General features: G+C 43.0%; 2 protein-coding genes across 4 annotated transcripts; both read left to right on the forward strand.

Annotated features, from left to right (window-relative positions):
* Positions 1-36,130: 36,130 nt before the first annotated feature.
* On the forward strand, positions 36,131-94,595 carry FAM20C (FAM20C golgi associated secretory pathway kinase). 2 transcript variants are annotated; one of them, XM_032703836.1, is made up of 11 exons: positions 36,131-36,792; positions 37,078-37,825; positions 39,624-39,799; positions 48,552-48,630; positions 80,236-80,328; positions 82,099-82,214; positions 90,175-90,355; positions 90,934-91,043; positions 92,376-92,457; positions 92,555-92,614; positions 93,427-93,748. In XM_032703836.1, exons 2-11 carry the CDS (start codon positions 37,299-37,301, stop codon positions 93,677-93,679), a joined length of 1,677 nt encoding a protein of 558 aa, XP_032559727.1. In that variant the 5' UTR covers positions 36,131-36,792; positions 37,078-37,298; the 3' UTR covers positions 93,680-93,748. The 2 variants fall into 2 exon arrangements, with proteins under 2 accessions (XP_032559727.1, XP_032559726.1); XM_032703835.1 differs by having other exon boundaries at positions 36,131-37,825; positions 93,427-94,595.
* A 28,630-nt stretch (positions 94,596-123,225) lies between these two features.
* On the forward strand, positions 123,226-125,953 carry FOXL3 (forkhead box L3). Of its 2 annotated transcripts, none has more exons than XM_032703837.1 (3): positions 123,226-123,414; positions 124,186-124,354; positions 124,706-125,953. In XM_032703837.1, the coding sequence occupies exons 1-3, from the start codon at positions 123,308-123,310 to the stop codon at positions 125,186-125,188; spliced, it is 759 nt and encodes a 252-aa protein (XP_032559728.1). In that variant the 5' UTR covers positions 123,226-123,307; the 3' UTR covers positions 125,189-125,953. The 2 variants fall into 2 exon arrangements, with proteins under 2 accessions (XP_032559728.1, XP_032559729.1); XM_032703838.1 differs by having other exon boundaries at positions 124,288-124,354.
* The last annotated feature ends 18,226 nt before the right edge of the window (positions 125,954-144,179 follow it).

The following is a 144,179-nucleotide window of genomic DNA, read 5'->3' on the forward strand; positions in this document are numbered from 1 at the left end:
AATAAATAAATAAATCAAGATTTAGTATATTAATAGACCAGACCCAAACCAATACTGGAAGAATTTCACTCAAAGCTGTAAAATGTCTTGTATTTTTAATGCCTCCAAGCTATGAATGTTTGTATTACCTGCAATCTATAATACAAAATAACTTTAATTTCTTTGAAGCATGCATTTTTATGAAGGTAAAGGAATAAAAATTCTGACCTTGAAACAGTCATATTTATAGTAACAAACTACAAAATACATATGATCCAGTTTATCATTGTGCCTCAGTTAGATGAGATTAGGTAATCAGGCAGTTTATTTTCCACACACCTATATGCTGCTATTGTTTGTTTGTTTGTAGTTCTGGCACACGAGCCTTACAAGGATGCACAACATGATTAAGGATTTGTTTACATTTTCTTTAAATATCAGCAGCGTTATAGTATGAACAACACTTTTAATCACCTACCCAATTCTGTGTCTATAATGCCCATAAATTCTGAGCACTGATTGATTTTTTTGACAAAGCTTTGCTGATGTTATGTACAGACCTATGGAGACTGACCTAACCCCCATTAGAGTCAAAAGCCTCGAGCCCGATTTTAACCTGACTTTAGCAAATCAAGAGGAACCACACTAACACATAAAGGGCCGTAAGTGGGGGGAGACTTAAGGTTTCATGATCCCTGGGTACCCCAAATTGCTCCTGCCCTTGTAGGCTGCACCCAGGCTGTCCACTCAGCACCTTTGATGCTGCTTCTGAGAGAGGAGGGGGAAAAAAAAAAAAAAAGGTCAAGAACAAAGAAGGTCATTCGGCTGCTGTTTCAATCCCATATTTTAACCCAAAAAATAAGAGCTGGAAAGACTGATTAGGTCATCCTACTCAACTGCCTGCCAAAGCAGGAATACACTCTGTGGTATTTTCTTGAAGGCTTTTATCCAGCTTATATTTAAATGATTCAAGTAATGGGGATTCCACAATCGACCAGACTTTGCTGTTTGGAAAAACAGACTGATAGCCAGCTTAGATTTCCTTCTGTTCATTTTCCTGCCATTCCTACTCACTGTGCCTCCTTCAACCAACCAACGCGATTTTTCCTGTGCTTTTGGAGCAGTTTCCCTGTCCCTGCCATACTGCACTGAAGGGAAAGGTTGACTTGTGAAATGTAGCTTTAAGCACAAATTTATCCTCAAGATCTCGGGAATATTTGCTCCTTGGTTGAAGGCATAAAACATAGCAGTCTTGGAAACATCCTGAGGGATTTAAAGCACAAACTGATGATCTTAGCAAACTAGATACCCTGCCCTGCTGGGTGTCTCCAAGTCACTATTGACAGATGAATTATACCCCTCCCTTGAGCTTTCATTTAAGCCATTCAGGCTTCTTTTGAGCATCCCTCCGTTTAAAGCCCTCCCGCCCTAACTGACATCCTTCCAATCTGTCCAAGGGAGCCTTTGTTCTCCCAGACCCACTCCAGAGAAACGAGGCCCTTTGCAAATTGCAGACCATCCATTCAATTACATTTCAATAGTAATGCTGGCACATTAGTTCCACTTATCCTTGGTTAATAGTTCAGCTTATATTCAAACAGCCATTAACATAAAATCAACACAGCAATTTTGTATGAATTCTCATATCATTAATCCATTTAAAGTGGATACACAGTTCACACTCCAAATTCACTTAATTATTGACTTAATAACATTTGAGGAGGCCATGGTCTTTGACTCCATTGGAATACAATATTGTTTTTTCCTGCTTTCCTTACTTTTATAGGTTTTCTGCAGAAGTTAGTTCTGCAAGGTTTGGAGGTGTGCCACCTCACCTCACCTTCTTGTGAGAACTCTCTCCCAGTCACAGACAGGTTCAACCTCATGAGGAAGAGCCTGTTGGCTGGTTTGCTGGCTCAGCTCAGGGAAAGAGGAAAAATGTCTAGGGTGGGCTGTACAAAATGGGTTCTATTTGCCCAAACCCCTCTGCAGGAGGCAGCCACGAGCATCCCAGCCAGGAGCATCCTGGGGGAACTCCTTTCAGCCTTCTCCATTGCTGTGGGCCTCAGGAAGCCCTCCTGCTGCCCTGCTCCACTGGCAGCCACAAGCCTTGCTGAGGAAGAGGAGATAATTACATCTTTCTTTGATATAATTAGCTCTTTAGCTCTGGCATGGACAGCAGATATATCATAATAATTTCTAAGCACTGCACAGAAAATTAATAGTTCCATCAAAATTGTCTATGAAGAAGCTTATTTTCCTCCATAGTTTGATTCAATACTTCTTTCTTTCCCTCACTTCTCCCCCATTCCTCTCTTTTCTCTCCTTGTCATCACCCATGGCAAATGATGTTGTTTGCGCTTCAGCTGCTGTTACAGGGCAAAAGCAATCAGCAAGCGGCGGGTCTTGCATTTCACTTTGAAAAATGTCAGGTTCGGACTTGTCTGAATCCTTGCATAATTTGTGTCACTGTTGGAGGCCTTTCCCTGAGACTCGTTTTTCTCCAGTGGCTCCGGTGGGATTTGGAAGCATGAAAAAGGATCTGGGGAGGATCAGAAAGTCATCTGAGGGCTGTGGGGAAAACACGTTCATAGCTGACATGGACCATTGTCCCTTCCAGCCTCCCCATGTGGTCTGAGCACTTCCCTGAGTGCCTCTGGTGACAGAGGAGGGTGCCCAGCACCAGGCAGTGCCCAGCTGGATTCCACCTCACTGTCACACAGAGCAGGGCTATCAGGCTCGAGCCATAGGTAAGCCCATGCTGGACTTGCTGTTTGCCAAAACACCTCGAAAACTACTTTGAGCCATCCCTGTGATTACAGCAGCACATTTTGTTACGTCAAAGCTGCTTCTGTCTGCCCTGGCCCTGTGGCAAACTGCATCCCACAGCACAGACACATCCTGAACACCCTCTCTCCTCTCCAAGAGAGCGGGGCAAGCCAGGCATCCCCGCTGCCACAGCACATTCACAGCACAACATTGGCAGGAAAACTCCACTATAATAGACTCGAGCGGAAACTAATTGCATCAGGGTTTCTGCTGTAAAGGGTCATTGGAGCCCACGAGGCTACTCTGCTTTTCCCTGCCTTTCACAGAGAAGTGAATGCTTGGAGGATCACACCAGTGGAGAGGAGCCAAGTTTTACTAATGCATTCTTGCCACAGACATCAGCAAAAGGAGAATCAGATGCACAGTGCTGCAGGTCATAAGCAAGCGTTTTAATCTGGATTTTGTAGTTAAAAAAGAGCAGAACACCCCAGCACAGACAATAACCATAGTGTGTGGTTTCTCCTTCTTAACTGGCCCTGAGGGCGTTTCCCACATCTTCACTATACTTAACACTGAACCTTCTTAATTCAGGCACATGGGAATTTCCAGGTAGCATTTGCTAGGGATTGTCTTTAAAAGAATGAGTTGGTACTTGCTAGAACTAGGTGCAACTTTGCACCCATATTGGTTGCTTGGTTATAGCTCTGAGAAATAATATTGTCTCCTATTTGAGATTCAAGGCTTATCTGCACTAATAAAAGCAGTCCTCTTTTTGTTCAGCATCTACTGATGCATCTGTTTGTTTTATAAACTAACACTGTAATCCTGCTTTTACTATAAAGTACAATAAAAACATTGAAAGGAGACATAAAACTGCCCCTGAAACTCTGTGACATTTCACAAATACTGGCAAACATCTCCACGTCCCTCCTCAATTTGCCACAGATTTTCTAAACATTGTGTTTAGCAAACACAGTCCTCACAAAGCTTCTCCAAACAAGATCCAGAGCCTGGTTCCAGGCGTTGTGCAGATCAATGCTCTCGCTGCAGGCACCAACATGTTCCTTGGGATCACAGCCCCCCTTGCAATTGCTGGGGAGACGAAGCAACTGAGCACCTGCCTGTCCCTACCTGCACAGCCAGCAGTGATCTCAACTCTTGGCAAGTTGAATGATATGACAGGACAGGAGGAATCTACTGACACAGACCACACCTAAACAGCTGGGTTCGTGTTGGGATATTCATTATGTCGCCCTAGCAGTGCACAGAGTGCAGCATCTGGGGCAGGGTGACCACAGCAAGGGCTGGACCCAGCAGTGTCCCCCACAAGCGAGCGGCACACGGGAGACCTGAGAGCACCATCACAATGGCTCTATTCCTGCCCAGCAATTTTAAGAGTAAAAAACCAAACTCGTGGTGTCTGGGTACAGCACACAAACAGACCAGGGTGCAGAGGCCACCCAGAGCCTGCCCCAGACAAATCCCCCGTGGTGACTCAGCTGCTGTCCTGAGCAGAGGGTTGGTGTGTGCACTGCTGGCACAGGGGAGCTCCCAGAGCAGGCAGCACTGCCAGCACCAGTGCTCTCACTGCACTGCTGCTCATGCTCAAACACCCAGCCTGGGACATGTCTGGACTAACAGGGCTGCTGAGCTCCAGCCTTGAGCCAGAACAGACTCAGCAGCAGGAGTGGAAAAATACCTCTTTCCCACACGTATCCATTCACCCCCACTGGCTGCCACCCCTACCCCCTGTTCCAGCCCATGTTATACACAAGTTAATATGAACTAACTTGGAGGGCTGCCCTGCTTTGGAGATTCACGTCATGCTTCCTGTTGGGCGCCTCACCATCCTCATAAATATGTACTAAAATGATGGTCACTGTTCCCGGAATAGATCACATCATAATCAAATCTGGGGCAATGCAGTGAAATATTTTCTCTGTCTTACTGGATCCAGCTATTTGCTGTGGAAAGCCACCACTGGAGGGGTCAATTGAAGTGATCACGAATTTAACATGTACACACATCCCCCCTTTTATGAAGAAACTAGAGAAAGAAAGCCAAAACTGTGTCACTGCTGGGCTCCTCTGGGACCTCTGCCCACAATCCTCAGCTGGAGGGATGTACCTGTGGATGCCTCAGCTACAGCCAACTCCTGGACACAGCTTCCCTCTTCCAAGGTGCGGCCTGAGAGGGACACTGAGATGCTCAAAACTACCAATCTCAGAAATAAAGCAAATTTCCAGCAAGCCAGCTGTCTATGTTCCCATTGGTTTTGGGAGGATGAAGACTCAGATCCCAGTTATAGGGTTGGAGATGACAAGAAACTCCAATGATACACAGCTCTAAATCACAGAATAAACACCAGGAATTATCTTTATCTGTGGAAGTTATGCAGACACATTCATACCCCCAACAAGGATGTTTGCACATAGCAGGCATTATATGGACGATGTTACAGCAGCATCTGCTTTATCTTCCTTGCAGGAACAGGACAAAGAAGAGAAATACTTTGTTTAATTTCCATATTTGTAGGAAAACAACATAATCCTGACTAGTGTATATGCTTCTTGAAGGGTAGGATCTACACTTACATCTTTTTCAGTACAGATCATGGGTTTTTTTCAGTACAGATTAAAGAAAAATGAGAAAACATGTTCCTCAACAAGGCAGATCAGGGTTTTATTCAGGATATGTTTTAGACAAATGGGCCTTTCTTAATGCCTTAGATTTTCCTTCTCCCCACTTTTTGCAGTTAAGATAAAGATGTCCAGCCCACTATCAAGTCTTTTTCTATCTGTGCTGGACCATGCCCATTCCACAGGAGAAAAAAAAAAAGCCACACCTAAAATCCTATGTCCAGCCTTGCTTCACAGAGCACAGAATTCACCTACTTTTTGCAGAATTATGTTTCTTTGGTAATTCAGCTCTTCCTGAAATCTTTAGATCCTCTCATGATTTTCTTCTAGAGCTTTGTGATCTGCAGAGTCTCAATCATTTCTGCATAGATAAGAGATGCAGAAAGACTGAACTATTTCAAGATAACATAGGAAAGTCTGTGATAATGCAGGGACTTAAGGCCCTATCCACCAAATCCTTGATGGTGCTCAGACCACTGGAATTTTACCGGTAAGAGCACTTTACTGCAGTCCTGGGGCACCATTGTCCGTCTCATTTGACAGAGGATATATTCAGATCTATTTCTCTTCCATTTTAGAACAGGAGACCAACATTTAAAAATTCCTGGCAATAGAAATTTTTGAGAAAATAGTTGCTTTGCACTCATCAAAACATTTGGTTTCTGCATGAATTACTTATTTTTATTTTTGACAGTTTCTATGACAGTAGGAAAAATATGATTTGAAATGCCCCAAGGGGAAACTGAAGTTTCTTGTTTTGCTAATGCAGACATGGACCATACCCATGCTGCTGTGATTTCCTTGTCTTTCTCTTTTTTTTTTTCTCCTTTTCTTTTCTTGCTTCCTTTACAACAAACAGCAACAAAGTGACTAAACAACATGATTTCACAAACAGTTTTGATTTTGGTTGAATTCAGTCCTCAGCAGAAAGGTACTCAATGAACAGCCCTTGTCAGAGGTACCAATCAACATCTACAGCAGAACAGGCAGGTTTTGCTCTGCCTTTTTTGCTCACAGATGTGCCTGTACAGCTCAAGCACTGCCTCTCTCCCACTTTTTTTTTTTCCTTCTTCCTTTCCTCCATCAACACAACCTTTCTGCAGTAGAGTGAGATGTAAGGCTTGAGTCGGCCAAGCTGCAGCTCATCTCAGGATTCCAGAAGTGCTGGGGTTCTCTGACTGTGAACAAGGATTTCAAACAAGACAGATTTGCTGTAACATGAATCAGAGAAATTTTAAATTGACTTTTTGGAGATGAGCAGGAACCTCAGCAGCTCTCCTGGAAAAAACACCCATCTAAATTGTTACATTAGTTGTGCAATGAGGTTTCACTGTACTCATGAACTACCCTGGGGATTTGGGGTGATTTTTTTTTGCTCTGCATAAAGTACATATTTCTGCCCATGTGGGGTTTTGCTGTAGGCTGCTACATATTTTGCTATTGTCTCTTTTTTTCCCCCCAAAGACATTGAAAATTCCTCTGTCTCATGTTTTATTTAGAAATTTTTGTGGCTTTGTGTTTTATCAGTTTGAGTGGGTGGGAGAAACTCGGTTTTATGGATTTGTAATGGAAAAGTGGAGAATAGCTCATCTCAAAATCTTACACTAATGGTTTGCAATGTGTCAGGAACTATCCTACTTCATGGAAGACAGAATAGATATTCCTCTGGGTTGGGTCACGAACTGAAACAAGGCTGGGATACCAAGAGCTCAAGTCTGAACACCACACAAAACAAAAAGGCCAGGCAGTGCTGCAGTCCTGGACATGCAGTAATCTGGGGCTGACAGACTGTTTTGCACTGATGGTATTGCTGTACTTAGTGGACCAGGGTAAAGCTCCTCCTGTATTACTCAGGAGTCAAAGATGGGAGGTAGATTTCTACCCTCAGAGTATCAGGATCCAAGGAAACAGCAAATGGAAAGAGAGAACACCTCTGTAAAAAAATAAAAAAATTGTACATGAAGAGCTTAGAAAATACAGTGGTGTTCAGAACTGTTCCCTTCTTGAGTAATGATTATATGATGATTTATATGATGATTATCTTCTTTTTTGGTGCAATCCCTTCTAGCAGAGGCCATTGCTCCACCTCAGCACGTGGCACACCATGTGGAAGGTTGTACAGACCCACATCTGAGTGATTCTTTCAAGATCCATGCGTGGAACAGCCCTCCTAGTCAACACATGAGTCAAACCAGCTGCTTGACCCCTCAAAGACTGAGAATGAGCAATGCTCAGGACAGAAACATTCACCTCTTGGAGCTAACAAGAAGAGGTCTACATGAAATATTCTGCTTGTAGGTTAAATAAAAGCCTTGCTCTAGTTGAGAAGCCACCCATATCTTTTCAGCTGCATTCAGGACAATTTTACATTTACATATAAATCAGCACCCTTGGAACGGGGTGGAGTCCAGGTTTGAAAGCCAAGAGTAATTTGAAAACATCTTTCTCTGCAAGCCAAACATTTCTTGTTTGATATAGCCCAAAAAAAATGGGAAATGCTCTAAAGGGGCCTTCAAGAAGTGCTCATTGCAAGGCACCCTGTGATCCTGTGTTCACACAACAGCTACACACTGCTCAACACCCACTGCCTGCTGTGGGTGTCCTTCACCAGCAGCAGAGGGCCTGTGTCCATGCAGCTCATTCCTCCAAGCCTTGGACTGGCTCGCATTAGGAAGGATGTGCTGGTAACAACTCGACTACACACTCCCCTGAGGGAAAGACAGCTCACACCCATAAAAGAATTCATTTGTCAGGATAGCTTGGGCTGGCTCTCCGAGCAAGCAGTTATTACAGCTAAAGGATGTTGTTGCTGCGTAAGCACGTCTCCATTTTTTTCTCCAAAATTAAAACAAAAAAAATACGTATAAAAATCGTACATCTATGAAGTGGTAAAGTGAAACTCAGCAATTGAGAAAAGATTGGGTTTTTTTAAAGCAAAAGGTATATAACCCTGATCATATTTCCCTTCATTGAAAGCAAGCATGGGTGGATACTGTTATGAAACAGTTTTAAAGAGAGGTCACAAAAAGGTGATGGAAATTGGCTCGTTAGAATTAGCAAGAAAAACCCATGTTTTAAGTACAGTATCTAAGATGGGTGATAAATATTAGATAAGTGAAAATACTATTTTATTTATAATTCTTACTGCAAACAAGAAACACTGATTTGAAATAGGAAGTTGAGCCAATTTTATAATTACTAGTGATAAAATGCTTTAACCTCTGCATTAGCTGCCACCAACACAGTGCCTTTGATTCCACTAATCGATCTTAATTGATTAAGTGAATGCACTTCATCTTTGGATTTTATTGCCAGCACATTCTGCCACTTTCCATTACGACCCATTTTGGAAGATACCTGATGATCACATCTGAACACCCTTCCGGTTCCGTTCTAACTTTCACCCTCCCATTAATTACCTGATTTCAGCAAACCCGGTGTGCACGTGTCCCATTTCTCGTGAGGAGATGGCCCCCCTGGCTGCCAGCCAGCTGCTGACAGCACAGATTTCCTGCAGCAAGGGTTTCCAGCACACAGACACCCCTAAAACACAGCACATCCGACCCAACCAAGAGCAAACAATCTTTCCCACTCAAGTCTCTGCCTCAGACAAGCGTGGCCCTGCATAGAAAACTCCTTTGGTTCATGAGTTCTTTTCTCTTAAAGGTTCTTTGGGCATTTTTAAAATGAGGTCTCAATATAGAGCTGCTTAGTAGTGAGTTTTGTATGTGTTCCAATGTTCTGTTTAAATCAAGATAATATTGAGATGCTTTTCCTCTGAAATTGAATCTGGTTTTCCAGGTGCAATTCTCCCCTAGAGAATCTGCAGTGACTATATGAAGGTGAGGCTGGTGGAGAAAACCCCCAGAATTTGGATAATGTGAAAATTGCAACTGCATTATTCAAACTAGAGACAAAGGAATTTATTCACCTAGAAGGGAAATATTCCCTGAGATATCAGAGAGTGGAACACCTAAATTATATTTTGCATAACATTAATCACGAAGGGATAGGTATTCAAGCACTCACATAGTGAGCAGTGCATTACAACCAAATTATTAGAGGAATACAGGCCTGTATTTGGGTTATTTGTCCTCAGGGACTTCAGTCAGAGCTCATCATGAGAACTCAGAATACAATCTGACCCATATATGCTGTAAGAGTACTGCACATAACACTGGGAAAGCATACAGCAAGGGAAATGTGTTAGGACAGTGCCTGGATTCTTTATTCATGAGAGCAAGGCAGATAATGTGCTGTTGTGGTTTAACCCCAGATGGAAACTCATCCCCACGCAGCCACCTGCTCACTCTCCCCTGGTGGGGTGGGGAGAGAATCAGAAGGGCAAAAGTGAAAAGTCTCACTGAGATAAAGGCAGTTTAACGAGTAAAGCAAAAGCTGTGCATGCAAACAAGGCAAAACAAGAATTCAGTCACCACTTCCCATGGGCAGGCTGGTGTTCAGCCATCCCAGGAAAGCAGGGCTTCAGCACATATAATGGTGATTTGGGAAGGCAAACACCACCATTCCAAACATACATGTCCCCCCTCTTCTCTCTTCTCCCAGCTTTATTGATGGAGCATGTTCCATATGGTCTGGAATAGCCCTTGGGTCAGTTGGGGTCAGCTGTCCTGGTTGTGTCCCCTCCCAACACCTTGTGCACCCCCCAGCCTCCTCACTGGTGGTAGTGGGTAAAGAGCAGAAAAACCCCTGACTCTGAGTAAGATCTATTCATAACTAAAACATCCCTGAATTATCAACACTTTTCAGCACAAATCCAAAACACAGCCCCATACCAGCTACTGTGATGAAAATTAACTCTACCCCAGCCAAAACTAGCACATATGCAGAAACCAATGCTGCAGACAATTAAGAAAAAACAGAAAATGGGTTCTTCAAGGAAGAAAAATGGACAATCCCTCTTGCTCTGTCACTGTTTTCAAAAGGGAATGTTCCCAGAAAAGAAAAGCAACTTTCTTGGTTTTGAGTTCTCCTAATGACTGGGAATGCTGTCACTACAGTGACTAGGTAAGGTTGAAAAATGATAAACCTGTAAAAGGTCTTTTTGTCCTCAGCACAAGACAGAAATTCAAGAAATACTCATCCACATAAGACACAAACCTCACAGCCTGCTCAGGTCAGCAGTTTTTGAAAATGATTGCCATTCATGTTAACATGGCATGAAGGCTGTCTCAGAGCAGACAACTGAACTTCCCCAGCTCCAAAAGCTCCAGAGGGGAGAATTACAACCCGCAGACGATGCCTTGGTTACAATCCAGTATCCAACAGAAAGTACACTGAGCCAACAGCTGGGCTTTGCTTTTACTACCAGAGTCATAATTTCTCTACAACATAGTATAGATCGATGTCTGTTTTATTTTTAAAAAACTGATGCCTGCTAAGTTTTGTCTCTTAGAAAATGGCTCTTCCAAGTTCCTACTGCACTTAAGTTTTATCTTATACATAGATCTTATCTACTGCATGAGTCAAGTAGGGAGGAGGTTTTCTTATCTGTCTTAGCCAACAGAGAAGAGCTTAATGAAAAAATCCTATTGTTCTTCAGTAACAATCTGCTTGCAGCTCCCAGCCAGGCTCTGATACCCAATGGAGATACACTGATATCCATCACACTGCTACAAACATTCCTCTAGATCCAAACCACAAGATTCAACAAGAGCTCAGACAGCATTTTGCTATATTTTTTCTCCATCTTCTGGACTTCTGAGCATGCAGGTGTTATAAGATTCCTTAGTTGGAAAGTTTCCTCACAAATGTTAAAGATTTTTTAAATATGACAAAGTTAACCAGGTTTACACATGAAAGGTGACTCAGATTTAAAACAATAGTCTTTGTACTGCCATGGCTGATTCTCAATAACTCCTTGTGCAGACAGCTGTAATTCCAAAACATCACCTCCAGAGCAGACCTTTGTTTGGGGCACTCATTGAATTCAGAAGTTAATCTCTGCTGTTGCAGGAGAACTTGAAGACCACTTGGTCTTTCTAAAGTTACACATTTTTGAGTGTAACACCTAAAGGAGAACCACCAAAAGGCTCTCCTGCTGAAGGATAAGGAAGTATTCTAACTTTGCTAATTTATTCCTGCAAGGGAAGGCAAATAAGATATCCCAGCATATGTTAGCTTTTATGTTTTTAGAAGTTTCACACAGGGATTAATGCAGATATAAGTTTCCCTTAATCTTTCTGAGTTAGGAACACACAGAGAGCCCTTACGAAGGGCTACACTGGTTTTGCTTTTCTTTATCAAAATGCAATTAAAATATCAGTTCCATCTCCTTGCAGAAAATTTGTGAAAAGGAGCCATTTTCTTGCAATAAATTCCTAAAGATTTTATTACTTGAGCAGCAGAGCATAGTAGAAGTGCATAATAAATCAGTCCAAATTCTAGCTGTGTCTAAAAGGTTTATAGAAAGCTCTCTATCCGTTTTTCACACTCCAAAATCTGAATTGTAATTAATTTCAGGAATCAACCGACCTACCCTTACTTTAAAGATGTCAAGCTGAGGAGTGCATTATGTGAGATTACAATTAATCAGGAGTGGAGGCGCGCACACACACATCTTCCCACTTAAATTCTTTGGCCAAAAAATATTACAGCAGCCTTGACAGATACTAAGTGATCTTTTCAAATAATACTCACTGGTGATGAATGTTGCAGTTTGGCAGCCTTGTGCTAATACAGAGCTTTTCGGTGCAAACAGGCATCATTTGACAACTCCTGCATTAACTCTAATGACATACTGATGGCCCTGACGCTCTTCTCTCTCTTGGATGCACCATCCCATCTGGAAAGAACTCCAGGGATGGAAGACCCCAGCATGCTAAATTATATAAAAATAATTATCAACATTCACGAAACATTAATGAAGCATTAAACATAACTGTTTGGTAGGACAGTGTTGTTATTTACTCATTTTGTTGTGCATATTAAATGAGTTATTTATAAGTGTTGCTGTCTTTGGCCCCAGTAGTGCCTTCTAGTCTTATATTGCCCTGCTGAAAGGCCATGTGGTTTTCTCTGCCTGTGTCTAATACTCTTTAAAATATTGGGTCATCTGGGTTGCAGTCACAGTGTCCTCAAAAAAACCCCAACTCCACATTTAGAGCAGAGCACTGATATCTTTTTACGTACGTGACTGGAGCAAACACAAGGGAAGGGGCTGTGTGGGCACCCAGCAGGAGCTGCCCCTTTCTGGGCAGGGTCCTTCCCATACCCTGTCTCTGCCCTGCAGTGATTAACCACCCCTACACACTGGCAGAGAGGACATCCGGGTCACAAACACCACCCACAGTTAAAGCAAACCAAAATATGAGTGTTCATGAGCTTTCCCTCCCCTCCTCTGCAGCAACACCTGACCTTCCTTCTCCTCCTGCCCAACATGCCATATCTTCCCACCAAGGGAAGGCATCTCCTTCCCCTGCCTCAGCTCCTGAGGTGCTGATGAAAAGGCTGGACAGAATCTGTACGAGGCAGTAGTCCCAGAAATATCATTTTGCTTCACTGTCACCTGTAAGGGGTGAGGAACAAAAATAACTGCTCCCTAATTTAATACAGACTTCAAATAAAAGCACCTCCCCTTCCATTTATCTGCCCATATTTTTGTCCAGTTCACAAGGAGAATTGTTACATTCTGTTATGTCTAAAATATTTTGCTTCTTTAATCACTGCACAGGACTTCTACCTGCAGTAAATGGACTGAGCTGACAAAGAAATTTATTAGAGCCACCAGCCAGAGATCAAATTCATCTCTCATCAATTATTTGGGCTGCTATTGTTTCTAGCAGTTTCTCCTCTTAATAAAACTGCTCACAGCTGAATATTTGGCTGCTTCCGTAGGAAATGCCAAGACTTGTTATTTCATTATACATGTATTCTTCTTACTTGTATATTCTCTGGAAGAGTTTTATATATAAGTGATGAGCATTGTCTGGTTGACAAAGTGTGACTAAAGTACAAGCCAAAGAGCTGGAAGATAAATTCATCCTCACAGTGCTGCTGCTGATTTTCTATTCAACAATTAATAAAAAGCACTTTTCCTTTACCCCTCTATCAGAGGCAGAGCTGGCAGTTTGATGTCTTGGGGAGAGGAAAAAGAAAAATTAAGAGAATATCTGGGCAAAGCCCATTCCCCTAGTCCAGTGTTGAAAGAAGGACACAACTTCTGTACAACTCTCCAGGGAAGGACTGATAAGAGCACAGGATGGTCTTGTCCCTAAGAAAGCTCTTCCATACACTGGGAACCAAATGCAGGCATCATGTGATATAGACTGAGAGCCTACATTACTTTTTCCTCTCTTGTAGTGCACAAAAAAAAAACAAAAAAAAAAAGAAAATCACTTTGCAGTTCCCAGCACACCTCTACAGCAGCTCCAGTGGCAAAGCAGAGTCAAACACTGCAGAGTCCAGGGATAAAGAGGGGAGCCCAAGAGTTATACTGGTCTGGCAGGGAACATGCACAGCACTAACCTGGAAAGGACTGGAAACACGGCAGGAGCTTCTCTCAGCTGAGGAAGGGCAGAAAAACCCACCAGGAATCACAGTTCTGCAGTGCCATGACCCACATGAGCTGGGGAGGAGGAAGCTGGAGGCAAATGCATCCCCAACTCATGCAGGGGCTCTGGCACAGGACATAATGTTGAGAGGGACTTTCCTATCCCAGCCAGTTTGTTTCCAGGACTTTCCTATCCCAGCCAGCTTGTTTCCAGGACCTACCAGCTGCTGGCAGGCGAAGCTGGATCATGGGATTTATCACTGGAAACACAGATAATTTGCTTGGAGGACCCATCCTGACAGCTTTACAGAAACAGGAGATCACAGCAGCAAGCAGGGAGATGAGTAAGATCTCTCTGCCACAGTGAACTTGGCACTGGTGGAAAGACAGCAGCAAGGGAGCTGCTGGGAACAGGCCTATTTCCATATGTCTTTTTGAGCATGGCATTGCCTCAGGAGGGATTATGTGAGAAGTCAGGGCTCCTCCCCAGGCTAACAGGGGCTGGGCATCGCATAAAAGAGACACTGACAGCTTTGGGGACCCTCAGCGTGCAGCTCCAAAGCAATGTGCTGCAGGAAAAGCATTTGCTTGTCCTTGAATAAAGGGCTTTAGAATATTGCTAAGCACACAGGCAGGATGCTGCTGTTGGAGGACTAAAATTATGCTTTCACTTCCCCAAAATGAGAAACCAATGAGAAGAAACTGAGAGCCCATGGAAGCACTGCAATTCAGAGCATGTTCCTGAGGATTTTAAGCCTTCACTTTAGTGGAGGTGCCATTAGAAATCTTTGCCAGAGATGAACATGGCATCAGCTAAATCAGGACAGAGAGGCCTGATTGTACCTCAAGGACTTTCCTCATTCAGCCTTTAAGTACATTTTACATCAGTTTTTCTAATGGTATTAAGGTAAATATCTCACAACTACACCAGTCCAAACTTACTTCATGTATCTGCCCTGAAGTCTATAACTGCCCAGCAGCCATAACCAAACACCACTTCATTAGTCTCTAAAGAACAAGTTTCCATAATCCATACTTTTCCAGCTCTTTCCACTGTGTCTACAACATTTACTCAAAGGCAATTGAAAAATAACAGCAAAAAAGCAGGTGTTATAAAAACTTCTTGTGCCCTGTGCTTACCAGCATTATCACCCAAGAGGAACAAATTCTGCTGTGAGAGATGAAGCAGAAAAGGGGTTGAGGAGCAATTACTCTGAAAACTGAAATTTTATTCTCATAAAACAACTTTTCCATTCATGTTTCTGAAGACACTTCCTGTCTGGAAGTGAATGTCCCTTCATATCAGTGTAATGCAACTATGATAGTAAATGCCATGAAGTGACTTAGCGTGCTAGCAAAGTCATCCACATCCCTAGTGGCATAGCACAAAATATTCTTCATCTTTGTTTCATGGATTGTAGGGCTCCACATGATGATAAAAATCTTATTTCAGACTTGGTGCTCGTAGAACTGGATTTCACAGCTGCCTTGTGACATGAAGTGGAGAGAGAGGGCGGTCATATGCGTGTCTGACTCCTTACAAACCAATTTTGGATCTGTTTTTGAAAATACAACATTCCACAGGCCCAATCCAGGAGTTCACTGAAGTCAGTGAAAAGCTTGACTTGAAAATGTCATTTGCTTGATTACCTGCATTTTCCTCCCATATTTCTCAATCATAAAACTCTTGCCTCATTTCCTGGTATTGTTCATTAAATTAGCTGTTTCAGAGGTCAAAACACCTCAAAGCTCCAGGTTTCTTCTGATACTTCTCTTTCTAATCAACTAGGAAAGTAAGGAAGAAGTAACTGTAAGACTCAGATCTCATTCACCCAGAACACTAAAGGCAGGTGTCCCCTCTGAGCACGCTCATCTTGCCTGTCTGAACATCTGCATGAACATAAGATGTGTGAAGAGCCCTCAAATTAAGCTAGAGGAAAAATCTTTGCACACATCCTCCAACAGCTCTGAAGATGAATCCATGAAGTCTCAGTCACCCTGACTCAGAAGACCAGCTCCAAAACCACTGAAATGAATGGAGTCTTGCCATTCACCATGAGGACTTTTGGATTGCCTCTTATCTTGCACAAGGGATTTCACTTTCTTTTTCATTCACTTTACCACTTTGGAAAGTAAGAATAAAAATATCCCACTACTTGGTTGAATTACTTTTGAGATCTCCCAGTTTCCCTTTGAGCCTTCCCAGCAGAAATTGCCAGACTGTGTTGTTACAGTTAGTCTGAGACCAGCACTGGCAAAGCACATCAAAGATCCCAACCCCAGAGGTCTAATTAGAGCTCCAGGTTCTAGAGGGAACAGAATGCCTGCTCTAGAATATGAAGAAATTGTCTTGAATTTACTATATAAATTGATTTAAGAGGTAGATGAAAAATTAAGTGGTATAATTACAAAGGTTAACAAACTCGAGGGAGTCATTAGACAAACTGTGAGAACATCTGTTTTTTAAAAAAAGAGCAGAATCAAAGATAATGGAATTCAACCATTTCAACTCAGTTTTCCTCATTTTCCTCAGTTGAGAAAACATTGTAAGCCCATGTCAAACAGAAGTGTTAAATGGTAATTTCTACAGCATTTATCTTTGAGCATTAGGTTTAAATGAGGCTTTATAAGGTAAAGGCTGGTGACTATTTAACCTGCTATAGTGGAAAAGTATTTAAGGTATTAAACATGATGTAAAACTATTGCTATAACCCATCATTTCCTAATCCTTTAACTCTGAGGGAGGATTTAAAATTAATTATATAAGCTTTAGTAAACAAATAAATACACCATACAGGAAACTAAAGAATATTAACTGAGAAGGAGACATACCTACTGCAGGTGTAGTTTAAGGGAGAGTTTTCCAAAGTATCTTGATGAATTAAGAACCTAATTCTCATTTATGGGAACACTTATGAGCTATGATAAAGATTTTCTCCAGGAGAATTTTTAACTAAAAGTACATGACAGAAGTACTTACTTTATGATTTTTATGACAACAAAAATACACAGTGCCAAAAGGCTCCTGAAGCTCCTGATTGCCTTCAGTTCGTTTCTCACCACAAAAGCGAAACAAGAGAATGAAGGGAAGATTATATTGCCAGCTTTCTCATTATTAATGGCAAAGGAAATAGCTGCCTTAATGCATTTGATTACATCTTAATAATCACAGTCACCCAGTTCCTTTTTAAACATGCCAAATTCTGTAACAGAAAAATATCTTTACACCGACCACAAACTGCTCGGTGCCGACCACTGACAAGTTGTGACAACTGCACTGAGCCTTCTGGGAGAGTGTAAATATAACTGGCTTTGCACCCACGTGAGTATCATCTGTCTCCAAGGGGGCTTTATCAGGGCTCAGGGAAGGCAGGGCTGGGCACTGCACAAGTTTCCTGAGGTGCTTTGAGAATAACTAAAAAGAGCAGCGCACACGCACATGGAAGCAAAGGCTCCTCAGTAACCATGTGCAATGCAAGAGCTGTCCTCTGAATTCCTGATGTTTCCAGGCTGTCCTCGGGGATATTCCTGGCAAAAATACATTCTTTCTAATACTGGTAGAGCTCGCTGAGCTCTGCACCTCAACTGTGCCCAACCCATGAGACAGGGCTATCAAATGTGGTGAGGTGTTAAGAAAACCTGATCTTTAGTAGAAAAATAAAAATCAATCACTGGAATGTAACTGAAACTTCCCAAGCCTGAAATAGGCTTTCTTGGACTTGAGCTAAAGAACTGCAGAGGGCTTTCAAGAGTTGAAAGCCTTGACTTTTTTTTTTGTTGTTGTTTCATACCTTGCCTCAAGGTCTTGGTCTCTCCCAAAGGGAGAGCCATGCTACAGAAACTGCAGCCTGGCTCATGAACTGCATCAGCCTTGGCTTTTTGTCTGCTGCCCAACAGAACCAAAAGTCAGCATCAGAACTGGGCTTCCTTTGTGAGGAGCAAGTCAGCAGTCACACAGAGAGAGCAAGAATGCAAATCCACCACCCGGATTCCTGGGGAAAACCTGGACCTGTCAGCAACGGCTGCGTCTGACCACAGCTTTGTGTCCTCTGTCACTTACTGTGACGTGAAAGAAATTAGAAGTTTGATGATTAGATGTTTCTCTAATAAAAACCCCATCTCAATAAAGTCACACACACCAGCTTGTACACTGGAACTCCGCACTCTGGTACTCTCTGATGAGATACAGAGTGAGGTAGAATTTTTTCCACCCACCAGGGTTTCCTGTTGCCTAAAACCTTAGGAGCATAATCTCAGCTCCTTTCATAGTCCCTCACAGGCAGCTGTCCAGAGCTAGATCCCAGAGAGACAGAAATGAGGGGAGTACAAAATTGGGAAAAAATAAGCAATAAGGAAGAATCATGAGGAGAAAGAGTAGCTCTGCACTGCCCTGAGACTGCTGTAAAAGGATGTTGCATATGGGAAGGGAATAATCTATTCTTCATGTGCATGGTAGGTTAGACAAGAAATAATGAGATAAAATTACAGCTAGGGAAATTCAATTCAGACATTAGGAAATACTTTCTAATGGTAAAGACTGTTATGTCCTGAAACAGATAGCTTAGGGACACTGCAGAATATATGGTGTTGGTGGATTAAAGAGACAGATGAACTAAATGAACTCCTCAGATCTCTTCCAAGCCCATTTTTTAATTTAGGGTAAATCATCTCAAATTTCTCCATGCACTCTTGTACCTGTAGAACCTCCAGCTTCCCAGACTTAGTGGCTGGGCTTAATTCTGAATTAACAGTGCCTTGGGGTTTTTTTAAGAACAGTATATAAACCAAGTGATAATAATTATAGTATCTTATGATATACTTTTATCACAATTATACACAGACTATAGATCCATTTAACCTAAGAGTGCCATTAGGCATCTGGCAATGTGGCCTTCACTCTGTCAAGAATATCAGCCGTTTTCTTCAACTGCTCCCCAAAAAATATTCACTGGCTACAAAACATCAGGTCTCTGTATTTAACTACCTCAAACACTTTAATGTTGTTAACTGGAAAGGCTCAGTTTAGCGTTTCTCTGGCTGAACAGTTTCTGATAGAGTGCATTGTAAAAATTCTGTGAGAGCAGCACTTTTTTGGGGGTGATTTATTTAGTGTTGCCACTTATTTCTATCAAAATCACAACCTGAAGAGCAGGTCTAAAGAGGCAATAAACAAAATCTTACAGGTCTCCTGCATGCAAAAACCAAAGCAAGACTCTGGTGGTCACTACAAATCTGATCTTGCCACCCATTGCACACACTGGCATCAACCCAGCAAAGCACTTAAGTGCATGCTTAATTTTAAGCATACAGGTAGGGCCATTTAAACTAATGGAACCATTTAAGTGCTTTGCTGGATCAGGGCCAGTCTCCTCAGCATCTTGCAGTGTCAAGTATGCAGAGCAAGGGCTTCATCTAATTGCATCAGGCTTTAATTGACAAAAATCAACGTAATGCAGCGTTCAGACTGAGCCCATCTCTCTTGGGCAGCTGTTCTAATCACAGTGAGTAGCACAGGGTTTGTCCAGGCTGTCCCAGTGCCTGAAGTGTCCTGTTGGAGTTGAGCCACCATGCCTCATCTCTGGCACAAGGCCCTTTCCCAGCAACTCTTGTCTAAGTTTTCCAGCCAACATGCCCTCATCAAAACAACTGTTTTGTTCACCTGCCCCAAATGATTACACTACATAGTTACGTGGTTTTTCATACCAAACGTGTTCTATCACTTGCTATTATCTCCTCTTATGTACATTCAAGCTTAGGCTGTGGACTCATTTAGAAAGTGTTTTTACTCACATTTTGCAATTTTTTATGCATCTGTGGATCTATTAAAAAAAAACAAACTGGGAAAAATGTTATTGATGCTGCAGCAGCTAAAGAGAGCAGGTCACATAATGGAGAAGCCTAACACCTCCATAACCTGAAATCACTCCCTCTTTAGAGATATAACTTATTATTCAACTGACAACGAGCAGAATATTGTGTCCACCTATTAGCTTAACTAGTCTGATCCCTATATAAGCAACAGTGCAGTTCTGAAGTAGACCATTTGAGGGGAAAAAAAAAAACAAAACACAAATTCAGTGTGGATGTAGAATTAACTTCTCACCACAGCGTGTTCTTATAAACATGGTTATGAAAGGGAAAGAAATGACACGCCCGGGAATTTGTCAGACTATTGCTCTCAGTTAATGCAATTATTGAAAAAGGGTGATTGAGAGCTGTGTTAGGAGTGTGGGCAGAGTAAAGTGACAGCAAAGTGAGAGTGTTCTGCATCTGTACAGCTCCACTCACATAAGCAAGGTCTTTGCTTTAATTGCATTTATGCAAGCATGAAACAAGTGTGAGGCTGAGCCATAAGCCACAATCAAGGTATGGCAAACAAACTAGTAAGTGGAAAAGAGGGGAAGAAATTTCCAGAAATCCAAGGAGAGTTAGTAACATTTTTTGTCACCGTGTTTTAACATGGTCACTGTTGGAAAATAATCATCTTTCATCTATAGTTGCTGAGCAGACTTAGGCCTGAAAGGTACATTTCCCTAGAAAATAGGGAAATATTAAGAAGGAGGGAAGGTCATGTAGTCAGAACTTGCAATGGCAATATTTCTGTAGCAGCCCTCTGAAATGTAACTGTGCCTTCAGAAATGCAACCACATTTTCCTGTAGGAAGCAGAATTCTGCAGTTGAGAGCTGAGGAAACAGCTTTTTGCAACACCTAGAAACAATTTGTCCCTGAACGTTGACCATCCTCACAGCAGCTGAAGGAAGTGAAATCCCTCAGAGCTGTTGCACCTCACCTCTCTGTGCTCTGGTAAAACAATGCCATAACACAGACAAGGAGGCAGGAATAATTCAAACACAGATATTTAACATATTAACACATTTTACCTTGCATGTTTGCAAACAGGATTCATCATTTTGCAGAGTAGAAACATAAGTATTAAAGAAGTTGAATTTCTAAGCTCTTACTTTCAACAGGAGTCTGGAGTAGGTAAGTCATGTGCAGCAACTTGGATGATGTAAAATTTCAAATACAACCTGAAATGGGTCTTTCTGAAGAAAGACTTCATTTGTCAGCAACTCTGCAAAGAATCTTCGTCTTTTGTGATGCTCTTGTAGAATTTGAGCCCTTGTACATATTTAAAAAATAGGTAAAAATTAGTGAGCCTCAATAAAGACACTTGAGTGCACATGAATTTGGACACAGAAGCAATTCTGAAACTCTGGATTGCAGGTAAATTTTCATATCTCACTGATAATACAGAAAGTCATCAGGACCCTTTTAAATTGAGTTATTCATGGGAGTGAACCCTGAATGAACACATGAGGTTTCCAATTCTCCTTTGAAACTACCTCATGAGTGAGGATACTTTCTAAAATGCATGGGCAAGACAAATATGAGGATATAAAAATCAATTTAAGGAAATCTAATCTTAAAATGTCAACAACACTATCTCTCAGCATTTACTCAGATCTCATATCAAGCCCTACAATTCCATAGTGGCTGTTTCTATCAGGATGTTTTCCTTAAAAAACCTCACATTTTAGCTACAAAAATAACACGAAAACATTTCTTTTTTTTTTTTGTGACTGTCCCACAGAAAAGAACTTTTAGTTATTAACTCCAAATTTAGCTTTTAATCATATCTGCTCAGAACAGGGTTGAGGCTGTGATGCAATGCACAGCTTTCCTGCACAGCATATGGTATTTGAAAAGCGAGTAGAAGGGGAAAACGACAGACAGGAAAAGGTTCAGACTTCTGTAGCCTTGGTTTTGCACTGCATGGTAATTATACTGAAGAATTCATGACTCACTTTGGTGCACTACTGTGCGCTGCTAAATTAGAAGTTTGGCAAGGACACCAGAAAAATGATGAAATATATAATATTGGTTTCTCTAGCATAGCTCATCACCATAGTCTTGTGGTGTTTCAAAGGGCTTTTTTTAGCACTCTGGGAAAACAGGAACAATATACTGAATCAAAAACATACTGTACAGAAGTTGGCAAAAATCGGTAAAATTCCTCCAAAAAAAAAAAAAAAGAAAAATCAACCCTTCAGGTAGTTTGGGTTCCCTAAAACTTATTTCTGAATCTACACAGAGCATCTGACATGGAGACTATTAAGAGCTCTTGTGTATTAAAGCATAAGTGTGATGTGGAGATGAAGCTCTTCCACTATATAACATTCATAGGGGAAGAAAATGTTTTCTTTACACCAGCTTACAAATGTGTATTGTCAAAATGATTTACATAAAGGCTCCCCAGTCATTTGGCAGCAATGAGGCCAAGCACACTGGAAGATGTACACACTGGGATAACACTTAAGTTAACTCATAAAGACGAATCCTTTTCTCCCAAGGATTGCAGTCAGTCTGAAGTTATGCAGCACATTGGAATTAATCCAGTTTTGCCAGATGCAGCCAATCCTCCATGTAATGCTGAACTAGTTATTCTGATTTGTAATGAGAAAGAAGTGGTACCAGTCATAAGAAAGAGGCACCAGTGTTAAAAACATTTTGCTGTGTGACCTAGAATTAATTTCTCAATTTATCCAGATACAAACCAAATAAAAATACCCAGCTCCCTGGTAGGGCAGGGATGGGAACTAACTTCTATTAGCCATTTGCACATTTTTACACAGAAGTTACTGTATCACGCAAGTGGTCATAAAGATTTTCACAGCTCATAGCAGTTGAAGGGTTTGACCATGGAGAGAGTGTTAAGATGTCAGAAATCCTGTCCATGAAACTTGCCATTAACTTCGAGACCTCCCTGCATAAACCTGGCAAACTCTCAGAAATATTGGATGTTAAAGCCTCCATATGCTAAACCACCACTGCTCTATATCATGTATTTTGCTTAAAGGCAAGCACAGAGATTGCAAACAGCTATTTTTAACTCTTTTCAGTATACAGTACATCTGTTGTGTTTCTGACTTCCATTAAAAATCAGAGTCATTTACTGATCTGGCCATCATCCAGATTTCTACATGAAACACATGGACTAAGCATAAAATACTGTTGTTTTATGTGCATGGGTGCATGTATTGTATTTATTATCTACTATGATAATCAGAAATGCAGTTAAAACTGCTGCGGGGACTTTGAAGGAACAGACTATCACACTTCTCACTTCCTCAAAGTCCCGAGACTCAAAAACATTAAGAAGGAGGCTCTTAAACCTTTCTTTCTTTATGTTTACATGCTGCTGCTGGGACACACAATCCCACTGACTTCACTTAGTTGAGAAGGGGATTCTGAAAGTGGGGACACAGCTCAGGGTGCACCAGATACCTTGAGCAGAGCTGTAAAGAACACACCGAGAAAAGCCTCCAACAATAACGAGCTACTGAAGTATCTGCCAACATGGACCTCAGCCAGCAAGCCAAGCAAATTAAAAGCTGCAATCACTTCTCTGACAATTCTCCAGCAAAACTTGTCCCGAGTTTTGCTTCCCTGGTGAAAAAGAGAAGACGATCAGCATGCACCAAAGGTCAATAGGTTCAGACTATCTGAGACCAACAAAGGGAGGAAATTAAAATACTGTGAGGGCACCACAGAGTGCCTTGCCAGGAGCCTTTTATGAGCTCACTCCAAAGCCTGCTGAAGTCAACTGGACTCTTTTTGTAGATGCCACCAGCTTTATCTCTTTGCAGGGCTCCAGTGCCATTCCCTCTGCTGATTTCAAAGGCAGCAATGCAGCATTAGAGAAAAGAGGGGCTCTTTCAAATAAGCACTGAGTTAGGTCTAGAGAGGTCACACCACAGCACTGCTCTTAAGGAAACTTTGAGCCAAGTGGAGAAAATATAAAGATATTCACTTGAATTCAAAAATTATTTCCAAGGTCACTGTCTGGGCAACCTTTCAGCATTTGTTTCCCATGTTTGCATGCAAAGAGACCCATCTCTAGTCAGGTTCCTTATGGAATCAGCAGGCCTAAAACGTGAACAGCCAGATGTTCAGAAAAAGGTGAAATCCAAATTGTATATTTGATTTCTGATGTGATTGCATAACCTATCCTGGAGGAGAGGAGCCGATACCCTGCAGCTTACACAAGCAGCCCAGATGGAGCCTCGCTCGTAGGGCAATTCCTGTTATTATTAGCAAAGGCACATCTGGCTGGCCAGGCCATCCCAGGCACAGCCAGTCCCCAGCCCCCAAGCCCATCCCCAGTGTGGAAATGGCTGAGCTACAGGCTTGGTCTACCTTCTGTGGCACATCACGACAGAGATGCCACTGGGCTCCCTCACCTCAAGCAGGGCCCATGTGCCCACTCAGCCATGAGCCAAATGAGAAAGCACAGTTATTTCAGATGTGCACAAAGTTCTCATCTTTAAGGACAATGTGATCTTCTCTCACTATGATTTATTCCCCTGGCCTTTATATGCTGGCTGCATATGGGACTAATTTCACAGCCATTTTCAGATGATGCAATGAGATTAAATGACATGGTCACAGTCACACAGGGATGGCAACGTTAATGACAACTCTGAGAAAAGCTCCTTGTTTTTGCTCTAGAGATGGGTGTACCATTTCTTTCATATTGTGTTACTCCTCCATGGCTGTCAGACTTGCCAGACTGACAATAGCATCTAATGTTACAAAACCTACAGTTCAATTTAACTTCAGTGTCCTGCAGAGGTTAAACTTCTATGGGAAACTGCTCTTGGAGAAATACGGCTTGCATATGTTTGTGCCAAAACAGCCACTTTGCTGCTTTTCTTCACTACTGATTTCTGCATATTTTACTTTTTGTGAATCATGACTCAGACTAAATAAAAGTTCAGCTTGGGTTTCAAGAATGCAAATCTGAATATTCAGCACCCAGGGTAAGTTTTCCCACTACTGGCATTAGCCAGCCCAAGTTGAAAGAATGGCACTTCTGGAGGACCTGGCTGGCAGCAATTGGAGTCACTGCCTGCCCTTTGAATGCTGGGGTCTGGAGAGCAAAGAAAAGGGGAAAATAATTTTCCACAGACCTTTCTCTTAAAAGACTTCAAAAGCTATTGCCACTGCTGTGTCTCTCAGCTCTCTAAGGCTCAGCCCTTTTTTCTCCTCGCTCTCCTTTTCTGTAGTTTGCTCCTCAGCCCTTCTGCCAGTAAGTGAAGAACAAAATTACTTCAGATGGCACTTACTGTAGGGTACAACCAGGAGCACATTTGCAGTCTTCACCCATTTCTTGCTGCCACAGCAGTGAAGGAGCAGATGAGCTGCTGCATCGGAACACAGGCTCGATAAATGTAACGGCAGGAAAGAGGCTACAGGTCATATGAACTGCCAATATTTCCCTCTGGGGTTTGGCTGTGTATTCAGTTTGCATGGCAAGTCTTGGTAGGGGGGGCTACAGGGGTGGCTTCTCTGAGAAGCTGCCAGAAGCTTCCCCTGTGTCCAATGGAGCCAATGTCAGCTGGCTCCAAGACAGACCCGCCACTGAGCCCATCAGCAATGATGTCTCTGGGATGCATATTCAAGAAGGGAGAAAAAACCCACAAAACTTAATGATTGCAGTCAGGAGAGAGGAGTGGGGCTATGTGAGAGCAACAACCCTGCAGACACCCAGGTTGGTGAAGGAGGGGTAAGAGGTGCTCCAAATGTCAGAGCAGAGGTTTCCCTGCAGTCCATGGGGCTGTCCCACTACAACCCAAGGAGGTCCATGGTGGAGCAGAGATCCACCTGCATTCTGTGGAGAACCCCATGCTGAAGGCTGTGACCCTCATTCCCTGCCCTCCTGTGCCACTTTGGAGGCAGGAGGTAGAGAAAACAAGACTGAGGTTGAGCCTGGGAAGAAAGAAAGCAGGGGGAAGGTGTTTTTAGGATTTGGATTTACTTCTCACCATCCTTCTGATTTGACTGGTAAAAAATTAAACTTATTTGCCTGAGACTCCTTTGCCTGTGACAGGAATTGTTGAGTGATCTTTCTCTGCCCTTATCCTAACCCTCAATCCTTCCCTCCCCTCTCCAGCTGAGAAAGGGAACTATAGAGCAGCTTTTGTGGGCACCTGGTATCCATTCAGGGGCAAGTCACCACAGACTGTTTGTATTTCAGTGCCTTCTAGCATCCTTACCCCCTCCTGAACTGTTTTGCAGCAATGTCAATGTCTCCATTCTAAGAACAAACCAAAATGCCAGACTAAGTGTGGAGGGGAAGGTTCAGCTGGTTTCTTTTGAGTCCCTTACAAGGAAAATGGTTTGGGTCTGCTGGACTCACGAGATCCTTTGGCCATTTCACTCCCATTTTGCCACAGGTTTGCAATACAAAACAGGTGGAAAATAGAGTGATTAAGCTCTATGACTTTTGTGCTGCCTCTGTAATGGGTTCACCCTGGAGTGTGCTTGGGCATCTGCTGCACAACACACACCCTCAGCAATCTCGGCCCTCGCCCCAGTGCTGTGCCCTGGGCATCAGGGCAGGGGGAGCACATTGGGAGCAGCTGCACAGCAGGACATTTTGACCCTAATTTATATGCTGATTTCCACACCAAGTTTTCAACCAACAGCTACATGCCAAGAGTCTGGAAAATAGCATCTTAGTGCATGAAGTAACCCTTATGGACTTCCTTGGCAGTGGTACTTCAGATGTTCCTGTGCACCACTCCCAGGCAGCAGATGGGACAAGTCACACATTGTCAGACCTCCATCAAAGACTCCTTCCCATCCTCCTCCCCATCCTTCACCCTACTGTCATGAACACCCCCAAGTCCTACCCGAACTCCAGCACTTTCCAGTGCTCTGCCCTTTGCCATCTGCAGCCCCCACACACTTCTGCCAGTGGTACACAGCAAAACATCCAAGAAGGTCTTGACTACCCACAGTGCTATTTCTGTGATATCCCTACAGGCTAAAGGCAGAAGGCACAGCCTACCTGTAATTATTATTAGAAGGAACATAGAATTATCTTACATGGGTTGAGAAACAAAATAAAATAGGACCTATATAAAAGAAGTGTTCATATTGGACTATGAGCACCTATGCAAATGATACTCAAAGCTGCATCTTACTATTGGTTATTCCCTTGTTTTATTATTTTTCTGAGTCCTTCATCTTCAGTCTTCCTGTATAAGACACTTTGCTCTCTTGCTTTATAATTTTGTTGTCTAATTTACTTGTCCCTATTTCCTTTTGTTCTTCCTTTGATCTTTATCCTTTTAGTGTTTGCGTTTGGGTTTCTGTTTGTTTGTTTGTTTTGGGTTTCTTTTACAAAAACTTTTTTTTTTTTTGTAAACTCTGCCAGTTTCAATGGGCTGTCTTTGATGCATTTTTGGATTTGCTGCTACTTTGCTCTTCATGTAACTTTTATTTTTCTTGCTGGCTTATATGTTATCTGTGGCATAGAAGCAATCAGACGCCATGAAGCTTTCTGCATCACTACACATCTTAAATATAACTAGTAAATTTAATTTTCATTTTATTAACCTCTAGCACTTGACTTGCCCAAACCTCATCTCCATCTGTAGACTGAAATTCTAAAGTGTACCTTATGGATAACAAGCAAAAAAATCTGTGGGTTTACATTATGTGAAAGTCTACATTGTTTTGAATTCCAGTTTGGCAAAACTTAGTCCTAAGGGGTGACTATTCGTGAATTGAGACTACTACTCACATTTTTGGTGTTATGCATAAGGTCTCCACTGTGAGCTAAGCAGGGGCTTCTCCAGCCTTTCACTTCAACCTGTCCAGTCCTTGAATGTCAAACTTCTGCTGACTTCAGTAAGCAAATAAGGAGGCCAGCCAGGTTTTGCTGCCACCTGAAGCTGAGGGGAACAGGCCCAACTGCAAAAACCTCCTTCCATCACATCAAGGCAAAGGGCTCTGGGGCATGGCACCACCCCTTCAGGGATTTCAAGCATTAATCCTTTTTCAGAGTTTTCTGGCTGAACAGTGTAGCACCCCTGCAAAAAGCACAGAAGAGTCCCACCCCTTGCCCTGACCAACCTGACAGAAGGGCATGATCTATACTTGAAGACAACTGGAGAGGATGGAGGGAGCTGCACACCTTCACACCGCAAAATGTGAGCACAGCAGAGCTTTGCAGCCACCGTTACTACAAAGCCCACGTGCTCTTGAAATGATTAGCTCCAGTACAAATAGCAGATATGCCATCTGAAGGAGGATTCATAAGTATGAATCAACACATTGTCATCTGTATGCACGGCAGTCATGTCTAAAGGGTTCCAGCTGAGATCTGGGCCATACTAGTCCTGCTCTAGGTAACTTTACTTGGGTTTCTGAAATATTTTACAAGACAACAGTTATTGCATTGGCTTGTACCTATTATGCATGTTTTCCTATGAGAAAGGACAGAAATCAGAGCTGACAGCCATGTACAGAGCACTAATCCAAAAGATAATAGGAAGAGCTTTGCAAGGAGAGAATTCAATTCACTTTATAACAAGAAAACGTTCATTTCTCACAGTCACACCAGGAATGGGCAATGTTGGGTTCCTGCCAGCTCAGCTCTTTGTATAAAGGTTGTGATATTTTGTCAGCAAATAAAACAAAGGTGCTGAGATGGGCTGGTCAATAATTGACTGAGCCTTGTTACTCACTGCAATTGCTATCTTGTCACCGTGTCTCTGTCTCAAAGTTTCAGTTAAAACTAGTGAATCACCTCACTGAAAAAAGACTTCTTACCTCGGAAAAAAAAAAAAAAGAAATTACCGTCACTGACAACAACAACAAAGACTTCCTCTCTGGCTTTGTCAAAGGTCACTCAGCAGTTAAGTCCATTTACACTGTGACTTCTATCAGCTGTGAAGAACACAGAACAAAGCACACACCAATATTCACTCCCCGGTTTCAAAAATTTCCATGGAAACCTTTTTTTAACCCTTCTTTTTAAGTTACCTCCGTCTTCAAAGGACCAGAGAAGGCAAAAGCCTGTGCTTGAAACCACTTCCACTTTGCATGTCTGACATTCATGTTTCCAGCCCACCTGAGAGTTACAACCTTGACACATTTCTTGGCAACTGCCAGAGGTTTTACCTTCCAGCAGTGAAGGTAAGTGAGCAACTACTTTCACCACTGGATTACAGGCACTGCGTATGTATATTATCCCCATCCTTCTTCTAACCTGTATTCCACCTGAGGATACAGTTCTGTTGCTGTAGGCACTGTACAAACACAGAATACGGGAGACACTCTGCCTCAAAGCATCCCATTCTGAAGAGACAGAGCAGATAAATCAAGTCTTATTACTCCAACCTATATATGAAGAACTGTGTTGGTCTCTCAACTGGATGAGAAACCCAAAGGCAGTTAGGTCTGACTTACAAGGGAGTCTATGGCAATTATATCTCCAGCTCAGGCACCTAAATGGTCTCAAGTGTTTGAACCCATGCCTTGGAGGAGCCCAAGGCCTGACAAGAAATAACAGATACAGAAAACAAACTTGCCCACAGCACCGTGACACATTCCCAAACTCATAGATCATCCCTCCCTCATAAGAGCACAGCTGCTTTACCAAAAGGGCTACACACACATCCCTCCAACCTTCAACAGCAAATGCAAAACAGCCATGTCTAATCACTAAAATTCACTATTGCAACATATCAATAGAAAGACCCAGAAAGTGAAACAATATGAGAAAAAAACCCTTAGGGAAACAAGCAAATTTAGGGCTACTAGAGTGGAAATCACTGACAACAAAACAGTTCCAGGAAACACCATCATGCTGATGGGGAGACACCAGAGAGCCTCAGCACCTCCCTTGGCAACCCAACAACAGTCTCCCCACATCTTCATCAAGGCCAAGCCAGCTCTGGGCCCACCTTAATCCCATCTAGGATGGTTTAAGTCTGATCTCAAGGCTGTAAGAAGGAACTGCACAGGCTGGGACTAGAGCAGCTGCCTTAGCAGGGTTCCAGCACTGGAATGAGAACCCCAGGGCAAGTGCAATTCATTAGAAAGGAAGATCACACCAAGCCAATAAATAAGGACACTATTACATTTAAGGGGTTTCATAACTCAAGGACTCACCCCAAGTCTAAGTGTTTCAGACCTTCCTATAAAAATATTCTCAAGATTCTGTGTTTCTTGTGGGGCTAAAATCAGGAGTATGAATTATTCTCCAAAGAAGCAAGACCTAAAATACCACCACTTCTCTCCTGTAGTGGATTTTATTAATAGATCTCAAAATGCTCCAGGGTATTCTTCCCATCAGACAAGGAAACGGAGCTGAAGCAACTTTTCCCAATCATACTGGCAAGAGCCATCCAGGTTGGGGAGAGTCCTGGTGTCTCCTGGGGGCAGAGGAATTCACAGCTGTGTAGGTTACACTGCCTAGTTTCCAGACTCTCCCATGAGGGTTTCTATTAGTATTTTCATTTCTATTTCAGGCTGTGGCATGCTTAAAATGTCTTGTGGTTTACTCTCTTACTTCCTCAGTTGTTTGTTGGTTTTTTTTTTTAAATTACATGATTGAAAATGTAGCCAGTCAAGAGGAAAAAAAGCTCAAGTTAAGATGTCAAAACATCCAAGCAAATCAAAATTAGACTGCAACAAAAAAAAATTAAAAAAAAGAATTCCCAGAGAAGATTCTTCAGTATACAATTAAGCTGTTCATGTGTGCATGCATTCATGTTTTTGTATACACTCAAATGGATCCATGTGTGACTGCACACTGCAATAGGCAGAAGCTTCCTATGTGGATGTGTAACTACATCTTGTTTTAGCATCAGGACACATTTTCTCCAGGCATAAATCATGTAGCTCCCTCAATTTCAACAAAAAAGCAAAATTATTTCATGTGTAATTTAGCAAGCCATGTTTTATACACTTAAAAAAGATTCATGTACTAACTCAGAAAGTCCACAAGGAATACAGGTTATTTGATCACGATTATTTTGAAGGAATCAGTTGCTATAGGAAGATGAAATTATGATAACTCAAGCAGTGCATGCTTTTATGTCATGCACACCAACATAATCTGTTTTGACTTGGTTTCAATGATAATTTTTAGATAAGAACACAACCTCCTAAGAGCTAATTTTCTTTATGACATCCTACCACTTAGGAAGGTAATTTTTCAGCCCCTCTGTAATGTAGCTATATGTAAGATCACTACTCTACTTGAATGACTGTAGCAAATGTGATCCCTCCACAGGCCAACCCCCTTGCTCTGGCAATGACAAGAACAGTTTTTGTTCTTGCATGGCCAGGCAGTTCTTTGTTCCAGAGAGTGGAAGAATTAAGCATTGTGGAGCAGATCCTCAGATGATATAATTAGATGGCATTTCATTGAAATGGGGGCCAGCTGATCCCAGCTGAGGAGCCAACCCTTGATCTGCAGCAGCAACAGCTGAGGAGTAACAAACAGGCAGGGAAAAGCCTCCCATTCCCTTGCCTTAATATAATAATGAGTTCAGTGCTTTCAACAGGTTTATCAAGAAATCCCTCAGGGTTTAGATAATCCAGAATATTGTATCCCAAATTAAAGAATGGGAACACTCCAAAGCAAAAGGCTGGAGCTAGAAGCTTTCTGAAATCAGTTGAGGCTGGTGATGCATGTCCAGGACAAGCCCCCCCTCTGCCCAGCTCTGATGATATGGCAGTACCAGCCAGCCCTGCTGGTAATGGGCAGCCCATCATGTCCCTACTTTCAGCACTATTTATCTCAGGCTTGCAGCTCAGTGCCCCTCCAGTCAACCTTAGAAAAACCACCATGGGAAAGAGCAGGTCGCCACGCTGCCTCTTTGAATTGGGGGGTGGAGATTTGGTCAACATTTGTTCAAAAAATATCAAATACCTAAAAAAAATCCTGGGCCAGAAAGCAACCAAAAAATATTAGTATGCATTATTAAAAAAAATAAAATATGAGCACACCACTTCAGACATGTATCACTGATTCCTTATACACAAAAAAAGTTAACAGTGACATCAAGCTTACAGAATTACTTCCTGTTCAGTAGCAAGTATATTCCTTAGCAATAGAAGTGATTTTGGCAGTGTGGGAGGTTAATATGCAGTACTCACTAGATTGCCAGTGTGATTTGTGTTTATAAGGCAAAGCACCAATAAATTAGGTCAGCACATGAATCTTCAGAGGGAGGAAAGGCACCCTAGGCAGCATCGCCACAGGGGCCAGGCGAGGCATGTGATGCCCTCAGGACCTCCAGCACCATAGATGGAGGCTTTCAGAAAGGAAAATCCATTTTTCCATTAGAAGTAACAATAAAAATATTACACTGATTGAAAATGTGCAATCAGGCCTGACTTACAGCTTGCCCTGCTGCATTCAGGCTTTACATCAGAACCGTTATAACAGCATATAATAGCTGGGTGTGTTTACTCACCCCAACCCATGCTTCATTTATTTACCTGAATACACTATCACGTACACTGACCATTGTGGCTGCTCAGTGAGGCAAGCAGACAAAACCAGGGAAAATAAACATCTACACAGATTTCAGCAGCAGATAAGCTACTAATTATCACACAAAACAATGAGGAAATGCCAGGATATACGACAATAACACCCCCCAAATTCTTGATTGTATTGTTAAATAAAAGCAAAGGTAGAGCATGTAAAGAAGGGCTTAGTGTTAATTTGTAATACCACATGAAAAAGCCTGTTAGATCCAAAGCAATCTTGGCTTGTGATTGTAGCAATTCATTGTGAAATTCCCAATGACATTCAAATACTTCAATAAAACAGGGGAAAGATTTTAATTCAATGACCAAAAAGAAAATAAAGAGTCTATGTAAGGGACTTGATTTCATTTAAATTATTGAGATGAGCTGTACGCAGTGATTTATTAATGTAATAATATTCCATTAAGAACTTATTATGTCCTTGTTTACATAATGCCAGCAATTATGGGGGTAATGCTGGTCCAACACACAGCACAGCAGAAATGAAAAGCTCTTTGCCACATACTGGAATTCCATATGAAAGCACAGAGTTTAGTTAAGGAGAAATATTTATATTTTTCTTACTGAGGCCAAGACCTCAGGAAGTAAAATAATAAACAACTAAATTCTTAAATTACCCACATCAGGCATTATTACAAAGACCCTGTGGCTCTACACGCACAAGTTTGCTGCTTAAAAGCTTACTTGAAGAAAACCTTGAACAACAGTCATCAGTTAACAGAAGTTTTTGTTTTCTCATCCATTCAAGTCTTGAAGGCAAATGTTTGAAGCCAGGGGAGGCAACCTGCATGCAAATATTGCACTTGCACTGAAAGCTAAGGGGCCAGGGCATCATGGTACATAGACAGGGAGACAGGGCCGAAATCCAGCTGGTTGGAAACAAATTCCCATTTCTTCCTTTACAGCAGGAAAAGGGAACCTTTTCCTACCAAGCGTCGGTCACATAGACCCCACATCCCAGCACAGACACAAAAGCTCTCTTGCACCAAGCTCACGCTTGCAGAGGGTCAGCAATGAGGTTGTCCTGGGAAGCTGCACTAGCCTTGGAATACCTTAGACCTGGTCCCTGAGTCTGCCTGCCCCTTCTCTTGTACCCCTTGCCCAATTTCCAGGCTATCCTGACCTGCAGCCCACTCTTGACATATCCCAGAGGCTTCATACGTCAACAATCTGTGGCTTCCTCACCACAAGCCACCCCTTGCTGGTGACATTTGCTGTTTCAACATTTTCAGCATATTTGCTTTTGCTAGTCTATGGATGCTATTTACAAAGTAGCAACTATAATCTCAAAGAAGTGAGACTCAGTTCTTCTGCATCCCACCAAAAAAAAAAAAAAGAAAAAAAAAAAAGAAGAAAGAAGGTGAGATGAGAAATGCACAGATAAGACAGTTCGCCTTTATTCACATCTCTAGGGCATTTTTGTTGCAGCAAAACTTGTCCACAAAGGTCAGGTACAGAAGGGAACAGGGTACATCCACCAGTCTCCCATCTTTAGATAAAACTCAAATGTCTAAAAGGCTTAAGGAACAAACAGCTCATAGAGGAGAGTCAGGGAGATTGAGTTCTCAGGCAGACACAGTTTAGAGGAAACCATACTTAACTGAATAGCCAATAAGCACCAAAGGTCACATTGATGAGAACAAAAAAATGTAGTTTCACGGAATCAGTTACTTGTTCACAGTACTGTTATTTCACCTTTTGAAAGTCATGTAATTAATTACATTTAGTTGCTTGTATTTCAAAGGTAGTCTCACTTTCATTATATAACTCTTGAACATGGAGTTACAACACATTTGACACAATGTTCTGTTACTGCAAAGTAATAGATGTATTCAAACAACTTTATCTTAAAGAACTCATTTAAGTAATTTGCAACTTTATCTTCATCATAAGCCTCACCCCCATCTAATACTACAGTCCTCAGTTTTAGTAGGGCAAACACTAAGAAAAAAACCCAACCTGCAGCCTACAAACCCCACTGTGCCATACTAAAGCAGATAATGTGTCATATTATCTATCCTCATACACATCTCACTCAGATCTCTTTTAAAAAGTCACAGCAAAGAGTGTAAGACAAACAATACAGCCCATTTACTCACGTTTTCCAGAGCACTGCCTTTGGCTGCCCTCCTCCATCGCTCCACTCCCCAAGGCACAGGATCTAGCATCCACCTGCCCCCTTTTGTACCCTTGGGCTTGATTGATAACCCAGTTCAGCTGATTTCCCTAGGAGACAGCAGGAGGAGAAAGGCTACAGCCACAGGCAGGCAAAAAAAGAACCCCAAAATGAAACAGATAGTTTTCCATATGTCATTCATACTGCACCCCTCACATCTCATATCCCCTCCCAGCAGCTGTGGGTTCCCCAGCCGAACCAAAAATTCAAGGCTCTTCCTGATGGGCCTAAAATGCCAACTTCCTAAACTAGATTAAAGTAAGATGAATGTTAGCTCACTGTATGGGGAGGTAAACTTATGAACCAAACTCGATTTCCCAAGCAGGACCATACAGACTTGCTATTTAGCAGCAGTGGGAGGCAGTGACAACAAGGAACCATTGTCACTGTCTGCATAGTCAGCTGTCCACAAAGCCTTTTTCTAAGCTGATTTTGGTGAAAAAGTGCAAAAAGATGGAAAGCCTTGCTTCTGGCTCTGTAGTAAAATATTTTGCTGCAATTAAGTACATTTGTACTTGAAGCATCCAGGGTGACATAATGGCTTCCATGGGAATCAAAGTGTTGCATCCACAGGGAGCTGTACCTCTGGGACTACAAGGTCCCCCTAGGGCAGCAAGTGTTTCTACTCAAGGTACAGAGCAGTCCATAGGATCATGGCCCCATCAGGTCTTTTTTTTTTCATCAATTTTCCTGTTGGAAAAGCAGTGATTTCCCTTGTGCAAAACATTGTAACATTGCATGGATGTGCTTCAGAGGAGAGCAGAGCACAGGGCTTTGCAGAAACACCTAGTAAGGGAACAGTGCTGGATGAAACCTGTCAGGTGGAGGAATCTCTTTTGAGAAAAATAAATACTTTAATGCCGCTTAATGCAGGGAAAAAATGGACCAGCACATTCAGCACTGAGATGTTTCTGTGGAAAGATGGTGGTGGGTTGGAGGATGAACATTACCGTTTTCATTCCTCCTGCAGCCCCACTTGACAATCATTTGAGCCCTGCTATGGACCATAAAATCCAGGCAGACCCCTGCCCAAAAACAAAAATCATCAGCTCTGAGCATCCCTGCCTGATCACCTCAAGATCAGGAGTAGCTTGTTCCTTCCTCCAGAGTGCCCTCAACCTTAGACAACCGTCAACAGCACTCCCTGGGCTGTCCTGGCCCCAAGACCACCACTTCCATCAGCCTTTAGGCCACCCAGACATGGAGCCAACTGCGCAGCGAACGCAGCAGGAGAGAGGGCAGCACGCTCCCGGATTATCACAGCCCGCAGGATCGCGGATTAGAAGGAAAGGCTGTTCCTCGGGAGGGAGCGGAGCACATGGTTTGACGGGCTGACCTTGCCGGGGTTGGGGGCGAGGGGAGGGGGCGATGCGCCACTTCCAGCCCGGGCAATGACGGAGCAGAATCGCTGATCCCAGCAGGGCACGGACCGCGCTCCAGCTTCGCAATGCTGTTAGTGCGGATTCCTCTCTCCCCTACGACTTTTTTTTTTCCCTTTATATTTTTTTTCCCAAACCTTTGTGGAACAGACGCCCTCTCCTTGCCCCAGTTGGAGCTGCAGTAGAATGAAAAGGGGGGTGGGAAGAAGGGAGGAGAGGAGGGGAAAAAAAACCCCGCTTTTGGTTGAGGTTTTCCTGTTACTATCACTGTAGCGTTTATTTAGCCAATCTCCTAACTATGACGCGAGGAAGGCAGGAATCATGGCTTGCTCATAATATTTAACACACCCACTGAAAGCTGGAGCTGCAGAGCTACTAGTCCAACCAGTCTCCAGAATTCAGTGTAGCTGAAAGAGGTTTTCACTCTGCACCTGCCAAAGATATCTCCCCCCTCTTTCCTTCTCTCCCCCCTTCTCTCTTCCTTTCTCTCTCTCTCTAAAAGGCAGATCTGTAAGACCCAGCAGAGATCAAAGACCTCTTCGCTAAAAAGAACCTCTACTGATTTATATTAGTTTCTTTCCTCTAATTCTTCCTTCTCTCCCTTCTTTTTTTTCTGTGCCATATTTAACCTTTATGTTGCAGTTGTGCCATCAGACAGTTTTGCAGCCAAAAAAAACCAACCCAAGCCAAAGCAAAAGCCCAGCTCGGATACAGCAGCCACCCAGACTCGATCTCAGTTGAACATACTAATCTCTCCCGAGCACTGGACGCGATGGACGAAGAAACTGGAACTGCTCTAAGAAAATGATATTCCAGCCAATGTTCTTAAAGAGTCTGAGAGAAGAGAGGGAGCGAGAGCGAGCGGAGAGCGCTTCTGCTGCATCACTGCTCAAATCCAAGGGAAGGGAGTCAGCGTTTCCAGCACAGCCAAATATTATGGATGATTTTTTTTCTTCTGTCGCCTTTCCGCACAGGTTTTCTTAATATTTTTCTTTCCCCCCTCCTCCTCCCCGTATTTTTTTTTTAATTTTATTTAATCAGCGCCAGTGTCTGATGCCGGTTTCTCTCCAAGAGTCAGTTCTCGGTATTTGTTGTGATCCCCGTAATAAAAAGAAGGAGAAATCGTGAACAGATGGCTTTCTATATTGCCATGCCGCTGGCATTGTTTTCCTGTTGATTTTAAAGGCTCGGTCCGGAGCTCCTTTTTTTTATTATTTTTTTTTCTTTTATTCTTTTTTTTCCCCCCTCCCCCTCCCAAGTTCTTGATGATACTGAGAAATGAGGACCTATCGGGTTTAGCCTGTTTATTTCTCGGCGCCTATGGAGGTAACTTTATTGACTTGATCGCTCGCTTCCCGACCCGAGAGGAGCAACCCGGAGCCCCGGGGGGGGCCCGGCAGCCCCGCGCCCGCCCGGGCTCTCTCCGCCGCCGCCTCCCCTCCCTCCCCCTTCCCCCGGTAATTCATCAGCCGCCCCGGCCATGAAAATGCTCCTGGTCCGCAAGTTCCGGGTGCTGATCCTGATGGTGTTCCTCGTCGCCTGCACCATGCACATCATGATCGACCTGCTGCCGCGGCTGGAGCGCCGCGGGCCCGAGGGCCGCCCGGGCTGTTCCTGCCCGCCGCCCGCCGCCGCCGCGCCGCCCCGCGCCGCCCCGCGCTGGCCCAGCAAGCACACGCTGCGGATCCTGCAGGACTTCAGCGCCGAGCCGGCCTCCAACCTCTCCTCGCAGTCGCGGGAGGCGGCGGCGGAGCGGGCGGCGGGCGGTGGAGGCGCTGGAGGCGGCGCGGGGGCGGCGGCGGCGGCGGGGAGGACGCGGCGGCTGATCGGCCCCGGAGCGCCGCGCCCGCCGCCCCCCGCCGCCGCCGCCGCCGCCGCCCCGCTGGCCGCCCTCTTCGAGCACCCGCTGTACCGCGCCGCCCTGCCCCCGCTGGCCGACGGCGACCTGCTCTTCAATGTCAACAGCGACATCAGGTTCAACCCGCGGGCGGCCGAGCAGCCCGAGTGGTGAGTGCCCCGGGGGGGGGACGCACGGGGCTCCGGCTGCGCCCCGGTGGGAACGCGGCGTGTCCCCGTGTCGCTGCCCTGCGTTGGGTAGCGCGGGGTTTAGCCGGGCACTGGCGAGGAGCGGTGTCGTGGCTGGTTTGGAGTGGGTAGAGGGTTAAACTGAGCGACTCGGGGTCACTGGGAGAAAAGGGAAACCATTCGCAGGCTCGGCCGGTCGTGTTCCTTCAAAAATTAAATGCCATGATATACAGAATAAACACAGGAGCACGAGAAGGCTGGAGCGCTGGGGCCGAAGGGTCCGTCTGCCCCATCTCCAGCTGTAGCCGAGGCAGATGTTGCAAGAACAACGGTGTGAGGGTGAGCTCATAGTGAGCTTTATTCTCCAGCACCTTCCCACCTTCCCAGTCTCCCATCCAGAGGTGAAGGGGCTGAGCAGTGAGGCCAGGCAGTAATACATTAACTTTTCTCAAAAGCAAGGTCTAGTACCACAAAGGCATTCATCCTGGCAGGTATTTCCACTCTCGGGATCAGATCTGTGCTACATTTTTCATCCCCAATTAATTCCCAGTGCCCTACACCTCCGCTGCTCTCCAGCGTTCAAAGCAGCCAGTTGCCTCTGTGAATCGTATGCCCTGTTGGCTCCTAAGAAATGCTGAGAAATTTCAATGACTGAAAAATCAAAAGGGTTGTCTAATACAACAGCACCCTCTTCCAAACACACTGACATTGTAATGTTTAAACAGCTGCATTGTACCGTGCAAAAGCTCTGTCAAGCTGCAGAGCAGCCAGCATGATCTAAACCTTTAGAAAGAGAGGATAAATAATTCTGATTTCCGCCCCATGAGCATGTGAATTGTCCAGGCCTCTTCCATCTAGTAATCCTAACTGACTGTGAAGGGAAATAACCTGAAAAAGTTCTGGTTGCTCTGAGAGTAAAAGAGAAAGAAAAAAGTCACAAATGCCTGAACATCTGGAGATGACTGTAAACACAGAGAACTCTGGATAGAAAATATGGGATAGTCTGTTCAGTAGGTGAACAGTGAAATCATCATTGATGTTCACAATGCAGCTGCCTGTTGTACTTATTTTCCATAGTGCCTGCAGCCAAAGTTCACAGAACTAGCATGAAATTTAGAAGGTAATAGTCATTAAACAATTCCTTGCTGTAGAAATATCCCACTGCTTGGGAAGGGGCAAAACCAGCCAGTTCTTCAGCAATCAGTTCAGAGCAATCCAGTTTCTTCTCATTCTCTCTATTTAAGAAAGGAGAGAGAGAGTGAGAGCATTGGGTACCACAGGTCAGGTTGCTGCTGCACTCTGGGTTCCCAGCTCCATGTCCCTGTTAAATAAAGATTCAGGATGATGCTCTCCTTTTAAATAAAGATTCAGGATGATGCTCTCCTTTGAGTCAGACCTGTAAAGGCTCTGTGTAACATGATACAAGCTAAACACAAGGTAAAACTTGAGCTCTGTGTTTCTGCTATATAAGGGGCTCTGCCAACACTCAGTGATGTCACACTGAGTTTTGCTCCTGACTTTGGTGGCCTTTCAGTCAGGCAGGATGAGTGGAGGTGAGAATCCATCTCCCCATTGACCCCAGGTGGGAGCCTGCTCCTGGCATGGAGCTGGTGCAGGGAGAAACCTGGGACCTCTTTCCCCTCTGTAGTGCTTTGCCTTTCCAACGTTCTAAAGCCCTGTTTCTTGATGTATGTTACAAACTGTAACATTATTTCTTTCTCCTCAATTTTTGGGTCTTGTTGTGTTTTTTTTTTCTTTTTTTTTTTTTTTTTGGTGGTAGGCAAAATGAAGATCATCATGAAGAATTTTTGCCAACAGGAGAAACCTCCATAGACTCCTATCCAAACTGGTTAAAATTCCACATTGGCATTAATCGGTACGAGTTGTATTCCAGACATAATCCTGCAATTGAGGCTTTACTCCAAGACCTTGTCTCCCAAAAGATAACCAGTGTTGGTATGTTTGGATATATGTTATTTGTTTATTATTATTTGCTCTTTGTTTAGAATCTCATCGTTTGAATATAAATATTTTGCATGGCTTCTCTCCGGTGTCCCTACAACATTGCTTCCTTACTTCTCTGCTCATTTTCCCTGTTAAACATAAGGAGATATTGCCAGCTCTGTATGACCTGAATAATTGCCAAGTCTGCCAGCAAAGGCAAATCCCATTCACTTCAGAGATCTTTCAGTCACAGTCAGGCTGAAAGTGCCCTATTCGGTTATTTAAAATAAATACGATAATAATAATAAAAAAAAAAAAAAAGGATGGCAAAAAGCAGATAGCGTCTTGCACGAGCTGGATTTGTATTATTGGCTGGTTATTATCGAAAAGGCTGTGTCTGGCACAGCCTCGTGTTCCCGAGGAAGGAGAGGCGGCTGACCTGCAGCCCTGCAGCGATGGCCGCGGGAGCATCCGGCACCGCGGGGCTCTGCGGCTGCCGGAGCTGCAGCTTCCCTGGGCATCGCGCAGGGAGCTCCAGGCGAGCCAGCCTCCTGCTGAGCAGGGTTCAGCTCTGTTTATTCTGCTTGTAAATCCACAACGGGGATGTGCCCGTGTCAACCTTTGGCTCTGGTTAAACAAGGTGACACAGTTCGGGGCTTTTCTCCAGGGTTGTTTAATGGCAACGTGTGTCTCCTTGAATTTAGCCGCGTAGCTGCACGGGGGGAAAAAAATGACACAGCCCCAAATGACAGCCCTGGGATACTAAACAAATGCACACCCCGTGGTTTCCAGAGGTAGGGAGCTGCAGCGCAGGCAGTGGTTTCCATCCACCACGCAGAAAATGAAGTTACTTGTGCTGACCACAAAGTTGCAAAGTCCCTTTCAGAGGGATGAAATAGCAGGAGCTCTGTAAAAGTGCTGATGGTGTGTTGGCACTGTGGGATGAGGTCAGCAGGTCTTTAACCCCGCAAGGCAAAAATTCCCCCAGCTTCAGCAGGAAATGGTCTGGGCAAGAATAGCTCAAGCAGCCCTAAGGTTTACATTTTCCATTGTGTGAATCACAGTGGCTGCTGAGCAGGAATAAAGGAGATCCTTGGTCATCAAGAGTGGGCTGATTTAGCTGGTTGGGATGGAGTAGATGGAAAATGCAGGATGCTACAGGAGAGCTTTGCCTCCATGAATCTTGCTGCCTGGTGGCTGTGCTCAGCACGCTGCTCTGCTGGGGCAGCATTTTGAATAAAACACTTTGTGATATCCAGGTGCCATCCCACATGTTGGATTCAAGGGTCCAGTGGACAGGTAACTCATGAAAGATGACAAACATGGACTCATTTATTAACCTGTGCTGGCTTTTCTGTCCCCAAAAGTCTGGATTGGAGTGATTCATGAAGGAGGTTGGGTTTGACAATTAAACCATGTGTTTTCCCTTCCCTAGCTCAGAGGTGACACTGCAGGTAGCAGCAGTCTCTGTATGGACATGGTCTGGATGATTTTCTCCTTGATATAGCCCTCACCTTTCCTGACCTTGCCCCTCAATACCAAGTGATTTTTGGAATATTAGTGACATGTGCAAATGGAGATTGAGCCAGCACTTTGTGACACATGTTGACGTTGCTCTTTGGGCACGTCCGTTGAGGAGGGAAAGATGCAGTCTGTGCCCTTTCCTGTCCCCACAGTGAGCAGCAGAGCCCAGGCAGTGTCCTCAGCACTGTGAGGTGATGCTCAGCCAAGTCATCTCCTGGCCCATCTCTTGAGGCTTGCACCAAGTGCACTGGCTCTAGCAGTGTTTTGTACTGCATGGCTGCTGAGTGTATCGATCTCTACTTACCTCCTCAGCCCTTCAGAGCTCAGCTCAGCTCAGCTGTGTTGTCTGTGCAGGAGGAGAGCAGTGTTTGCAGCAAACTTGGCAGTGTTTGAGCCATGAAGTCTGTCACTTCTTCAGAGCAGTGGGATGGCTAAGGTTGATGTAGGGACATAGAAGCTGGTGGGAGAAAAATGGAGGTAGGAGCAAGAAATAATAGTTTAGTCCTCACTCTTCACTTGATTATCTGGGCTTGGTCTTGTGCTTCTGGGCATGTGGCTTCACCAGTCTGTGCTTCAATTATCCTAGCAGCAAAACATTATCCTCATAAAACATAGGAGTGAAATCCTGACCCTGGTGACGTAAGTGGAAGTTTTGCCATTTGCTTCCCTGGGGCCGTGGTTTCACCTAATGTGTCATACAGATGTGCCATGGGGTTTCCAATAATTCTGATTTTGATAGAGCTTTCAGATCAACGAGGGGAAAGGGCCATGGGACCACAGAGGAAGATTTATGGTTGCTATTAGCTATTCCCTTTGGGATTGTCTCTGTTAATGTTTGAGCAAGGCTCTTAAGAGCATGGTAGGGCCTCTTAGGCCTCTAACAAAAACACAGAGCCATGGTTTCTAGCAATGAATCAGTATAATTTCCATATATTAAACCGTGAGGTATATTTGGTGTTGGTATTGGCCACTGTGGTAACTGACAGAGAATGATTCCTACACATAAATACCAGTTTAAAATCAAGTGTATGGAAATGGAAAGGGGACTTTTGCCGATGTAGAGGTGCCAGGATCTGAATTTTGGTGGGAGCATTCATTGTCTGTCCCTGTGGGGGTTCAGGAGCTTTGTCAGGTTGCAACAAAAGAAAGAACATATTGTTAATGTTTTTTAAGATGAGACTGGAGGTTAATATACTTTCTTTTTTTATTATTTATTACACAATGCAGCATCTCTTATTTTATGTTCCAAATTCTTTGAGTGTTTAAAAATACATGTTTTAATGTAATCCCTGCCAGTTTTCAGCTTTACTGCAGAGCAGCACAGGGATTCAAAAGCATTTAAGCTGATTAATAAAGAGTAATATATTTGACCAAAGGACATTTATAGGTCTGTTACATTCTTTGCAAACTCCTGCATATCTTCTAATTAGTCTTGTTTTTTTCCTTATGGTCCATTTTTGCTGAGTTTCTTGTTTTTTCTTCCTCTAAGGCAGCTGGGAAGATATCAGCTTAGGAGTATAAAATAAATTGAAACGTATACAGTGCCCAGTCTTCAGGCTTCTTTTAGCAAGCAGGACAATTAAATATACAGGGTTACATGCATTAGATGAAATGGGATATTGCTTTATCCAGTTTCTTCCCAGTATTCAGATTTAGTTTGGCTCTAATAGAATTAGATGCTTTGCTTGATACCCACAGTAATTAGATCCAAACTGCAGCAAAACAGCCTTCTTGGCCACACTGTGATTTCTCTGCTCAGCTTGCATTATTTATGGGGGAGAGTGGTGACCAGATTGATCTCCCATGTCTATTAGAACCACTCACATGACTCTGAAACGTGCAGTGGTATTTTAAAATGAAAACGGTGACAGAAGCAATTCCCAAGAGCAGGGAGCACCAAGGTGACATTTTCTTGATGTTAAAGTTTAAATGGAACAATTCCATGGATGGGAAGGAGCATCACATCCAGCTCCCACAGTGACACCTAGAGCTGGCCTGGAAAAGGACAGGGTTACCCAGGCTCTCGAGCTGAGGATGAATTCCGTGCCCTGCATCAGTATATATATTTCCTATTCATTTTGTTCAGCATAAAGGGATAGCTCTTAATTTGATTTAATTCACTGAAAATTTCCTCTTGCCATAAATAGGAGCCTAGAGAGAATTGCTTTTCCACTGAGCACTGAAGCCTGATTTTCAGAAGTACATGCACAGGCAATTGCACATTTCCTTTGCCTTTCATAACTGTTTATTGCATGCATAAATAACCATAGTTAGCTGTTTTCTTGCATATTTACAAGATGTCTGTGCATAATTGTTGCAGCACTGTCAGCAGCTTAACACCAGCTCTGGCATGGTGCTTTGTAGGGGCAGCGTGGGCTTGGTCTTGCTTGTGTTGCTGTCCAGAGGATCTTGCTGTGGGACTGCCTGTAAGCAGAATAGGCCTTTGTGATTCCTCTGTTTAGCAGGGGTTTATTTTTTGATTCTTTAAATCCTCTGGTTGTAAAGGTTTGGAAACATAACCCGACTGAGGTAATTTCTGAACCTCTGGTGCCTTCAGTTTGTTCAGGCAGTAATTAGAAAGCAAGCGTGCGAGATTACTCACGCAGGGGATAAATGCTGCAATTACCTGAGGTGGACTCTGCTTCAAGGCAGGCAAAAAAAAAAAAAAAGGGGGGAAGAAGAAAAAGACAAGACGCTAAATATTGAACATAAATTCTGGTTCTAAAGAAAAGTATAAAAATCTCATCCAAAAGAAAGGAAAAAGTGCTTTTGAGAACTTGCGAAAAACATAATGAAATGTAGCACCATTGATTTACTGTATAAGAAAACAATGAATCTGCCAAGAGTCAGCAGATTGATTTAATGTACAATTCCAGATGAAAGGAGGGGACTTAAAACGTACAACAAAGCCTAAGAATAATTTCACAGATCTCTTCCCCTGCAGAAGTCTTTTACTTTCTTGACTAAACCAAGAAAGTCCTTTAAAAACAAGTTAGCAGAACTGACTGAACAAGGACAAATTAAGAGATAATGAGGGCTTGAATTTGTTTTGAAATATGTTCTTTACAGCTTGTACAGGGCCATGTCTCTAGCCTGGGGCAGAGCATTACTTGTTAAAGCCAATCAACATGTTTATGTTAGATTTAAGCTTGATCTATAAATAGGAATCCAAAATGGATCTGAACATCCTCTGTTTCAGATGTTAATTGCATCCCAGGCTGGGACTGGATCTCACTTCTCAGGTATTAGCGCTGCATAATTAAATGTATTTTAAAACGTTTGTTGGATTCTGACCAAAAGAATCAGAAAAGGTTCAAAGATCGTGTTGGGACTCTCACTCTCCATCAGAAAACCCTATGGTCTAGATAGGCTGGTAGGACCAGGGCTATCATGGAGTAAACCAGAGGAGCTGGAAAGCCAGACCAATTGAAATTCCAAATTCTTCTGGGTCAGATCCCTTTGGGCAGGATTGTATCTCTACTGGGAGTTAGTACTGGATGGTAGCCAGAAACCCTGTGGCATACAGTTTTAAAAAGATGACTGAGAGATGATAGGTAGAGTACCTTGTATTGGATGGTGTATTTGGCTCAGGGAGGGAATTCAGAACTTGTGTTGCTGAGGGGACAAGGTGGGGAAGTAGCAGACATGGAATGTGGCCGTGACAGCAGGCTCTTAGATGTAAATGGAGTGGGGATTTTTGCAGGCTTGATCCAAAATCTAACAGAGGAAACAGAGAGAATCCCACCAATTTCACTAATCTTTGGACAAGACTCTAATCCCAGTCATTCAAGCAAAAAGATTTCTCAGGGAATTTTTTGCAAAGCCTCCTAAAGTTGGAAGATTTCTGATCACACTTGAGAGCCCTTACACGGGGTTAACAGGAAAGGTTAATGCTGCTTTCCATTTCCTTCTACTTTGGGGGAAAAGAGAGGCTTTGAATTGCCTGAAGATGAAAAGTAATGATGGTATTGGGATTTGTTTGTAGCAGTGTACCAGTACATCCAGGAGCTGTATGAGACTTGATTTGAAGTGCCTGTTGTGAGCTAGCAGGTTTATAAAGCCTTTTACAGAGCTGTTTGTGACCTGTGATGTTACAGTATATTAAAAAACCTTAAAAAAAAAAAAAGAAAGGTGAATTTAGAGAGTGACTAGTGGTTCCCTTGGAGTCAGTACAGCCTTGTTGCAAGGCCTTAGTAAAAATCCCTAAGCCTGCTGATCAGACGTGACAGGCTGCAATGGTGTAGCATCATCCACTTCCTTGGAGAATTGGATCCATTGCTTCTGGGTATTATACATTCCTCAGAAATGTTCCTGTGGGCAGTAGATGAAGGTACAAGGATATCTCCAGATGAGCAAGCAATGTTGATTTGGGATAAACCCCTGGAAGGTGACAGGGCTCCCGTTATTTGGCCAAAATGGCCAGAGAGGTGTGTTTAACTGAGGTCTGAGCAGAAAAGGGAGTTCCTGGAGGAATACAGCTCAGGAAATGAGGGGGAAGCCAGTATGCAGATGTGATGCTAAGTCAGGACAAGGGAAGTGATCTGACCTAGAGGTCAGAGTCAATCATCTCCAATGAGATCTTCTCTTTTCTGGCATTGCCACCCCAAAATTTGGGCACCCTGGACTTCGCCCAAGCCTGCTTAATTTACAGGTACAGCAAGGGTCTTGTTGAGTTTAAAAGAACAGTCTCAGTTTAGGTGTTTCCATCTCTGCAGGGGTTACAATGTTGGGCTCTAACTAGTCTGCATTTGGAGGGTGGCCTTGAATCACCCCCAGCCTGACCAGCACAGCTGTGGCACTGGCAGAGCAGACAAAGTGGGAATATCCGCACACAAGTCTGGATGATGGGGTGGGAAACCAAGGTGCAGTTCTGGCATGGGCTGTTTTCCATGATGCACGTGGGTTCCAGCATGCCCTGCCAGAAAGCACGATGGGACACCATTCCCACCAGTGTCACCCTCTGGCTTGGAGGGGCCCAAAGTTTGCTCCTCGCAGCAGTGGAGGAACAACGTGCCAGCAAAATTTGTGTTTGGTCGAGGCTGCGGGTGCAACCAATTAAGGCAACACAATACCAGGGATCCAAAAAGACGAGGGAGACGCTTTTGTCTTACTTCAGCTCAATTCCTTCTGACAGGAAACCAGGCTTGTGTCTCTCATGGAAGAATTACTCTAAATTGTTAATCTTCTTCATACATTTCCCTGCCTGGTGATGACATACTCGCTGTGGAGTTTGGCTGCTAACAAAATCATTATCTGTCAAGTGGCTTCAACTTTCTGGGAAACCAGTTGCCTTAATGTGTCCAAAACTTTGTGCTCGGAAAAGGGCGTGATGAAACATCCCTTTTTCTTCTTCTTTGCATTGCTGTGATTGCAGGGGGGTTAGAGTAGTTGATATTTAAGGTCCCTTCCAACCCAAGCCGTTGTGTGATTCCATGTTTTATTTGAAATCCCGCACCTTTGGCAGTGGTTGGGCAGGGAAGGTGGTCAGGACTGCCCTGTCTCTGTGGGCATGAGGCCAGGGCAGCTCTAGCTGCCTGCTTGCTGTCCAGACTCACCAGGGGTGTTTCCAGAATGCACAGTTGGGTGTGATGGTCCCGAGGCACCACATGTAGGTTTTGGACTGGAGGATTTCTGCTTCTCATTGCCCTCAGGCTGTGGGTTGGGTATGAAAAAGCCTAGTGCTCCTTCTCCCCTCAGGTGCAGAACAACTGACCTGTTCTGCACAAGAGAAGGAGTTTAATCCATGAAAGCCACGTGCTTCTGCTTTACCTGGTCAATTCAAATTGCTTAATGCCCTTTAATTTCTAATTATTTATTTGTTCCTTTGGGATAAACTGGAAATGCAAGAGAAGGCTGAGATCAGCAAAACAGCAAGGCAAGAGGGATTTTATTCTAGAAGTATAATTACACTAACCAGATTTGCATAGCATTTTGTTGCAAAAGTATAGATTACAAGTGCTGAAAGAGAGCTGATGACCTATCAGTGATAAGACACAGAGACAAGTAATTAAAAAGATGTGCAGCCAATGGCATTGGTTAGAGAAAAAAAACTATATAGGTGGAACAAGGGCAACTCTAAGCCAAAATTTACAGAGCAAGATAACCTGACATTTATGTAGTTCTCCAGTTGACATGGGTTTTGTCAGAACTCTAAGGAAAGGGATTGATTATCTGATGATTCGTAGAAAGCCTCTCTAAAGGCCTGACTCATCCACACAGCCCTGACAGCCATGCCCTGCCTCTCCCAACACAGAGGTACATTAAGGAGTTGGGCTATAGGTCATTTCATTTATTCAGAGCACTTCTGAATGAGGCAGTAGAAAAGCAGCTGTTTGCCAAAGTACATGTTTATCTTTTTTAAGTAGCCTTATCATCAAATAAAATGCATTTTTATGAATTCTTATACATATAGAAAAATCACTCCAACTTTAGAAACACTATAATCTGGCTGTTGGTGTGGTTTTGTCTAAATTTTTCAGACTGGTATAATAAATATCAGTCTTAAATTCCCGTTATCTCCCAGCTGGGAGGTGAGCATAGCCTTCAGTGTGCAGTGTGGGCCACTGTCCTTGCTGCCTCCATGTGTCCTCTCCTGCCCTCCCAGCCAAACCAGGGACCTGCTCTGCACAGCTCCATTCTCATGTATGAACCACCTTGGGATCCCTTGAAGTTAATAGCTGGGCTGGATACAACTCCATTGTGCATAGAGGAGGTGAATTTACATATCTCTACTGCTCAGCAGCCATTAATAAAATCACAGCAGAGATCAGAGATTGCTGCAGTATCTGCTCGTGCTTTTAATTAAGGAGATGTCTGCTGTGCATTGGACTGTACATCCCAGCTGCAGATGTCTTTGAAAGCACCCCGTCTCCTTTCCCAATGCGTGTCCCTTGTCAAAAGGAACTCTGAGAGCAATTGAAGATGGAAGAAACAAGACTCCAATGGTCTGTTCCTATCTATGCTGTTCAGTCAGGGTGCTTATAGAGCCCACAGTGGCCAGTTGGAGAAGACAAAGATGTGTCAGGAAGTACAATCCATGTTTAGTCCTGGTCAGCAGCCCAAAGTTCTTCCCTGTACTCTAATAATCTGTTGTCCAGTCAGGATTACCCTGCTTTGTGCTCCAGTACCACAGTGCTGCATCTAATACAGAGCAAAATAGATATGATTTGGTTTCAAGGAAGCTGAATTAAGTAGATCCACATGTCGCATTTTAAAACAGTTTTGGTTTTTTTTTCCCCAGCGATGAAATCAGGAGGCACCCAGCTGAAGCTGATCATGACATTCCAGAACTATGGACAAGCATTGTTCAAACCAATGAAGTAAGTCAAAAAAGTGTGTGTTGTTAAGTGAAATTGGGGTGGAATAGCCATTTTCTAAGCTGTTAAAAGTTTGATGTAGTGTCTCTCAAGGTTAACGTGTCTCATTCCTGAGGCTTGTTGCTGAGTCTGGAGCTTCGGGGTCTGTTGATACCTTGTTCTGCTAGACTGGTCTTTGGAAGAGATACTGAGGAAGCTTCAGAGACATTACAGTCTTGTCAGGAATGTTATTCACTCTGATCTCTGTGAAATCTCCCATCATAAATACAGGATGTTTTCAGCATTTCTTTCCTATGTAAACTTACTGCACAGGTCTGAGCTTTATCTAGTGTCAGTGCTCCTCTGGAACATGGCCAGACAAGAGAGGTGGTTCAGAACAGCTTTGGGAAGAGCTAAATAGTATTTGTCTGATAAATTATAATTTAATCAGTTGATTTATTGTTGTTTGTGTTAAAGGGTTGTATTAGTCATTTGGCTGTGGCTATGCTGAGTCTGTGAAAATGAGGTTATCCAAGAGTGGAACTGCAAGGTAATGACTCTGGAGAGAAAGGGAAGGACTAGGATTATGTGGCCTTGATTTGTGCCTGCCCAGATCCCACTGAGATAAGTTATTCAAATACAAAGTGGATGCAAATGACTCCTGAATTCTGACCTGTATGTTTGTGTTGTAATAAGGAAAATGACTCTGCTTATTATAGAGGGTTCATCAAAGATGCTCGGGGCTGCAAAATGTTTAATGAAGCTACTCAGTATCTGTGTCAAGGGTACCACTGGAATAATAAATTCATTTCCTTCTTTTGTTCCCACTGTAGGGAAGTTCAGTTAATTTTCTCTACGATGGTCCATAAAAGACTAAAGTAACTGAGAATGAGTGGTTTGGAATATGTGTTGGCATTGTGTTAGAGCTGTAGTGGGGAGCACAGCTCAGAGGGAAGCTGCTGGCTGGAGGCTGAGAAATTCCCCATTTCACTATAGATTTTGCTATAGATTGGTTTCAGAAAAGTACAGATTTGACTTGATTTTGTTTGACTTGCAGAAGGGCCAAAGAATTGGTCCCCCTGCCCCTCAACCCAAGTTTGTGCAGGAACCCTCCCTATGTGCATCTGTCCTGGGAATCACAAGGAAGTCCTATGAACTTTCAGGCAGCACAAGGCATTTGTGCAAATTTGTTATTTCCCAATTGCACACAAATTTTTCCTTGTTTTCAGTGGATCTCTGGTTGCCTGGGAGAGGTTGGAGGAAGCACAGACAATACTGACAAGTCAGAGGGAAGGTGGTAGCAGAAAGCATCTGCTCCAGCATCTGTCCTTCCTCTCCCTGTCCTCTCCCCAAATTTTCAGGTCACCAGTGCATGAACCCATCCCCTTTATCTGCAAGTTTGATGTATATAGGCACAATTCCTAATTGTGTCTTGTCCCACATACAAAATCAAGAACCAAGCGAGTTTCAAGCTGCCTTTAAGTATTTGGCAGAGTCGTAGTTGCACTGTTGGCTTTTTACATAGTGTGTGATTTGCTCCTTCTCTGTTTTCTCAGATGCAGATAATCTCAGTCTTTATCATTGGTATGACATTGTAATTCTGGGAATGCTAATGAGGTCAAATCAAAAGTTTGCCACTGCTACTGTGCTATACACAGCCTCAGCAGGATGATGGATGACAATAGAGGTGTAGCCACATTCCTGTGTAGAAGCAATTACTACCATCCACTAGAACAAAACAGAAAATGATGATGGCTTAATCATTCCCTTTGCTTGATTTGAGGGGCAGCAGTGCCCTGTTTTCTCACTGTTCTTTGCATCACATATACCCCTGGAAGAAGCACTCAGCATCTGCTTTTCCAGTCAGCAGACCTTACAGGAGCAATGCTGCTGCAGTTGTGCTGAGCGTCACTGAACACATTAGTGATATTAAATAAGGGTGTTTGCAAGCATTTGTCTTCATTCTGATAATGGTGAACAGGGAGCCAGATGCTCACCCAGCGTAAATCTTCCTGGTTCCTTTGGCATCTGGTCCCATTGGCCTCTTTCACCACCTTATGGACTGAGGTTGATGTTCTTGGAGAGGCTTGCAGCATCATTTCTTTATACAGAAATAAGCAGCCTAGAATGAAATAAAAATAATTTAAAAAATCCCCAGGCTTTAAATCTAGGAGACTTCTTGTAGGATCTTCTTCACTCACTAGATACTTTCCAGGCTGTTTCTGGTGCTCTCTCTTTTCTACAGGGTACCCTTTTGATTGAGGCTTCACAAAGCTGGGTGTTCTTTCCCAGGACAAGAGGCAGCAGGGAGCTCCAGACCTTTGGCAGTGACTTCTGCAGGGGAGTCACAGAAAAATGTGGTCCCTGGAGAACTGATGGAGACCCTGCAGAACTCATCTCACTGGCTCTGCCCTTTCCCAGCCTCCCAATTCCACATGGAATTTATCCAGGGAGAAAGCCAGCTCTGGAAAGGCCCAGGCAGGATTTGGAAGTGGGGAAACCAGAATCAGCCTTTGGCATCTTTTATGCTCTGTGTTTGACATTAACTGACAGCTCTTCATCTGGTTGTTGATTCAGGATAGTGGAGCAAATGAGAGGAGGGAAGCTTAGAAGTCAGGGAAATGTGATAGCAGTAAATAAAGCCTGATCAGCTGCAATTATTTTATTTATTTGTGGCTCTGCATCTTCATTTCTGAAATAATGGCCCATAAAGTATTGCAGAGGAAGCCAAATCTATTTATAAATCCTATGGCCCAGTGTAGATTCCTTTACTAATTCTAAATGCATGATAGAAAAAGCACGTATTTGCTAAAACTCCAGGGAAGATTTAATGTGTTTGCAATGTATCTTACACTTAATGTGTAGTTTTATTTAGCTCATAACAGTTCAATCATGCAAAATTATTACCATATGGGACAGAAGAAAAATAGCAACCTCCCCTTCTCCCATGATTAGTGTGTCTAACTGTACTAGTATTGTACATACAGCATAATAAAACCTATTTTCATGATTGCTGATATCTGCAGTTGCAGCTTTCTCTATGACTTACCAGATAGGGATGGGTAGAGCCATAAATTTCAAAGGGTTTTGGCTCATTTCTCCAAAAGGAACATACGCTCTCTAGTTTTATTTGGTTCCCCTTTGTTTCTGTGAGCTTGTGGAGTTAAATAGCTGGCTGGGCCACAAAACCAACATGCTATTTTTTTCCCTCCCAAGGCTTTATTCTTGAAGAGGGAAATTCTGCTCCAACAGAGCCAGTGTTAGGATTCCTATTGCATACACTGGTGCCAGGATTTTGAGAGAGGTTTTTACAGTTCCTTATGGAAAAGCCAAATAGGATCCAATAGAAAATGATACCTAGTTACTGGAGTTGTGAGAAAAGTGTCCTGTGGTCTGTGTTTAAGAATGACATCTCTCATTCCCAGTTTTATAGACTGCTTTGTACAAATGTGCAGAAGGGGTATTCATTATAAAATCTTTGAGGTTTATTTGTTCCATTCAAAGAAATACTACTGTATCTAGTGAACTTGCTTTTGGCTGAAGCAGATAAAAGCCAGTTCTGTTCCAACTTTAGATTTTACTGGATATTTTTAACATCTTTTTTCTTTTCTTCTGGTATTATAAGTCACAATACAGTATTGGTAAGAGCCACATGGCTGTTTCTTTCAGCAGATGAAGTTCACAGTTAAAGTCTTTAGTGAAGGAGAACCAATCAGCATGAGGGTGATACCAGGCCAGAGGAGACTTTGGGGTCAAAAAATGAAGTGTCCTTGAATCACAGTTGGTCGTCTCCTTCATTAACTTATCGAACACTGCTGACCACATTTTTTGTAACTTTTGCCCTTGCTGTGCCTCCTGAAACTTGCTGCTGTTGAAATAATGTTGCCCACTGGGAGCATCTCCGTGTTCCTGAACCTTCAGAGCCCTGACCCATCCCAGTGCCAGCCACAAAACCAGCGGGCAGTCACAGCCTAGGGCAAAGCTGGTGCTCTATGGAAATGAAACAAGCACACTCACCTTTCTGTTTCTGTAAAGTTCCTGTAGCTACCTTTTGGCTCAAAGACATGGTGCTGTCCCCTGGGCTGAAATGTGGCAGCCAAGGCCATGGGGAAGCTGAGTGGCACTTGGGGATGTGGAGGTGACACTTGGGGATGTGGTGTAGTGCTGAACACAGTGTGCTGGCGTAACAGCTGGGCTTGGCAATGCTGTGTTAGTGGTTGGACTCAATGATTTTAGGGGTCTTTTCCAGCCTAAATGATTCTATGATTTTTGTTTCAGTTGGCAAAGCCCAGATTTTTACTGGCTTTTAGATGTCATACTTACAGTGACAAAGGATTAGCAAGGTTCTTCAAGTTTCTCTTTGATTTCCTTTTAGGATTGTTCAACAAATAATGCATCTTTTGATAGGGATATTAAATAGGCCAAACAATCCCCATAATACAAACAACTGTTAATCGCTTTCATTTCCTGCAGTTATATTCCCTTTTCGAAGTTGCAGTGTGGCTGTTGTACCTGGGAAGTGCAGCCTCCAGGCCTGATTATCATATCAATTAGGCTGGTGTAATCCTTCTGAATTGGTAGCATTGCTTCCAAGTCAGAGGAGTTCAAACGAACTCCAGAACCGAGGCAGCTGAAAGATTGCTTTCCTTATTACATTGCATCTCATGCTGTTTTGAGGAAATACATTTTGCCAACCTGTTGCATGTGAGCTGGCAGGCATCCAGTATAAACATACTGTTATAAGTCAACATAGCAATTAAATCAAATTGCAATGTTTTCTCTGAGCAGCGAGAGAAGTGAGATATGCATCCAGTAGCTGCTATGCTAGAAGCCTTCGAGGATTAACACTTTGGCACGCTGGAATGTGCTGTGTGAAACCCAACTGAGCAGCCACTGGTCAAAGTGCAGCCCAGCAGCTGAGATTTGTCCCTTGGTTTAAGCTGTGTTACTGTACCAGTCACTGGAGAACACTGGTTCTGTGCAAGGTGGGTTACTGGAGACCTAAAATTGAATAAACTGGTTGGAAGGGTTGAATCTGATAATCCCAGCATTCAGTTTATGTAGGTGTATTTTAAAATTGCAAGGAGTGCTGTCTTGTTACATCATGAAGAAGAAATGCTTTCTTTGCTGCTGGAAGTAATAATCAGTAATCAGATATTCTGTGGGCCTCATCCATGAGATTTAGGGCTTTTTAAGGGCATTCAAATCCTTTCCTACCAGATCCCTGCTGAAATGTTTACCTGAGTGAGACTGATAGGCAGATTTGATTGTAGTTGTATCAGGAATAAATCTGGAGTTAACTGGATGAATTATATCTCTTGATATTTAAAGTGCATGAATCTGAATGTGGTCCTAAAGGAGGGCAGTGGAGGTTGCTGTGTAGCATTTTAGTTCTTTAACTTTTGCTATATTATGCATGAACTGTATTTCTCTTTTATAACTAATCCAGTTCATCAGATCAGACTTCTTCAGTATTTCAATGCAAATTGTGTCCTAGGACTCAGCAGTGCTTCTGGTCCAAATCTCATTTATGCAGATTGGAAAATTTGTGGTTACTTCAAGGGTAGCTGGATCAGGATGGAGTCTGACTAATGGCCCTGGACAGCAGTAGAATCCAGTGTCTGTCTGTCACCATGCACTGCATTTTCCCTTGCCACAGCTCAGCAACTGCTGACTGAAATATTGATCAATCCCATCCAGCTCAGGAGCAGTTTATTCTCAAATTCTGCAAACATGTTTGTGAAATGACCCCAGTCTGCCAAGTCCAGGTAGCTCAAAGGTCTGCTTAGATAAGAATCTTTGGGGTCTGTGACAGCAGGTTTCACTGTGCCAGCAGCCAGGAAGGGGAAAACAAATCTCCTTCCCTCTCTTTGGGCACCAGGTCTTTTGTGCTGTCCCAAACTGACCTAGCCTGGATTATCCCCTCCTGGAGCCAGACAGGAGCTGCCCTAAGCCAGATGGGACAATGAGCATCCCAAAGGTGGGAGGGAGCAGACCTTCCTGCAGCAAACCAGGGTTGTTTTGCTGGATATCACCATGTCCATGGGCTTCAGCCCCATCCCACTTCCCACTACTAGGAAGCTGCCATCCACCACTGTTGGTGAGTTCTCCCATATCCTTCTCCCCTGACCTCCCCATGACATCTTCAGCTCTGGACAGAAGAAGACTTCACTCTGCAGCTTCCAGAAATGCCAGCCCCACTGTCACTGTGGCTTTTTGCACAAATAATTCCAGCCTTGCATTTTTCTACAACACGATGCTCAATATATTTGTTCTTGTCTTACACAGACACAAACGGCCACAGGTCCTGCCTGTACCTGCCCCTTATCCCCATTTTAAGGGAGGCCTGAGTCACATTTTACAGTATAGAATTGTCTCTGCTTGATTAGATGCCTTCTAGGTGCTTACAGAATCTTACTAATTAGTCTTTGGGAACAAAGACATGCTGGTGTTAATTATATTTTTTTAAAGCCAGTTTTCACAATAGCTAACTTTTTTTTTTTATTACATTACCACAGTGTATTAGGAAAGAACCATCTTCAGTGTCTGATTTTAATCAAACCACTTCTTCACTTTAATTTTCTGCATACCAAAAAGTGCAGTCCTGTGGCTTTGTCTTTTAATCAGAGAGCCACTTTAGTTCCCCTGTTCCTTATTTCACACATTTTGCCATGTATCAACGGTGCAGAAAAGCAGCAAATGTTATCGAGGGAAGAGCTGGCATGAAATGCATAGTCTGTAATTTACTGCTGAGTAACAGGGCTTGGCACACAGGGGACTCATTGGTGGAGCATTGAGGTAAGATGTCCTAGTAAATCTAAGCAAAAAAAATGTGCCCAAAATGTTTGTGGTGGCGTATGCAGATACCACTACCCTGAAACATTCCATGGGAATTTGTCTCAGTTTCTCTACAATTTGTAATCCTTAAACTGGGCTCAAGAGACTGACATTCAGGGAGGGAAAATGATTTGTGCAAGACTTGTGGCATAAACCACAGGCTGAAGTTGTTTTCTCTCTGGAGCAGCACTCACAGCTTTATCCTAGAGATGAGTTGCACTGTGCTCATCTTGCCCCTTGGGAGGAGTTATTTTTGGATGTTTTATGGAGCTAAATTGCTCCTTCTCTGCCCCTGGTCTTTCTCTTACACAGGGATAGCTGTGGGGATCCCCACCGCTTTGGAGGACGCGGATTGAGATTTGTTTGAAGTTTGGTCATTTAAACCCTCAACATTTCTACAGGTTTCTTGGGTTAGGGCTGCTGGCCATTGGAAGGGGCAGGAGATAAGCAGCAGTGAAATGGATCTGATGAAACAGCATGTTTAGGGCTGAGGACCCACGTTCAACTTTGCCAGAGGTCACCAGTTCAGGTGACACAGTCCCGTGGTCAGTGATGATGCAAAAACTGTGCCATTTGGGACAGACTCACAACTGAAGCAACAGTGTCTTGCAGGTTGAGACAGGAAGCTTTTGGCAAAGCTTAGGAGAGAGGGCACAGCACACATCCAAATGACGCCCTTGTCGTGGGGCTATTGGTGACTCACTGTTGTAAACAAACAAAAAAAGTGTGTTTAAAATAGCCAAAATCGCTGTTAATAACACAGCTTCAGGGCACAGCAAACGCTTCCGACTTTTCATTTTTTCATTTTCAGTGTCTGGTTCAATAGTCCTAGTAGTTTTCTTAACTTACAATTTTCCACCGTGCTGTGATGTTCTGCATGTGGGTAAATAAAAGTGAGAAAGCCTGAAAGACTCATTTGCATGTGAAGAAGTAGCAGAAACCCAGAGTAAGTAGCATCTGCAAATGTGTGGGAGCTGGAGAGTAGGGGGGGACAGCCAAACTGTTGTAAATAGAAGCAGTTTAAAGTGCTGGATTATGTGCTGTAGATAACAAAACACCCCAAGCCAGCACGTAAGCCAGATACCATTCTCAGCAGCAGCAGCCAACTGATCCTGTTAGCACTTCAAGGCCCTTTTGTAAACCTTGATAATTGGTAGTCCAAGTTCTTCATGCCAGGGTGTTCACCTGGCCAGAGGACACATAATGCCAAGGAGACCTGTAATAGAAATATTTTACACAGACCTCAGCTACACACAGTCTGTACATGGATTTTAAACTGCTTTGATCAGCTGGCAGAAAGCAGCAAAAGAAATGAAGGTGTTAAATAAATCTGTAGGTTTAATGGGAAATCTAGCAATGATTGGTATGATTTTCTTTAGTTTCCAGTATGACTGCCTTGTATTTTGTTTGTCTATGTCATGATACCCAAGAAGAGAATTTTGACCCAGCATATTTGTGTTTCCTGGTATTTTGCACCTGTTTGAATCACTGTGCTGTGATAATTCAACCAAAATTTTCAAGCAAACCTCTTTTGCATCTGATTCTTTAGGGGCTTTATTAAGCAGAAAGTCTGATTCCCAGGACATAAAACCCAGAGATTTTTCAGCCTTTCATGTTGCAAACCCAGGTTTTGTGTCAGGGCCCTGAGTGAGCCCCAGCCAAGAGGAGGGAGAGCAGTGCTGTAGTTCCAGTGCCGGCTCTGCCTTCTGGAGCTGACAGTGGCAGACAACTTACAGCAAAATCCCAGTTTTCTCCATAACATTGAGATGTGGGGCTGAGGGCTGTTGGTGGCAGAAGGCTGGGGTGCAGCAAGGAGGGCTTGTGCAAGGGGCAGCTGTCCCCTTCAGCGTGACCCAGTGTCACAAGAAGCCTCCATGCCTCCCCCCCTTTCACAGCAGCAGCAGCCAACCTGACATCTCAGGGCTCTGACACCAGCAAAACAGGCTGCCCAAGGATGGCAAAGCCTGCATTTCTCATTGTCTGCCTAATTTTCCTATTCCCAGAGCCAGCTTCAAGTTGAAACCATCCTTTTTTTGCAGTCTCTCAGGAGGCCAGGGTAACTGGGATTTTAGCCCAAAACATGCCCTTTTTTGCTCTGCCTGACCTACTTGTCACTGCCTGTGGGGAGCCACGGGGGTTTCTGCTCCACTCGTGCCTTTGCTTCCCAGAGTCAGGCTGTTGTGTTGCTGATGGTATCGCGGTGCCTTGAAGTCATCTTGGCGTACACTGGATATTTTGGTACAGAAGCTGCTTTTGCTGTGCTTCAGCAGCACTCAGGGCACTAATGCTTCTCCTGAAGCATGGCACAGCCTCTGCTTTCATGCTGAGGCATGGGAGGGGCAGTGCCAGCCCAACAGGAGCCCACGGCTCCAGGCAGTGTGAGCACAGCCAGGCCCTGCTCCGTTAGCAGTCAGCGAGGCCATGCAGAAGAGATGGATTTTGCAGCGTATCCAGGCCACCTATTCAAATCCAGGTTCTTTTGGCACCCGTGAAATTGTCTGACAACTTGCGAGCGGGCACCGTGCCACGCGAGCAGATGGGCTGAGTGTCCTGGCAGCCAAGAGCCTGGGATGCTCAGCTGGCAGAGGGAGTGAGAGCAGAGCTCCTCGGTGCTCGTGTCCAAATGCCCGTTCCTCCTGAAGTTACCATGGGAAGAGCAGGCACAGTGGTGGGGTGTCTGGCTTGGGCACGGGGTGTTTCACAGCAGAGATGATTCCCCTCACATTCTGCCCGTGACTGCTACTCCATCACCCATGACCAGGTGGTTTTTGAGGTGCTTTCAAGCCCGAGCTGTCCGCTGGGGACAGCTGGCACCTGACACTGTCCTGTGTCCTCCAGAGACTCACCTTGAAGACAACAGCACAGCAATTATTTTTTTAACCACCTCTGCTAGGTGGTTTCTTGTGAGAGGCTGGCTCTCACCAGAAGTGAATCCTGAGATAAAAGGATTAAAACATCCTCTTCGAGGCTTCACAGGAATTGTCACAGGGGCTTTCTCCAGGGAAGGCCTTAATGCTTATCATGCTGAGGGGCAGCTTTCCTCACACAGGCATGCATTGCATGATGATTGACACATCATTAATTAACTGTTATTAATTAACCCCATAATCTGAAGGGATGGGGGAGGAACTCCTTACAGGCCTGGATCCTGTCATTTCTTTGAACACGAGTCCCCTGTTCTGCTGCACTCCCAAACCCATATGGCTTTGGGAAAGAAGAAGCTCATAATGAAGGCAGGGCTAATGAACAGCCTTTTACAGCCTCCCCTCAACTGCCTTCATTTCCTGTGAGCCTCAGTTCAAACATAATTTGCAGGAGAGCAACTATTTGTATCTATTACTCTGAGTTTAGGGGAAGAGAAAAATGAAGAAGAAAAAAAAATTGGTTGTTGCCTTTCAGCCTGCCTTGTTCCCTGCTGTGCAGGGTGTGATGCTGTGAAGACACAGGATCTGTTTGTGATATAATGCTCATTCTGTGTGTGGATGGTCTCATCCCTCCCTTTAGACTGGTTGTGCTACAGAAGCCCAACATTAGGACATTAAACCAGTCTTGCCTCTCCTGGTTAGCTCCGTTGTGATTCCCTCCTTTCCAGCAGCACTCCACACCCCAAACTTTGCTAAGGGCTGAGCTGCACCTGCAACAGCAGCATAAGGGACAATTCTTGTCATGCTGACTTCAGCTGGGCTTTGCTGGTGTCCACGGATCTCATCATTTTTGAGCCAGTCCACACCTTCTGCCAGTTCTGCCTAGTGACCACTAACAATCTCCTGTGTCAGGCAGCAGCGTGATTATAGCTTTATTTAGCTATTTTTGTCTGCATTTCCCTTTCAAAGAGCAACAATGCAGCAATTGTGTAGCCTAAATGTGGCCTAAGGACAGAAATTGCCCTGTTTACCCACAAACACCAGACTCTTGGCGTGATGCCAGTCTCAGTATCTCTGGTGCTGATAAGCCAACAGCCATAATCACTGATCAGTGTTTTTCTGATGTTTTGGCAAGGTTATGTATCCAGTATTGCTGACCCTATACTTTTCCCATTATGTGATGCATCCTTTGGCAGGAAAAAGACCTTTTCAAGGATCAGAATGGTACCTGTATTGCAGGAGGTGCCCAAAACCCCATTATGTTTGGCATGGCTTGCTCCTTTTATTCAGGGTTGTGTATCAGCGCTCATCCCTCCGATGCAATTCCAGAAGTATTAATCCTGCCATTTTGTGTCTCTGCAATTGGGAACAGCCTCCTGCTGCTGACATCTGAATTACATTTTTAACAACAATTTCCTTTGTTTTATAAAACGAAGCCAAAACAAACACTTGTATTGGAGGCTCACTTACTTGTTTAAATAACACAGACCTTTAAATGGATGAGGGCTATGAATCATTTTTATGTAGATGCTGGGTTTGGGTTGTTTACTTGCTTGTTTGTGAAGGATTTTGTTCCCTTTTTTTTAATTTTCCCTGTCACCCTTTCAGTACAACAATTTGGAAGAGCTTCCAGGTCCTTCTTTACTGTTATTAGATTATTGGATTCTCTCATCTCTCTCTTCCCCTAAAAAGTGTATTGAATCACCAGATATTGCACCAATTCTTTATTGCAGTATCTTCTAGATTTTAAAAGCTACATGTCTACAAAACTATTTTGGTGTTACCAAAGCCATTTAATATATGTGAACTTACGGAAGGTATTTTCTGGCACTCAGCAGTGACTCCAGAGCCCCACAGAATTACACTCAACAGCCCTGAATTTCAAAGCCTGACATCACTGCAAGCGAGGAATACAAATCCATCAACAGAAGCAGGATTTTAATTGCTTTTGAATGATTCCATAGAAATCTAAAATTGCTTTGTGGGATGAAAAAAAAAAAAATCCCCACTTTTGTCTGCAAAAAGGTTTTAATTCTGGTGAATAAAATAAGTGGTTGCTGTAATAATACAAGATTTTCCCCTCTGACTGTGTGGATGTTCCTACAGCCCCTGCATGCTGGGTTTTTATCCTTGAGCAGTGAGACATCAGAGTTCATCAGATATTACATGTGGCAATTGTCAGACCAGGAGAGTCTCTTTGGTGGCTGGAAGATTTGTGCTTCTATGGCGTTTCTGTTAAAAAATGAGACCACCTGCTTCTTTTGCAATGTGACCTTCTCTAGTTGGTCATATGCTGTGTTTTCTCTGTGATCTGATCTGATTTTGAGGGTAATCAAAAGACCAACAGTGCTTTAAAACCCAGTAATACTTTAACTCTTACTTTACAGTTTTGTTGGTTTGGGTTTGTTTTTTTTTTTTTATGAAAGGAATGAAAACCTCTGCAGAAGTTTCTACATCTGGCTTAGCTTTTAGTAAAATGCATCCTCAGGGAGTGCTGGAAAATATTACCTCTCCTGTTTGGAAAAGAAGTAAATGAGTCATAATTTCCAAAATAGTTTTCAAGGAAAGGGAATATCAGAAGATGTTTGTATTTTCCCATTTCATAGATCTAATGCATACTTTAAAAAATGGTCTGCACCACAGGAGGAACAGCACAGGGGCGTGAGTAGTTCCACTGTCTTGGCAAATGGCAAATGCCTGTACAGCTGGCAGGTGTCAAAGCAGAATCCATGGCTGAGCCACTCAGGGATGGTGCAGGCTGTGAGGGTCCCTTCCCTTCCCCACCCCTTTATCATGTGTGGGGTCAAATACTGCAGCCCTCCTGGCCTGCAGAGGAAATAAAATCTGCTCTCTCATCTTATCTCAGCATTTTATCTCAGCTGGAGGAATCTCCTAACCCTACCTAAAATATTTAGGAGGTCCAAGGGAGGAATCACAGAAAAGATATTCAGGGCCCCCAGACTGGAAGCCACAGGGGGGACTGGAAGCCTGTCCCATCTCCTGCCTCTCCACGTGGCTTCTTGACAGAGAAGCTCGTGTTGAAACCCTGAACAAGCCTCAGCCCAGGCCAGGGCACGAAAAAGGTGCCCTATCCCCCATCTCCAACCGAACCAACATCACCAATGCAGCAAAACCTTCTCAAAGGCACTCAAGGACATGAACAGACATCTTTCAAGTGGAGCCATAACAGCATCTAGTGCTGGTCAGCAATGACATTTCCTTAACCAAGTATTAAAAGTATTACTGAGCTTTTTTTTTTAGGGGAAAAGAAAAAAACAAGCAAGACAATCTATTATTCTAAATTTTAGTTAGCGTTAAACTTACGAAAAGATGTTTGGTTGCAGCATCTGAAATTCCTGTCATTTGAAGCATGTTGATACTAACCTGTACTAAAGTACAGAAAATGTTCCTATTGAGGGCTTTTAAATATTTTTAATTGTTTTCAGAAGTAAAACTAGAAGTTACTGTATTTTTGAAGGACAGTGATTTTGTCCTCTCTTACCTAACTACGTATTTTAAAAAACGTTTTTAAATAATCATTATTTTTTTCTTCAAATTGATCATAGCAAACCAGACAAATCTCTTCAGGATTAATTTTCCACCTAGCTGAAGAAATTAGCTCTTGCTTTCTCCCTCCCACCTTGAAGCCATGCTAGGATGGTTACCTGGATACCCTGCCTGTAAAGGATGTATGTGCCGAAGCAATTTAAATAGCCTGATTTGTCATCTAACTGCAGACATCATTAGCAAAGCATTATTTGGCTGGAACATTGTAGGCTGAACATGGATAACTCCTCTGTGTCGAGGAGAGATTTAATTTAACCACCTTGTGACCAAATATTGTCTGTCTTTAATGGGGAGCTGCAGCAAGCGTGGTGTGAAGAATAAAAGCAGTATCTGGGTGGGAAATTATTTTCCTGTGGTGTATAGATACTGGAAATGTATTCTGCACAGGGAGGGAAACAGGTGCTTTCAAAATATGTTGGTTCAGAATCTACTGGTTGGTTTATTTTGGGGCAAGGAAACAATTTTTGTATCAAGGAGAAGAGAGAATGGAAGAAAATATAAGTTTGGCTTTTGCTTTTTTCCATGTAACTTTTCTCCTTGTCTCAGTCCCCGGTTCAGTGTATCGTCTCTGTAAAATGGCAATTCCATCAGGATGGAAGGATCCTTATAAGCAGGTTTTTAAAGACAAGGTGATGAAGTTACAATGATGTTCTGAAATATATGACATGTAAAGCAGAAAACAGTGGCCTCCTCTGATAAATCCTGCATGTCAAAAGGCAGAAGAAATAGGCATTTCCTTGGAATCTGCCTATGAAGTGTGGTCAGGGAGCTAGGCTGTGCATAACAAAGGAACATGTGAAAACAAATTTTAAAAAGAGGAGTTTGTTAGTTCTCAGATCACTTTTTAGTTCTGGATTTAACATAACCATTTTAAGGCTTAACCAAAATCAGATACTTTATTATTGATTCCAATATGATCTGTAGAACTCCTCTGGAGTCTGGTTTGTCAGGTGGGTTCCATAGATCTGCGCCCTCCCATCGAAGCTAATTCTGCAGCTAAAACTGAATTGCAGAAGCACCAAAATTGCATAGCTGCCAATTATATATTCCTGAACATTCTTCTTGGCAAATCAACTCCCAAATCATGTTCAGGAATCGTGGTCTTAAATGAAGCACGGCTGCAAAATATTCTGCTGATCTATGGTGCAAGTCCTTTTCCTTTAGTCATAATTGATGTTACAAAATATTTTATAGCTTCTGTCATTAGTATTCCCAGTTGGCTCAATCTACAATTTATTTCATGCTGTAAAAATGCTAAGAATTTTCTCCTGATTAGCAGCAACAGTAGGTCATGTTTCTACATTTATCGACATGAGATATTTTTGGGTGGGTAAGGAGTCCTTTGTCTTTGGATTAAAATATGTCTAGACATTCTATTTTTGTTACAAATCTAGCAAAATGAAAATGCTTTTGAGGTAGTAATTAAATTCTTTTATTGACATACCATCTACTGTGCACAAGGTTTCAGGATAATGAATATATTTATTTCCAGGAAATCTACAGTGTTTTCCCTGCCATTTGTAGGACTCAGCATATAAATAATGCAAACCATGCTGTGCTGATTTGCAGTTCATCCCAGGAAATTATGCCATTAAAAATGCCACGATTCTTTCAGGCACACACAGACACAGCAGGTAAAGAAAATATTCATGTGATGAACAGTGACAGAAGCAGCATTAGCAAATACATAACCTTGCAAAGCACCCCTTAGACTGTGAAATTGTTTGCAGTAATTATAGCGTGGAATGAGACTGTTGTTTAACTTAACATCATGGCAGCCACACTGTGATCCATCAAAGTGGCTCTGAATTTGCAACCCAGGGTTAGGACTTGGAAGTGCAAAATAAGGTGAAGAGAAATTAAGAGCTCTGGAGCCTCCCCTGCCGCTCCAAACACCCCCAGTTGATAAGCATGATGAAAATGAGACTTCTTTTAAGCAGTTTTGGAAATACAAGGTCCCCACAAATTCCCCACGGACTCGCTTTTGCCTGTGAGCACATGTTGCTCTTTGAAACCTGCAATTCAGGTGTTAAAAACTCCCCTCTACAAAAATAGCAGTGGCTCTTGCAGTGTTCAGACAGCAGAGATCACACGGTGTGGAAAAGCACCATCGTGTCCCTTTGCTCAGTAAGGTGAGAGTGGTTTGTATGTTTAAGGCAAATCTACCATCTACCATTCGTAGGCATTACTTATGCATAAGCAGAGCTTTAGTGCGTGTTGGAAATGGAAATCAAGTACATGATGTGCCTGGAAGGAGTTTATCCAACTATTTATGGGCTGATCACATTTGGAGCTAGAACTGACTTGGTTATTTTTAGTTAAATAACGTTAGAGTAGTAGTTGCATTTATGAAGAAGCAAGAAAATTCTCCTGCAATTCACAGACCTTTTCTTGCTGGATCTCAAACCTCAGTGTCCCCACGCTCAGTGTCCCCACGTGTCCCTGGAGGAGAAGCTGAATGCCAAATGCCACAGGGCTGCCTGTCTAATTGTGGGTCAATGAGTCTCAGCTCAGAGACAGACTTTAAGCTCCCAGAAAGCAGCTTTGTAGGTCTTTGTGCCTTTCCTCCTTCCCTCCCATCTGTTTGCAGTGCACTCAGACGGGCTTTGCCAATTTGGAGCCACAAACTCTGATCTGGAAGTGGACCATGTCTACTCTCTGGCAACCCAGGTTAGGTTTTCCCATCCCTCAAAGGTGGTACCCAGATGGAATGCATGTGTTTGGCCAGTGGTGTTGGAAGAAATTAGTTTTCAGGGTTGGAGTTAGGTGTAACTGGTACAAAGGGGCTTTGTGCAGGAGGGCATTCAGCTGGGCACAAGGCTCATGTGTGAAAAGTTTTGGCTGGATCTCAGAATAGTTAAAAAATAAAATAAAATCCTGCTGTCTTTGGGAAAAAAAAAAGGCCTCAATCTTCTTTCTCATCTTTATTGTCATAAAAATCAAAAATTTCAGGCCATTGGTCTTGGATATGCCTTTAGAAAGAAGTTCCAATAACTTTAAAGATGCAGGTGTAGAACACAGGTATAAAACATCATTGGCATGAGTGATTATTCTTTCTTGCCTGTAAACAAAGGAATGGAAAACCATTAAAACTCATGAAATAATAAGGCAAAGGCATATAATTTAACATGGTCATCTATCTGCAAATGCATATTATGCATAAATAATCAGACATATCAGCAGGCAATCTACAGCCATCTAACAAGTAAGTTGCTTTGCAATTGCCATCTGACCTGTAGATAAGTGGAAACAATGTCTTCATTAAACTTGCAGAACTGAATATTAATCATTGGTGAAAACAGCACTGCAAGATACAGGGGAAGTCTTGCTTTGTCCACAGGAGCTGTGTGCACGTACCTAATGGGAGGATTTAACTATTAAGGTCATATCAAAAATAGATCTATTTGACCAGAGTACTTACTGGTCTGATGCAAAGGCAATCGGATTTAGGATGTAGTTTAAAGACTGACTGTATGTTGTGGAAAGAAAAGGTGTATCTGGAAAAAATGGCCTAAAAGACTCGATTTCACTTCATTTGTCCTCTTATTTTCTCCTCTGGGTGAAAAAGTTTCAGAACAGCTGAGTGTTTAATTTCTATAGGACTTTATGGAAGGGTGGGGTTTTTTTGTTGTTTTCAGTGTCCCCACTGCTCTGTCCTCTGCTCCCTGCCAGAGACAGGTGGTGGGAGCTGGAGGTGGTGATGTCCTGACATTCCTGGGGCACTCCATCTCATGCTCTCAGACTGCACAGGAGCTGTGTAGGTGAAATCCCTGATTTGGAGAATGGGGTCCATGTGTCAGTGCAACACCAGTGTATGTGAAGCTGGAAACCAAAGAGGTGACTAAAAAGATCTGTATATGTGTAGAAAATGGAATGTCAAATTTAATCCTGCTTCGCACCTTTGGGTCATTTTAGACATTTTCCTGAAGGCAAACAGTGAACCCACATTATTTTGTTTCCTTTGGTTTCCTCTTCTACCAATAAGCCAGTTCAGTCACAAAGTGCTCTGGCTGTCTGTAACTAATCCTGTAATACTTTCTTGACATTCATATTGCTGTCAAGAAGTTCTGTCAATACAATCATTGCCTGTGAGCTGCATGGAAAACAGTTCTCAGGAAAAAAAAAAAAAGCAGGTTTAATTCTTACCAGTATTTGGGATAAAATTAAGATCTTCGCTCAGCTTTACTGGAATTTACTCAGGTATTTGGTAATAGCAGCCGACCAGAGATTGCTTAAGGAGGGAACTCGATGGACCTGTAATGAAACACAGGAAGATGGTTTGTATATTCTTTGTTATTCAGGATCTCAGTCCTGAAAGTGTCAGACACACAGTGTGCTGTGAACAGAGTTCAAATTCCAATATTAATTTAAGATTCTTCTACTCCTGCTCTTGCTTAATCCTACCTTGCTGATCTTTATATTAGCAAGAGCTGTGGAAGATACCATGGACATATTTAAACTAAACACTAAAAGCAGAGGTTATGTCTTCTGTCCCCCTCATCCACACCTGGACAAGGGCAGGGTGTTTGCTGTCACAGATGGCTCATTTAGTTGTTTGATTTAGTCTGCATCTGTTCCACAATCCTCTGGAGTCAGTGGGAGGCTTTTCCCATGACTTCACTGACCTTTAAATTTGAGTATGGGCAGGTGAAGTCCCAGATTATGAACTGGTTCTGTCTTTCCTGAGCCAGTTCACCTTGAACTCATGGGAGACCTTTCACTGTGTAGAAAGAAAGTTGGATCACACCCAGAGGAAAGCAGTAAGTTGAAGGAATGGGATGATGAAGTCAAATGATTAAATTATGTGATCACTTTTGTCCACCATATACTCATCCTCGCAGCTCATATAAAAAGGTAGGAAAATTGAAATACAAATGTCCTTGGCTTTAGGAAAAACATAGTTCTGTCTTTGAAACCGAACTCCTGTGGGCTGTGCACACACATAGCTATCACACTGTACATACAGTAGATAAGCTTCACATTTTGTAGACATTTAAATGCAGTTAAAAATTCGAGGAGAGGTAACCAGGCATGCACTGTTAGAGAAAAGCAGCTGCATGTCATAAATCAGCTCCATAAAAAAAAAAAAGAAAAAGAATCTGGCAACAATGTCATTTCACTAAAGCTTTTACTGCACATCTTTTGCAGAATTTTCCTCCCTTCTCTTGCCCTCTACTCTTGCCTCTTTTTTCATGTGTTGTTTTTTCCGAGCTCTGCTTTTACTGAACACACTTTTATCACACACTTTATTCAAATCTCCCCTTATCTTACCAAGCAACCTCAGCATAGGTAGACTTTAAAATTTAAATTAGCTGAAAGTAATGTCTGAGTGTAAGGAAGGGGAGAACACCTGTTTTGCATGGAGCACTAACTCAGCACAGCCTCGCCAGAGTAAAGTGTTCCCCTCAGTGTTCCTGTACACAGGCACACACTGAGACACACACACACAGATTCCCTTCTTTATCTTCACTCCAGCTCTGAGTGGATGTGTTTCTGTGATCCACCAAGCGTGAATATTCCTCTGCACCTCGAGTGTGGGAGTTCATGGAACGCACTGCGCTCGATGGGAGATGTTTATATAAAACAGCGATTGCCCTGAGCAGCCGAGCCAGCCAGAGCCTTCCTTCCCTTGTAGTGCACCAGAGCACTTCCCCTAACATCCTTCTGCTCTTGATTTTTTCATATGGGATATTTTTCAGAGATTTCAATATGTCTTCTTTTTTTTTTTTTTAAGTGGAGCAGGTTATGCCAATACTGAGCCCTTTTGAAACCCTGCATCCACTGTCGTTTTAAGTGATGGTCCTCAAAACCTGCACCTCCATTTTTTTCCTTGAAATGCTTTGTCTATAACTAGAATTAAAGGAGGAGAGAGATGATGCTCTGTGGTGAGCAGGGACTGTATTTGCAGCTCCCAGCAGCAGGGCCCGTGTGGAGGCTGGGAGGTTAAAATCCTCCTTCTCAGGGGAGACAGAGAAGAGATGCTAAAATGGCTTGATTTTCCCCTGGGAGTAACCCAGTGGACTGCAGAGCATTAACCCAGCCTTTATCCAGACAGTTGCAAGCTTAAAGGACCCTGATGTGTAATTTCCAAGGTAATTTGTTACTCATGTGATGTCCTTAATATAAAGCACAGATTAGTGGTGGGGGTTTCCAGCCTGGAAGAGGAGAAGTTTAGAGAGAAAGTAAATTTCTTATAGTTTTGTAAAACAGCACAATTATTTTATGAAATGGCTACAAAAAAAGAGCACCCAACCCAGTACACTCTTCCTCATGGAATAAATGATCAACCAAGGCTGAGAAAGATACAGTTAACTGAGTCAAATTTAGCCAGGGAGTGAAGATTTGGGTTAGTACTGAGATGTTCCATGAGTTTGTTCTTCTTGAGAAGTTAAGGCAGCCTTTGACCTAGGCTGAGGAATGCAGTTCCCAAGTACTTGAGAAATTCAGGAGCACTCAGGAGTATTTGGATCTAAGTCACCTTGGCAGCCTCCTCCAGTAAGTAACTACCTGAGAAATGCTTAAAGTGGCAAAGTGGTGATGTCAGCACATTCCCAAACATGTAACCCTCTGCAGATGGAAATAACCCAGGTGGGAGACTCCTCAGTCAGGGGAAATCAGGCTCAGAGGTGCATGATCAGCTGCAGGGTTTTGAAGTGGGATAGGGCCAGTGCCAGAGCACAGCCCGGGAATGGCGAGCGATGAAGTGCTGCTCCGTATTCCTTCTTTAGGCAAAATTCTGGCTGGGAAGAAAACACATGAAAAAAATGGATGGTCACCCATGAACTGCAGAACCAGCTTAGGGCAAAGAAGAAGTTAGGCACTCTTCATGGAGATCATGTTTGCTGACAGGAGTAATAACGAACCAGGAGTTAAAATAAGGAAAGAGAGAGGTTGCATAGTTTGCTTTATTAGGGCAATGAAATACCACACCATATCAAAGCAATTCCCACTTCTTTTGTGACCACGGAGTAGTCTGAAGCAGGCAATTACACCTCCTTTCCAGCTCAGAGAGGCACATCGCCCTTTGCCACAAGTTAAGGAATGTTAATGGCAGCAGGGAGGAGAGTTCAGGGATGCGTGTGCTTTACTGGGAAATCACACCTCCGAGGGATTAGAAACACTCAGCCCTGGGAAGCCATTATCTCGAAGTAACCACATGCCTGCTGTCCTCAGTGGCATGATTATGGAAGATTCTCAGGATCTGGGAATGAAACAAGCTTGAAAAGCAAAACTTGCAGTTCTCTGGGCGAATGTCCCCTCTGACCAGCAGAAGGACTGGGCACCAGCACATCCTCTGCCTCCTCTGTGCGGGGCACTCTGCTGGAAAGGATGTGTAGGGGCTGGAGCTGAGCTCTTTGCTGGCACTGAGAAGATCTGGGGTTTGTAGGAGGAGGTTGCACAACATGCTTGGCTGTTCTGATGCCCTGCTTCTCATTTTGTATTGAGACTTTGAGATCCACAGCTGGTAAAGCAGCTCGCTGTACAAATGAGAATTTCATGTTCCTTTTTATATGTGTTGGTCCACACACCATGTAGGTTCTGTCCTTTTAATGATTTTGATGGTAGTTATTTATCTGCATAATCTTGGGCACTTAACTCAGTGCAGTTCAGTAGCTCTTGAATGGTGAACTGTAAATTAAAAGCCAAAAGTGTTTGAACTTCTGCACAGGCAGGTGGAAAGGGAGAAGGGAGCATACCCAAAGTCAGCATGGTTACTCCTTTGGGGTCCTTGGTAAAGTGGAGCTCCTCTATACACATGTAGATATATAGGACACCCTTGACACAAAACTGTGAAATCTCAAAGGATTTTCCTTAGCTGAAGCCTGAGCATCCTTTTATTTATTCTTTCAAGCCATAGGTTTTATTCCTATTATACAATCTTAAGAACTGCAAACACTTCATGAGGAAGAGAGAGAGAGAAAGAGAGAGAGAGAGAGATGGGGCAGAAATTCAGCCTCTGAACTACAAATTGAAAGAGGGAGCCTGGACCAAATGTGCTTAATACAGAGTGCAAACACTGTGGTGATTCTGCTTGTGTCATCATTAAGTCAAAACAACTTCTTCCTCTTGGTCTGGAGATGAGAATGTTGGGTCTGTACATACTGCTCATACAAGTTGCTCATACATTCTGCCTGTGGCCCCTCAGCCTGTTCCTCTGCCTGGCACAGCTCAAATGGCATTTCTGCAACACAAGAGCTCATAAAAGTTGTCTGAGCTTCTCTAGATGTATTTGTATTTGCCCGTGTGGGGCAGCAGACACACTGAAAGCCAGGATTTGAGTCTTATTTCACGTGTAAGGAGTCTTGAGCACACCTAGGCACCACAGTGTCAACCTGAAAGGTGACATCTGGGATCTACCAAAGCCCACAGCCAAACTGACTTGTACTTTTAGCAGAATAGCACATTATTTTCCCAAAGAAGTTGTTGTTGTAGTTGGAAGGAAGAAGAAGAAAAAACAGCTCTGAGTGTGGAAGTGGATGGGGGAGTGGCCAGAGCTGCTGCAGGGATCTGGTGCTGATCACTGGCTTGTTCTTGCAAAGTGCTGAGCACAAAACAGCTCCGAGGAAGTATTAAAGTCTATGCTTGACTGTCAAGGACACACATAGTTCACTGGGTATATGTGTGCCCAAAGTTAAGCATGTGCTTAATGAGGCTCGAGTGCTTCGCTTAGGGCAGAGCTGAATCCTTAATAGCTCCATGTTTTGCAGCTTTTGCTGAAAAACGGGGCTAATATTTTCCTGCTTCCTGGGAAATTTTGAGGACAGGCTTACTAGCATTCGTGGTTCCCATCATGATAACAAGGAAACTCATGAATAAAAAGGAATAAATTACATATCAATACATCAGACTCTCAGTAATTATTTTTTCCAACCTATTTTGAGCTGAAACCTATTGTGAACCCTGGAATTTCAGTGGCACATACATCATGTGCAGTGAAAAGAAAAAAACTCCAAAAAGCTGAGAGAAATTTGAGCTCTGCTATGCTTCTAATATGTTTAATGTTATTGTTCCGTTAAATCCCTACCCTTAATGACCCCAGACATATTAAATAACATTCTCGAGGCTGAAGAAATGCTTCAGACTTCTAATTTTACACATATTTTTCCTGCTGCGCTCTCAGACCTCTAGAAACTTTATATATTGGAAAACCTCTGTAGAAAATACTCTGCAGTCTTTTTCCAGAAGGAGGCTGCAGGTAACTGGGCTCACACAGAGCTCTGCCTGCTCTGACAGTTTTTCAAAAATAGTTTTTGCAGCTGTATCATTTTTCATGTTTGCAATTTGTGGCGAGCAGACAATGTACAGTGGAGCCTCAGAGGGATATATCAAGGGGAAAGATGACAGATATCATGGGCTTGGCATGGCAAAAATGCTCACACCACTTGCTTAAGAGCACAAAAGAATCTAGGCCATACAGGGGCAGAAAATACTCATAGTGATATAATTTCTTAATGAAGATATCTCAAAGAAAGGCTCAAAATATCATTGCAGCACCTCATTAATGATGTCTCCTGCTTATTTAATTTCTGTGAGGCTTTTTTCTCCCTGCTGTGACAACAGCATTGACCATGTTAACATTGGCACTGGGAACCCCTTTGTTGTGCTGTCAAGTACCTTTTAATCTTTCCATTCCTGTATGTCAAGTCAGGTTTCTATCTCATAGATGAACCAAACCTTATTTCTGGGTCAAGAATTTTTTTATCTGCAAAGTAAATTGGTGACAGGAGCTTCCCAGACCTTGCCTTTCTTTTCATACCGTGACTCATTTGTTTTTCTGTACAAGCCCTGCTTGTTCTGGATGGTAGAAAAAACATTTCTAGCCAACAAGCACTGCCACTTAGCCACTGTGGCATCAGTGTTCATCTGTTCTCCGTCCCACATTCCCTCTTCCCACCAGCATCCCAAAGGAGGGAGACAAAGATGAATTTGCAGCCCGACTCCCACCTTTGCACCCCTATGATTTCCGCGTGCTGTGTGCTGCCTCTCGTGCAATCAGCGTTCCAGTAGGGACTGTATACATCCACTGAGCTCCCTGTGCAGGCTTCTTTAAATCAGGGTATGAAGACCTGAGCTTCTAATTCTGGAAATACACACTTCAATCCCCACTGCTGGCCAAAAAATCAGCCGTGCGTGTCATTGCTTACAACAGAAGCAGCTCCGTACACAGCTCTCCAAAGCAGTCGTGGAAAGCATCTTTATTTCACTCACCCCAGCATTCAGTGGTGCTGCTTTTCCGTAATAACTGAGATCAGCCTCTACCCCATGATGTTGGAAAAACTCATTTTACCTCAAGTGTTTTAGTCTTGCATGCTTTCTAACACTACGCCTGCCTCTTAAATTTGAAGATTCCTTAAAGAAAGGCATAAGATAGCATTGTAGTGGCTCATCGATGTTTGCAGGGTGCAGGGGAAATACAGGCAAATGTTTTAAAGAAGGATCCTGCTTGTCTGGTCACATCATGTCCATACCACAGCAGGTGGTGATAGATATTGCTGTATGTGCTGGATTATATGTTAAGTGCATCTATGTACATCCATCTGGAGTTGGGCGGCACTGGAGCCCATTTCTCTGGTTTCGTAGGGCTCATCTGCTTTGTAACAGCATTTCATTCTGCTTTATCTTCAGCCACCTTCTAAATAATAGTAATAATAATAATAATAATAATAATACACAAACAACCTGTGAATCTGAGATCTGACCAGGCTGAGAGCTCAGCACTCAGCACAGAGACCCCACCTCCTTTCCCACATTCCTGAGGGCAGGAAGGGACCCGCTGGCTGTCGCGCAGAAAGGGAAGACATCCTGACAAATGTGCTTACACTAATTTTTGTTTTCCATTTTCTTTTCCCATGGTGACAGGCAGCTACTTACTGGGCAGAGCTGGAAGTAATATTCTGAATTGCTGAAGGAAATTTTCCCTGGTTGATCAAACTCTTACGTTTTTTGTGCTGATCAAAGATTCTCTTCATGTCTTATACATCTGAAAGCACAAAAGAGTGAATGAAAAAAGAGCTATTCTTCTGTGCTGGTAGACAATGAAATGATGATTGGTGAGATTATGCCTTGACTTTACTGTCAGCACAATGTCAGTGAAGGCAACAGTATAGAGAGGGTGCATTTTGAGATATTAATACCAAATCCAGACCACTGAAAGGAACAGAAGAGCACCCAGAAAAGAGGAGAATTTCTGGGTTTATTATTATTTTTATAGTTTAGTGGAGAATAAAATTATTTTTTCATATTCTTGGATCATATTATTTGCCCTTATTTTTCATCCCTTCATATTATATCTGCTTGTGTAGGCAGGAGTGGTAACTCAGGTGTTTTGCTCAGGTGAAAATCTGCTTTTATATATATATACGTATACATCTAGTGCAGGGGATGGCAGGAGCCTTCCACTGGTGCTGCTTCAAGCAAGGGGCTGTTTTTGCACAATGTTTTCACAAATGCCCTGATCTATGTAGAGGAATTAGAGGTTGCTTCTTTGTCTTATAGTAACAATGTTGGTTTTTAAGGGCAAAGCCTAAAATACACTTTCAGGGCTCTGGGCTGGTTGGGTTTTTAATGAATTAAAAATAAACTAATTGTGCTTAGTCAAGAAGGGGCTTCTAAGCTGAGGAATCTGCAGTCTAAAGGCGTTAAGGCTTCATTGCCAGGTCTTGGCTTGGGGATGCTCGTTTCAGGAATGGGAGCCAGTTTTTCTGGTGCCTATGCCGCATGTATTCCCTCAGAAAGACACACGGATCAGCTGCAGCAGGTCTTACTGTGATGGTTTTGCCAGGAGGAAAAGCAAGACTGGAAATCAGCAGAAGAGTAAAGCCAGCACATGGGGACTAGGATGAGGGGGCTGTAGCCATGGGATCATGAAAGGACATTTTGAAGATCACGTTAGAACAACGTCTGTCAAGAATGGTTTGGTTCTAGCTGATCTCGCCCTGGGGCCGGGGAATAGGGCTAGGTGACCTCCTGAGCCTCTTTTTTCTTTTACTCCACACTGGAAACAGAAAGCCCACCCTAATATGCTGTTTCCCTGTGGATTTTCTGTCCCTCTCAGCCCCACTGTCTTTCTGTGCCAGGTAATAAGATATTTATATATACAAATGCTCTTTCGAAAGCTTATTGTCATTCTCTGCATAAGAAGTTTATGATTTATATTAAGCTAACTGGTCCTTGAGCATGTGCTGTTGTCAAGCTCTCTCCGTCTGCTCAGGAGAAAAGCACTCAGGGGCTGGCATGCAATAGCATGATCTCGGTATTTATCCTTTTGGCAGTTTGCTAATTATTCCTATTGCTATCACATCCCTCTGCGAATTTCTGTCTTTCTGCCACAGTAAATATTCTCTCCTTTTTTTTTTTTTTTCCCTAGCAGCAGAAATGCTACTTAAACTGGAGAAGGCTGAATATCCTGCAGAGGCCCATATTGTCATTTTGTTGATGGCGACGAAACGGGCCAAACATCCTCTCTGTACCACTCAAATTGCATGTCTTTGCATTCCTGCCTTGGCCACTGGTTTTCTGGCCCATATTCTGCTCTTGTAAACATCTCCTATCGTCCCTGGGAGTGCTCTTTGTAGCACAATGCTTTGATAAAGCCAGAACCATCAGCTGCCAAGACTCCATAAGGAGTCAGAAACAGGCACCAGATATCTCTGCTACTGTAGATGTAGCTGCATTAACAGTATCATTTCTCTTCCTAAGGACTTACTAAGCCACTAAAATCTATTATAAAATTAAGTGGCACTTTTTCCACCTGTTTTAACCGGTGCCAAATGTGTTGGAAGCCCTCCCAGATGATACAACTCTGCATGCAAAATCTCAGTACCCTCCTAAGGACTGCAGCTGCCTCAGAGACACCATTTTTTTTCCACGGGCTGCCTCCTTCACTTAGAATAATAAGCTTTAGATGATCTCAGGGCACTGTAGATCCCCCTGCTGCACAATCCAATTTGACATAAGTGTTGCGTGGAGGGGAAGGAGGGAGAAAATCTTGCAAGCAGACACCGGACTTCCAGTCTGAGTTTTCCATTAGTACAAAGAAGAGGTTCATTGGTGAGGCCTGGGGAGATTTCATGCCTGTCTGTGTTGGAAGAAAGGCTCTCTGGACTTGATGGAGCATCTGTGCCTCAGTGGCATGTTAGAAGAAGGGGCTGCCTACAAAGCCCCACTGTGGAGCTTCCAAATGCAAAAAATCCCCAATTCCATTCCAGGCCATAAAATAATCGAAACAGCAGCAAGCTGCTGAGTGGCCACCTTTTAGTCTTGCATTAACTAGCCTTTTAGTCTTGTATTAACTATATTTTATCATTTAAGTGACACTGTATGTGAACTCTTGAGCCTGCAACTCGGCTTCAGGACAGGTATTTTAAACACCTTAAATACTCCACAGGAAGAGAGGAAAGCTGCTTTCCAAAGGAGAAGAATAGCAACCTATAGCTGTGGGTAGACCCAGTTAATCTCCTGTTATCTGTTACAATAGCCAAGTTATGCTCTTATCAGTGTCAGTCGTGTCCCTGCCAATGCAATTACAAAGCCTCATTGGCTTATATCTCATAGTGATTGTGCTGCTGCCGAATTCCCCTGGCTGGAGAGGGGCAGGGGCTCTGTCTGCAAAATGGCCTGACCCAAGCAAACCTACTCCCTGCTGCAGCAAAGCTCGTTGTTGTGATCCCTAATCATCCCTAATCCCAGCAGTTGATTCCCCTGATTATGTGTCAGAACAGGAGTGTAACCTATTTAAAAGGAGCTGTTTTCAAATCAGCAGCACATCCTCTCATTAGTTAAGGTACGAGGATCTGACACAAAAGGTGTCTCTGAAATGTCTCTGGACTGCAGCACAGGAATACAGCATGTGTCTGTCAGGATAACACTTAGCTCAGATTGGGCTGTTTGCCCTATTTTCTAGCTTTTTGGCTACTGTACAGATAATAGAACCCCCCCAGAGCAGAGGAAGTCTGGCACTGAGCAGGATTCTTTCGAGTAATACATGGCCCCAGTGGGTATTAATCCTAGTTTAGGCAGGTGTATGCCAGTGGTCATGGAAACTAAATATAGATTTCCATGTTAAAGGTTTAGCTCCTATAATGTCATTTTATGAAATGCCAGAGAGTCTGCAGTCTGCAGTTGTCCTGTGGTGATGGGGTTCATGAACAGCAAAAAGAAAAGCCACAAGAAATTATTAATGTTGGGTCTGGGGGATCAAGTAATTGGCAAAAAGAGTGTCTACAGAAACATTTAAGAGAAGATTGAGACTTTGCAAGTATTTCTGCATGCAGATCACTATGTTGATTTATCCAAATACTACTGAACACCAAACCAGGTCCCAACCATAACTAGAATGGAGCTGACTCACCAGATTTATCTATGACTGTTCATTTATCAGAGCAGCTTTATTTCTTCTGTTTGTTGCATGATTCGCTTTTCTAGCCACCAGATCAGATCACAGTTGCATCTTGTCTTGAGTGTCAACACAAATGTGTCCCTGTCCTGTTTAAAATCATTCTTTGCTTCCCGTGTCTTCTGTGAGTTGTGTCATGGTGGGGAAATCTCCATGGGCTTTGATTTCCCCTTAGTTCTTACTTCTCCTCTACACATGTTACCGTGCTGATTTGTCTTTTCCTCATGCTGTAATTGGGCTGGTGCCACTGTGTAATTTTTAACTGTGTGCACTATCAACAGACCTCCATCTGTCTCTCCTCCACAGCTTCCCAGCCTGCCGTTAGAAATATCTGCCAAATCCTTCTCCAAAGAGAGGATCACCAGATTCCAACTGTTTGCAAAATAAGAGCCACTGCCAGAAATCCTCTCCCACCGTCTGCAACCTGTGCAGAACCTGTCCCTGCTCGGTGTGAGGTGGCACTGCTGGCTCTGTAACTTATTGTCCCTCGGAAGCGTGCACTGCTGCAGAGGGCTCAGCATATTGGTCTGTTTGCTCAAATGTCTCACTGTGTGTGTCATTTTATTAGACAATAACCTTCAATAGCCATCAGGTGATAAAAAACAAACTAACTCGAGGGATGTTGGGTTTTTTTCCCCCTTTTAAAACACAATTCTGATTTAAAACATGCTGTGGGGTGGCTTGGTTCCAGTGTTGTTTTATAAGATGCTTTACTTGATCAGGGGCTCAGTGCTTGCCCCTTTTCCAGCTGTCACTTGGGGAGTGGGGACCAGCTACTGTGATCTAAATTCAGAGTAACTGATAGGACTTGTTGACTGTTCATTTGTGTTGCTGAGAGCAGTTTGATCTTCCAATTCTCTATGCTTATCTATCAGAATAGATTGTTAGAAGAATTAGCACCAAACAAGGCAATTTATTGATTAGATTGTGCATTCAAAAAAAACCCCCAAAAAACAAAACAACAAAAAACAAAACAGAAAGGAAATTTTTAATGTGGATAAAATAAAATTATGTATAAAAGCAGCTGGATAAAGTAAAAAATATAGATTATGATGTAAGTGCAGTTTAACCCTGTCAAAGCCATTCTCATGGCACTCCATGGATGGCATTGATTCAGAGCTGTGTTAGGCTCATGTGGCTTCAGTTGTCTACCTTGGGCTACAATCCTCTCACGTGTTAGTGTTTGCTGGTGGTATGGCAGCTTACTCTGGCTGGGCAGTTACCAAGGAACCTCTTCAGATGCTGCTGCAGACATCAAATTAATAATAAATGTCTGTTTGAATAAAAGTCTGTCTAGCTAAAGTCAGATCCAAGGTACAAGATTCCTGTTCTGTCCATGGAGTATTGTCAGAAGTCAGCAGAAGGGGTTTTCCAAGGTTATTTCAGAGTGTTTGGATCTGCTGCATCTTAGTTCTGCAGAGCTCTGCAAAGGAACAAAAGGATTGTAAAGCAGCTTGGGGGTTGATAAATCCTCCTTCTAGTCTATGTTCTGAGTAACACAGTATTTTCAAGAGACAGAGAAGTGGGTACCATATGTGTTTGACATGGGCAGGGACCATGTGGACAGTGGCTGGAGAATGGGTTTTTGTAGCTAAGTAGGGGGAAGCACCAAAGAAACTTGGGAATTTGTTTCATGGTGTATTGTCAGGTTCACATACCAGCATTTCCATTGTCTAGATTTCACTGTGGATTTGGTGTCCAGTTTTGACGGTTTTAGGACAATAAATTCCGTGATTTCTTAGGAGGGTCTGCTACCACTTAATAACACATTATGACAGCAGAAAAATATGTACAAACAAGCCTAAGCCTGCAGGACAGCTGTACTTACTCCCAAATGAATAATATCCCCAGCCATTGCCGGGGGTGGCAGGGAGTAAAGAGAAAAGTGGAATTGGAGCGGCCGGACGATCCTGGCAGTGATGTGCTGACTGCAGGGGAGCTGGGCTGTGCTTGCAAGATTGAGATCTAGCCCTTATTCAAGTCTGATTTTCTGGAGCAGGATTTTCTTGTAAAGGAACAGACGTGATATGTTTTAAGTATTTGGGAGATAAAGAGCAGATGGCATTGATTAGCTAATTAGTAATATTTTCTGCAACTTATCAGCTGCACTGATATGTGTAAAGTTTGCAAAATCTTGGGTTCAATCTTTCTCTCTTTGACTTGTTGAAGAAATCAACTATTTTAAAATCTGGAGGGGAGGGAAAGTTATGTAGAAATGTGTAATCTTATGCCTAGAAGAAATCTGTTAATCTTTTTCTTTGAATTTATATTCAGGGCTCATTCCTTCAATTTTTTAGGGGAATATGCACAGTGAGGTTGCACCTCTCCTAACTCTTGCCTTAATTGTGTGGTGCATGGTGTGGGATGCCAGAGGTTCTGCTCTTCCGTATTCCTCTTTGTGGGTGTGCTCATTCCTTCCACTTTTGCATTTTTTATGGAGACAGAGCAAAACACTGCTTTTTATTTTATACCAGGCTCACTTTTAGCTTGTGTCTTCATGAACCCTTTGGCCACAGCAGGGCCCTAGCAGGACTTCTGCCAAGTGTTGGCTGCCTCTGTGGCCACTACTGTCACAGTGGTCAGTGCTGTTTTGGCCAGAGCGACACTGGGGTGTTCAAGGCCACTCTGACCTTGACTTACATTGGACAATACCTTGATGTTTTCTCTATGATAGCAATTGTTCATCATTTAGGGCAAGATCAAGTGCCTTGCCAAGATGTTAATATAAGAAGGAATGTCTGAGAAAGAATATCAGGCTTTCAAACCCTGTTGGGTGCATAGCAAAGTCTTTATACAGCCAAAAACCACAAGACTAACCTGGTTTCTCCAGCACTGTGGAGAGCCCCAGGAGGGTTTGTGGGCAGATACCATCTCTGGTAGTCACAGTCGTGGGTGGACACAGCTTTGGTTTCCCAGCAAACCCCATAATTAAGGCTTATTGCAAATTCTCTGGAGGTTTGAGCTGTGCACCAGCACCACCCCAAAGCCTTTGATGCGCCAAGGTCCCCATGCAGAAGCTGTATTTTAATTGCCAGCAGGTAGCAGGAGTGACGCATGAGCTGTCAGCTGGGCCACCTGTGGCAGCGGGGAATAAAAAAGAGCTTTGTTTTCCTCTTCTGGGGAACTGTCCTCCCTTGCAGATGCTCTGCAGACAGCTTTGCTGTGCTTTTCTCCCACTGAAGACTTCAAAACAGGGCATAATGCAGGTTGAGGCGGGACCCAGACATTGTGTTGGTCAACTGCCCGAGTTGTGTTCCATCAGGACTGAAATTGCCACAAGTGAGACTTCTGTCTTAACATGGAGCTTTGTATTTTCCATGGAGTGCAGTGTGGAAGCTTTACCCTTTCTATTTCCATCAGAATGACACTTTTTATTGTTTCTTAAACTGAAGAAACAACAAATTCTGCACCCTCTCTCAAGCACGGTCTTGTTAATGTTCTTTGAAACACGACGTGTGTCGTGGCCGTCAAACTGCAATGATCCCATTGCTTCTGAAATGAGAAAAACATGTCACTTTTGGCTCCAAGTAACACAAAAAGAGAGGCATATTCTAGATAGGAGGTGCATGGCTGCCAAAGATGAAAGAAAAATATTATTACTTTTGGAAATTTCATAATTACGATTAATGATAATTTAATGAAATGACATTGTCTTCACCGCTATCACTAATGAAATGTTGGAGAGTGATAAAACAGATCTTGTTAAATAGAGCGAGAATCTTGAGTGGAACAGCTTTGTGACAGCAGACTGTGTGCACAAGTCTTGAATTCCCATTTTTTTGTCACAGTAGTTTAAGAAAGAAGATAAAATGAAGGCTGCATGGCAAATAATGCACACATGAGGAATTTAAAGGTCTTCCATTAAGCAAACAATTCTGAGCTCCTGAATAGCATGCTGATGGCTGAGCACTGCTCCTTAGAAATGCTAACCCTTCATTAAAACACTTCCCTTGTTTTCCTTTGCAGGCAAACCAGAGAACAAGAAACCCCGCCTGACTTTTTTTATTTCTCAGACTATGAGAGACATAATGCAGAAATAGCAGCATTTCATCTGGACAGGCAAGTAGAACGGATTTGCATTAGAAGAAAAGGGGAAATATTGTGATAAGTTGCTGCACTTGGCCAGCCCTGTAACTGAATTACTTTTAAAAAGTGGAAAGTCGAACAAAGGTGGGCAAACTCCATGAATAAATGAAATGGCAGATGATGAAAGGGTAGATTAATAATTAGGAAATGCGACTTGCTCTGGGAATGAGAAGCCTGGCAATAAGTAATTCTCAAAAAGAAGAAGTTATATTGAAGAGAAGCTGAGAAATTAATTTCCCCTGTGATCTCGAAGTACATATGGAGAAGACCTATCTCTGGGGGAATGTGTCACGTAAGTGTGAAGGGAGTCTGGCCTCACCGCGATTAGCTCCAGGGCACAGAGATCCGAGTGAGATGTGGGGAGTGGTGTGAGCATTCAGAGGGGAGTAATCGAGGTGGGAAGGGAGTTCTGGTTTCACAGCAAAAAGCTGGGACTGTCCCAGATCAGGAGCACATTTAGGCCACAAGTTAGTGTGAAGGAGAGGACATTGGTGGTCATCTCATGGTCCTGTCAGCTGAAAATGTCCCCCCAGGCAGAGATAGTGCAGGGGATGGTGGATACCCCGAGACTGGCAAGGGACTGCAGCCCTCTCAGCCTGCCCAGATTAGGGGTGGGAATTAAAAATTAGTGATTAACAATAGGGCCAGGAACAATGGCATTTCACAGGCTGAGTCAGAACTGAAGTGTCTCTCACACTGTGAAGTGCTGAGAAACATCCTTGCAAAAGCTTGAAGCTTTGGGGCAACAAATTATTTGGGGGGTTGTGTGATATTGCTGCCTTCTGGGATGATGGTTGGGGTATGGGAACCTGTCAGCGAGTGGCACAGGGTAGATTTGCTGTTAGGAGCCATCCTGATGAGATCCTTCAGGGATCTTCTCTATTTTATTGTTGTTGACCTTGGTGTTGATCCCTTCTGCTTCGTGTGTTATATTGCCATTTTAAGCAGATGGTGCTGTAGAAAAAAAGCATTAGCAGAGTTCCTACGGGGGGTATGTTAAATATCCACACACTAAGCAGGAAAAGCAGTTGCTACCCAGTGTAGAAAATCTGAACAGCAGACAGTGGGTATAAAAATCTCGCCTATGGGGAGACTTTGTATGGGGCTTTTGCTCTTTTACTGTATCCAATATCAATGCTTAGTAGGGAGTTTTTTATGATCTATTAAGGCAGGGGAGTTTGGGGTAGAAAGAGCCTCTTCTCCCAGCCTTTGCCCGTGGGAAAATTTTTAGTCTCAGGGAGATTGTTTAGGTTGGTGTAAGGGTATTAAAACAGAGAGGAGCAGAAGGAAATAAATCAAACACATACTAAGGCTGTCAGAAAAAGAATTACATGGTGTTTATGGAAGAAAGAGGCTGAAATCCCATTCCCCAAGTCACTTAAAAAACTGGTGAGCAAAATGTATGTCATAACAATCATGAAGTAGCACAAAGTGAAAAAATAAATTTCCACTGTCTCTTATTTCTGGAATGGTATGTATCTTCATTTTTATCACGGAACAATGCCCCCCATACCCTTCTGTATTTTGCTCCATGCTATGGAGGCAAGTCAGAGCTCATCACATTCAGGACATATTTTGTAATATATTATATGACGGATTATCCAGTTTAAAGTTGATGGGCTTTTTGCTACTTAAAGGCCACAGATAAATGTGCCTTCAGAGTGTAATGAAGCTTCCTAAGACCTAACACTATCATTACATTTTAATCCTTTACATAAACTACCTCTTTTCTTTCTCTTCCAGGATCCTGGATTTCCGTCGTGTGCCACCGGTTGCAGGTAGACTGGTTAACATGACAAGGGAAATACGAGATGTTACTCGTGACAAGAAGCTGTGGAGAACATTTTTCATCTCACCAGGTAGTCTTGGAAATAACACTATATTCTTTCTATCCCGCCGAACAGATACTTAAGGGAACGATGTGTAGATTGCTTAATTGCTCAGATATTTCTAATAAAACTGTCTCCTAGACCTTTGAATAAAAATAAATGTGGAGACATAGCTTACAAAGAAGACTGTATTGTTTTGAACCGACTGCCTTTTCCCCTTGACAAATTATCCTCAGAGACAGGCTTTTATGTTCGCCAAAGCAATGTATTCAACAAATGTTTTATGTAGAACATTTTCTAAAGCAATTTTCTGTTGCTCTCAGTTTACCCTAAACTTTATTACCTGGCCCATTAGTTATCTTGACTTTTTTTCCTACTGCAGTGTGATCTGTCACTTCTGTTGGTCAGATGCATTTATTTCTGGTTTTGACTGGAGGACCAAAACCTAATTTTCTCAGAGTCATTTAGGTTTTATTACAACAGGAGTTTAAAAAAAAAAAACAAGAAAGATACATGACATATCCTGCCTCCAGCTTGAAATCTCTGCTGAGCAGAGGGCAGACTAGAAATGATCTGAGTTGTCCCCAGTACTCACTCTTGCTTAGAGGGCTGACCCAGAAACCAATACCACTCTCTATTACTCGTCACTCTTTCACAACATCTTGTGGACCCAGTCAAGGATGGAGCTCCACAGGGTGGGAATTATACAAACACAGGATAAAACTCTGCCCTGCTCACCAAAAGGTACAACTGGAATTGGGAAAAATGGGCAAAGGGTGGGAAAAAATATCAACATCTCTGTAGCATCTGAGATGTTGAGATGGAGAAACAAGAGCTTTGAGTTAAGGCACGAAAATAATGCTTAAGTTTGTTCTTACATGTAGAATATATAGGTTAACATTCAACTTAAAGCATGGTGCTGCATTCCAGTAGCTTAACTCACATTGTTTCAGCTGTGTGCAAATGTGTGTTGCTGAACTCAGGCTGTGACTTGTGTAAGAGGCAATCTAGAGCAGAAACCTCCAGAGATCTCTTCCCTTGCTCTGTGTGTGATTGGCCAGAAGCTGTTTATCCCAGATCCCTAAAGTCAAGATCCAAAGACTTAATTACAGTTTCTCCCAATGTAACTGCAATTTATTGCCGTCAGCGAGAAACCAGAGCCCTGTCATTGCAGTGCTTTCGCTCTTAAAATGTTTATCACACTTTTCAGATCCCCAATAAAGTCATTATTACGGCTGTTATTTTTAGCTTCATAGTTGTGTTCAGCTCTGCAGGACACAGTTGAGCAGACAGTTATTTATTACAGTAACTTCACTTGTAAAATACATTACATAATTACAGAAGGTTTTGTCTTGCCCCGTATTATGAGCGCTCCAGTTTTACAGGCACAGTTATGGTGACAGCAGTGACACTACATGGTGACAGTACACGGTGACAGGACATGGTGACAGGGCATGTTCACCAAACCTGATGGGCAGACATTTTTGTATTTGCATCAGTTGCTTTCCCTCCCTCTCTGTCTCTCTCTTTCTACTTTTTTTTTTTTTTGACTTGGCTTTTTGTAGGCAAATAATCACACAAAAATTGTGGCAAAAAATCTTGTGACTGTCTATGTGCACAAGGTGCTTTGGCTCATTTAAAACATAAGTCATTTTATTCCCATTTTGGTAAGTAAGACACAGATTAGTAGGTTTGCTGGATTTTTAATCTTCTCACGTTATATTTCAAGGCTTAGGGGAGAACTTCAATGATTTCTGAGAATTACAAAACTGTTCTCACGTCCTGAGAAGCTTACAGCAGCCAGAGCAGGGCAACACAGAGTTAAGGCTGCCAGTTCAGATGAAGATCTTTATCTTGTCATTATGAAATTCCAGACATCCAAGGGATGATCCAAGCATAATCCTTTATTCAAATTTATTTAGAGGCCTCAGATAAATTCAATTAAAATACTTGATTAACTATGAATCAGGCTTTTCTGGAGAATAAAGTGCTTAAGCAATTAATGTTTTCTTTCCCTTTTACGTTTCCTAAATCAATATACTTTGCTTAAATCATGCTGGTTACTTGTCAGAGTTCTTCCCTACAAGTCCCCAGTTTAATTAGTCAGATTCTCATTAACGTATGCCCAACCTCTGTCTTGTATTTCATACTGACCTTAAAAGGCAGACATTAATTAATGCTTAATGAAAAAATAATAAAGATCCTAAATTAAGCATTTAGAAACAACTTCACAAGCCTAGCAGGCAGCTCAAGCAGCAGATTGAGGGCAGAGAAGAAAGAGGCAGGTGCAGGGGTGAGACTCATGGTCTGGAAAGGTGAGGATGGAGAGGGAAAAGGGAGCCTGGGGAAGATTGGAAGAGGCTGATTTGTCCCCTCTGGCAGATGAAGGGCAGTTGGTTTTGATGAAGAACTGCTCACAAAGCTGAGAAGTTAAGTGTGACATATCATACTTGCACGAACCAGTCTGTGCACCTATTGAGGACTCTCTGGAACTTTGTCACTGCATCTCTATCCCCAGAGGTGCTCAGTGACAATTAATGGTCATGCTGGCAATACATCCCTCTCCATGCACATATATACCTCTCTTAAAGTTAAATTAAACGAGCACTAAATGAAATTGATTTCATAGAACACTCTCCCCCTCGGGCTGGGAGCCCATGGTTTGCAGTGGGAACCCTCAGAGGGTGGGCATTGATGATGCTCATCACTGCACTGTGTTATTCCCTGGACCAGCATGGGGATGTGTTGGTAGAAACCTCACTGCATTCCCACTCCTGGGACACCTCCCTTGTCCCATCAGACATGGAAATCAGGGCCAGGGAGCTGCAGGCTTCAGAGCACAGCACCGAGCAGGATCCCTTCTTCCACTGGAAAGTGGTGATGGCTCTGAGCAGGGAGGTCAGTTGATGCATTAGGCTGCACTCAGAGAGGAAGCAGATTGCAGAAAAGTGCACTTCCAGGCAGTTTGGACTTAAACATGAAAAATGGAATTAGGTCAGTAATTATTTAAATTAATTTTACATCCTTTGCAGAAGGGCAGACTGCAGTAGCCCTGCTACTCTCACAAATGAATGGTAATTTGCTAGGAAAAAAGAGACATATTAATGATGTCAGCCTTCGTTTTGGAAGTAATTGAGGCAGCAGCTTAAAGAAATCAATGTTACACAGCTTGTAAGCACTATATTTTTGTTCATATTAACCAATTCCAAGGGATTATGGATTCTTTTTCCCCTCTCAGCATACAATAGCAATTCTGAATTACCTATTATTTTGAGGAGGTAAAGGAAAGATCTTTTCATGCATTGCTTTAGTAAATATTCAGGATTCTTTCCAGTATTCCAATTGGACAGGCTTGCTAAATGTCCTCTATTAACAGTCATGCAAAGCTCAATGAAAGAATTGCTCTGCCAAGCAATTTGCTTTAAGGTATCCTCCCTTGTTCCTTTTCTTCCTGAGAACTATTGTTTAGCTATCAGGATGATGCCCAGAAAATGTGCAGATGAGTACACAGACACTCTGGTTCTTAATTGTTGTAATTAGTTGGAGTTTCGATCACCAGACCATGATTTTTGCATGCATTTCATTATGAATCGTAGCCATTCCTCCTCAGATAATGAAAATCAGACATTGCAACATGGGATTCTCTTGCCTTTCTAGTACTTTGGGGAAACGATTTTGGTTTATAACGAAGAAGGAGTTTGCATGTTGCAAACTCGCAGCATTTGAACATTTCAGCAAGTATAAACATCCCTCCCTGCCTGCTTTGCCAGCACTGCTGCTGTTGCCATTTCTACCCACTCTGCAGGAGCACAAACTTCTGGCTGTTTCTCCTTTTGTGGGTGTACTTATACAGAAACATCTTTATCTGGTGAGAGGAACATAAGGTTTGGGCAATTTTAATGGGAGGAGAAGGACCATGCTCCAGTAGGGAGCTCATCTCCCCTTTCCCTCTTATTTTGCCTTGGGAAAGCCAAATTCTACTCTCAGCATGGGATGGCCATGAAGTGCTGGGCTTGTGTCTCTAGCTGGAATTTCACCCTCAGCCTGCTGTGCAGAATGTGGGTCACCTACTTAGGTTTCAAAGAGCCTTGCTGCTGCACCTTGAAGTCTTAAATGAGAACTGTGGGTTTCTATATTTGGTACCTCTTTTTTTTTTTCTACATTTTTAAGAAACCTTAAAAATGAATGTTTCTACAGATAATTCAGGCTGCTTCATCTTACTGCCAGTATATAAGAACTAAGGTAGACATAATAAGATGTCTGTTTTGTATCAATCAAGGCAGTTAATTTCATTAGCAGTAGTTTGAGATACAGCATCCTTTCACCTCTACTATCTCCATAAAATGGACAGGAGCTGTGGAGAGTAGGTCTGAGCCCACAGGAAGAATAACTGCTGGCAGAAAAAGCTCTGTCATTGAAAATAACTTTTCAGTTCTTAGTGAGAAATACACTTTTGGTTTTACTGCAAGTTCACTGCCTTAATGATAGGATGCATCTTGCCATTGCTGGGGGGACTGGATGCCTTGGTGCAGGCAAGTGGGGCTCTGTGGGAAGATCAATAGCTGGTGGATCCCAGCAGGGATGAGCAGGATGAGTGGCTGGAATGGTGCAGGCAGCACACGTGCTCCCTGCATCACTCTGCAGCAGCAAACACCATCACTGCCACAGCCCCCGAGCCTTCCTCGAGATTTATCTGGATACCAGTGTGTGATTACTGTCAAATGATTAGTCCCAGCTGCTTTCGTTGACAATACAGAGCAGGGTTTCATTGTTCCCAAAGTTAAATTCAGAAGCAAACTATTAAACACAGTATTTATCTTCCCACTGAGCAAAATGCTGTGTTTAATACAATTCCTTTTTTGAAAGGTCAGATTTACATAGCGAGCAGCAGAGGCTGTGATGGCACAGGGTGGGGGGCATTACTGGGCCTTTTGCTCTTTGCAAAACTGTTGTGGTATCAGATAACTGAGCACTGGCTTCCTGCTGCCAGGTGGGAGTCAGGTCACAGAAAGCCCAGAACATAAATTGTCTCAGGTGGTCACGATAAATCCACGTGGTTCCCTCCCTCCACAGATGAGGGGGTGATGCTGAAACAGGTGAATTGAAGCCCAAGCCCCACTGCTTAAAATCCATGGAAACACAAACCCTGGCTGCAGCACAGGGAAAACCTGACCTTCCCACTGAGGCAGCTGGTGCCCAGGAAAGAAGGGATCTCTGTATTCCCTAACTCTTCTGCTTTAGCCTGCAGCAAGCAGCATCTGCCTGTGATTTCTTGTAAATCATCCCTTGTGGCAGCTTGGAACCCCTTGAAATATTTTATCTGCAATAATTTCTTTTAAGGATGTAAATCACAGATGTTTTCCCCCAGTTTTTGTCAGCTGAGAATATCCCAACCTTCCTGATGGCCCATCTGCAGCTGGCAGTACTGCCCACAGCTGCTTGGACAACTCTTTACCTTCATCCTGAATGATGGAACAGGTTCACAGGGAGACACAAAGCCTTCCTGGGCTTGCCAGGATGGTTAAAGGTGAAGGTGAGGTACCTGTGTTAGCCCTGCAAAAGCTGTGCCAAGTCCAGCTGCCATTTTTGAAAAGGAAACCCATGAGAGGTTCTAGACTGTAGGGCACCGTGCCCAGGACTTGCCTTAGATTGGGTTTGTCTGGGTTTTGACTTTATACTAGATTTTAGACTAATGAGATGAGTGAGTCTGAAAGAGGCTACTGAGACAGTCCTGGAGCTGGTGGACCTGGTGCACAAGGAGAAGCTGAGAGTTGCAGATTTTTTTAACCTAGGGAAGCTGGCCTGGAGCTGTAGCTTGGACCAGAAGCCTCCAGAGTCCCTTCCAACCCAAGTTTCCCTAACTGCAGTTCATCCATTCCCATGCAATTTGTAAAAAGGGCCTCAAAACTTCTCTTTTGCAGTTAGGATATTACTGAGCTGCATAAAATGAAAAATTAGTGGGATTTCTGTTTAGAAGTGAACAGGCATATCATGGAATGAGCAGCACCAGGACTTGTGCTGGGGTTAGTAGGAAACAGCCAAGCTGAGCAGCTTATTGGCCAAGGACATGATCACTTCTCAGCTCATGGGAAGTCTCAAGATACTGTTCCTTTAATTAAGATGCTAAGGGACTAAGTATGCCTTATATGTGAGGAAGAGCTTTCAAAGTAATTTTTAGGAGAGAACATTCTGCTTGGTAAAACACTTAAATTACAAAATCAGAAGTACAGACTTGCTGAGTGCTCCCTTCCTTCCTTTTGTAGTTTCTGTTCTTCATTTTCTCTTGCCTGAAGTACTTTTCTTTTAGTAATTGCCAACAAAGCTTTTGGCCACAGAGTAAATATTTCTGGACTTAGCCAGGATGTATTTAACTGGTATGATCCAACCCTGTGAATGTAAATATACAGTTTGGGTTAGTTGTTCTGAGCAGGGGTAGATGGGTGGCCCTTATGAGTCAGTCACAGCAGAGGGATGTGAAAGGGCTTTCTCTAGAGCAAAGTTACCACAGCTTCATGGACAAATCTGATGGACATCAATAGAGGCTTGGAAATGAAAAGCTGAGACAAACTGTCAAGTAGTAACACATCAGCCTTACAGTCCACTTATTTGGTGTAATTCCATGGTTAGCAGCCAGTCCCAGATAATGCAGCTATTTAATACAATCAAACACATCATGAGACCTTATGTTCCCCTACTTCTCCTTCTCCAAACACAGCTCCTTGCTGTGTTCCTCGCTCCCTCCTGTTAACTCCAGTATTGTTCCCTATCCCCTTGACTCACTGTCTCCCACCAGCACTGCACCATCTCCATGGGGCACTTGGCTGGTTGTAGGTTGGGTTTGGTCTGAGGGGATGTCACAGTGATATGTGCAGGGCCATGTTCTGCAGGGCATCACTGTGATGAAAACCTACCAGCTTACCTTTCCGAGCCACCAGGTCTTCTGTGGCAGGCAGCAAATCACCTCCCTCTTTTCCCATCCCTTCCTGCCTCATTTATACTGAGCCTGCCCAAAGGGAGAGTAGCTCAGAAAGAATATTTGAATTTAGAAGCCTAGTGGGGAATTAGGATGCAATGTGACTTCTCAGCTTCGTGCATTACCATGAGGAAAGGGCACACTCTTCCTCTAATGACATTTTGTATGCATAAAGCAATGTCAGAAGAGTTGTAGCACACTGACAAGAGCAGCAGTGTGCTCCTATTCCTGTTTGTAGCCCAGCGTTGGTGGGCTTTGGGGATGAGCTGCTCTCTCTCACCTTCAGTGAATTCCCGTGGGCAGGGTGTTCCTGTAAAGAGGTGGGTGTTCCTCTTGCTACAGAAATAGGTGGTGGCGGTTTTGGGGAGGTTTTAAGGTAACACAAGTTCCAAAACCTGCTGCAGATTCTTTTTCTGTGGTTGTTGGAGTAGTGTGAGGTGTGGAGGAAGAAATTTATGTTTGGGATGTGTGCTGACAGAGTTACATCTGTGCTATTTCCACCTTCTGAACACACCCCCACGGGAGCCTTCATGGTAAATAATTCTCTGTACTTAAACTGCCAGTTTTTCTCACACCAACAAGGCAACAAGTAAATGAATGAAATGTTCTCTGTTCTTAAAGAAACGAGCCAAGGTTTTGAAAAATTACTTAATTTTGGGCATGTGCCACTTGTTCAGCTGTGGGATTTGGGGTTCCAGCCTGGGGTAACAGATAGAACCCAAAGAATGTATCAGTCTGGGGGAAAAAAAAGGAGAAAGAGAAGGATTTAAAAAAAAAAAAAAACAAACGTGGTTTTGGAATATATAAATAGACTGGAAATAGTCACAGAAAGCTCAGCACAGGGCGTGATCACAGCCACTGAAATGAATGTCTTTCTAGTGGTTTCAGTGGAAGAAAACTTATGTGTGGTAACAGGGTTTTGGATTTATTTCTGCTCCTACATACATCAGTGCTTTTATGAATTCTCAAATACTAATTTAAGGGTAGGTTTTATAACTCTTTTCCTTTATTTGCCAGCCAACAACATCTGCTTCTATGGGGAATGTTCCTACTACTGCTCAACAGAGCACGCCCTATGTGGAAAACCAGATCAGATTGAAGGGTCCCTGGCTGCTTTCCTACCAGATTTGTCTTTAGCAAAAAGGAAAACCTGGAGAAACCCTTGGAGACGTTCCTACCACAAGCGCAAGAAAGCAGAGTGAGTAGTGGTGAGCAAAGGGAGGGCAATGGGAAAATAAACCAGTGCTGCAGTCACTGCCCTGGCTGTCCTGGCCTTAGGACAGTGTCTGTATTTCTCCATCTCCTGGGAAGGGACAGGGCACTTAATATGCCAGGAGCTCCAGCTTGTGGTCCTGAACCCAAAAGGACCTTCAATGGCATAATTCCCTCATGGGACAAATACCTCCAGTGGCATTGACAGGATGCAACGGGACCTGTCTTAAGTCGTATCAGAGGGAGAAAGATTCACTGCTATCAGCAGCCCTAAGCAAGTCTGAGATGTTTTCATCATATGACTGATGGTGCAGCTAGTCTCCTAAATCCTGAAGCTATTAGCCAGATAGTTTTCAGTCTTGTGGTTTTCTTCCCTTTTCATCAGTCACAATCTTTCTCGGTTGCCTGCATTGCTGGAAGCAGCCTGAGGAATTTGCTGCCTCTACCTGACCCTGCCCTCAGTCCAACATGACACAACTAGATCTTTGAAAAATAACTTTTCTTTTTGTAATTTTCCGTAAGCTTTGTATGTCACATAAAATATCAAAACATTGCCTTTTCCAGATGGGAAGTTGATCCAGATTATTGTGAAGAGGTTAAACAAACACCCCCGTATGACAGTGGGACCAGAATTCTGGATATAATGGATATGACAGTTTTTGATTTCCTAATGGGTATGTTTCATCTCTTTCAAAAATTAAATGCAACATTTAATTAGACTAAGAACCATTTCTTTCTACACTGCTTGCATAGCTCAGCAGTTTGCTAAAGCGTGGCTGAAGCTGCATTTACTGTATGTGCCATCCTAGATGATTATGAGAAAATGCAGATTTACATGGTTATGTATTCCCATCAGTGCAGATTAAAGGAACAAAGATGTTCAGAAATGCAGAGTGATGATGAATGCAGGTCAGGCCAGTCTCCTTCACAGCAGTGAAGGGCTTCACAGTTTGCTTTAGTGAGTGCTTTACCCCTGTAATGTATGGCTCCTGGAGGCACATGCAAGGACTGCTCATTACTGCATCTTTGTTTTCATCCTGCAGTGGTGTTCTCTGCTCCTTGCTCTGTAAAATGTCGGGGAGAAGGGGGGAAGAGGCATTGCTTTGTCACAAAGGAAGCTGTGGTATCTATCAGGAAGGTTTTATCTGCTTATGCAACAGAATCAGAATAAAATAATTATTAACAACTGGGTAATAGTGACACATTCCAAGCCCAGTCATTGGTTAACACTGAGACATTCTCATATGAAATCTGTTCTGCTGTAGCTAATACACCTGTAAGTTGATCCTTGGGCACATGCCAGCGTGGACGTATCCTCTGCCACTGCCCCCACTGAGATTTCTGCAATAGGCTGCAGCAGGAGAGGCCAAGTCACAGCTCAGGAGCCATATGTGGCATCTATAAGTAGCTCCAGACCCCTGCCATGAAGACAAAACTCACAGCTTGGCACCAGTACTCTGCACATGGACCTTAAAGAGCAGGTCCCACGGCTGCCTGCCTTGGTGCCCAAAGGGGCTGTGCAGCTGTACCACTGCAGAACCATCCTGATCCATGTGTTAGAGCCATGATACTGTTTTGGCCTTCCAGGCAGTCAGAAATTTGGACAAAGTTCTTAATAGAGGAAAACCAGGATGTTTGGTCGGGGTTCAAAAAGTTTAATGCAATATTAACAAAGTCACATGGATTAACAGCCCTGCTTGAGGCATTTGCCCCTCCCTAAGCCAAGGCTCACACTTCACATGTGCTGTGGCTGCTTCACACACCGTGCTGACCCCAGGCTGGAGCAGCAGGACTCGTTTCCACCATCTTCCAGCATCACACACTTCGGGGTATCCATGGGAGAAGCAAATGAGCTCAATAAATCCATTCCTTTCCCTGCCCTTCACAGCCATCATGTGTGAGGAGCACTGGGCTTCTCATTGAACTGGGGCCCTTGCATTGCCCTGACCTGCAGGCTCAGCAGCAAACCAGGGTGAGAATGACCTTTTTTCCTCTTTATTCCACAGGTAACATGGATCGACATCACTATGAAACCTTTGAGAAGTTTGGAAATGAAACGTTTATTATCCACTTAGATAATGGAAGAGGGTAAATATCTTTAATAATCTTTCTGGGAAAAAAAAAAAAGAAAAAAGGGAGACTTTAAAACAGCCTTTGTCACGTTCTTGCTCTTATCTTTAAATAGGTTTGGAAAATATTCCCATGATGAACTTTCCATATTGGTGCCTTTAAACCAGTGCTGCAGGTATGTTTCACCTCTGGAGTTGTTTCCTGGTTTATACAGTTGTTTCCACTAACAGGGACTGAAAATGTTCAAGTGATTCTGTTAATTGTACATCATGGAGATGAGAACATGGTGTGATCCTACCCATGGAGCCTGACTTTAGCTGTCCCTGAGCATTGGCATTGACACATTAAATGCTCTGTTGAGATCAGGACCTTGCAGGAGTGTGGCTATGAGCTGTCAGAAGAGAGGCTTGAAGACAAAATATCCACAGAAGTCAAGTGGCAAAACTTATCCCAGCTGGTTCAGGTGCTTCACCACAGCTTTCCTTGGTGCCCATAGCCAGGGTTTTCAGAGAGGACAGGTGATATTTTGAGTTTCAGCTTTGCACAGCTGAGATGCAGGGTGAGCTCTGTGTCTGGGGAGTCTCTTGGGCATCCCTGCAGGGTGAGCCTGAGGAGCCTCCACTTCTGTCACTCATCCCCCTGCTCGGTGCCATGTGTGTCATTGCCAAGATGGACATGACCCTGTGAATGCTGCACCAGCTCCTGTTGGTGCCTTTCCCAGCTGAGGAACACGAGGGCTGCCTGCACTTCAACATCAAGCTGTGCTCCAAAACCTCTCCACCTCTAAGGGCCCCTGGGGATCACTGGCTGGGTGACAATGCCAGCTGCTCATTAGGACTGAGACAGTGCCTGGTTCTCATCATTTCAGATCACATAATACACTCTTTACACCATTAATGCAATGCTGACTGTAAGCCTTTTAGCCCTGTCAAGACCAACGGTGATGAAAACACTGATTTGCATTTTTTCCTCTCCTTTTTCTCCTAGAATAAGGAAGTCTACCTATCTGCGATTACAGCTGTTAGCCAAGGAGGAATACAAACTCAGTCTCTTGATGAAAGAATCTTTGCTAAAAGATAAAATAGCTCCGATTCTCTACCAGCCTCACTTGGAGGCGATGGACAGGCGGCTACGGATTGTCCTCAAGGCTGTTAGTGACTGCATAGAAAAGGATGGTTATGACAATGTGGTTGAAAATGACTTTAACACTGATGTTAACACTGTTGCGACCGAGAGGTAGTGAAATCGCAAGACTACGTTTTTACCAGCCGAGGAAAGAAGATTCAAAGAGGAAAAAGAAAACAAAAATTAAGTCTTGCAAAAGACTGTGTATGCCACTTTGTGAATTCAGTGAATTCAGAAATGAGATATAATTGTTCCCAAAGTAGGTAAAGTGTAGACTCTGCAAAGGATTAGTTCATTAAGAAAAAATAAGTCTAATGTGATGCTTTTCATTAGTTCCTGAAGAGAGATTATGAAAAGATTCAGAAAATACTCAGATCATTGACAGACAACAGTCTGATAGCAAAACACCTCCTGTCCTTTTTTGTATAGAAAGGAGGCCTTTACTTAATATTTTGTATTTATATATGGTATATCTATGAAACCCCAGACCTACCTACCAAATTTAACTAAGAGGGATGGCATAGTTTTGTGACTCACACTTTATTTGTGGTGACAGTCCACTTAGTATTTTGTGTTAACCCTTTAAGTGCTCTAATCCACTGTATCTTATTTAAATTGAATGCTTTTTTCCCCCCAGCTACTCAGCATTTAAAGGGTTAAGGCATTAAGAACCTTTAAAGGCAAAAAATAATAATAATTATAATAATAATTATAATAATAATAAATACAGTGGTTACCAGAAGGGAATTTCACTAATTGTGCATTGACAGGAATACTTGAATGTTGGTTTTACAAAGTGATGTAAAATGACAAGTTGTACTATTTGTCCATAAGGAGGTGGCAGCTCTTATCTTTCTAGACTATCATAGCTGAGCTGCTACTTTTCAATTTTGCTTTTGATAGTTTTGTGTAAATATATACATATATGGGTAAAAAGCTGCTTTCAGCAGCTCTAGGCTTACTTTTGCAGCATTTTTGTGGAATTGTTTGCAACGTGGTAAAAGTGCAATAAAGATATGGCAAAATGTGTAGCCATTGTGTCTAAATGGATTCATTCATCTTGTTCAGAGCAAAGCTGTGTGCATCAGCCAAGTGTCCCAGAAGTGGTTGTTTAAATTGTCATCCCCTTTTGTAGCAACAGCAAATGGAGCAGAAGTGGGGAATTGGTGATTAATATATACTGCACCTCTGATAAGGACCATGGTGTTGAAATGGCTAATCTTTCATGTGAAAGCATTGTTTTGACTGTTATTTCAGCATCCCTTCCTCCTGCAATTATAGCTGTAGAAACAAGCTGTAGAGCAACGCCTCTAAAAGATTATGGCTTGACATGCTGCCCAGAGGATTTAGACACATCAATGCCTCTGACTTGGGCAGCAAAAGCACATGCACAACCTAGAAAATCTCAGCCTAAATTAGCTAGAAACATGGTATTCTTATATTCTTAACCAAATAGCTTTGAATCATGTTCAGCTGCATTCACAGAAGATGTGTGGAGACTTTCAGCCCCAAAGCAAGCTATAAATTGAACACGTGGCTTTATTTGACTTGTGAAAACATGGTGTGGTACAGCAGGAATCCCTTATTGCTCCTTTGGGTGAGGAGAGAATTTATTATGACAATATTCATCACCACTATAATTCAAAGTTGCCATTTGTTTCTTTTGATGTCTTTCTTCTCAGGGATTCATAAACATATACTTTAAAAGCCTGTAGCCAGATAGACTAAAATGTGGGCCTTTCAGCATATTAAAATTATGAATGAGACAAAGAGCTGCTATACAGGCTCACTCACTTCTTAGGTTGATATATTATCACTAAAAAAAACCATGTCTTTTATATTTTATGGCCCATTTCAAATTCCCACGTCTCTCACACACATAGCATACAAAGACAACAGAGTATCTCAAATTGTACAACTGTCCACGAACTTGGAAAATTTCTGCATTATCCCATGGCTTCTTTTTCACTTTAGAGGACTGACCAATGATGACATGGATGTCATCTGCAACACAGCACTGGCACTGCAGCACTCTCTCCCCATTAGCCAAAAAAACCCCCCAAAACACAGGATTAAAAAGGTAAAATGGGTGGTACTATCCTTGCTTTAGCCTCAATGCCTGGCTGTGGTTTTCCTGCAGGTGCAGCTTTTACTCACAGTGAGATTGTGCCAGGACAGCAGACAGGGGCTATAAGATCACCTTCCTGGGGCTGCTCTGCTTTTTGCTTCTGTGGTCAGCTCAGCAAACCTGGTTTCTTTTGGAAAGTAGCACTTGGCAGACTCCTAGCTCAGAGAGGAGCAAATACAGTGGAGGCCTTTGCTCTTTAGAAGCCAGGTGTAGGTCAGGAGCTCCTGGCAGTGTGGTTCAAGCTGAAGAAGGCTGCCTGGTGCTGTCAGGGACATGAACTTACTGTTATGAATCTAATTCTGAATTTCTATAAGCAAAACTAGTAGTGCTTTTATAGAATAAGTATAGTTTCTTATGGAATAAGTAGTGTTTGTGTCGTTAATCCTTGCCAATGAATTCCGAGGGTCTCCAGTTTCCTTCCTGTCCTGAACTTTGATGTAGACCTATAAAAGTTCATTTCCAGTGTTAAATTAGGCATACAGAAAAGCTGAAGGGGAGGCTTTTCTTTGGCATGAGACATACAAGTATCTTGGAAGAAGGGAGACACCAGCTAACATGTTGGGAGGGTTTCCCTTCCTCAGTGCCTCTGATGAGAAATTGGGGTCAATTAATACCACCTGGGCAGTGCAGCCTAAAAACACTGTGGGGTGCTCATGCAATTAATGGTAAGAGGTGAGTTCAGACCTCATCCATGGTCAGGGTAGCTAAGGACATGGGCTGAACTGGAGGATATTGCAAGGAGTGGAAGGGATGATTAATTAAACAGGCTGTGGAGTTGCTTCTTGGTATCCACCAGGAAGCTCTGGTGTGTTTGCATTCCTGCTGCCAGGCAGCTGGAGCTTTGACTCATGTTCATTTTCTAGGTATTTGGGAAGGGAGAAGAGTTATTGCCTTGTTCTGCTATTTCATTTTTATTAGAGCAGGGGTGAGTGGGCACGAGAGACAGGAAACTGGAGATAGGGAGTGAGCTTGGGGCTCTACCTGTCAGCTCTTGGGGTAACACAGCCTTGAGGATGACTCTGTGCAGCCCAGGCAGAGGCAAACCCCTACTTCTGAGGTGCATCTGCATTGCCCCGAGAAACAGCTGGCTTGAAGTTCTTCTGAAAACCTCATGGGTTTGCCTTTAGGCAGAGGGTGTTGCTCTCCCACAGTGAAATACATCCTTCTACAAGAAATGAGAGTTTTCCAGCTCTCCCAGCAGCGGGTAAGGTTTAAGGGTGTCTTTGCACAGACACAGCTCATTCTTGGGGTCCTGGTGGGGAGGGCAAGGTGGGTTTGGTGTGCAGAGGTTGTGCACCTCGGCAGGTTGCAGCTGTGGGAGATGGTGGCTCTGAAAGGGCTGTCACTGTGCATTGGGTCAGTAATCCACAAACTAAGGAGGATTAGTATGACAAGGTGTAACATCTCTTTAGGAGCCCTACATATTTACCAGACAAAAAGATTTGCTTTAAGAAGATAAATAAATGTCAGAATTCAGTTGGTTTGTCTCAGAGTCTCGAAAATGGGTGTAGCAGGAGCACCCAGACAATTAACGACCTGAGAAATCTGCGGTAGTCTGTCAGGGACATAATGAGTTCAGCACAATAAATAGAGTATGCACAATAAATAACAGATAAAAATAGATAATATACTTCTAAAAGCACCTAATTACAACTGTATCCGACAGCTCAGAATAGCTTACTGTGCTCTCCGGAGTAATTCAGATGAGAGCCTCATTTGCTTTTGCGGTTTTTCAGTTATTTAAGAATCAAAGGAAATTCACACAAGTTAAAGGGGAAAAGCTCTAGTTTGAATTAGATATCACTGTTGTGATCAGCAGAGCCAGGCAGAGCCCATGATGTATGTACAAGCTGGAAGCCTGAAGCAGATTGCAGTGTAAGCAACATCAAGATGTGTTGTGTAGGAGGAGGGAAACTCGGATTTTAGCCTGGCTGTTGCCTTTGGGCACTGAACTGAAAACGAACTTGTCTTACGTGGGTGTTACAGGGAAGAGTGTCCAAAGGGTATATCTGGTTCCAGCTAGTGAGCCTGTACCTGATACAGAGCCTGTATCTGCCCGAGGGGGACACCCTGCTACCGTCTATTGCAGCAATGGCATCGTCCCCTTAACACATCCAGACTCCACGTAAGGACTGTCCCTGCATCCAGGCTTTTGTGGCCCCAGCCTAAGAGTTCTAAGTTTCCAGCTGGGAGCTGGACATAGAGTGTTGATAACTTTTCTTCTAGTATTGAATGTAAAGTTCATTTTCCAGAAATTTTTCCAGCTATCAGTTTTTCCTATGGAGTTTCTTACGGGTGATTGTTTACTAAAATATTTGGAGCTCAAAAAGCAGAAATAAGTGTGCACAAGGAATATTCTTTTGAAACTGTAAATTGAGTGTTTGAAGGAAATGTTGAGTGTTCTGGAACAAGTTTTCACATGAATTTCAAGTTATTACCAGTTAGAAGCTGCTGAGTTTCTTGAGAATTATATTTTCATGCTAAAAGTCATTCACAGGTAGCCTCCAGCTGTAATTCCATCTGTGACCAGATCAAACTGAATTATCTGCTACCTTCTACATTTCCATCAGTAAAGTACCAATTCAATGCTTTTGGGGGCTGTCTAGAAAAAAAATTAGAAGCCATTTAATGTGTTGGGTCAAAAGACCTGAGAACTGAGGTCAGACCAGCTCTGGCCATGGTTAGAAATGAAGCATAAGCAAAGAGGAGGCTGTTGATTTGGCAGTACCAGTTCCTCTTCCTCTAATGCAAGGTCAAAGCAAAAGTTTGTGTTTGGAGAAGAGCTGCTGGAATACCTGCTGTTCCATATTTTTAGACTTATTAAGCACTTTCCAAGGTTTTCCATCTATACAACACTGATATAATTAACGTGAAGAACTAAGGAGGTTCTGAGCAGAGTGGGACGAATGCCAGCATCTGTATCCGATCCACTACATGAGGACTTAGGTGCTGGGAGATCAATTCCTGTCTTTCAAATGACCTTACTATGCAATCAGCCCCTGTCCCCTGTCACAAGTAACGTGTTACGCCTTGACTCTTGCTCAGGTACAGGCCCAAACCCAACAGCTTGCAGACGGAATTGGCAGCTTGAACTGAAACAGAATTATCTTGAAATTGGAGGTGTTGGACCAGAGCACTCTCCACTTCTATGAATGTGGGAATCTGGGTCACACTGTGCCTTGGCCACAGTAATGAATGGCATTAGGATCTCATCATAAATTCTTCTGATGCTTCTAGAAAGGTGCTCGCTGACTGACAGACATATGCCCAAAACCACCTACTTGCTTTAGTTGACCCTGACATAACTTCAAAATACATCCCAGGCTGGCCTAAGACAGATTCTACCTGAAAGGCAGACAATTTAAAATCTCATCCCCCAACTGCTGTACTAACACCAGCCATGTGTCACTCCAGAGGCGGTGCTGGAGTCTGCTGGAATACTGTGGCCTCTGTGCTCGCTGGAGCACCTGGATGCCTGCAGAAGGTGCCATAAATCAAGGGAGGACTACAATCTGCCTGCATCTTCTGAATCCTCATGCACACATAAGTGACAAACGAGAGCTAAAGCTGTCAGCAACATGTCAGCAATGCAGCTGAGGAAGCCCAAGACAGGGAAAAGAAACAACCCAAAATGACAAAGGCAAGTTCATGGTCAAATCTGTTCTTGTCAACACCAATGACTAAGCCAGGAGCAGCACATATTGCTCTGATCCCAGGCTGAGCTTTGGAAATAGAGGACAAATCTTCTGATTTGTAAACTAAGCAAATCAGGCTATCCAAGGCTGCAAGCAGCTTCCCTTGTAGCTTTCCCTAGTAGTCCTCCACCATAACAATGCATGCAACACTGAAGAGTAGCACCAGGAATCTTTGCCAGCACTTTATAAACAGCAATGATAAAAGGCATTTCTGGTTCATCCACTGAGTGAAGTTTGCATCATTTTCTACACCAAATCAAAATCCTTTCTGCTGATTTTTAAGCAACTCCTCCTTAATCAGTGAAGGCAGTGAGGGTTTTACAGGCACAGAATTAAGGTGCATTATCTTTTTTCACTGCCTCATTTACAGATGAATGGTTCCTCTGACTTTCCCATGGCTTTTCTAGCTGTAAAATTTAATAATTTATTATTGTTTATCTTTTCACTATATTTCTAGATGTCTGCATCACTGATTTGTACTGGAATTCCATTTTTAATGGTTGTATTTTTTGCCTGAATAAAAATCAACATTCATTATTTATAACTCAGGGCATCTTATAGCCAAGTCTTTGCATTGTAATTGGAGCTTTGTTTAAATGCTGTCAGTGAACTTTAGACTCTCCTGTTTGCAGCAAGTTTCCTTATGTTGGCCATGCCTAGAGAGCTTTCACTTCATGATACATCTGGTAGATTTAAACAGGAGCTTGTGTGATAATCCCTGGAAGTGTTGAAGGCAAGGCTTAAGGGGACTTTAAGCAACCTGGTGGAAAGCATCCCTGCCCATGGCAGGGGAATTGGAACAAGATGCTCTTGCAGGTCCGTTCCAACCCCAAACCATTCTAGGATTGTATAGTTCCTGTGAAAACACTCGTTCCTCCAGAGCCCTTTCAAAAGAACCTGACCAAGGGCTTTACCCTCCCTGTCCATCTGAGGGCCAGATTAGAGCACATCTTCTGTGCTATCTGCACCTGTACAGACAAAGATGCTGCCTCTGTATGTGTAGAACAGCCTTGCTGAACTGTGGTCCTTAAATTCATCAGGAGGGACTGAAAATGTCATTAGCACAAGCAATCCACTTGTCTGGGGTAAGAAAAAACCCCCAATTCTTATTGACTCAGTACCTACAGATCCTCCTGACTCCAGCTGTTATCCTGGCACTTGCACTGCAACTGGTGTTTTGAGCCTTCAGCATTGCTCAGGCACCAGAGTGTTTGTGGGGGGTGATCCCCTGATTCTTTGCTGTCCTGAAGGCTCTAACAACTGCTTAGAGCAGAGTAAGCAAGAAGAGCCTGCTGGTAATCTTTAGCCTTGATGCAGGAAGTGGAAGGAAGCTGTTCTTTCTGGAGAAGCTCAGATAAGGTTTGAAAACCTGTGTCATGGCTCATGTTTGAATGATAGTCAAGCATTGGAACAGGCTGAGTCACCATCCCTGGAGGGATTTAATGATGTGGCTCTTAGGGACATGATTTAGTGGTGGACTTGGCAGTGCTGGATTAATGGTTGGACTCGATGATCTTAGAAGTCTTTTCCAACCTAAACATTTCTAGGATTCTATAGCTCCAGTGGAAAAATTGTTTTTGCAGTCTTCAGGATGTGTGGTCCCCACAGTGTATTTTTTCACCTCTTAAACAGGCATTGGCAGAGCCATCCCATGAAGCCTGAAATTATGAGTATTTTCCTGTTACTGGACCTAATCTAGCGAAGTTAATGGAAAGTTTCCCAGAGGTTTCAAGTTTCTTTGGATCCAACCTATAGCAGCTGCAGAGGTACAGAGCTGCTCGCCTGAGCTTCTGAGAAACACCCTGAGAAACAGGAATGTTAAAAACTGAAAGAGCTTAATGGTTGTACAAGTGTTTTATTTGACATGGTGGTGGTACATGTGGTTCCTTAGCTGATTACAGTTTTGCAGCAGGTGAAAGCAGATGCTACTCACCGAGGAGGGAGAGTAAGAAGTCAGTAGAAAAATATATACGGACTCTACCATCCTGTGTAATCTGCCAACCAGCTGGCAGGCTGCTGCATATTTATGAGAGATCTCACATATCCTCACCTTTATTAGAGCATCCTACCTCAAGCCTGTGATGGTTGATTAGCATTTTAAGAGGTTCAGACACTTATTTACCAAGTCTCCACACTTTGCACCCCAGACTGAACGATTCTAACGTTTAGTGCTGGTGACTCACAGGAATGTTGCCTGTCAAACACATCCCACAGCAACCTGAGAGCCTGTTCCTTACACATTCCCCTCTGTTGCCAGAAATGGTGGTGAACTGACTGGTTAGACACTACTTCAGCCATACAAGCAGCTTCTTGTTCATTCATCAGCCTTCAAACCCCTTTGCAGCCATTCATCTAACCCAGCACAACACAGAGCTCTAGGCTGTCTGTGTATTTGGCCATCTGAGCCCCATTGTTCACTTTTCCACCTTCAGTGCAGAGCTGTAGAGACAACAGGAACAGTGGTCTCCCACTGCCACAAAGATCATGGCAGATGCCCAGAGTAAGTCAGAACCCAAATAAGTTTAAAAAGTTATATTAAACAAGGCAACACATTCAAATAAGACCACTATTTAAATAAAGTCAGCAATGCACCACTATCAGTTTTTAAGGAGCAAGCTCCTACTTTCACAGCTTCTGTGCTGCATCAGCACTCTTGGCACACCCTGCTCCCCTATTCCCAGGCACACGTGGGTGTCCAGCTTTGGCTGTAAATGAAGTTGTTAGAAGGATCACAGCAATTATTCTGGTTACAAATCACATCTTATGAACATCACTTGAAGGAAAATACTGGCTAGGTCAACCTGTTAGCAAGATCATTGGTACAGACATGTCAAAACTGGTGATATTTTTCTGGAAATCTCTTCATCATTTCGAGGTGCTGGTACACATTGTGCAGTTGTGGAGCAGGTCTGTGGAAGTCATAGATGTCACTTATAATGGACATAAGTCGTGCTGCAGGGACACACCCAGTAGGTGCTCTCCTGATGGGCTTCTAACATCTGAATTACTTGGGGAAATAATATATTTTTAGAACTATCCTCGAGTCATTAAAGGGGGAAATAAAAGCTCATTATTTGGTTCACTTGAGCAAGAAAAGTTGCTTTCCTCAGAGGGAAGGATCATGTCTGAGCTCCAGATACATCCTGGAGTCAAGGATGATGTATGTTGTCCATGTTTACTGCTGCTGCTTTGGACTTTGCTCAGTCTATGAAACTGTGATGTGGCAAAACATATTTGGAAGTACAGCTAATGGCCTTTCCCTTCCTGCAGCATGGAGCTGGGGAAGGCTGGATAAGCTCCCTCCCCTGTATTTCTCAAGGCAACTGTCCAAAAGCATTTTTCCCTCTTTCTTTCTTTCAGGGAATGTACTATGGAGAGCTGCATTTTCTTCTTTATCTTCAACATGTTCTAATTTATAGGATGAGATTTGTGATAATTGAGTTCAGAGCTGAATGCTGAGCCTTCTCCATCTCCCCTGGGGTTTTCCTGGGAACAAGATGAATTGCCCAGTATGCTTCACGCAAAAAAATAATGAATGAATAAATAAATACATGAATAACAGCGTGCCTCATTTTGCCTATATCTTAGAGAGAGGGGAAGCTAATTCTTTAAGTATCAGGAATGTGCTCATTTTGCAAAAATGACAGAGCAGATATTCATAACAAGTGTATTAAAAATCCTGTTTTAGCTCCTAGAGGACAAGTGCAAGTGCAAAATTGGGTGCAATTACATTTCTCTTCCCACCTATGGTGAGCTCTTGTTTGAATATGTATTTGTTTGAGCTGGTTGCATCCAGAAGCATGGAGTTTCCTGTGATTGAAAAAGCAAATTATTGTGACTACCAGCTTATACTTCACATCAGAGGCTGCATCCAAGGTCCTCTGAAGCCACTAAAAAGGCCCTTTCTGAGTCCAGCTGGCTTTGCATGCAGGCAAGGGCTGGTCTCTCACACAGCCAGTGCTAAGCGTGTGTTAATAGCAACACAAAAGAGCAGAGGACACAATCCAAGTGGGGTTGTTCATCATAACTATCATTGAATCAAAATAAAATGATGAACTGCTAATTGGATGTCCCTGCAATGACTGCACAGAGCCAGAGCCCGGGGTATGGTCCCTTTCATGCACACAAATAAATCAGACAAGGAGGCTGCTGTGGGCAAAGAGATTAATCTTTGGCATGAGCAGGAACAATAGTGGAAATAAGTGTTGCTCATGAGACCATTGGTCTGTGTCTGACTGCAGTAATATGCTTGGTGCTTCTGAATGAAAGAAGCTGCTGTTTCCTACCCTTACAGCAGCATTAAAGACTGTTGAAGTTCTACACGCCCAGATTTATGAAAAAGCTGTGATTGTGAAAACCTGACTGGGTCTAAGGCAACTGCTTTGTGGAGATTTAATATGCTTTCACTTCAGTAACATAAAATAGAGTTGGAGATATACGACTAACCCCAAACAAGGACAGAAACACTGGGAAGAAACCTGGAGAATGGTCCTGCCCAGGCAAGGAAGAAAAATTCTTCCATGAAAATGCAGCAGCAGTAGCCCACAATATATTCAGGGGGTTTTTTTGTTGTTGTTGGTTGGTTGGTTTTTGTTTGTTTGTTTGTTTTTTGGTGTGGTTTGGTTTGGTTTTTTGTGGTTTTGGTTTGGTTTTGTTTGTTTTTTTTTTCTTTTTGTTGTTGTTTGGGTTTTTTTTTTTTTAATAACAGTAAGAGTGGGGGTTTTCCTCCCAAAATCCCAATCCCTGCACCATCTGGGAAAGTGTAACCACTTTTAGAAAAATTAAAAAAAGCAGCTATGAAAAACAGCGCTCCAAGGACCAAAAGTCAAATGAACAGTGAGGAAAAAGAGGTTTTCTTTCACAGGTTAAAAATCAACAAAAACAAGGATAAAATGCTGAAAATGTCCATGAATACAAATATTTTAACAATATTTTAACCAGAAATTGTTATTCTTTTGTGCTTGCTCGTTCCTGCCCAGCCTGCTCAGCTGTGATGCACTGACAGTGACACTGCCACTGTTCAGAGTGTTCAGGCCCCCCCAGCGCCCCTCTGTGTGACTGGCAGCTGTCACAGGTGGGTCCTTCAGCCCGTGCACTGTGCGCAGAACAAAGTACATATTTTTGTCTGTGGGTTATTTTTTTCCCCCTTTTAACTGACCCCATTACTCCAATTGCACTGGAGAAGGCACAGCCCAAGCAGCAGCCCTCCCGTGCCAGGATCAAAGCCTCGAGCAGCGCAGCTTCCCACAGCCCCTTCCTTCCTTGGGAGCCCAGTGTGGAGCCTGGGGGAGCTCTGTCTCCTGCACAGATCAGTTCTCCTCTCACAGACAACTATTTTGCCTGAGGAATGGAGCTCCTGCCTGCCTATTCCAAGGTACTGTGTAATACATATCAGCTGAAAATCTGCTTTTCAAGCCTTGGTGAGCCAGGATTAATTGCAGTTTGGCACTGCAGGTTCCCACTTGGCTCCATTTTTTCAGTCACATACTATGTGTAATCTGAAGCCAGCAATTTTTTCTCCCATTCCTTTTGCTGTACCAACAATAATTCTCTTACCTTTTTTCTCTCTCTCTCAAGGAAATAAGTTAATAACTACATTTGCTGTGCAACTCCGTAATTTGAGAGTTGGGGTGTTTTTAATTTAATAAGAAGTGTAAAGTTAAAAGATAAAAGCAGACCAAAGAAAATTTAGCATTGCAAATAGTGCAAAATTCAGTATCTGTGTCTCTAATTTTATATCTGAAATGAGTGTTGAAACCAGGGTGATAGGTACCAATAAGACATTATGGCAAGAATGCTAGTTAATTATGTGAAGAGAAGAATCTCTGTTAGATTATTGTAACATAAATATATCCAGAAATAACAGAAGACAGTATTTACTGCAATTGTTAACAGAGTAACCTGTGTGGAATAGGAAGAAAAAAAAAATGCTGTGCTTCTGGGACTATTTTAATTTCTATAAAGAAGATTTATATGAGACCTTTCATCCTCTCCATCATACAAGAGGAAGGTTGTCTGCTTTCCAGGGTTTAATGAGCAACACTTTTGAATACTGCTATGGACTTAGAGGCCTTTTAATGAATATGGTGCCAGTGGAAATCTGCCGTCGTCCAAACTGAAAGAAAATATGGCTTAAATAACAGAAAATCTAATGTTCAGGCCTGTGACTGGGAAATACAAAAGCCAAGCCTCATCACAGGACTATGAAGCTGACACAGACAACAACTTCATTTATTTAACTGGGACTAGTTGTGCCCCATAAGGTGCCTAAGGATTTCAGTCAAGCCCTGTGTATGGTTCCTGTTGGGGCTGCTGGGCCAAATCCTGCTCTGTCTTGGTTTGCACCTGGGCATAAATCCAGACAGGATTTGTCAGAAGGGAGAGATCAGGGTGGCAGACATCTGAAACAGTCTGCTCTCCTTTACAAAGGGGGAAAACAGGAGACAACAGTGCAGCTGAAAGCTTGGTTATACATCATGAACCTAAGATATATTTCTTTTTGCAATCTATTCTTGATTTCCTTAATTAGTCACAAAAAAAGGCAGCAACACAAATAGAGACAGTGGCATTTAGCTGGACAAAAAGCAAGATGAACTAAACTTCTAATTAGATCTCCTATATGAAGACAAAAGACATTTTCCAGAATAACTAAATATTGTACTTTTATCCATAATTAGGACAGGATATTGCCCCAGAGTATCATGAAGGTAAGAAGACAAAGACAGGGCAAGAGGTTTTTTATAGCTGGGTTTTTTTAAAAGATTGTTAAAATTGCCACCAGAAATATACTGGAAAAGACAAGTTTGTGGGCAGAAGAACCACAGAATGAGGTAAAATGCCACAGGAAGGAAGAGTAATTCTAGGAGTAAATAGCTACTTTTAGAAAATACCATCTGTCCTGAATATGAGTTTGCAATATATTGTGACTCAAAAATCTTTTCCCATTGAATTCACAGCTTGGGCTTTGTTCGAAGTTAAAAACCTTAACCTGACCTAGATAAGGTCACATCCCATTATTAATGCATCTGTGGCCAAGTTACTGGGTGGGAGAATCTGCAGTTCCAGATTTTGTCTTGATTGCTCCTGTGATCTCATGATGTCACTGATTTTTTTCACCTCCATTTGTCCATCTATGGAATCTGGCAGGACCTGTCTACCTTGGGAAGTGTGTGGGTTAATCTGTTCTCACTTGCATGGGAGAGATAAAGCAGTATGTAAACACCAGGAGTCATCTCGCAGTTAATGCTAAAAATATGATATTGCTTAAAATCACGGTTGGCAGAACACAGGCAACAGGTGGAGAGGGGGGTCACCTTTGTCTTTTGCATGGAAAAGATTCTGGGATGCACAAAAGGAACAGAGAAATGAACTATTTTAGGTAATGGAAAGAAAAATACATTAATAAGCAGCTTCACAAGCCATTTATACTCAATCTTCTAATTATCCACAAACATTGAAGGTGGGAAGTTGTCTTCTGAAACATGTTATTCTCCATCAAAGATTGTGGTTTTTTCAGGGCTTTCTGTGATATCAGTAGGAAATCAGAAAATGAGAGGGAAAACAATTCATAGATATAAACATCAATCAAGTTGAAAAACAGGCCTAATGGATTTGATCCTTTGAGAGAATGAGGCAGGCTTTCATCCCTAAGTCCTAGGCAACTCTTAAAGGATGAAAAATGGAGCAGTGAGGGGAAAAAAAAGCCAGTTGAGGGTTACATGGGAAAATGCTCAGACAGAGACTGTCCCCAAATGGCCTGTTTGGGGAGAGAGACTTTTCCCTTACATTGTCCCTGGAAAGACTTCCCTTTGAATAGTAAAAGTGTGTTAGGGAAAAAAACAAGCAGGAACAAAGAGTTGTCGTGGGTCCAACCAGTGGTAGCTCCCCACCCCCTTCCAGATGCCACAAGGGGGACTGTCACTGTCCCATCTGCCTTGTAGGAAGGAGCCCAAACTGCTGATGCTACTCTTCACTCATCCAAGCCGGCAGCAAGAGGAAGGACAAGAGTGCCTAAGAGGGATCTGCCACATCAAAAGTCTCTTGTAGTTAATTCTGACTTCATGCAGTTTTTAATAGCACCCTTCGTGCATGATCATGATGGGGGACAATGTATCCATCAGCAGAAAATGAGAACGAGGATGAAAATGATGATTTTGGCTAGAAAATAAAGCAGCAGGTGCTGTTTTACAGTGTTTGAGGTAGAAATGACCTTGTCCAGAGATTGCTGAGTGTGGTGTAGCACATCTGGGATATGGAACCTGGCTGATTCCTTTTACTCTGGTTTCACTGTGCTTTCACTCTGGTGCTTTCCATGAATTTTCCACCTAATTTATCCAGACTTGTGATTACACTTTTTTCTTCATTTCTCTGTGTAGTTTCAGCTAGTCCTGATCTCAAGCTCTGCTTCTGAGCAGCACTTTCCCCCACAAGTGGCTCTCTGGCTTTAAGAGGATTACTAGTGCAAAGAAAGTCTTCCTTATGCTGAAGTAATGGATAGTGCAACACAGTCTTGCATTAAGCTCATCCTGAGTTTTCTGACACCAGCTGCAAACACTTTTTATACTGGTGCTGCTTTGCTGAGCTGGTGGCCACCCATTTGGACATTTGAAGTCAGATGTCCATGGGAATTCTCCAGTTGGTTCCTATCAACGACCCACTCTTACCTCTTCCTGCAGAACTGGAACATGAGCAGTCAGCATCCACACTGCTGTGTAGCTGTGGACAGGGGCACGCAGCACACACACAAGTGCTGTGTTGTTGTATAAACACTGCCTGTCCCTCCTCCAAACCCCTGCACAGCACAAGTGTCAAACCACAACCTGCTCCTCAACACCAGCATAGATAACAAATTATATATTTCAGCATGAATAGAAAGAGGGAGGAAACTTCAGGGAGCCACACTGCTCTCAATTAGCAGTTATCTCCAGCAGCTTGTCTGATTAATGGCTGCACCTCACACTGTGCCTGGATAAGAGGTGCAGGGAAGGTGCTTTAAGAGTGCTTTGCTCCTCCTAATTACTGTGGAGACTGGAAGGATGGGTATCTCTTGTTAGAATAAACAAGCCTGACAGAGCTCAAGAAGCCTTTGGATGTTCCTCTAAGGCACACGCTGTGACTCTTGGGGACGGTCCTGTGCAGGGCTAAGGGTTGAACTCAATGATCCTCGTGAGTCCCTTCCAACTCAGCATATTTTTCCATCCAGCTCAGCTCCATTCAAGCACCATATATAATAAAAGGCCTTTGGAGTTGGTTTAGGTATTAGGACACACTGGTGCAACTTTCAGGCCAGACCAGTCTGCTGGACTGGTTTCAGCAATGTGGGGCTCTGGCACATCAGGGAGGAGCTTCAAGCATAAAAGTGCAGATAATAAAAGTCACCAGCCACAAATTTGGAGATCTTTTCAGAGAAGTTGTTCTACCAGCCCCAAACTCATGGCAGTACTAAGAACAGGAATGCAACATCATTGCCCAATCACAGCTGAATTACATGAAAATTACAATCATTTCATGGGTATTTGGGTGACTCTATTCTAAACCTTGCTTCCCTCTCCTCCTTTTCAGTAAGTTCACTTAATTGCACATTCACTGCAAAGTAAAGAAAGGTTTCAAAGTACATTTACCTTGTAAAAATATCAAATCTTCTTTAGAAATGAGCACTGGTGAATTATGAATGAAGGCATGCAGTGCTGAAAGTCCCTGCTTATACATTTTTAAATGTAGCCTTTCACTTCTGATAATACTTTTAAAAACCCACTGGACTGGAGCTTACAATCTATTGCAAAAAACAGCCATATTCTTTGCCAACACATTCCCTCATCTGAAGAATTCCCAACTGCTCCGGTCACACTGTCCCCCTTGCAACCTGAAGAGGACATCAGGTCTGAGCAAAGGTCACTTCAAAGGGCAGGAGAGGAAGAATTCATTGTAAATAGCACTTACATGCTGAGAAGAAAATGTTAAGATTACAAAATAAAAAATTAAAATCTCACAAAAGTCAACTCAGACAAATTTTTCAGCATTCTATTTTGATGCTTTGCTGGGCAGGATGGTTGCTGGTGGGGACATGCCCAACCCTCTGCTAAGGGACATCCACTGGTAAGTGGTTTATGCAGGTCCCCAGGCCTGGGCACAAACTCACCAGTGGCACACTGGCCTGGCAGGTGTTGGAGGGGGTGTGTTACCTTGGAGGACACAGTGAATTGCTGAAATGTGTGGGAAAGAGCCCTTCAGTGGGGCTTCTGGTCTGAGGTGTGGTGTTGTGCCAACACAGCTGTATTGCATTCAGGTGGCAGCTGGGTCCAAACCTGTGCTGGATGTCCTCAGATGCTCAGAGGTGCTGAATGTCCTCAAAAGCCTCACCCTTGCAAACATTGGTATTTTCTTCTGCAGAGTACAAGACCTACCAACCTTGAGATAAGAAGCAAGTAAATTCAAGTTACATGAACAAGGGGAAGAAGAAAATTCCCAGCGTTTCCTTTTCTCTCATGAACTGTCTCTATCAATCTTTCTTCAGAGATGATTTTCATTGCTCCACAGTTAAAGGCCAGGAGGCGACCTTAGACAAGATTTAAAGTTGATCCTCCTTATGTCAAGGTTTCACCAGGTATCCCCAGACTGAGCCCAGTAATTACCTGATGAAAGCAGTTACCTGAAAGGCAACCACAGTTGAAGACACAAGGAAATGACAAAGTGATTTGCTTCCCTTGGCAGTTCTCCTGATGCTCTCTTTTTAACATGGGTGCCTTCTCTCCAGTCTGATTGTGCCACTTTTTTGCTATGTCCTTTTTTCACCATGTTATATATCCTGCAGTCACTTTCCCTTGCAACCTTCCCTTCCCTAAGGTCTTTCAATTTGGCAGTGCCAGTCTGTTCTGAGCTCCTGTCAGCACTCCCAAACCCTTCCAACACATGAACAATCCCATCACTGGCATCACAGGTACTTGATCAAAAGCAAACCACCCTTCTCTTATCTACCTCCTCTCCAACCCAGCAATCAGACCCCACTAAGGGAATTACAGACTTTGTAAACTTAGTCTGTACCTAGAAAATCCTTTTTCTAATTGATTTGCATTCATTATAGTCCCATCCATGCATTTTATCTTCATAGGATTCACTCTCCACCTCTTGGATGACAGTGTCCCACCAGCAGGAATGGCATCCTTGTGGTCCTGGACTTTACTGCATTCAAGCAACCCAAAAATTATTTCTCATAGCCCAGAGACTTCCTTGGCCAGTTCCTCTGAGATGCTTAGTGGTGAGAATAATTAAGTCTGATTTTTACCTTAGCAGATGATGCCTAATATTTTCCTAGCTGGATGAACCAGGAGGTACCAGCCAACCTTATGTGAGAAGAGAGTGGCTTTCCAAATAGAGAAAGTATCTTTTGGATAGCTTTCCCTTTCCCATGGCTGCATCAGCTTCAGTATCTCCACCTAATATTAGGCCAGTGATGTTGCTAGGATATGTTTTTGCTTGAAAACAAACCTCTTTTTTATTTTCCTCAGCCCTGCTCTGGACTTTTGGATATATATCTCCACCTCACATTTATTTTCTGTACCAAATGACCTCCAGTTTGAGCTGGCTGCTGCCCATCCCTACCCACACTCTCTCATGTGGTGTATGTTGCTTTTTTTCACTCCAGCTGGTGAATGTATTTCATCAGTGAATCAAAAGCAGGCTTTCACCTCAAATTGCTGTCTTTTCTCTTAGGTGGGGTTTTTGCATTTTAAGAATTAAGATGTTTTTATTCCCATTTTCTTTCCTTTTTTTTTTTTTTTCCAATCAGTTCCACTTGGCAGTGATCAGCTTTGTGAAATATCTCCTTTGCAGCACAACATATACAGTACTGGGTTTGTTTACTAAAAATCTGCAGTCAACAACACGTGGTTCTTGGTTATAAATACCCAAACCCATTGAACCGGGTCTTTTACTCAGTTCTGTGATATTTCCCAGTCTGACCTCCAAAACATGGTGCATTTCCTGACACAGACTCCTGGATTTAAAAAATTATATAATAAAAAACAATTCCGATAGAATGGTGTAGGTAGAAACTTAATGTGCAAAAATATCTCAAGGTACAATACAGGACAGTGCACCAGGTTTTACAAAATATGCATAAACCATATGGATCAGACCCTCACCCCTACACTTAAGGGAATTACCAGCAGTGTGGTGTTCCAATTCACAGCCACTGGCAATATGCCCTCCTGTAAATGCAATTAAAAAATCTCTGCCCAACAAAAGAAAAAAAATCCGAAGCAAATTACAGTCTTTTCTCAAATTTTTTATCAGACTGCACCATCTAGAGGGCAGCAGCAGCATCACCCACCTCATTACCAGTGATGCAAAGACGTTGCTGTATCCCACTGTATAGAGAATATTCCCATATCCCTGCTATAATCAGTGCAGCTCTGAAGGAACACACGTTGCTGAAAAGATTTTCTTGTGTCTGAGTGAATTGCTGTCAAGGTGAGCAAAGGACATGACCCTGACTGAACAGCCCACCACTGTGTGTGTGCTCTTATTAAAGTCCCATTAAGCTTGATAGTGACCACTTATTTGGCAAGGGAAGTATTTCCTGGTTTGCAGTGTGACAACTGATTTATCAAACCATTAATCAGTTTATTATTGGGTTATTAGCACACACCACCATGGCTCAGTGCTGGGTCCTGCACTTGGGTCACAACAACCTCCTGCAGTGCTATAGGCTGGGGGCAGAGTGGCTGGAAAGCTGGAAAAGGAACTGGAGGCGCTGGTTGACAGCAGCTGAATATGAGCCAGCGTGTGCCCAGGTGGCCAAGAAGACCAATGGTACCTGACCTGTAACAGAAATAATGTGGCCAGCAGGACCAAGGCAGTGACCATCCCCCTCTGTGGGCACTGGTGATGCCACACCTCAAATCTGGGGTTCAGTTTTGGGCCCCTCACAACAAGAAAGACATGGACAGGCTAGACCATGTCCAGGGAGCAGTGAAGCTTGGAAATCCACCAATTTCTGCCCCAAAATGCAGCTCTGCATGATGTCTCAGATGTCCAGCAAGAGATGTGTCCAAGCCCAGCTTTCCCATCAGAAATCATTAATAATATTAATTAAATAAATTGCTGAACTACTACAAAAACTGTTTGAAATAAGGCTAGAGATTGAGGCAAGAGGCTTCCTGATGCACAAAGACCTGCTCATAAACCGTGTTTTCATGTAATTTTCATTTCTAATGCAACGAGCCCAACAGTGAATGGTTGAGGGAGTAGAAAGAAAACACCAGAAAATGGCCAGAACAGTGCTGGTTACCTTCATTTTGCAATTCAATAATTTTTTTTATCATCCTTGCAGGATCTTTGTCCTTCTCCTCTCCTCAGGAAGCACAGCATGGAAGCTGAGTTAAATCTTTCAATGGGTTTTGCACAAAAAGCTGTTGCTTCTTTGCTATCCAGGGAACAAAAGTTGTGAATAAGCACCATGAAGTTTTTTAGGCAGCTGTGCTTGGAAAAATGCTCTCTCATGGTTTAAGTTCTGCTCAACAGGCAGCGTCCGGGGTCTTTCCCTCCAAGGGATTAAGGGGGATTTGATCCTGAGCAGTGAACAGCAGCTGACCCTGAAGGAATATACAGTGAGGGACCTCTCCTCTTGCTCAGCATGTGCTCTCCCCTTAGCCCAACCCACGTGAGCCTGTTCAGGTCACCCAGATTAGCAGAGAGGGGGGCAAGCTGGTAGGGAGCCCTCCTGCCTGCAGGGGCAGGGAGGGCCAGGGGGCTCTGCACTCCCTCAGCAGCTCCCCACATCCTGCTAGATCCCAGTGCTCCACTGGGAGCATCCTGATGCCATGGCCTGGGACACAGTCAACCCTTTCTGGGAACATTTTTGGGGGGACAACCTGTTTCAGTGCCACAATACAGCCATTTTCTGAATGCAATTTGATATTACAACTTGAAACCAAATTGCTTCTGACGACCTCATGTAGTGCAGGTCTTACAATGATTTCATTAGCTCCACTGAATTAGCTTCCTCAGAATGCACAAGTTAGTTATTTCTTCTGAATATCAAGCATTTACAGCAGATCAGCCCCTTTGAGTCATGTTAAATAACCCTGAATGGATAATCAGGGGTTATTTATGAATAACTGAAGTGCCGTTCCCATTTCAACGTCACCATTTCCCCTCCTATCACTTCTCTCAGCCTGTGCCATGAACTCCATGGCATGGAGGAGCTGATGCCAGAGTAGGAGAATGAGATGAGAAAACTTTTCACCCAGGCACTCTTACACAAAGGTTGTTGTCCTTTCCTTAGACACCTCCAGGAAACTCAGAGGTTTCCCAGTCTACCCCTCACCTGGTAACAAAATACATTGTCAAGCTGCAAGATAGATGTTTTTCAGATTCAGATTTCTGCAAGATGGAGATGTTTGTAAGACTCAGATGGCTGAAACAGCTTTCCACTGTCCTAAGGAAAACTGGGGACATCCCTTGAAATCAGTGAAGTGAACCATTGCTCTTCTTTGCTTCCAAATAAAGATTCAGTTCTAAATTGCCCAAATCAGACGTGAATGCATTGGGGTTGGAGCCAGGAGACAAGCTTCAGATCCAGACTTCAGCAACCAAAAATAACCTTGGGAAACAATCTTCTGAACGCCAACACTTAATTAAGAACATGTCCATCCCCACCCGTATTCGAGGGGAATGAAAATACATCTCTGGCTCTCTGCTCAATGCTGTTCAGCTCCATACCAAACAAACATAAATATTTGCAATGCCCTTTTTTTTTAGAAGTTCTCCCCACAAAAGCTAAATAGGCCATTAACCACAAAAAGCTGAGATGAATTCTGCATGCTCCAAATTTAAAGTTTTTGGGATCCAAAATTTCTACTGAGTTCTCTTTCAAAACGCAAGTAAGAGCTCGTGATTCAGACAGCCCTTCTACAATCTTCTCATCCTGGTCTCTGATTTGGACTTATTAAATAAAATTAACAAAAAAGGTGTGCTCTCTCCCAAGCTCAGTTACTGCAGAATAGCTCTAAAGTACATTGTATGACCCATAAAACTCCTGTGCTCCAGTTTTCTCAAGTGCCAGGGCACAGTGATGCACCGCCAGCAGATCTCTCTGCAGCACATGCCAGAATAGGATTCTCTGCCTATTTTAAGTGCAAATTTGGCTTCTTTGCATCCTGCTTCCTAGAAACCCTTTATCAACACCAATGCATCTGAGTAATTTCAAGATTGTTTCTGTTTATAGGCTCCTGCCTATAAACGTAAGCATAAATTGGCCTTTAGCAGCCCAGAAGCCTAATCTCAGGTAAGAAAGAAGCTGCTTTAAGTCTTTCCCAAAGCATACTGAGTAAATCCACACTGAGCACCCACCGAGCCCAGCTAAGTCAGCAAAGAGCTGCACTTCTCCTGCTGTGGACATTGTGTTGGAAAAGGCAGCTTGCATAGCAGAGTTACTTCTGCTGCAGATCCCTGTCATCATTTTAGCATGAGCAGTGTTTTCTGGGTGGGATAAAACTAGAGACATGAAGAAAAATATGCAGGACTGTCTTGTATCGTTGGTTTCTTTCAGATCAGTGCTGTGTGTTGGGCAGTGGCTGTAAATGTTTTGGAGGGTCAGCACATTCCTCATTGGTCTCTGAGCCATGCAATATTCCTTTTAATGATTTTGACTATCTTTTTTCCAAATTGACTGGTATTGCAAGGAAAAAAAAAAAAAGGGGGCAACTTTTCAAGGCTGCCAGGCAGCTTTAAAGAAAGAATGGTTGAAATCATTCCTCTGTCTCACCTCCACCCATTGATCACCCTGTTATGGACCAGCCTTCAAATGGTAATGCTGAAGTTCCTGCTTCAGACTATCATTAACAGCAGGATCTGCAATTAAATATAGACACATTCCCTGTTGTTTCCTGGGTCATGTCACTACCTTTGTCACCACCCACACAACTCCTCCTGCTCTGCTCCTGTTCACCCCCAGCAGCTGCCGTGGTGTCAGTTTTGTCTCAATTAGAGCCTTTGCTCGAGGCTCTATTTTACAAGTACAACATTGGGCTATTTGGGTGCCCTTGGAGCTGTGGCTGCAGACTGTGCCATGGGCAGCAAAAGGGGCACAAAGCCCCTGATGCTTGTGAGGCTTCACACTGCACAATACCTCACACAATACCGATTCCACCACCTGGCTGGGTTGCAGCCCTGAGACACTGGGCTACTCACCACAGAAGCTGTTGGATTTAGGAATATCTTTCACATGATAAAAGTGCTGACTTGGCTACCCTGTGATTTCCCAGATCCTATTTTTCAGCTTTTGATCACGCAGCCAAATATAGAGTCCCTGAATCCCTGAAGTTTCATAAATCGCTGTTTGCCTGGAAATTCACACCAGCAGCTAAATGGGGTATAAAAGTCATCTTCTATTATTTCCTTAAGAGTGTTCTAATCCACAGCTTAAGAATTAGGACTATAATTTCTAACTTTGGAAGTCCTGAGAATTATTCACAGGAATCGATGAACAACTTGGGAAATAAGGAAGATACTAAAGACAAATAAACTACTCCCACAAATACTCATTAACAGAGGGATGTGCCTGTGAATAACCATCCCTTTTCCTTACACACAGCCTAACAAGCTGCTGCAGAAATGGGTTAGTAAGAAAATACACAGGATTTGACTCTCAAATAAGGAAATCTTCAACTCTTAATCAAGATGTGTGGTTTACTGAGAACTTACCTGTACATTCCTAAAAGCACCGTACACCAAATGAATGGAAAGAAGTTGAGCTTCCATTAAAATACTTGGTTTCTTAAAGGTCCCATTTTTTTAAATTCAGCTGTCTAAAGGACACTGAGCATTAGGAAAATGAGAAACTTTTAGCACTACAGGTTGGCTTCAGACACTCTTAAATCCCAAAGACATTTTAAACTGAAATGCTGATGGAGAAAAGTAATCTAAGGTCAAAATTTAATGAGAAGCAGCATAAAAACCCTGGTTTATATTTATATAGAGTTCTTTTATCACACTTACCCAGTTCAAACATAAACTATGACTTCACAAATAGACACACAGCAAATCTCCCAACCTTGCTAAAAGACAGCAGCAATGAAGACTAGCATTACACTACAAATATTTTCACCTGAAACTACTAATGGTGAAAATACACTTCAGGTGGCAGAGATCAAAGCTTATTTCCCTATAGACTCTGCTGTGTGCATCAGAAAGCCTCTCATAAGATGAAAAGGATGGAAAAAGCAAGAGGGGAGCTTCCCCCTCTTTAAGGAGCTATCAGCAGGAACCTCAGAATACAATGTTAGCTGGGAGTTGCTTTCATGCGATAGATAACCAAATACTTGAAGGATGATAAATGATGAACTGTGTAATGATTATTCTAATTCACAGGAAGAGAAAGTGCCCTGTGTCTGGCACTGAGAAAAAGGTAATCAGATGTCCCTGACACATTAACCACCAAGTGTTTGTCCTTGAAGGAAGTTGAGTAGTTCAACTGGTATCATCAAAACATGTATGGGTTTTTTTGGCCTTTTTCTTTTTTCCCTTCAGAAGGAAGAAAAGCCAATTGAACTTACTTACATGGAGAAATACATCAAATTAGAACTGGTGGGTTCTGCAAAAAAAAGAAATCTTACCGGTAATGGGGAAATATTATTATCACTTGGTAATTAAGAGTTGGGAAACGCATTTGAAACTGTGATGTTATTTTAAAGATGGGTATTTATGGAAAACTAGACTATCCTAGGAGGTTTGTGCAGCCATAGGTTGCACCTTATTGAGAAATTAGAAGGGATTATGCCTGAAGAGAAAGTGGTAGAGAGGGAACCTGTGGATAGGTAATCTTGCTGCTCAGTTCTAGATGGAGATGGTTCCTGTCTACCATCCCCTTCCTCTAAAGAAGTAACAGCATTCACTTAGGGGCCAGTTTCCAGTTGCTTTTGCCCTACCAGTTTGATCTGCATTGTTTTGGGATTGTTCATGCAGCTCTCAGAAAACTTCTGCGTGGGTGAGGACTATGAGTAAGGGAGCTGGAACGAATAACTACTTTCAAATGAAAATAAAACCAACAAAATATAAGAGTACTGCTTCTCCCTATCCCTCCTGTTCCCTGAGGTGCAGGATTTGTAATTCTAAAAGTGGCAACAGGGTACAGAAAGAGGCAGTAAGTTACCACCCACTGCTCAGCCTGCCCGTGCCCTACAGCTGGGGGTCCTGGCTCAACACACACCACTGAACCTCCCAGCCTGGGCCAAGGCAGTCAGGGGATTCTTGATTCAAACAAATCATTCAGCCTTGATTCAGACAGTCCCTGGACTGTTCTCAGTGACCATCTCTGGTGGTTGGAGACACAGGCAACAAAGACAAGCTGTGCATGTGCTCCAGCTGCTCAGAACGCACCTCCCCATCCATCCAGAAGCTGGGAAGTTGCATCACCATGAGGAGGGTTACTCTTGTGTTTACAGGACCACGTGTGTTCAGTCACTTTGGGCAAAGCTTGTGCTCCTTGCATTTGTTTGCCTCGTATTTGTCCATTTTGTCCACATCAGATAGCAAAAAGTCCCAGATTTGCTGACTCTGAGCTGTGTGCAAGGCAGATGGGAGAGGCAGGTTTGAATTAGCTCAAATTCGCTGTGTTGTGGGATCTGTCAAGTGCTTGTGTGACCCCCTGAAAAATCCCTTAAACCAATGAATGTGTGGTAGAGAGCCAACAAAGCACCACAGACACTGGTCAGGCCCTCCAGCCACTGAATAGCTACTAAACTCCTAAATATTGTAATTTGTGACTGGGCAACAGGAGGCTGCTCATCATTTAGCATGATGGCAGTAGGAGAGACACACTGTCTGTGGGATAGTTGATAGGCATCTCTGAGGGTTGATGGCACCACAACAGCAGACCTTTGCTGGGCTAGGAATTAGCTCCTTTGCTCCAGTGTTGCTCCTCCCACACCTGGCTGACGGTTTGCCCTTTCTCCTCTGGAATGATTATGATGGCTGAAAATAATGTGTGGGACAACTCGTGCCAGTTCCACAGTTTAACAGCACACGGACATTTGTGTTGAAAGTGTGAGCCAGGATGTTTCTAATTCTCCTAATTCTCTTGACAAAAATGGTTTTATAAATAATCAGGCCTTAATTGTGTGATTTCAGTTACTGCAGAGGGAGTTAATTAACATCTGGAACAAGTTTCCTGGCCCGAGTTATTAGCTGTGTCTGGTGCAGAATTCAAACAATGTATGAAGTGAGGCCTATTGCCAACTGATTTTGAGCAGACCTGAAATGAGAAATGCCCAAAGATGGACAAGGTGCAGCAGCTGTGCCAGGATCATGTCTGGTTTTGGTGAACAAGTGTAGACTGCTTAAGGCATGACTGTTGTGCCAGTCCAAGAGGTGCACTATGTGGCAAAGAATAGGCATCATCTCTCCATTTATCCTCACATCAAACCCTCCGGCTCTTCTACTTGACTCCAAAAGCCTCATGGATCAGGATCCGGAGGCTTTCACAGCTGGGGGAGGAAAAATCCCACTAGTATAAAAGACAGACTACATATTAGGAAGAAATTCTTCCCTGTGAGAGTGGTGAGACACTGGCAGAGGTTGCCCAGAGAAGCTGTGGCTGCCCCATCCCTGGAAGCATCCAAGGCCAGGTTGGACAGGGCTTTGAGCCTTCTTTTCCTATTTTTCACTACCAAAACCACACTCAGAATCTCCAGTAATGGATTTTCACATATGTCTTGTGAATCTCCATATCTAGCTAGGGCAGGGATAATATGTCTGAGCCAGTTTATATAGTTGCTCACTTATTTACCACCTCTAATGTGATGAATTGTTATTGAAGGTTTCTTATCCAGGTTCCTGTTTCAGTAGAAACTCGTGCTGTGTTTTATGCATGAGTTTTACACTGCTGCAGCTACAAGGCATGCAGATGAGGAATGCCTCTCCAAATAACCCCCTAGCTAGGAAATATAAACAATTCTCACTGAACTCCAGCAGAAAACCACAAATTATGGTGCAAATTTTATTTCCATGAAGTTCTACATATGAACACAAAAGAGCTGCAGAAGGGAAAGCAATTCAGTTGATGAATGTGGGTGAAGCAGAGAGAAATTTAGGGTGAAATGCAGGTGCACAGGGTGGCAAGCCTCATCACCTTCCCAGAAATGGGGTCACCAAATTGAATGACATAAGGTCTCTTAAAATGGTATCCAGTGCCATTGCAGCCAATTGCCCAAAGAAGTCTGGGGAATTCTCCTTCTTATCCTATATCAAAGTAAGTAGGAGAATAAATATCACCACTTGCATTTCTCCATCCTTTTCTTTGTTTGTCAGAGCTACAGATCTTGTACTAAAAAGAAAGCAGTTTACTGGTGGTGTAGACTGCTTTTGAGGGATTCAAAGCCTGCTGAAGGCTGCTTGTTTCCATTGATGAACCAGAAAAGAGTAGATTTAGATTGAATATAAGAAAGAAATTCTTTACTGTGAGGGTGGTAAGATACTGAACAGGTTGCCCAGAGAAATTGTGGATGCCCCATCCCTGGAAGTGTTCAAAGCCAGGCTGGATGGGGCTTTGAGCAACCTTGTCAAGCAGAAGGTGTCCCTGCCCATGGCAGGGGTGTTGGAACTAAATGATCTTTAAAGAATCCCCTCCAACCTCCAAAATTCTATGATTTTATGATAAACCTAAAAGGTTTGGGATAAAGTACTAAATTGCAACTAGCTCTGGCTTCCAAGTCTGAGAGAGAGCAGGAGGATTCATGCTGCTGGGAGATGCCAGTCTACACCCATAAGAAGACTGGAATGTCAGCATTCAGTCCTAAACACTGAGGTGCCTACTGTTATTCTGTTATCCCATAATGAGCAGTAATTCAGCCCTGTTTGGATTTACGACTGGTCTGAATTTCATGTACAACTTTCATAATCTGTGTCATAATTACACAAATTACAAATAACTTTTTAATATCGATGTTTTAAAAATTAGTCAAATCTTTCCCGGCACTTTTATTGCCTATTTACTATCTCAAATCAAATGGTTTACAACTTTGTGTTCTGAAAATATACAACATAAGAAAACACTAGCCTGGCAAAATTATGCTTTTATGATAATGACAGGGATGAGTTATAGTTACTCCAGTTAAACTGTAATGGCTGCACAGATGCTGGGGAAAAACTATTGTACAACATGTTCTGCCACCATAAGCATGGCACCTGCTCACTCCACCATGGTACATACAAGAGCATGTTAGCATTCCTTCGTGAAAATTGTTTTCAAGGATTATAATTGGACCATAAACATTCACTTGGGGATAAAATATCAGCATGCAGGCCTTAAAAATTACCTTGAGAAATGTTCCGTCAGTTTTGCATATCTGGATTTCAGAAGCAAGTTTATGAGAGATCATATATAGCTTGTTTCTGATCTTGTAGGACTCAGAAATGGTCTGCTTTCTTCTTAGGGTCTATATGAATTTGCTGCAGGTGAATGTAGCGATATTTACAGAGCCAGAAACTAAAACCTCCAGCTCACTGCTGGCTCTCAGGAAGTAATAATATATATCCACAGGTGATGTGTTGCACAAAAGGCAATGGCAGGAGTTTCCTATATGTCTTGCCAAGCTGCCCCCGTACCACCCACCCATGGTCCCACTCACTCCTGAAGTGCTGCTCAAGGACACTGACAGTGGTTGTTATGACCTTCCTCCTTTTGCTCAATTTAGTCTCACAAACCAGCCACTGAGATGGAAATTTAATCTAAGTGTATTTTCCACTGAAATGGGTGAGCAATACAGTGGCCATGAGCTATTGCACAGAGAGTAGGTCCTACCAACAGCTGTAATGTACATTGTAGATGTGTTAGACATGGGCAAGTGCATTACACTCACTACTGCAACAAAACACAGGAATAGAGGTAAATAACATTACTAAATATACGACACTGCAGTTGTTTGCTTTAACTCCCATTACAGAAAACTTACCTGTTAAATACTGTCAGTAAATATGTGGGGATTTTGGTCAAAGTGTATTGTCTGACTTCCTTAGCAAGGCAATTGTCATAAATAGAATATGAAGAACTGTAAAAAGGGTGCTAAGAGATTAGGTAATATCAGAGTCAACAACCCAGTTCTACTTTTGGAAATTGTTATAAATCAGAAGCAAGAACTTTTTTAGCCTTTAGTTTGAGTTACTGGAATTTCAGTGAGGTAAAACACCTCCAAAGAGAAAACCGCTGCTAAAAATCAAAGTGGACATTTACTTTTGTCTCAAGGATCATGGTTTTTAGTGAGGGAAAATCTTCCCAAGTCTGTGACCCAGCTTCTTCTTTACTTTAAACCTTTTAGTCCAGCTGGACAAAGCATGAATTAAGATCAGACATTATATATTTCATTCTCCACCACTGAATCTGCTCTATCTTACTCAGTATTAAAGCCCTGCTAATGCCTTGGGCAGCAGTAGCTGACCCTTTGAATTAACACCTCCTCTGCAGTGGATGCTTCATGCATATGCCTATTGATGTATTTTAGAGTGGAGATAATTTTTGGTTTGAGTATCTGCCCTGGCTTCATGTTCCCAAGAAAACACCTCTTGTATATGTTTTTTTTTTTCCTGCCATGTATTTCCCTCTATGCCCCCCTTGTTCTATTCCACAGGAAAAGCCTTCTTATGTCCACCTTTGTCAGAACTCTAGGAGCATAATTTTAAAGCACTCTTTGTCACTCAGATGAACTGTCCCTTAATTGTATCCTTTAACTCCAAAAGGGATTTGGGGACATACTTTGTATGAAAGATGCTATAGAAAACAAAAGTTGCAATGCTAGTGGTTCCGCTTTTATATTTCCATCCAGGGACACTCTCTGCACACCAATTTGCTTTTTCTTTTCCAATACCCATTTCCTCCTGGGGCTAGTTCCTGGGACAGAGCTGTCTTCAAATAATTTAATTATCATGTGGCACACACCTTTTAAGTCCCCCCTGAAATGGTGCGTGATGCCTTTGGTTTACATCACTTGTTGGAAAACACTCCAAAGCATTGAAAAACTATTAAATTGTTACAGTATTGGATGCCAACACACAGGGCTATTAGTCTAATTCATCCTTCAGATCAAAGCCCACACAGGCAGCTCTCCTGCCTACAGCTATTTTCCTTTTACTTTCCTGCTTGACAGTAGTCCCTCATATCCCTCTGTTCTACTTTCTTTGAACATACAGATTTTTCTTTAGTCATGGAAATATAATTTATGTCTATTATACTGTATTATAGATTGCAGATCAGGACAAGCATGCATTACTGCCTGGAACGTCTGTTTATTGTACGTCGGGTTTTCTAAAAATAAATAAATAAATAAGCCACCCTGCTTTGCTGGGGAGAGAAAAATACGGAGGGGGAGGACTCGGGCGCTGAGGGGGAGCTGCACTCTGTTCTCAAAGTTTAATTTCCAAGTAGAGACCTTGAAGCATGATTTATTAACATCATGCTGTTTGCTTTTGTCACGTTGTGGATGTGGCGGGGGAGGGGGGGTGGGAGCGCTGGCCCCTCTCCAGCCTGGACCACCCAGCGAGCTGAGCGGAGCTACCGGCGCTGCACTCCCCGGTTCAAAGGTTCACCCCCAATTCACCGGCTCCATCAGTCGCCAGCCGTCCGGCTGTGCCACCCGGCTGTGCCACCCCCTTGGAGGCGACAGCAAGAACAACAATAACACTCCCCCCCCCCCAAAAAAAAAAAAAATATCCTAACAGACGTGTTGTCTGGGACGCGAGAACTGCAAAAACAATCCCCACCCCATCACAGAGTGAGTGTGTGTGTGCACAGAGGAGAGGGAGTGTGAGGAGGGGGGAGAGAGGGAACGAGACAGACAGAGGGGAGGGAAGAAGGGAGGAGGGAGTCCAAGCTCTGAGAAACATCACTCCATCTCTCTCACTCCACAGGAGCTGAGCAAGGAGCAGGACGATGTTTGACAACACGCAGTACCCCTATAACTGCTTTAATTATGATGGGGATGATTATCCTACCTGTAGTTCTGACGAAGAGAAAAAATTCACCAGACCGGCGTACAGGTAAGATGAAGTTTTTCCAAGTCCTCCTATCTCTGGGGAGGTTTCTGAGCTCTGGGATGGTGGGATCACAGCTCTCAGGGGATCGTGGGACCTCTCCTCAGGTGTGTGCAGTGGGTCTGGTCCTGGTGCAGGCACCAGAGCGGGCAGATTTCCCCTCTCTCCACATTCGAGGTGTTCATGATTTGTTTCCTCCCGTGAGGGCTCACAGCAACTCTGACATGCCCTTGAGCCTCCAGATCTCAGAGTATCTCCAACCTCCAGGACCCTGGGAGAAGGGGAATTGATGTGCAATGTGCCAACGGGTGAATCAGTTGCAGTAATCCCAATTTGGTGGGAAGAGGCGCATATAGATGTTCACAGGGACATCCAAGGTCCTTTCTACAAGCAGGGAAGGTCTCCAGTGACAGTGTCTCCGAGCCTGGTCTGTCTCCCTGCAGCCTTCCTTCTAAGGGAAACTTTTCAGATGGAGCTTGAGAGGTGTGTGATCTTTCTGCAATCCTTCTGTATCCGAGCCCCCTGCACTGAGTGGCAGGGCAGACAGCCTGGTTGGGATTCAAGTGCCTGGCAGTAACACCTCTGTGTCACCTGGGGTCTTGTGGAGGACAGGCAGTGACCGTGCTCAGGGCTTCTCCCTGGGACACCTCAGGTCAGGGTGCAGATCCACTGGGAGAACTTTGGATGGAAGATATAGGCACACATGTATCCATGTGGTCCTAAAAACTGAGTCTGTGAGTAGGGCGATGGTGTAACAGCAAGTTTTCCTTTTTTCAGCTACATTGCCTTAATTGCAATGGCCATCCAGCAAAGTCCTTCAAATAAAGTCACCCTCTCTGGCATTTATGACTTTATAATGAAGAAATTTCCTTACTACAGATCAAATCAAAGAGCCTGGCAGAACTCCATCCGACATAACTTATCACTTAACAGTTGTTTTGTAAAGGTAAGATCAGTAACTGTGTATTTACATACACTCTGTGCATGGCTAAAAAAATACATGCAGCAATAATCTCATGCTTAAGAAAGGAGGGAAACAAACAGCTGAGCTGCAAATCACTTAAAATCTCTCTGAGTTGTCAGTTCCTGAGATAAGGAGTGTATCCTTGTCTGATGTGTGCTAATAGATAACAAATTGAAGAGGATGGAGTTTACATCTTACTCGTATAATGACAGAGAATAGGCTTAAAATCTTGTCATATGTGTTTACACCGTTCTTGAATGTAAATGAATGCAGATGCTAAGCAGCAGCATCTGTAACACATACAAATACTGAACTGCCTTTAAATAAATACAGGTTCCCAGAACAGAAGGGAATGAGAAGGGGAAAGGAAACTATTGGAGCTTTGCAACAGGATGCGAATCCATGCTGGATCTCTTTGAAAATGGGAATTACAGGCGAAGACGGAGGAGGAGGAACATGAAAAGGGAACATAAGGAGCAGAGACCAAACAGAGTGAAAAGTCCTTCATCCCCCAATATCTCTTCTATGGACTCTGCTTTGAACAGCATTTCCTCTTCTGAAAGTAAACATGAAAGAGTTGAATCGGGCCCAAAACTTCTGGAGCCTTGTGGGTTTGCTCCAAACAGCATGACCAACAGGCAGAGCCTAAACAATTCCTCCTTAGCAAAATCGGATTCTGAAATTAAGTTTAGCATCGATTACATCCTTTCAGCCCCTGACCCTTTGCCTGTCCTGAGATCTCAATATAACATGCAAGAAAATAAATATCATCTACTGGAGGCTCAGCATATTAATCTCCAGTTCTGGACAATGTGATGTTATTTATTCGTGGTAACAAAGTCCGAGTCGCAGTTTGTTCAGCAGCCTCGTGTCACTGAAAATGAGCCGCCTGCCTCCTCGGTTTCCTCCCGAGCAGTACTCACAAAGGGTTACTGACTCACCAGCTGATGCTCTGTCTGTACCCAAAGAACTTTGCTAAGATTAAAGCATAAATAACAGTTACCAATATCGGTTTTCACTACATTGAAATTTATGAAATTCCAGCTTTATTTTCTAAACTGTCTTGGACATCATTTAACACGACAAAGAATTTCCTTTCTCGAGCAGAATCCGACAGAGAAGAGACTTGCTTATCACCCATTGCTTTATTAAAGACAGAGTGAATTTGATCCCACTCTCAGTGGTGGAAATTAGGATTAACTCCACTGAAGTATATAGGTCAGAACTTAAGCTGATCTAAAATCGTGTAATTCTGTTGACTTACACTGACTGGGAATGCGGGGGGGTGGTAATTTGTTTTCTTAAAAGGAATCATTGAAAATCACTCTGTCTTCCCTTATTTTTTCTTTTGACATCATGTTTCAAACTGTTTTGCAGCTTTAATTCACAATTCATTAGAAAATGTAGTTATTAATAAGTGTTTAAAATATATTTTTGTTTCTGTTCAGGGCAGAATTGTTAAAATTGTTGGAGTTGTATTCAAAATAATTCCAAGAGAGCTAATTGCAAGTCTGCTGAACTCTGGTAGACTTTGACAGGTAATGTGACAGAGGCATAGAGCCTCTTAATGCCTTGGTTAAAAAAAAAAAAGCCCCACTATCCCCTTGTACTACCAGAAATCTTCCTGAGCTGCTGCAGAAAAGTCCTTGACCATATTTCATTTAGCAAGTGTGAAGGGAGACCCAGCTTTGCATGAAGCTGTATCCAGTGTTGAGCAAAGCTAAAATTCCACCTATCTGCTTAGAGACAAGTTGAATATTCCTATTAAATAGATTTTTATTGATCCTTCTTGCAAGCAATTACCAAAGTGGTGCTTGATATGATTTCAGCAAAGCTGGTGAGATTTATAATTTCCAGATATCAATGTTAGCTCATGAGCTCCGTTTCTAAGAAAGCTGTTTCATTACCCTTTACATAGAGTGGGAGATATTGGAAGAGAACCTGATGGACAATGATGAACTGTAATGAGCATTTAGGAACTTGCTTTTATACAACTTGTTCCCAGTGAACTGCTTCCCAGAACCTAATGACAGCTTTAGTAAAGGCTCCACAAAATCCTGGCTTTAACTTGGCTACTATAGTCTTCACCTACTGCAGATAAAAGAAAAAAAAAAAGACAAGGATTCTGATGGTTTTAAGCAATTAAATACAGAGAGAAAAAATTATCTTTGCAACATGAACTAAAGATAAATGAAGGTATATAAGATAAGATTCAGCAAAATTGTGCTAGAGGTATGCTCAGGCATGACTTGAATTTTTATGCAGAAGCTTTGACATTTCACTAAGTTATTTTACATTGTGTCTAATATATACTGTACATTTATACTATATATTCTTATATATTGTTATTGAGAAAGGGAGCAATATCACTGCACTTATATGTTGTAAAAATGCATGATGTATGTTGTCATGATGCTGAAACTCCTGCCATATACTTAAAATTTACCATCAGTGGTATTTCACACTGATTGGTAATAAAAGCTCATTTTTTTGGAAAACTGTAAAACTTGTTATCGTCAGGCATTTGCACAGCATGCAAAAAGTCTTTGCTTCTTCTTCAGAAAAGAGAAAATGGAAAATCATATGAGTTACATCACTGCATGTCTTCCAAACTTTGAAGGGATGATTTCTTGAGACTAAATTCTGCCTTCAAATGGGAGCTTTCAATTCTCTGTGAATCAATGGTTATTCTGGGCGATTATCTGAAAGCAAAATTCGTCTCATTAGACCTGATTGATCTGCTGTTTACACTGATGTTAGAAAAAGAAGAAAACCTCCGGGGTGACGGGACAGATGGATTCTCATTTGAAGAGGGACGAGAATTTGCTCCTTTAGTATTTATGCTCAGTAGTAAATAGATGTGGGAAGAGCATGTTCTCGTTTAGTGCTCCAGTGTGTGCATGTCCTCACGTGTGGGTTGGTACATGTGCCCCTCTAGGACCCTGCCTACAGCTGTATATTCGTGCTTTATACCCAGATGATTTTCCTGATTGTTTTAAACATGGCAATGCTGCTGTTGGGCTGATAGTTCTAGTACACATCCTGCACTGTACTTGAAATACATATTTTCTGCTGTGAAATGTGCAGTTATGGTTGTTACTATGTGTTCTTGGTTAAAGCTGTTAGCAAAAGGCACCCCAATGACAGCAAAAGTTCCTCCTAAGCATCACCGTAGCCAGTGGGCTGCTGAGACCAGTGGAGATACAGTTATGGCTACTAAGCAATGTAGGATTAATACATTAGGAAAGGCAGAAATACACCCAAGTGGATTTACAGCAGAGATCCGAAACCATTTTCAGTAAGATGAATTAATATTCACAAATAGCCGTGTCCTTTGCTCACAGTAAAGTGCCTGCTAGGAGAGACTGTCATACTTGAGTTTCCCTAACATATAATCAAACAAATTTGTGTACAAATAGGTGTTAACATTTGTTTTGCAAAGGATATCAATCATATTTCAAAAAATGAAGGGACATATTTCAATTTACCCAGTATATTATACTCTGACAACTCCAGAAAGGTTTCCAGCTCCTAAAGTGAATGGCATTTAATATAGAACAACATAACAGGGGTGAGGGCTAGATGTGACCTTATTCAAATGTCGTAGCCATTACAAAGCCATTCCCAATGTAATTATAATTAAATACTTTATGCCTTTCTTGCAAATCCTCTGATCGATCATTGATATTAACATTAATATTGTATTACCCCCGAGCAAATGTCTCCCACACAAGTGTTATGGATCACCAGGTTTCCATTAACAAAGTTGTGAGCTATTGCCGTGTGCTGGTCGTGGATAAATTTACGTAAATTACTTTTTTCTCAGGGAAGAGGGGAAAAAGTCTGGGTTTCTTTCTTTTATCCCTGCACTCTTGAGTCCAGAGCTATTTCTTCAGCTCCATCACAGCCTGTCAGCCACTTACATAAAGCCATAATGAAAGAAAAAAAAAAATCTCGCAGGAGCATCCCTCTTTGCCCTGTGTTAGAGCAGGTGAATGTTCTCCCGATGTAGCTGGTTTGGCACTCGGGTTAAAAGCTGAGCTGAAGCCACAGCTGAGCAGAGCAGGGCAGGGCTCTGCACCCACCAAGAACATCAGCAGGCTGGGCAGGCTGGGCACAGCAGCCAAAGTGAGGAAAGGTTTTGGTGTTTGCCTCAATTCCTCAATCTCGAGGGGTCTTCCTGACTGCGGAGACAGACCCAGAATGAACCATGGATTTTCTGAACCCAAAAGAGCTGCTTCACTTGGGGGCTGACACCGACTGTCCCAGGCCTGGGATGAGGCAGGAGGAGGAGAGGGAGAGCAGCTCCTCCCTGCTGGGCTGGGAGCACAGTGGGGCCTTTTGACCTCTCCCTTTAGGATCGTAAATACCTTTGCAAAGGAAAGATGAAAGGTTTCTTTCTGGGGAGAAGCAAGGCTTGGCCTCACTGAGGACCCTGGAGGGGGATTGTTTGTTTATCCTTTTAAAGGAAGGCTTCCCGTGATAAAATAAATATTTTGATGGAGCCACACCATGTTATTATGCAGCAATTTCACTCCTAATGTTTTAATTTCTTAGGCTTTTGCCATTGGTGTCAGAGAAGTGGTTTTTGAACAATAAAATGATGATCAGCCTCAGAATTAAATTCAAAGCACTTGGACAAGGATGCAGCACTTTTTCTTTCACACAAACAGTGAAGAGAGGCCAGATAACCCCCAAGGTAGGCCAGTTGTTGACCTCACTTACAGGGACCTGTCCCTCAGCAGAACCTCCTGTGCATTATGGGAGCATTAATGCAGATTAGGATAGCTGAAAACAAACCTTTTCTTTGTCAGTAAAGCCAAGTTCCCCTATTTTTCTGCCAATCAGATAGATCTTTTTAGTTGAGACCCATTAACTTCTCGTATAAAGAAAAACTGTGCTCAAGGAGCATTTGGAGGTCAGGCCACATTGGAGAGGTGGTTGTGCCCATGCCTTTGCTTTGTTGTGCTCCATTTCATTGCCTGAGCTGCCACAACCTTCCTCAGCCATGCAGCAGGTTGGTCCTCAGCTCCCTTGCTCCCTCAAAATCAAATCAAGATTTTTACACTGTTTTCTGATCACAGAAAGTACCACTTGCCTGTTCAGGTCCAAATCTTATATGTCTTCTCCTCTCTCCACCAACAGAGAGGACACACTGAGAGGGGGGAAAGGGGTTTGGAGGGACAAGCCTTGGGGAAAACAAGCTCTGCTACATATCTTCCAGTCATACAGAGCTGTTTGGGACTCTGCTAATGGTACAGCACAAGGGCCCTTGGGGTTGTGTGTCAAGTCTCTGTACTGTAAATCCAGGGCAGCAGTTGCCTGTGTCCCATCACACTCAAGCTCAGGGAGAAGAAGGAACCTCGTCCACATGCCCCTGAGCAGACAGGGCTTTAACCTTCAGCTCTGGCAGTGTAACACAAATCCCTGTCTGTGACCAGATTCCGAAGTCAAGACATGGAAATCCTGCACTGTTCATTCCAGCTGGCCTCTCCCCTCTTTGTCTTCTCTGGGGTATGTTCTCCTCCCCACTGTGTGGGTGTAAAATCCTTGCAAATCCATTAACTTTGGCATCATTACCTTTGGAACTGAAGTAGCATGTGTGAAACAGACCTTTGCTATACCCAACATCTCTACTCACACACTCTGTCAACCTGTGCCAGCACCTCATCTCCCAGATGGAATTCTCAGAGAAACAAATGGCCCTGCCTCTTTATTTTGCCTCAGCATCCAGCTTCTAATTGCTTTCTCCAGAACATGGGTACCATGTGCACTGCACAAAGAACCTAGTACATGCCCTCTGTGTCTGTTTTAATGGAAATGTCTTTCTTTTTGCACTTAGGGTCATTAAATTAAAGAACAGGGTAGGTCCAAGTCCTATGGAACTCGCACTGGCATTTTTTTACCCGGAGAGCTAACATAAAATAACAAAGTGAGTTGTGCTCCCTCCCACCCCAGCTACAGCGGTTGGAGGCAAATCCAACTGTGAGAATTTTGCCTGAGAAAGAACTGCCGGATTTCTCCCACTGTGAAATCCAGCTGTTAATTCAAACAGAAGGGATGGACCTGACCAGATAGGCCAACTGGCTTGTTTCCATCCGAAAGTCCATTGTGTTCCACAAGTTCCTAAATTTATGGTCATGAAGGTCTTCCAAGCCCTGTAATGTAGTATGGCATGCAGTGTTTTTGTTATGGAATGTGTGCTGCAAAGGAAAAAGAAGGTTTGAATTTATCTTTCGAATGAAGATTCTGGAATCTCTCAGGATAAACAAGCTAAATTAGGAATCAAAATACACTACGTTTCTCACCATAGCTATGAAACTGAAAATAGCACTTGCAGAGCACTGACAGAGAAGAAAACTTGAAGTTGCAGTGAGTCCAACCAAGTTTCTTTTTGTCATGGGCGTTTCTCTGTGTGTTCATTGTCACTCTGTAGCAGGGGTTGCAGTGAACCCTGCTAGGACAGCAACAGGAGCACCCTTTCATCTTTTGGGGCTGGTTGTTCTGCCAGAGTATTTCAGAAAAAAATTTGCACTGCAAAATTGAGCTGCTAGTCCCCATAATCAGCATTTACATTGTCTTGTGTTGCTTTGAGCAGGTTGAAGATAAGATACAGAAATGCTCTTTCAATTGTCAGCCCTTTTGGTGCAGCTCCGGGCAGCTCTCTTATGCTACAGCTACACAGACTAACTGTTCTCACAAAAGCTGCTCCCTCTTAAGCATTTATTGGAGACAGGATGAAGAATTAATAGGCTTGGAAGTTTGTTCAGTCTTCATGCTGATATCAGTCATTCTAATTAAAAAAAAAAAAAACAAAAAAACAAAAAACCAACCAAAACCTCGGCTTCCTGAAATTTGCACAGCTAAAGAACACTACTCTGGCCCACAGTCAGTAAAACCTTTTGTCAGCACTAGCACTGGCCTTACAGCCCCATCTATGTGGATCCAACTGTCCCCTGAAGCTGCAGTTTCTACAGCTGCTAATGGTGAAACACTGTCACGTTTTCCTTGTCCAGGAAAAAAAATAGGATAGAATCAAGTTCCCTCTTGGGCCCAAAGGCTCCACTGACCATTAGCCATCTGTCCCAAGCATGATCTGCTCTAGCTGAAAATCCTTTTGGAGAATTCATGCCACAGATATTTTCCTGCAACAAAATTGCTCCCCATCTTCCCCTCTTTGCCTTGAGGCTTTACACTGTGCTGGTATTGACTGCACCCAGCATCCTCTGCTGCCATCCCCTCCTTCCAGCATGGCCTCTCTGAGGCTGGGGAAAAGAAGCAGCACTTTCCATAAAAGTGAATGTGGAAAATAACAGGTGCAATGAGCTGTGTTTCATGATTAATCTGTCTCAAGCTTTTCAGAGGCTGAGAGCTATATGAGCAATTATCAAACCCTGGGAGGCACTTCAGCACTAATCAGCCCATAACATTTTTCTGCATTGAAGCATCTGGGACTGGCTACATGGCTTGAATCCTGACTCTCATGAAATGAATGAGAGTTTTGCCACTGGGTTCAAGGGATCAAAACTTCATCTTCTATTGCCAGGACCCGAGATTAATCAGATTAAAGGCCATGTGGACTGCAGAGAAAATTAAATACCTTCTAGCAGTTACTTGGTGTCTTCTCAAGACAAAATAGCAGCTTGTTTCCACAGGTTTCTTTGGCTCTGTCTTTCCAACAGACAAAATACTTCCTGAATTCAATGGGAAATGTGTCCAAATAGGGGATAAGTTCCCCAAAGCCCAAGGGCTGAACACAGCAGAACCAGATGTTGGCATCTGGGGCGAGATTCCTGGTGCAAAGACGTTTGTATGTTCTTTGAGAGCACCTCTGCTCTGGGACTGGTGTACACACTCAAATAAACAAGTCACACTAAGCTAATATCCAGACTTGGGATCTCAAATTTTCTTTCAACAAGAAACTGTCCCAAGATCTGCTACAGTTTGGCAAAGGGATGACCCTGTGTTACTTTCTATTTTGTTTTACTGTTGTTGAAATTACAGGAAAATAAATATTCTCAAGATGATACATTGTGTATCCCTAATAAATACCAGGGACATTTAATATAAACTATGGACACATAGTTTGCTTTGTTGTTCTAAGTAACAATTTCCTTTTAACCAAATGAAAAGCCAGTTGTGCTGTGATGCTGCAGATTATAAATTAGCAGCTCTCATATGGTTTTGTGCAATTGTTTCTTGAAGAGCTTTAGGCTACTTCAGACAAAAATTTCAAATAAAATGTGAATTCATTGAACTGTAACTTGTGGTATTAGATTTATAATAAACAAAGGTAGGTCACATAATCATGTCATGGAAACAAACATTTTAAAATTCAAGCAGCAACATTTTAATCCGTTTTAGTTTCTGATCCTGAAATCAAGGGGAAGCTTGGCTCTTTCTGCTTCCCAGTGCATGAAACCGAGACAAGCCTGGCCCGGGTGGAGAGCACACAGCCAGGAGTGCACTTCCAGACAGGTTTGCTGGGGGTGGGAGAAGAGAAGACAGATTTCATATCAACCAGAGGAAAAATGACCCAAAGGCAGGAGCAGCCTGTTCCCATGGCAGACCAGGAGGGGTGGGTCAGGCAGAGAGAGGAGGGGGGGCCTGATTCGGTCCTTCTTGCACAGGTTGGTCCTCACCCGTGCTGGGGGGAGCAGCTGGGGAAAAGCTGAAGTCAGGGAAGCTGCAGTGGGAAGAAAAGGAGCCCCAAAGGGCAGAAGACTGCTGGGGGAAGCTGCCTGATTTCCAGCCTCAGCTACAGGAAAGACTGATGTCAAAGTATCTATCCTCCGCTGATAGACACTTACCTTGACAAGGTATTTTATAGGAAAGGTACCACTTGCCTTTAAGGGAACCTTGTATCTGGGATTGGAAACACGTATTTTCCACAGACAGGGTCTCCTGTGTTGTTCTGTAAAGGCACTTGGGACAATCTCTGCAACCTGGGACACGGGCATCTCAAGGACCATCCCTTAGCCTGGTCCCAGGTAATCTTGGCTCCCAGTACCCTGTTTTCTCCCCTGTCCCCTCACTTCAGGTGACAGCAGAAGGAATACAGGGCTGCTGGGGAAGATGTGAAGGAGCAGACTACCTCATCTCTGAAGACCCCCACCTAATTCATGCCTGGGTCTGAGATTCTCAGAGAAAAATTTTAGCAAAATTTTGCCTAGTTCAAAACTGTAGGATCTTCTCATGAGACATCTGCTGCCCACGTGCTGAACAGCCCATGCACAGTCCCAGCCTTTGCTGGGTGCCACCAGCATGTCCACCCACTGCCAGAGGAGGTTCTGTAACAAAGCACTCCCACCTGAAACACTCCTTGTCTGACAGATGTTTGTTTGAGAGGAGGCTCAGTTCTTATTTAGTGGATATCTTCTAAGTAAAAATGAATAACCCTGTCAGGTCTGGGCTGCAGCATCATAAAGCTGTAGCTTGCTACTCAACAACAGATAGGGAGAAAAATTAATATATTTGAATGCGTAGGAACTTTTTTCTTTACTTCTAAGCCTGCCTGAATCTGAATCACTTATACCATAACAAAAGCAGAGGCTGAATTTGGAAAGCAAAGACAGTACTTGAGCTCCAAACCCAACTGAAATTCTTTTCCTGTAAGGAACATTCCTATTAGCAAGTGAGTTTTCTGTGTCCTGGCTCTACAGCCATGTGGACATGTGCACAGCACATATGAAATTGATATCTCTGCCTTAATTCAGGGTTGCAATTACTGGAGCTAAAGTCCAAAAATTTTTCCAACCACCAAACTCAGCAGCTAAATGACTGTACAGCTACTGACATTGATTATCAGGCTTCCTGTTTCCTCGCTTGTGACCCAGTAATATTGACATACAGTACAAGGAAATTGCAATCAGAACTACTAGTAGCAATAGCTGGAGGCAGTTGCAAAAGAAGTATTGCTGGTGGTGGCACATGGGCTCCTATATTAGATTTAACCATACTCTGATTAGAATGCACTCGTTCAACAGAGCAGGAAATTCTATTTTTCTTTTTTAAATCACAGCCAAGAAAACATTTTTGTTTGTTTCTATATTTAATTCTTTTCTCTGGAATAGCCTAAATAGAAAACCTTGTGGCCTCAGAGATTGTCTATTTTGCCTCAACACGGGCAATGCCTTGGGGCAAGTCATTTTATATCTCTGTGTCTCCCCAGAGCAGCAGAGAGAATTCACCTTTGCAAGGCATTTTGTTAGAAACATGCTATATCAGCAAGCTGATGTTATTGACCGTCTACATTCTCTTCATTTGCTGTCACCTTTCCTGTCTCTGCTTTAATCTTCTCTATTGCTTGAACATTTTGTCCATCCTGCCCCTGACTGGTTGCCACAGATCAGTTTTGCACAGGGCTGAGTTGTGCCTGAATGTGTAAACTCAGCTCTCTGACTCTCATGTGACTCCAGGAGCAGGAAGTTTAAGAAACATAAAAAAGTGTAAAGAGAACTGAGATCAGGTTGCAAGGCTTGGAAATGTTGTTACTTTTAAAAAATAATCTTCTTGTTCCTTGTTTTCAAGCTGAGTTAAAGCAAACCTATGTCTCCAGCTAAATGAAAGAAACTTTCCATGACATATTAACTCGCCCTGCCACCTGCTTCAGCAAACATTGTGCCATTACACCAGGTCAAAGCATTTTACAGCCTTTTCTTTCAAAAAAATACCCACAAAAAAACCTTCTACTGGCAGTAAAATTGAGCAGAGCACCTGTAACTTCAAGAGGAATCTCTGGCACTGGCAACAATGGTATTGCAGAGAGTTATTGAACCACTTTCTTCACAGGATCTCCATAATGCCAAGATATTTGTTCATATCCAAGGAATCCATTCAGGAGCTTAAAACAATTTTGCCATAGTGAATGCTCCCTGGATGCAAAATCTCCTGGAGAATCCAGCTTCGCTCTTCTGGTGATATTCCCAACCCTATTCCGAATAGGGGTAGAATGCAGTATCACACTTAACACAGGCTCTACAAGAAGAGAGCTTTGATTTTGCCTTCAGAGAAGTTTCCCAGGCCAACTCAGCTCATTACATTTGCTGCAAACTCAGTCCTGGTGCCATCCTGAAGTAATGATCCATGGCCATCCGTTACGCAGGGGCTGAGAAAAAGTGGATTGTCACGGATCGTGGCTTCCTGACAGGCCAACCTTTTCAGAGGAAAAAGTTCAGCAGAAGTGGCAAAGTTGTTTGGGTTGCTGGGTTTGGTTTTTTTTTTTTTGAGAGAAAAAAAATCTTTTCCTAATAAGCTCTGCCCTCCTCTGTCCTTCAGAAGCCCCTGGGACTTTGCACGTACGACTAAGCCACGGCAAAAACTACCTGTGAGTGTGGAAAAAACAGATAAATCTGCATTGTAATTACAGACATCCTCCACCTGCAACTGCTGCTGAAGGGGTAAGGCAGCATCTGTTGGGGCCACTATAAACAGTAAGAAGGATGCAGCGTAGGACTTTCTATTTCTTTGCAATGCCAGATGTTTGTAATTCAAACAAAAGCTTAGCTCTAATGAACCCTGACTCTTAAGGCTCGGAAACCGTCTGTGAAGCTTAAGAAAAATGAATATTTAAGAGAGTGAGGAAGCAGTCGTGCCAAAATACTATGAAAGTGACTTTTCTTACTGAACTTTTTCTCCCTCCAAATGGGACAGAGTGGAAATTTCACTGCTACCATGAGGTGCCTAGGTTTACAGTTGGGGTTAGCATTAGAGTGAAGGTTAGGGTTAAAAATAAGACAAGTTTAGAAGAGTTGTACAAAGGTAACCTGTCAATTTTATGTTGATTTTCTCAAAGCTGTTAGTCTTGGTCCATCTTTCATCGTGTAGAAGTGGAAGATGAGTGTATCTGGCAATTGGTCAAGCCTATCCCACCTTCTCCATGGCTTATGTGGAGCCAGACTGTGTTATGCTTAGCCAGGTGCTAATCTCCTTCTGCCTGCAATGCAAAAGTTAATGGGAATTTCATGTTGATTAAATGTATGTAAAATGATACTTGAAATGAAAAGTCCCCAGTAAACTGACTTGTCATCACTAAAATCTGTTTAAGTTGCATAATGTTTTTCTTGTTAAAATAATTAGTCCTCCATCAGAGTAATTCAGGGGTTATTTTAAGGCAGTCTTATGCTTTATTCAAGAAAACTCTTTTGTATTTGAATTATTTCCACAAAGTGGTGCAGATAATTGCTTAATGCTTTGTCATTCTAATACATAATCCCTCAGCATCTGAACAGTATGAATGGGAGCAGGACTTGGCAAAGGTACCCGTACATTTTTTTCCCAATATTTTATATTCTCTCTCCAAAGAGAGAACATCTCAGACAATGAGGAGTGCAAACTTTCTATTTTTTTTGCCTGCAAATTGATCCTGAAATAAAATTTATTCCTCTGGCTGCCACTTTGGGACTTTCATGTCACTTTGGGTTTAATACATTACCTTTCAGCCAGGTTTGACCCCAGTCAATAGGTGCACCTTGGTTTCCTGAGATAAATAACTTGACTAGCAGCATCGGGACCCAAGACTCATTTGTCCTTCATAAAGGTTTGTTTTATTTGTTTAAATATTAGCATCCACCAGCTGTGCAAAATAGACCTTTTTCATTAGTTGTTTGATCATGGTGGGAAAAGCTATTAATTTAGTCAATTCCCTCCAATGAACTGTGGGGTTGCTACCAAACCACAAACTGATGAAAACAATAAATGCTAGACTGTATTAACTGTAAAGGTTAATCCATAAATCAAAGGGAAATGTCAGATGCCTTTTAACATTGATTGAGATGTAATTTGGTGTTGGTAGTGATATGTTTGTTACATATATTCACAAATGCACTCAATTCCTGTTACGAGTCCAGACCTTTGTAACTTAAAACAAATTAAGTAGTTTGCTTTATTTACATAACCATATAAAGATTGATTACCTCATCCTGTTTAAGTTACCATATAGCACCATTACTAAAATAAGTGAACATTAATATCTAGATCTTCTTCCAGGGTACATTTGACTTGGTATAAAAATGAATATGTTCTTGTTTTTCCTGAAAATATGCCATTACCTTAAATAAGTTTAAGGCAGTTATTCCTTTTAATTTTGGGGTTTGACTCATGTTTTTCAAATTAGAGCATAAGTATTAGCCTTTGTATAAATGTGCTCAGAACTGTAGAACATATTTTCTACATTAGGGATACTTCATATTTAAATATATAACATGAAACAACAAATATAAGGAGGAAATGCTGCAAATTAGATCAGAATGGAATACAGTAACTGACGCCAGAACAGCAAGAAAAAGATCATTACAGTCACTCCTGGAAGTGTTTCTCTCCTCTTCATGCAAGAAATGTGAGGCCAGGGAATTCTTCACTGGTGAAACTGAGAATCAGGTCACCAGACCTCAGAACATAAACAAATAAAACACACTTTTCTTGCTTTATCTATCCAAGGAAATTGCCAAAGAAAGTCCTGAAGAACCAGGCTCCTATTAGCCAAAAAATGGGAGCTACTGAGCTTTTTTGCAAGTTGTCACTTGGGTGGGCAGGGTGCTGAGGCTGCTAAGGCTGGGAGCACTCTGCACTCCCAAACACTGCAGACTCTTTGATTCAATCTTTATATCGTATTTCTTTCTTAGAGGGAATCACAGATGGTTTGGTGCAACAGAGTAATCGCTGCAAGAAGTCCATGGGAGTCGTATTTTAAAGGCAGTCAGGTAGATCACAGTCATTTTCTTCTACTTAATTTAGCAGAGCCAACAGTGGGAATGTTTTCACTCAGATTCCTGAAGGGCATTGATCCAAACAGGTAGCCAGAATGCTTCTTGTGAGACTGAGACTTGCAAGGACACAAGGCTCAGAGCATTTAAAAATGTCCCAGAAGTTTTTCATTCTGCAGTAATGGGACCCTTCGGAGCTCGGCAGTGGCAGAATATCTCAGCAGTGGAGATGGGCCAGGCAGCACTTTCCCATGTGGATAAACCAGTTAACTCTTTATAGCTTTAAGCTCAGAGCCACTGCCTGATCAACATTAAAAAGGACATTTTACTGCCTGTCTCTCTGTTTGTGCACACATATTATGATGAGAGAAAACACATTCCTTACTTACCTAGTTTTCATATTTGCTTTCAAATGCCTCACGGCTGTAATGAGACATTTCAGCAATGTTTCAGGTACCTCCAACAGATCTTGGCCTCTATGTGAAATTTTAGAAGGGACGTTCCAGGACACATGTGAATCATGGAATTATGGAATCATAGAATTACTTGGACTGGATGGGACCTTAGAGATCCTCTTGTTCCAACCCCACTGCCATGGGCAGGTAAAGTTCCACTAGACCGGTTTGCTCAAAGCCCCATCTAGGCTGGCCTTGAACACTTCCAGGGATGGGGTATCCACAGCACCTCTGGACAACCTGTTCCAGTGCCTCATCACCCCTACAGAGAAGAATATCTTCCTTGTATCCAGTTTAAATCTACCCTCTTTCAGTTTAAATCCATTCTCTCTTGTCCTGTCACTCCATGCCCTTGTGAAAAGTCCCTCTCCAGCTCTCTTGTCCCTTTAGGCACTGGAAGGCTGAATCACTCTCTGCAGCTCCTGCTGTCCTTTGCAGCCTGATGCACAGGTCCTGCTGGACACAGGTTAGACACCTAGATTAGGGAGCAGCAAAGAAAAGCAACGTCCTGTAGCTCAGCTTGCTGCATTTTCTGCTTCTGCCCTCTCATGGCAGCTCCTCCCATGGAGCTCATGGAGGCTGAAAAGGCTGGGGAGAAGGCAGAGAGCACAGGGACAGAGGGTGCTGTGCTCTGACATCTTGCTGTGGCTCTGCAAGCAGGGTGGCAGATCCACGTGGTGCTGGCATTCACTAAGCCCTGGGGACAGCCTGCTGTGCTTGTCTAAATTAGGTCCTTAGAGGAAGGCAGGGAAGGAAAGATGAACAAGGAGATTAAGACCACCCTGACCTCCAGCCAGCTCCCACGGCTCTGTGTTTAGTCCTCAGAAGCAAGCAGAAAAATGTCTTTGTAATCTGAAGCAGTGCAGTCAAACATGAGCCCCAGATCCACTGCAGGAAGGCATTCTGGTAAACATTGCCACGTACGTGGCTGAGAAGAGCAAATCTCTAGGCTAACATAAGTCCCACTCTCTGTCCACACACTGTCTGGGGCTTTCTTTCATTATTGACTCTTTCTCTTAATATAAGGTTACCAATTCACAGATTTTTCAGATAGATTTGCCTTATTTATATACAGTGCTATAATCAAATGCTCAATGCTCCTCACCTTCAAAGATGGAAATATAATGAGTATATAATGAGCTACTCCACAGCCACAAGTTCCTATGCCTTTTAAACTAGCTTCAACAATTCTGGAATCTTCAGCACAGATGAGAGGAGCCCTGCTGATTCACATGGCTATTGTCTCTGGAAATAAATGAAAATCATATTAATATTCAGAATGTCATTCACTTGTATGCTAATTAGAAGGATTGCGAAATAAACTACAAAGACAAGCACAAAAAGATGTGTGGCTAGAGTAAATCTCAAGGACATGAATAATAAAGTGCTGGATGGAGAGGGACCTCTGAAACCACCAACTTTGGGGAATTTTTCCTACCATCCTACAGATGAAATAGGGCAGATGTCTCGCCGGTAATCATGGCCATGCACTTGTCCCATGGGCCAGAATAAATGGCAAGGATGATACAAACAGGGCTGGAAAGTCTGCAGAGGTTGAGGTGCCCTTGTAAGTGGAGAGAGGATTGCCCTGCTGGGCACTGAGCTGCATCTCTACCCCATGCTGATGAGTTTGACTGGCCACAGGCAGGTGTTACCAGACTTGCACAGCAGCCAGGTCATGGTGAAAATTCTCTCCTGCTCCACCTTCAGGAGAAAACCTAAAGTTTGCTGAAGACCCTCCTTTCCTTGCCAGCCAAGAAGTCCTCAGAGAAGCCTCTCAGCAGCTCCTTGGGTGAAATGCAGTTTTCCAGCTAAGGGAAGCTATATGACTCGAGGTATTTAAGATACAATTCAGTCAGATGGGTTTTAAAAGCTCTTGAGTTCATCTGTATCTTAACTGGCCCAGGGTCTTATCCCTTAAGCCCTGTCTAGCCTCATAGAGAATTTCCAAAATCTGATATTTAGGGGGGCGGGGGGGGAGGCGGAAATCCAACTCAGTCTGGTTTTAGGCCTCTCCTTGTCAGGATACACATCCAGTCTCACCTGCTGTGATGTGCTCATCAGTGCAACCTGGCTAAGGCAGCAGCCCTGAAGTCCCTGAGCAGAGCTGAGGAGTATAAATAGGGGACAGTTGTCACATTTGGTTACAGGAGGGCAGCACAGAGGAAGGCTGCCTGCAGCAAGAGCAGCCAGGCTGAGACAAACTCTCCCATTGTTTGGGGTCATCTGGTTTACAAACTGTTTCACATGAGAAAATTAGATTATGAAAACCAACTTCTTTGGAGTATTTTTTTTTTTTAAATCCAGCATTAAAAGGATGGAAATAATCGTAAATCTGGAAGCAATCACACACACACATCACTTAGAAACGCTCTGCCTCAGTGCAAGGGAAACAGAATACATCAGTGCTGATTGGCCTGGGGTATCTCTCCCCCCACCAAGCCCATGTCCCAGACAAGTTAAATGTTTCATTAATTAGGCGCTAACTATGGTTAAAATTAGGAGAGTTGCAAGGATGTCTCCTCCTCCTTCAGACTAATCCTCTGATTAAAAACAGGGCCCCCAGTTTGAGCTCTCAGGTTTGTGTTTGCTGAGTTTGGGGTTTGCATCAGCCTGGTGGGGTTTGTGGGGCAGAAAGGGATTTGGGACTGGTGCAAAGAAAGACAGAACTCCAACTGGGAAAAATCTAGGTTTAAGGGTGCATCTTTTCCCCTTGGAGTGTCTGGAAGCTCCTTGCTCTTCCCAGGCTCTCAGCTTTGATTTGGACTTTAAGCAAAAATGGCTGCTTTGCAGGACCATTCACCTAAAAGGATCAGCATGGGGAGAAATCCCATTTTCTTTTCAAGAAGCAGGGAGATCTCCTCCATCTATCCATCCAAAGTGCTGTCAGACTGTGATTTTAATCACAAAACAGTGGTTTTGGCAAGTCATTCTGTCAAGAAACAAAAGTAAACCTTGCCATTGAAGGCGAGCAAGGAGGGAAGCACACCAGAAAAGAAAACAATGGGGACATTCTGTAGTAACCACAAAAGCCTAAGTTTTCTGCCATATTCTGTTTTTCATAAATATTGGCCTCACTTTAGTGTAGAGCAGCCAAGAGCTGCTTGTATGAATGCAGCCTCCCTAACCAAGAGCTTTAATCAACTATAAATAAAGTTACCATGACAGACAATAACAAATATAAATTAACGGTGTTAAGGTACATCCTGGCACCTTTCAACAAACTAGAAAATCAGGAAAGGCTGCTAAAAGACAGATGCTTCCAGACAAGAAACCAATATCTCTTTAGGTGTAGTGAGCAACATTTGGGGGACAGCCAGGGGAAGGAAGGAGAGTTGCTTGCCTTAGTGCATCCAACACTTCAAGAACCAAATCCCAAAACTGATTAAAATACCTGTAATTTTGCTCAAACCCTTCCTCCCAGGTCAACACCTCCTCATTTTGGGTTTTCTCCATTCACAGTTCAGCTTTTTAGAATGAGGAGTGACTCGGGACACATTAAGCAAGTTTTATTCCCCATAAATCCAGAGGGTTGAAGATGAAGTTCTCATAGTGAAAAGGTGAAATTGTCACGTGATGACAGCTCCAGGAGCTGAGGCATTTTATACATCAAATACAGTGAGACTTGCACTGAAACCCAGAGAGCTGGAAGGTCTGAGGGTGCCACAACCAAGTGGGGTGCTGGAGAAATGCTGAGAAGCCCCATGCACTGGTCCTTGGGTAGCAAATGTGTTTCCTTAAGAAGGAAAAGGGGATGAATATCTACAAGCAAAAAACACCTCATTTTTAGCTTTGAACAGGAGGTATCAAGGAGTTCTACCTGATTTTTTAACATACATATTTTGAAACTGAAAAAAAAAAAAAATCTTAAATTTCACTTAAAAAAACATTCCAGGCAAAAATCAACCATGAAATATTTAATTTCCATTAGTCCTCTCTCCTTGAAGCACAAACATTTTTAATTCCACCTCTACACAAAAGTTCCAACAAAAATGTTGGAATCAAAGGAAAGCAAAGCAAAGCTTCGTCTTGAGAACATTGCAAAGCAAAGATTAGAGCATTATGAATTATTACTCTGAATTACTCTCAGCTATCATCTTCTCTTGGCTCAAGCACCTGAGAAGCATGATTTAATTTGCAAGCCTGTCGGAGGGATTCACATCCACATTTTTTTCTTTTTTGCTAATGAAATATCTTGCCACAAACATTTACCCGGTTCCCATCCCAACACCTCACCAGCTCTGACCCTGTTTATTTCAGGAGAGTTGATTCTGTCCTAGCCTGAAGTGGGGATGGCTGGAGGCAGAGATAACAAATAAACAACATTTGTAAGGTTTTCCCACCTCAAAAGAAACTACAATGCAGTATTTTACCTCTCCCACTGTGCCAGGGAACTTCATCATCAAAGTGTGTGACCTTGGAGATCATGTGCCTTGGCACCCTGCCAGAGCCAAACAGAGTGTTTTAAGTCAAATAATCATTTCAATCCCTTTTTTCCCCCCTTTTCATTTACTGGCAATGACCTCTTAATGTGAGTTTATCATACTTTTTGTCTCTAATATTAACATGTGCAGATATTTACAGAAAAAACAGAGTGAATTACTCTGGAAGAGGAAGATGCTGGAGTCACACTGCAGAAGTTCAGCTCGTAAAGAGGCAAAAGAGAGCCCTGATGTTATTTCAGCTGGAATAGCTGCTAAATTCACTGCTAGCAGCTTCCCTTGCTGTGAACAGTATCTTTAGCCTGGTCAATGCTTCTGAGATTCCAGGATAAATTTGCCATTAATTGCAAAGAACTTTTTTCTAACTGAGAACCTGGACCTCACTTTCCATCATGAACCTCAACGACTGTCATTACAACCTACCTAAAATCTAGCCTAAAGAAAACTAAAGCCTGGAGAAAGCTCTCCATGGCCATGTATAGAAAGGGAAATAAATATGTTTTTTCACTGACTGCTCAATAAGGTCATACACAGTTTGGTATCTGGCAACTAGAGATCCCCTCCCTCCCAACAGCAGAGCAACCGAAAAAAAAACTTGTAGTAAAAATCCCATCAGACTGACAGAGCAAGAGCTCAGACTCACTCTCAGGAGGCCAAGCCATGGAGCACTCTGAAGTTTTTCCATGTAGATGTGCCAAAGACTGTGTTTGCCTCATGTACTTTTTTGCTCAAGAACTCAGTTCAAAAGGGTGAGTCTTGCTGTGATTAAAGCCCTGTTATCTTCTGACCAGACTTTTGCACTAAATTGATGGGATTTTGTGGTTCTTATAAGTACTCAGAGGGTTCCATGGATACATTTGGTAAAGTAAAAGGAACAACATTCAACCCCCACCCCAAACTTTGGATATGGGGAGTTGATTTGGGCAGAAGCTCAACCTCTGGTTGGCAGAAGGAGCAACGTAACGTAAGGCACAAAAAGAGGCACTGCTGGAGTCCTCAGGCAAGGGGAAGGTGAGGGCAACAAAGCTCTAGAACACAGGAATGACTCAGAATCACAGAAAAAGGTTGTTTGGTAGCAACGGTGCCAGGATGATGGCACACATCAAGAGATGGGTAAATACAGGGTACAGAGTGGTTTTATTTCCCCCGGGCCTATCCTTGTGCACTTCTAACCAGCTACAACACAGATGTCTGCCTTTGCTTTAGA

The sequence above is a fragment of the Chiroxiphia lanceolata genome, chromosome 16 (assembly GCF_009829145.1).
Source record: "Chiroxiphia lanceolata isolate bChiLan1 chromosome 16, bChiLan1.pri, whole genome shotgun sequence".
NCBI lineage: Eukaryota > Metazoa > Chordata > Aves > Passeriformes > Pipridae > Chiroxiphia > Chiroxiphia lanceolata.

What these genes read in the sequence shown, in the direction of transcription:
- FAM20C (XM_032703835.1), top strand. Translation starts at nt 37,299, where the DNA reads ATGAAAATGCTCCTGGTCCGCAAGTTCCGGGTGCTGATCCTGATGGTG. An exon ending in GCAGCATTTCATCTGGACAG is followed by an intron (nt 80,329 to 82,098) that starts GCAAGTAGAACG and finishes TTTCTCTTCCAG; the next exon opens with GATCCTGGATTTCCGTCGTG. An exon ending in AGTTTTTGATTTCCTAATGG is followed by an intron (nt 91,044 to 92,375) that starts GTATGTTTCATC and finishes TTTATTCCACAG; the next exon opens with GTAACATGGATCGACATCAC.
- FOXL3 (XM_032703837.1), top strand. Translation starts at nt 123,308, where the DNA reads ATGTTTGACAACACGCAGTACCCCTATAACTGCTTTAATTATGATGGG. An exon ending in TTCACCAGACCGGCGTACAG is followed by an intron (nt 123,415 to 124,185) that starts GTAAGATGAAGT and finishes TCCTTTTTTCAG; the next exon opens with CTACATTGCCTTAATTGCAA. An exon ending in TTAACAGTTGTTTTGTAAAG is followed by an intron (nt 124,355 to 124,705) that starts GTAAGATCAGTA and finishes AAATAAATACAG; the next exon opens with GTTCCCAGAACAGAAGGGAA.